Raw genomic sequence first — 144,179 nt, forward strand, 5'->3', positions numbered from 1 at the left:
TGTGGGAGAAAGTGCAAGAAAAAGGGAAACTGATCCAACAAGGCGCTATGACCTGTGTTTACCTGTTCCAGGAGGTTCTTGTTGTGCCCTGGGCAGCAGTATGAGTTGCTCAGAGAGGGGAGTGGCCCTGGTGCTCCAGGATCTGGCTCTCGGCTCTGACTTCAGGAGATTGGAGGAATCTGCATCACCCTAAGGGACCAGACTTTCTCCAAAAATTCTGCCCCAGAGGTGATTGCTAACACTTAGGAATGTATAATACAGTGAGGGGAAAGGTTAAAAAGTACACACCAAGACTTAAATCTACACCAAATGTGGTTTCTTTTTTCTTTAAAATTCTCTTCTTGCCTTGGCAACCCTATTCCTGCTGATGCCAGAAAAATAATGGCACTTGCCAATTAAAGGCACGTTATTCCCTTAAAATTCAAAAATGTTAATCAGGGTTAACTTTCGCTTTCAAGATTTTGTACTTCCTTTCTTTCTGCCCACACTGGCATCTGGATATAAGGGGAAGCAAAAGCAGCCTTTGAACACTGGAGGAGGGCAGTCTTTCTCACCAGCTTTTGCTCAGATACCCTCATCTTGCCTTGTTCCTGGGAAAGTGTGTGGTGTCTGCTGAGTTGGAGTGGGTCTTGTCTGTACTAGTGCTGTGGTGTTCTGCTGGCATGCATACGCCAGTGATCATGGATGTAGCCATTGTCTTTATTTTACAGTGACCCCCGTTCCACAGTCTCCTGGGTCTGTGTGTCTTGTTCATGAGCGTCCCACTGGGAAACTCCAGAGTGTTTGCCTGCCTTCTGCACACAATATGGCAGGGTGCAGGATTCTGTGAGCAGCTCAAAGCCCTTCCCTCAGCCTTCGCTGTTACTCTCTCACCAAAGTCGATGTGGGGCTTTGCTAAGGAATGTATTCTCCCTGACGGGTTTTGTGGACAGAGACTATCAGCTCTTGAATCATCCCATGACCTGTTTGATATCTTTCCACTTCAGCCCAGGAACACTGACCCTAAGAGGTAAGCTGGAATACTTGGCCATGACCCCTTACCCAATTCGACCTTTCTTGGCTCTGATGCATACAAACTGGAAGAGTCTCTCCTTTACTCTGTTGGTTTGAACCTTCCCTCACACCATTCTTCATGCTTCGCTTTACTATGGTTTACAATAAATATGCTCAGACCTTCACATTTTGTTCTTTATACATAAACGGAAGTTTAGGATTTACTTTTAAAAACTCTATTTCAACAAGGTCTGGATCTCAGTGCTGTTATTTCACAAAAGACTCAAAAGAATTTGCTTTTAGACTCAACTCTGAGCAACAGCATTTAAAAAAAATTTTTTTTAATGTTTATTTACTTCTGAGAGAGAGACAGTGGGGCAGGGGCAGAGATAGGTGGAGACATAGAATCGGAAGCAGGCTGCATTCCCTGAGCTGTCAGCACAGAGCCCAACACAGGGCTCGAACTCATGGACTACGAGGTCATGACCTGAGCCGAAGTCAGATGCTTAACTGATTAAGCCGCCCAGGAGCCCCATAAGTGGCACAAAATTTGTGATAAAAAATTGTTTTGAGAGCCAGAGAAAGAAAAGAAACATTACCTAACTAGGAACAAAGACCAGAATTACACCACATTTCTTAATGAAACAATACAAGTGAGATGACAATAGAACATCTTTGAGGTTTTGAAAGAAGAAAAAAATGTGTTAGTTTAGAATTTTATACCCAGTCACAATAGTTTTCAAAAACGAAGGTAAAATAAAAACTGTCTAAAAGGTACAAATGCTGAAAGAATTCATCACCAAGAGACCCGTATAATATAAAAATTTACAGCAAGACCCTAAGAAAGAAAATAATAGTGCTGGAAATATGGATATACATAAAAGAAGAATACCAGAAAAGGTACAATTATATAGAGGCAAGTATGTAATATTTTAAAAAATTATTTAAATATCTTTAAAAGATAATGACTGTTTGGGCACCTAAGTGCCTCAGTCAGTTAGGTATCTAACTCTTGATTTGGGGTCAGGTCATGATCTCACAGTTCATGAGATAGAGCCCTGCCTCAGGCTCTGTGCTGATAGCACAGAGTCTGCTTGGGATTCTTTGTCTCTGTGCCCTTCCCCTGCTCATGTGTTATTACTCTGTCTGTCTGTCTGAATGAATGAATGAATGAATAAATAATTATTTAAAGAGTAATAGATGTGTAAGAAAAATGTATGAAAACAATAGTATAACGACCACAGGGGGAGAAATGAAATGTATTATTCTAAGGTTTTTAAACTATACATAAAATTGTCTAAGAATACTTGATAGTGGAATGTGATAAGTAAAAGGTGTATACTATAAATCTGAAAGAAACCAGTAAAATAACAAAACAAAAGGTTATAAGTAATAAGCAGAAAAAAAGGAGTGAAAATTGGAAACATAAAAATACTTAACTCTAAAGCACGGAGAGAGATATTGAAAACAACCGAAAATTTGTGACTACAAAACAAATAATGTAGGAGCAACTGAATAGATGCAGAAAAGTCATTTGAAAAATCCAATATCCATTCCTGATTAAAAACTAAATAAAAAGTATTCAAAACTCTGAATGGACCAGGTGTACAAGGGAACTTCTTCAACCTGAGAAAGGGGATTTACAGAAGAACAAACAAACTACAGCTTACATCTCGCTTAATGGGGAAATATTGAATGTTTCCCCAAAGACAAGGGACAAAATGAGGAAGTCTACTGTCCCCACATCTATTCGCCATTATGCTAGAGGATCTAGCCAGTTCAACAGGGCAAGACAAATAAAGGCATACAATATGAAAAGGAAGAAATAAAATGATATTCACAGATGACATGATTATCTTTGCAAAAAACCTCTTGGAATCTACAAAAAAAAGTTTATAGAAATAATAAACAAGTTTAACACAGCTGCAGAATATTGAATTGATATACAGAAATCAATTGTATTTCTTTATGCTAGCAATAATCCATCAATGATCAAAATTACAAACAGTATCATTTCCTGTTTCTTTAGATACTGTAAGTCCTGAAAACTATAAAATGGTGTTGAAATTCAAGAAGAATGAGGGGCGCCTGGGTGGCGCAGTCGGTTAAGCGTCTGACTTCAGCCAGGTCACGATCTCACGGTCCGTGGGTTCGAGCCCTGCGTCGGGCTCTGGGCTGATGGCTCGGAGCCTGGAGCCTGTTTCTGATTCTGTGTCTCCCTCTCTCTCTGCCCCTCCTCCGTTCATGCTCTGTCTCTCTCTGTCCCAAAAATAAATAAAAAAAAAAAACGTTGAAAAAAAAAATTGAAATTCAAGAAGAATGAAATTAACAGAGAGATACTGCTTGTTCACAGCTCAGGAGATGTTAAGATACTATAAAGATGTTAATTTGCCCCAATTAATGTATAGTTGCACTGAATCTAAAAAACAAAACAACAACAAAAATATCCCAGCAGGTGGTTTTGTAGAAACTGAGAAGTTGTTCATATGGAAATTCATATGGAAATGGAAGAGTCAGCCACAACACTTTTGAAAAAGAGGAACCAAATCAGGAGACCAACACTACCCAATTCGAACATTTATAAAGCTCCAGAAAACAAGGCAATATGGTATTGATTTAAATATAGATAAACTAATCAGTGGAACAGAGTAGATGGTCCAGAAACAAGCCCACACACTTATGGTCAGTTGGTTTTCAAAATGATACAAACACAATTCAAATTATCTTCTCAACAGATGGCGCTTGAACAAATGGCTATCCATATGCAAACAAATAAATTTCAATGTATATTTCACACCACATACAAAAATGAACTCAAATGTACAGTCTAGAACTATAAATTTTCCAGAAGAAAACACAGGGGAAACATTTTTTGACCTCGGTTTAGGCAAAGTTATTTTAGATACAACACCAAAAGCAGGATTCATACACACAAAAAAATTGATAAATTTGACTCTATCAAAATTAAAAACCCTTATCTACAGTAGCCAAATTATGGAAACAGCCCAAATGTCCATCAACTGATGAATGCATAAAGTTGTAGTAAACACACACACACACACAAACACACACACACACACAATGGAATATTACTCAGCCAAAAAAAAAAAAAGAATGGAATCTTGCCATTTGCAACAATGTGGTTGGAGCTAGAGAGTATTATGCTAAGAAAAATAAGTCAGTCAAAGACAAATACCATATTATTTCACTCATATGTGCAATTTCAGAAACAAAACAAAGGATCATTGGGAAGAAGAGAGAGAGAGAGAGAAAGCAAGAAACAGATTCTCGACTGTAGAGAACAAACTGATGGTACCCAGAGGGGAGGGAGGTGGGGGGGGGGATGGGTTAAATAGGTCATGGGGATTAAGGAGACCACTTGTAGTGATGAGCATCCCGTGTTGTAGGTAAGTATTGAATCACTGAATTTGTACACCTGAAACTAATATTACAGTATGTTAACTAACTGGAATTTATATTAGAAAAAAATTTAAAGCTTTTTCAAAAGACACTTTTAAGAGAATTAAGACAAGTCAGAGACTGGGGAAAATACTTGTAAATCATTTATCTGATAAAGGGCTTATATCCAAAATATATAAGGAACACTCAAAATTTAATAATGGATAAACAATCAAAAATTGTAAATAGCAAAAATATTTTAACAGGCTATCACAAAATGATCAACCTCTAATACCCGATATTAGGAAGCAAGAGAAGAGGGTCTCATTTATAAGTTGGTGATTAACTGTTTTTTTTTAGGTTTATTTATTTATTTTCAAGTGAGAGAGAGTGAGCAGGAGAGGGGCAGAAAGAGAGAAAGAGAGAGAGAGAGAGAGAGAGAATCCTAAGCAGGCTCCAGCTTTGTCAGCTGACAGCACAGAACCCCAAGGTGAGACTCAATCTCAGGAATGGAACCTTGAGATCATGACCTGAGCCAAAATCAAGAGTCAGACACTTAACAAACTGAGCCACCCAAGTGCCCCTAGCATGGTGATTAGTGATAAAGCTAGGTAGAAGGTGTTCAAGTACTGATTGCTTCAGTAGGCTTCCTCCAGCTAGTACCTCAGATGATTAGTCTGAAACTTCTGATACATGCATTACTGTTCTGTCTTCCTTTACATGCCCAGCAACTTCTCAATTTTAATAAAAATTAAATTAATTTCTTGGGGCACCTGAATAACTCAATTTGTTAAGCATCCACCTCTTGATTTCAGCTCAGGTCATGATCTCATGGTTTGTGGGATCGAGCCCTATGTTGAGCACCATGCTGATGGTACAGAGCCTACTAGGGATTCTCTTTCTCCCTCTCTGCCCCTCCACTGCTCATGCTCTCTGTCTCTCTCAAAATAAATAAACAATCATTTTAAAAAATGAAATTAATTTCTTTTCCTCTGTCCTACTAGAGTGCTAGACGAATGTCATCTTGCTACCCAAAGTGTATAACGGGCTAAGAGTTTATGCTTTTTTCTAAATTGCCATTTTAAAACTCTGTTTTCAAATCAACACAAATATATTAAGGCCAATTAAGTATAATCTATCCTGCTGAGTATTATTAGACAAACTCACAAATAAGTGTAAAAAGTCATCTCTGTCATCAAAGAGCGGGAAATGTAGCTACAGCTAAGAAGCAAAAGTTTTCAATGAAAGAAATTAAGTAGAATACAAATTTAGAATAACTGTTCTTTACAGATGGAAGAGGTACTTCTCCTAAGGCACTACATGGTTAAATGTCCAGGGAACATTCCAGACCATGGTTGCCATGAGAAATCTGAGGTTCATCATCATCTGGGCTGTTTGGGGCAGCTTTTCTTGAAAGAAGTGGGCCCGAAATTTGGTCTTGGAGGATTGTATAACATGCACCAAATGTTTGGCTGGGCCTAGGAAACACACAATTGCTTTTAATAAATTGTTGGGCTGATGTTCTCTGTTCCGAGAGTCAATATGTTCAGGGAGTGCTCTCTGCCAGTAAAAAGTCAGTCACTTTAGATGCTGCTGCTGGCAACCCTGCCAGTGGACGGCCCTTCTCCCTGGCCAACCACACAGTATGACCCAAGTCTAAAGGGCTTCTGCAGAAATCGCCCACCTGTTGGAACTAGAATGGAGGTACATGTTGGAGCACCTGTGCCTACCCATGTCTGGACGTGGTTATTAGTCCTTCATTGTCCCAAGTGGTAAACTTGTTCACAGATGTTACTGGAGGGAAAGTGCTCAGTGTTTATGCAGCAAATCTGCTCTGAAGAAACCATTCTATGTTCAACTGAGGAAATGCCATAGTTATTTTGGTATTCCTTTAATTTTGGAAGCCTCTATTATTTGCAGGGCTGACCAAAAGGCTTTAAAAAAAATCCACAAATAAACATGAAATTCCTGTTTAATATGGTGGATGCTATTGGTTTTTGGAAAAAAAAAAAAAAAAAAGAATAGTCACTCTTGAACCCAACCAAAAAGCAAAAGCCCTTTCTGGTATTGACAGCCCAGAAACCTCATGACGGAAGCCTTATTTCTGAATTAGAACATCTCCCTCAAAAAGGAGGCTCTGCAGGAAGGCCCTTTCTATTCTGAACATTCCTGAAACCGGTAGCAAAGAGCAGACAGAGATAAAACAAGGCTAAGAAGCAGTTTCCAAAAATCAATCTCTCATTGGCAATCAAGGAATTTCCCCCTCAAAAACATTATCTTTAGCTCTTTTTAACTTAAGCCTTTTCTGGGCTGGATAAACAGAACAGAGTACATTTGGGTTCTTTACCCATCTTAATGGCTAATAAAATGTTTATTGTCTCCAGAAAAATAAAGACAAAGGAATAGTAATTTATAATTTTTTTCGTGCATGTATAACTATTGTCTTGATGAATCAAAATAACTCTGGAATCAGTTGGAGTCAGCTATCCTTTGATTAGTTTAAATGATAATTGATGTAGGGGCACCTGGGTCACTCAGTCGGTTGAGCAACGGACTCTTGATATCTGCTCAGGTCATGATCTCATGGTTTGTGGGATCAAGCGTCACATTGGGCTCTGTGTGGACAGCTCAGAGCCTGCTTGGGATTCCCTCTCTCCCTCTCTCTCTCTCTCCCTCCCCTGCTTATGCACATGCGCTCTCTCTCTCTCTCTCTCTCTCTCTCTCTTGAAAACATAAATAAACTTTAAATGATAATTGATGTAAACCTCTCTGGGAGATTCTTACTTGGGGGCAGGTTGGAATAAGGAGGGGGATGATCTCTGATCTTTATCTCTGTCTCTGATCAGAGATCTGATTACCTCTGATCTCAAATTCCTACTTTTACTGAAGTTTTAATCTCTTCTCATCTGACTTGCAGTGTATGGACCCTGGCTTTTGCTTTTCTAAATACCACTGACCCAAGGCTGTGTGTAGAGGAGAATTTCCCAAAGATTTGAAACACACATGTGGGTGCAGCAGCGTGGAGCCCTTCACAGTGAATGGTAGGTATCTGTGTTTATAAACCTACCCTAGACACTTCTATAACCAGCAGGCCCTCTTTTCTAAAATAAAGACCTGAACTCCCCTCCACAGTGCTGCTTTCACCCCCTCTCCTTTTAGATCTCATTACCCCTTCTTTAAAGTTTTACTGGCCCCAAAGCCAAGATCCTGTCGTGTAGTTCCTGTCTTAAACTCACCCCAGACCAGTGCTATCCGGTAGAACTTTCTGTGATGGAAAATTTCTATAACCTGAGCTATGCAATATGGTAGCCACATGTGTCTATTGAGTACTTAAAATGAATAAAATGTCACATTTAATTTTAATTAATTTATATTTACATTTGGTAGCTACATGTGGTATATTGGACAGCACAGGTCCAGACCATTCACTATTGACCAAGAGGCCACTTTTTCAGAACTGGACAGACTTATTAAAATATGTTTCTCAGCAAAGATATTTAAAAACAGCAATAGTTTAAAAACAGGAATATAAAAAACAGGAAAAAATTTTTTTTCTTTCCACTTGCTAAATATCTAGTATGGTTTGTGTCCCTGTGCATGAAACTTAGCCATAAAAATATTTCAAAAATGAGAAAAAAACAACCCTCAATTTGGCCTTTATTATTCTGTTTGCGCCAGCCTCGCCCTGTCAAATACATCTTTTAAAATATATGCCTCTACATTTATTCAATGCCATTGTCCAAATATAAATTAGTAAATCATGATTCTGTGTTGAAGTCCTTGATAAATAACTTCTTAGAGTAGCCAAATAATTTAATAGATCTAAGCCATGGTTTTAAAATATGCGATTTGTGTTTCTAATTTTTCGGATACACTCCAGGTATATATGTTTTTCTTTTGTCAGTTGCATCTAAGGAGGTTTGGCATTTTATACAATGGGAACATGTGCTTGATTTAGGGCTTAATCTTCTTCCTCTGAAATACTGAATATGGCCCTGCTAACGTACTGTCCTGCATCTAATTGTGACTTCTTTTTGTATAAAGAATCAGTTTTGGAGCACTGCAATTGTTTTAAAGGAAGTATTACTTGTTCCAGGAGTGTAGATTTTGTTTCACAATATGTATTTGCCTTCTACATTCCTTCCTTAATGTTTACTACGAATGTTAATCTTAAACAGATGGATTTTGTTTTTGTGATTGACTGTGCATTTAATAGATGCTGTGAACCCTTCCCTGCACAGAAAGACTTGTGCTTTTGAGCCAAGGCCTGGCATGGTATTTCCTTTCTGAAACACTCCCTTGTTTAGTTATTTGCTTGTTCTACCTTTACATCTCTTCAGCTTTTTTTGGCACCCAATTGTTCAGGTGTTTCACATGAAAACATACCATTTCTGTTTCTGAAGACACATGCCCAAGCATCTTCCTCTCGTGACTCCGAATTGCCACCTTCCTGGTATGTTTTCGTTCTCACTGGGGAAGTAATGCAATTGTCTTCATTCTGTCTTGGAAAAAGAGTTCTGCAAAAGGAACCTTTGTTATTAGACTAATAATTTATTTTCTATTAATGTATCACATTAAGGGGCGCCTGGGTGGCTCAGTGGGTTAAGTGTCTGACTTCGGATAAGGTCATGATCTCATGGTTTGTGAGTTCGAGCCCCGCCCCGTCAGGCTCTGCCCTATTAGCGCAGAGCCTGGAGCCTGCTTCGGATTCTGTGTCTCCCTCTCTCTCTGCCCCTCCCTCGCTCACACTCTATTTCCTTCTCTCTCAAAAAGAAATAAACATTTTAAAAAATTTAAAAAAATTGTCACATTAAGTAAATTGTCTACTTTTATCCAGTCAATAGTAGCTTGCAGTCTTAGCACCTTAACTTTTAAACTTTCAACTATAACTGTTACTCAGATTCCTATTTCGTCACCCACAATACATAATAATTGGCGTTTAAAATCACAAATACCTTTAGTACATGTTTTAATTAGAAAAGTAACATAAGCGCATGAATTTCAAATGTGGGCTAAAGAAGAAAATAACCCACAGCCAAACCATTCTAATGCAATCCTTATTTTATTTCTTTTTACATGCATGTTTTCACAGTTAAAATAATGATGTTGGTACAGTTTAGTATCTTACTTTGTAGTTAGTTAACATTTTATTAGATGGCTTTTCCATGTTGTGAGTCTTCTCAGCCCTCCTTTTTTCACAGCCATCATTTCAATTGGCTACATATTATTCTATTCAGTGGTTCACACGATAATTTATTTAAATAATCCCCTAATGGTGAGCATTTGGAATACATCTAATATTTTAGCCTGATAAAGAAGACTCCTAGGAGCATCTTTGTGCTTACAGCCTTTTTACATATTTTGTTTAACCTAACAGTGGAATTATGTATCTGTTTATAGACAGTATATCAATCTGCCCAGATCCGTGTCTAGTAGAGTAAATCTATCCATATCTATTAGTACTTTATTGAGATAGTTAAATTTTAGAACCCTAACATCAGGCAAGGGTACAGTACAGCCAGTTAGAATATTGGGAAGAGACAATTTTCTAAAATGTGAAATATATTAATTAATTTTACTCAATGTGTCCTTTTGAGCGCTATGTCAAGTAGTATTCCTGACATACCAAGAAGGCTGACAACGACCATGGGAGGCACCATTCCTATCTTGATGAAGCTTTCTTTAGTATAGGTGATTACGGACCAGTCTACAGACTGGTCAGTACTTTGAATGGGGAAATAGATGTCGTATGGAAATACATAGATAGGGCTCATCCCCTAATCCCAAAGTCTTGTAGGGCTTCTTAGAAGATATAACATTTATATAAATCATAAATAAGGAAATAACAAAAACATAAGGTGGTATAAGGAAAGAGGGTAAATGTACTTCAGGCAGAGATAATGGCACATGAAAGAACATTAGGCAAGGAGCACATGTGGTAGGTAAAAAAAGGAAAGGAAAATAGTGTGTCTGGAGAGGGGATTGCATGTAGGAATATTTGAACATTTCTTTTGCATTTGTTTTAACAATCATCAATAATTGGATTTAATCCTTGATTTATCTATTGAGTTGATAATCCAAGCTTTCTTTCCCACAAAAGTATCCCTGTTCTAATATAAAGCAATGAATTAGAAATCAGTTAAACTGCATCCTTGCCAGCATCAGATGGTATCAGTTAGGTTATTGTAACAGCAGAAGAATTTTAAAAGATATTATTTATGTTTTTAATGATCATTTCAAGGTCTATGGAGTGATTTGAGGGAAACTCCCAAGGGAAGTTCTGTTCAAAGAGAACTCCCATAATTCTTTTTCTGAAGACTGAAATTCCTCTTGTTTCTTTCTCCTTTGGCTTAAAATATTGAAAGCCCTTATTAATTTGTAAATTTATTAGAGGAAAGGATTTCATATTTCTATTCCTTTCAGCTGTGAACACTTTATAATATTTTTTCAAAGAGTTGTGTCCTTAAAGAATAGGTCACAGTAGAGTTAAATTCTGATTGTGACTTTTGAGATAGAAACAGTCCCTAATAAGGGTTTCCCTTTGGAATGTGAAAGCTCAGGTGTGGGTATTAGACTTCTGGAAGACTTGGGAAGCAGGGGTGGAGAGTGGACAGATTTTAACCCCAAAATGATGATGAAATAGTTCCAAATCATACCCTACTCACAAATTTTCCTAATCCCAGCCCTGTCCGGCATAGCCATTCTAGAGGAAAGTAAAAAATACCTTGGAAATGTAACTTCTTTTAAAACATCAATGTGAGACCTTTTTTTGCTGCATGGCTAATTTCTCATTATAATGTGGATCAACAGAATCATGGTTTTCTTTATACTCTTGGGTCATGCCTCAGAAGGCACACCCTGTATCTTAGGGAGTCATGAAGAGTTGCACTAGCTGGGCAGAGTAGTGATTAATGACTTACTGATGTGGAATGTTGGGGTTTGGAGCTAACGGTCAAGAAAGAATTCTTGAGGTGTCTTCAGTGCAAAAAGGTAGTATTATGAAAGCACAGGGACGGGACCCATTGTCATAAAGAGCTGCACTGACGTCATGACAGGTGACTGATTATACACTTTAGATTGGGAGATTAGAGATAACGTAAGTCTCTGAGGAATTTTGGGAGCAGGGTTTCCGGGACCTTGAGGGAGCTAGCTATTGTTTGGAAAATGTCATTTATTACTGTCTAATAAAACCTTAGCCATGAGACCTTTCAGATGTTTATCAGTGGGCCATATACTTGAAGGATGATTGCCAACATATATCTTGGTGGGTAGAGATAAAGGAGGTTCCCAAAGGAATTTCTGTATATTAAAAGAGAGTTACAGGATCCTGGAGGTTGGGGTAATGTTAAGCTAAGATTGCTTTTTGCCTTTAGCAAAGTATTAACATCAAAACAGCTGAGTTCCTAGAAGAAGGTCACTCTCCTGTTTCAAAGACTCATCAATGGGCTGTAAGTAGCAAGGAAATGTTTCTTTTGCCTTTGTTTCCCACCTCATTGCTGGCACCAAAATTAGGTGGAGTAATTTAGCTTCAATTTGGCTACAGCCATGATCACGATTAGTATTTCCAGTCGTATCATACGATACTTGCAATCCACTGTACTATGGCAGTCATTTGACTATTCTGGTTCTCTTCCTTCTGGATATGTTGTAGTTCTTTCATTCCCTATCTTCTTGTCACTTATGATGACTCACTCTGGCCAATGAAAATGAAGTGAGAGTAATGTATGTCTCTATCACGGAAGAATTAACCGGTGGAAGATGGGATCAAATGGGCTTGAACCATACAGATTTAGCCATCATTGGGAGATGTGGAATTGTGAGGACTTTTGAATGAAGAATACATTCTTGTAGTAGTCAAAGCAAGAATGAAAATGGACAATTACAAATCAGGATTTTTCTTTCTACACTCCCCTTGTTATGTGGAAAAGCCAGCATCCATCACATTCTTCCAAAGTAGTCCTGAAAGTTCTCAGGAAACTCTTACTGTGTTTTGCAGCCAAATCTTTTGACTTCAATGTGCCATCTGTGAACATCTCTTTTGCTCCAGATCACTATGGCAATGACAATGAACAAAGAGGCAGCTCTTTCAAAAGTGCACGTTAGAAGTGTTCCTGCCACCATACTGCAATTGCTGAGCCAAATGCATTGCCACATGTACAGGGCAATGGCACCTAAACCAAACCTCTTAGTGTTGCAGTTAATACAAATGCCCCTTCTCATTGTTATGGATGCTTTTAGCGTCGATATAGAAATGCCATGGAATCCCAAAAATCTCACTTGTATTAGTTTTTATTCATTTTTTTTTCATTATAGCCCTGTCTCTTAGTACAGATATGAGGTCATGGTAGCTAGACCAGAGTGACAGACAGAAAGGGGGCTATGCTGTGAGTCATCTTTGCCTCTATTCTGGCACTGGTAGTAGTCCAAATAAACCAATGCATCTAAAAGGACAATATCTGGGGCTGTTTTTTTTTTAAATCTCTGTTGTGGAAGGACAGGCACAACCCCTCTGAGCCAATTGACCAGTGCGTGTGGCAGAGTGCATTCTTCATTTCTCTATTTAGTAGTAAAATTTGAGTTTCACCTGGCAAATGGTCTTTAAAGGCTCACATGGCTTTTAATGGGAGGCACATGTCTTCTATTTGTTATTTTCCCCTTGCAGCTGGTTGGATCAGAGATGTAATGAGGGGAACTGGAGCAGCCACTTCAGACCATGAGGCAGAAACCCCATCATGACTGGGCAACAGGATACAAGAAGCTTGAGTCTTTGACACTAAAACTGCTTCTCTGTTTTGGATTATTTTCACGCATACTGTTAAATGAGACAAATAAGTTTCTATCTAAGTGTACCTACTGTTCTTTTGTTTTCACAGAAGATAAGTTTGTAGCCTGACTACTACAATGAGAAAATTCAGACAGTGAAAAACAAGCTACCACAGATTTGAGGGGAACAGGAAAGATCAGAGTTCTTTGGGGTGAAAGATCGTTAAGGTAAACCAAAGAAATTAAAAATGTATTGTTGACAAAGTTGCACACACACACTCACACACACACACACACACACACACACACACACACAGAGTGTTTATTCAGTATTAGAGAAGCAAGTGTGAGGCTTTTCCAAAAGAAGACACATTAGTTAGCTTACCATAATCCTTCAACCCATATCTTCAGATTGTAACATCAAAAGATGCCTTTGAGAGCCAATGAACTTCAACAGCTAACTTCACTTTCTGAGCCCAACCATGGGAAACAACCGATGCTCTCATTCCTCACAATAGTTTCATTAGAAGAGTAAGACAGCAGAAGAAACACTTCAGCACCTTTTGTATCTGTACATTCCCCTATTCCCTACTTCTGTGCCAGGGGATAGAAACCAAGTTGCTACAATCTGCAGGGTAAATTTTCTTTCTGGAAGCACCTGAGTGTTCTCTACTCCTAGAAGACTTGCACCCATAGAATTCCCATTCCCCAGGCCCAGTGACTCTCTGCAGGCCACGAGCTATAAAAGATGGGATCTGCCTCTGGGCTGATTGATCAAAACCCAGTCCTGAATGGATCACCTTCATTCATATAATAAATAAGAACTGTTTGGTTGCAATTAACAGCCTGACAAACGATGACTTAAACCATCATGATATTTATTATACCAGTAAAATAAGAAGTCTAGAGGTAGGAAGTTCCAAAATTACTTAACTTCAGCGACATAATGACATCATCAAATTCCTGGATGCCTTCTGTCCTTCTCCTTGGCTGCTCTCGGCATTGGCTTCCATTCCTCGTCAATACAAGATGGCTGACACAGCCCCACACTCACATCCTTCTAAAATCCTATTCAAAACCAGGAAGCTGGAGGAAGCACAGGAAGCAGCTTTATCCTTGAGCACTTCTGTCAAAATCAAGGAAGAAAATCTTTGCCAAAAGCCCTCTAATTCCTTACTACTCAAATTGTGGTCTTCAGGTCATAGCTTCATCCTTCAGCCAGCAACTAATTAAAATGCGATGTCTCGAGCCCTATCCTGATTACTGATTCAGATTCTGTATATTAGGATCCTCAGGTGATTTGTGTACACAGTCAAGCTTGAGAAGCACTGCTCTAATGAACTTTTTCTTACTTCTTTTTAGCCAGAGCTTGATGACATGACTTTCCCCACGTGGAAGGGAGGATGCGATAGTAATCATTTTTTTCTGTTTTTCTTTTTTCTTTTCTTTTCTTTTTTTTTTTTTTAAGAAATAGGAAAGAGCAGGGGTGCCTGGGTAGCTCAGTTGGTTAAGCATCCAACTCTTGATATCTGCTTGGGTCATGATCCCTCAGTGTTTGGCTCAATCTCCCGTTGGGCTCCATGCTGAGCAGGGAGGCTGCTTGGGATTCTCTCTCCTTCTTTCTCTTCCCTCCCCCCCCCCCACTCACACGTGTGTGCCCTTTGTCTCTCTTAAAATTGATAAACATTTAAAAAAGAAATAGGAAAGAGCAAATGAGGTAGGCAATCTTGGGACACCTTCCTAGAGCTGCCATGGTATTTCTCCAAGGACAGGGTAGTACAGAGCACCATGCTCCCCACAGTTCCTTGCTGCTCCCTGAGGCTCGCTGCGATCACACAGACTATGAAAACCTTTCCACAGAATGAAGCACTGGCCCATCGGCAGTATTTTTAACAGCAGGTTGAGACTTTACCCATGTGATTTTGGAAAGGTTTCTTGTTTTTACGATCTTGAGGTTTAAGAGCGCTGAGTAACCCAGGAGAATTCAAAGGAAAAACATTAGAGCTTGTATAATTGCAGGGAAGGTGAAAATTGTAAAAGTACCTGGTTTTTTTTTTTTTTCAGTTGGTATAAAATATTTTTTCACCAGAGCAGCTAAAAAAAATCTATTTTCACAGACATCTTTTTTTCCACTTTGCATTGGTTTTCTGGCCTTAGTGAAAATTTACTAAGAACATTATTTATAAAGATGAAGTAACTGCCTTTGAGGATTTGGGTCTAATTTTAAAAATGAAAATTTTGCTATTTTAAGGTCGAGCCATTAATAAGCTAAGGCTTCTTAACTATTTCATAAAGTAAAATTCGTTTTTTTTTAATTTTTTAAATATTTATTTACTTTTAAGAGAGAGAGGGAGCAAAAGTGGGGGGAGGACAGAGAGAGAGACAGAGAGAAACAGAGAATCCAAAGCAGGCTCCAGGCTCTAAGCTGTCAGCACAGAGCTCTATGTGGGGCTTGAACTCATGAACCACAAGATCGTGATCTGAGCCAAAGTCAGTCACTTAACCAACTGAGCCACCCAGGCGCCCCTCATAAAGTAAAATTCTAAAAAACTTTCCAATGACACAAAGTAAGAAAACACGAGGATAAAATGGAATATAGAAAAAAACAGAAAATAAAGGAAAAATGTGGGGAGACTTCTCAGTGTTGGGGCAAATACCTTGTAGATGGCAGTCTAAGCCAATTTCAGTTTGACTTCCTGGTGATTATGTGATGATTTACCTGTATCAGCATAAAAACAACAGTTGTCTTTTTTGTCTCAAAATACCTCTGTATGTTTATTTGAAGCCTCCTACATCATCACTCTTTCCCACTGGTGACTTAAAGGGCATTTTGAGAATAGTTTCAGGCTACCTTCCGATCTCCTTCCAACCAAATCTTTATTTGTTTAACTCAATGGAAAATGTATGCTCCCAATGAACTTCTTTTTTCTGTGGCCTTACCTTTTTGATACGACAGAGTACACGGAGTCTAACTCCAGACCAAAAGACCGTGAACCAGGTTTTTCTGAAGGGAAAAACCAGAGTAAACTTCAATGTAGAAATAGCTGTTTGATATCACAAATGCTGCAGACACACTCAACAGAGTGTCCTTAAAACAAAAGCACAAATGAACCAGTGGTCGTATGCAGGCAATCAAAGAGTTGGAGGATGTGTCACTTCTTACAACATTTGGCATGTTTTAAGTGCACATAGTTCTCATCGAATTGGCTGGGAGGCCCCTACAGAGATCTGCTGGCAGACTAAGGTGCCCACTAAAACAACTGTGAGTTTCAATAAAAATTCGTGCCATCAGTGCCAAAGCAAACTTGTGAAAATTGTCCACTTTCAGGCAACCCGTACAAAAAAACCTTAGGAGGGCTGAAGTCACTATTTAAAAGGGTCTCCGTAAGAGCCAAGAGAAATGTATCCCTGATTTATCTGAATACAGATCCTTGTAAATGGTAAAGGCATAGAGAGCCAAATTTGCATTTGGTACCTGGAACCTGGATTTGGCTCAGCCCGATCTGGCTAGCAAAAACAATGGGGTTCCTTGGTCCTCTTTGTTGGAGATGCTAAATGGAGAATTCAAGAATATGGTGAAACTGGGTCTTAAATATAATGGATTTAGTGAGGAACTGGGGACTTGGGGGGAGTCCTGTTTTTTTTTTCTTTCAGATAGACTGTGCCCATTGAACTGAAAGGAAAATAATATTTTCAACAAAGCAAAAGGAAAGCAAGTTCAGTTACGAAATTGGGAAGCCTTAAGAAAATATATTTTTTTTCTTTTTGGTATTTGAGTTTCAGATTCTCGTCAAATGTGAGTTGTGTCCAGTCTGCTTAGTGGTAAATCAGAATGTCACCACTTGACCTTGGCAAAGTTACCTGGTAATGAGGATGAAAGGTGTATGGAACAATTTGTGTCTATCTGAGTCACGGAGTTTTCCTTCCACAGCACAAATGTGTCATCTGTTTTGTCATGGCTCATCTTGAGCAATAGAAGCTGAGATGACCATAAGGAGGAATGGGAAGGGCACCAGCCTGTAGGGCATGAGGCAGTATTCACACATAGGTATATGTCTGTCCTTGCACAGGCTTTCTGGGAGAATGCACAAGAAACTAGTAATAGAGGTAGCTTCTGGGGTAGGTCTTGGAATGGGAACCTGGTGAGTCAGAGGTGGGAAAAAAATTTATTATTTCATGCATATTCTTTCATTTTTCATATATATGCATCTCCTACTCAAGAGAACCTATACATACTGCCTATGTGTGTGTGTACATGTTTACACACATACATATGTATTGCTCATTGAAAAAATGAATGTAGTAGCAAACGGCAGAGTGAGCAAAGAAAGACCATATTCTTCTTGGCTTTACATTAAACTCGATGGGCCGTTTTCTCCCTCTAATCTTAGACGACTCTTCGAAAATGAAGAGGGTTAAAATTTAGACAATAGACATGGCTAATGCCTGTTAAAGCAGGGACTCCACAACTATAGAACATAAATGTATTCATTTTGAGTCTGATATTGGAGAGATACTACATTGTTAACAGTACGAACCCCAGGCAGTACCTCACTAGCCGAAAAGTTCAAACTTCAATGGTTGTGAGGGAGCACCTGGGTGGCTCTGTTGGTTAAGCGTCTGACTTTGGCTCAGGTCATGATCTCACAGTTTGTGAGTTCAAGGCGCGTGTCGGGCTCTGTGCTGACAGCTGAGAGCCTGGAGCCTGCTTTGGATTCTGTGTCTCCCTCTCTCTCTGCCCCTCCCCCACCCATGTTCTGTCTCCCTCCCTCTCTCTCTTAAAATAAATAAACATTAAAAAAGATTTTTTGGGGGGGCGCCTGGGGGGCGCAGTCGGTTAAGCGTCCAACTTCAGCCAGGTCATGATCTCGCGGTCCATGAGTTCGAGCCCTGTGTCAGGCTGTGGGCTGATGGCTCAGAGCCTGGAGCCTGTTTCCGATTCTGTGTCTCCCTCTCTCTCTGCCCCTCCCCCATTCATGCTCTGTCTCTCTCTGTCCCAAAAATAAATAAACGTTGAAAAAAAAATTAAAAAAAAAAAATAAATAATTTTTTTTTTTTTAATTCAATGGTTGTGTTTGAGTAGCTGCCCTGAGAAGGAGCATTAGGGAGGAGAGGGAGAAGTTGGAGTGCAGGCTGTGGGGACAGGAAAAGCATAGTGGCTGAAGCCTTACAGGATGTAACAAACAGGTCACATTCAAAGGTAAAACTGGTTACCACCATGTTCACCTCCCTGGGATCATCACCCCTCAAGAGCCTCAGCTGACAGTCTGTACTTCATCTAGGAGTGAATTTTGGTATGGCTGCCCTTGACCAGCCCAGTTGAACTTGTCTTAAAATTTTCCTGTCCCCAGACTCTGGCCCTGTATCTCAAAGTACATGCTTGCCCACACTTGACAGTTCCTAGCTGTATTCCTGCCCACTCTAATTCCATTACACCTTTCATGGCAGAAGACCCATCTCAGCTCCCTATCCTTGCACTTCCTGTAACGGACTAAATTTTACAGTGCAGAAGTGATTTTATACTCAGTCACATACAACACAATGTCTGCCGCCTCGCTGCTTGGGTAGGTGATGTGGGAAAGAAGTCAGACGGGCAGGGGCTGTGTTCACATTTCCAAGGTGGCTTCATTTATTGGTTGCAGAAATATGACTAAGCTCCTCAGGCTTTCTGTGCCTGCTGCTTCTTTTGTAATGTAATCCCTTAGTTATGCACCACGAGTCTGAAAAGAGCCCATGGACCTGGCCTTCTGCAAAGAAAGCATTCTTATTTGAGCATGCAGATTGTTTAGTGCACAAGGCTCAACCTTGGCCCTACTGACCATTCACACCAGATGATTCCTTACTGTGGAGGGCTGCATTGTGCTTTGTAGGATATGTTCAGCTGCATCCCTGGTCTCTACCCACTAGATGCCAGTAGCACTCCCACAACCCCATATGTGACAACCCAGAATCGCTCTGGACATTGCCAAATGTCCCTAAGGTACCAGGAGGAATCATCCCCCATTGAGAAGTACCGATTCAGAAAGTGAGTTTTCTCTCAAGTTTTATTTTGGTTCATATAGCCAGACTAGGGTTGGTGTCTGGACAATGTTGTCTTTTCCTGGTGCCCCTGACATTGTATCCTCAATCTATCTTCATTATGTACCTTGCTAGGGTACAGGGGACATGGTCTGCTGTACTCTGAAAGCTTACGGGTTGGTCTGAAGGGATGGTCTGCCTGTACCGTGATGAGCCTCTGCAGGGCAAACAAAGCTGGTCTTCCTGACATTGACCTATTCCTTGATAAAGCTTTCATGAATTATCATTCTACCCAAGTTTCTGTCTTAGCACAGATCTGCAGGAAATCGAGGAGTGAAGAGGGACAGAAAACTGCATCCTATCATAGCAGAGGGACAACTATTACCAGGCACAAGATGTGGCACACAATAAGAGGAACCTCTCTTCTTTCTTTCTAGGTCTCAGAATATAGTGTTCCTTATGCCAGCTGCCTGGCTACCATGTCTCTGTCGACTCGTCCAGGGTGGCGACCCACAACCTCACACCAGGAACTGTGGGCTGTGAGTGAGGCTTTGGGCTCTTCACCTCTTTACTGGATTATATTTATATTCATCACATCTTAAAGTTAGTCTGAGGAATGTGTACTTTTTTTTGTAATCAGTAGGGTGGTTAAGAGGAGAGAATTTCTAACGGGTGGGAAGGTGACCATGTTAAATATGTCAATGTGATTGAGGGTGACGGAAAGTGGAAAAACCCTTAGATGAGTTCATTGGGATGCCACTGATGATGTGCTAAGAAGATGCTTCAGGGAGAGGAAGGGATAGAAACCAAATGATTGGCCATGAAGGCATAAAAACGGAAGGATGCTATGAGAAGGGAGGCATTGACTTGGACCACTCTTTATCAAGAAGAGTGCGTGCATGGCTTATTACCTCTCTGAAGTCTGAGGGGAAGAAGCCAGTAGAATGGAAGAAATCAAAGGTGCTAGAGAGATAGGACTAACCAGGGAAGCCAGCTACCAGGGAAGAAATACTTCTCTCTCTCTCTCTCTGACATCTATGGAAAGAATAAGAGGGAATCCCCTTTATAACTTACTGTTTTCAATTAAGAGACTAAAATGCCCTTCATAAAATGCCCATGGAAAGGTAAAATATTAGACTGTTATCAGCCATGAACACTCTAATTTAAACCAGCTTTGGAAATCTGTGGGCAATAAACTGGTGATTAAGTATTTATTAAACATTTATTGCTTGCATGCCATAAGGCATTGGACCTCTGCCCATTCTCTGAAAAGAGAGGCAAAATTATTTCAAAATGTTTATAGTACAGTAAGTAGAAAACTTTAAGGATTACTCCGGTCTTAACATCTTGTAACTTTGCATTATCTTTAATCAAGCCACATCATCATTTTCAGCAACACAAAAGGTGGGTGCCCAGCTTAGTGGGTAAAAATTTGCTGGGAACCTGCTATGTACACGTTCTGCGTTTGGCTGAGTTTAATGGGTGTTGAAAAAGAGGAAAAGAAGCAAGATGAACAGATGTGCCAGAATAGCTTGGAGAGCCAGAATTTGTGAAGAGTTGTCCCGATTCACAGCAAATATTTAAAACCTAGCATCTCAGGCATCTGCAAGAGGAGGATTTACAACACAGTATATCCAAAATATTTTACTATATCAGTGGACACTTAGATAGAGTACTGAAAAAAAATCCCCCATCCATAGGAAGGGAGATCAAAAGAAAGAAAGCCTTCTCTCCACCCCTGGAAATGTTTTTTATTATGCCAAGGATAAGCAAGAGAGTCCTTGGACCTTTTTTTTTTTTTATTCTCAGAGTCTGAGTTTGAAATCTGTGACACATAAATAAATAAGTTAATGTCCTCTGCCTCATCCATTTAAAAAAGTCAGACCAATTATGTATTTTTGCCTGAAGACAGTTGGCAGAACTGAAGGCTATTTTAAAGCCCACTTCAGCTCCAAGAGTTCTGGTTCTATGATAAACCGCTCAAGTGCACAGAAAATACCATACCCTCATTGGCCTTCGCAAACAAATCCACTTTTCTCTTGAACACAGTTGAAGGATGATTTGCTGTGCTTTTTGTTTTGGAAGTTTGGGAAGGTTTCCATGGTTTCTGTGTCCTCTTGGTCTCTTTTTCTGTGTATCAGCTTGACCATAGATTTACCAGAGGCCAACACTGTCATTTCCTTAGATGTATGTCCCTCAGGCATGCATTCCACAGAGGCGGTATAAATTGGCTTTGGGGGTGACATAATTTTAGATAATATATTGGTTTATGGTCTACCAAGGGGCCATAATACATAATCAGACATAAAGTTTATCTGTGGTATTAAAATTTCCTACTTGGGGGGTAATTAGCAAAAAATATATATATAATGACTTGGAGAGAGAACAATAATGAAAACAAGGGTAAGCAACACTGTTGGGGGCAAAGAGTCCTCAGGAATTTAAGATGTGTTGGGCAAGACTCCGGTGCGTCAAATACGCTTTTTTTTTTTTTTTTTTTTTTTTTTAGTTTTAAAAGTCTATATTTAAAGCACATCCCCCACCCTTTCTTTCTAATCTACCACAGGACACTTTCTGCAAATGTTTAAATGTAGACCTTTTCAAAGTCAATGCAGTATGTAAAACTCAACTTATGCAGAGTCTTTTCTGGTGACAGTAGGCCTATCTTGGAAAGCGACTCTGCCTTTTGAGGTCAGCCTATACTCTATGGCTTTCTGGCCGCCAGGTCTTGAAGGAGGCAGTGGAAAAGGAATCATCGAGCACCAGAAAGACATACAATTTCATTCTCAGGTTTGTTTTGGATTAGCCTGCAGCTAAGGGCAAGTCACTTAAAGCTTCTAAACCCTTTTCCTCACCTGTAAAACAAGGAAACCAGTGATTTACCTTGTGGGGTTGTTGAAGGGTTTGAGATGAGGGGTATGTGCTATTTTTGAGTTAGGCAGAAAGTCAACAATGACTGGATAGAAAAGAACAAGATACCCAGTGGCCCTATTTTGCCAAAGTTCACAAATGTCCCGTTTGAGCTCCTGCTGCTGTCATTAAAAAAAAAAAAAAAAAAATCTTGCATGCATAATGTAGCCCCCCTGTCCAGTTCCAAGAATGAAGTATTCAAAAGCATTATAGGTAGCTTTCAGTGTAAGACTGGGACTTTGTGTCAACAAAGGGACATCAGGACCTTCAGAGATGCCGGCAAGGAGCGATATTTCTCCTCCATAAAAATCACCCATGATTTATTCCTTTAATGAAAACATCAGGGGCTTGTGCAGGCACAACAGCTGTGATTTTATGAAGGGAACATAAGCCAGAATTCCTTGTGGTGGGGCTGTTGCCACAAGGGGTCAGATCTAGATTATGGGTGGAGCCTGGCGTCATCCTACGGTGACACCAACATGACTCGACAGCAAATAGTTTGAAATAACTCTCAACTGTTTAAGGTGAGAAGAACTCACACAATACCAAGCCACACTAAGCCTGTGTAAGTAAGGGCTTCAATGTCTTTGATCTGATGTTGAGTTGAGTATCTGGAGAGGGAAAAGAAAATGAACCCAGTTACCTTGAAGCTTACGCTCGGTGCTCTTTGTCCACTCTGCACATGTGAGCACTTTAGCTGTTGCCACGAATCAAGGGCTTTCCTCCCTGATGTTATAAATAGGGATGAGTAAATATTTTGGATTCATCAGCCTCCAAGTATTCTTCAGATGTTTTAGGTTTGAGCAAACAGACTACGTCGTGCTGAGTACATTCTCCCTTGATTTTTTTTTTTTAAGGACCATGGGTGATTTATGGGAAATGGAATCCATATGTTTCTGCTTCATTTACACTCTAGTCATCAAAAGGTTTCTTGTAAGAGCTATTTGATGTCCAAGATGCCCTTTGAGCTTGGTTTTGTTGTTGTTGTTGTTGTTGAAGTGTAAGCTGCTTAAAAGTGTTGGTCCCTTTAAAAGGCAGAGAAAGAGAGAGACAGAGAGACTGGGAAGGCCTGTTTTGCCAAGATGAAATAGATTTGAACACCAGGAAGTTCGGTTTAAGCTGAAACTATAAACCCATGAATTTCAAATGGGTCCAGAATTTGCAAGAAAACAAAGTCTCCTCCGAGGCCAGTTTCAGGAGCAGCTCTGATAAATACAGAAAAGCAGCTAGCAGTTCACAACCCCACCGGGGAAGAGAGGGCTATGAACGCTGTTAGCTGCCCAGCTAACACATGTGCCCACTGCTGGGGAAGCTGTTGTCTCCGGTCCTCGGGAGAGCAGTGTCTCCAGTCCAGATCAAGAACTCTTTGCCCTATTTAAGCATGGCAGTATCTGCTCTCCATGTTTTCCCGGGGCTGTCCTGACCTAGGCCAGCGTTTCCCATCTGTTCTCCTGCCATCTGGCCCAAATACCTGGCCACTGAATGGGATCCTGTGTGTGCATTTGGGACGGTGTTTATTTATTGGGCAATTTCTTTAGAAATATCTCATTGAGCTCACAATAGGGCCGGGAAAACATGGAGTTTGAGTAAAGTACAAAATAGGTTAACTAGGGACCTACAAATTAGGAAAAAGCCAATGTAAAACCAAGTTTTCTTGGGGTGCCTGGGTGGCTCAGTCAGGTAAGCAACTGACTCTTGGTTTCAGCTCAGGTCTTGATCTTACAGTTCATGAGATCGAGCCCTGGGTTGGGCTCTGCACTGACAGCCTGGAGTCTGCTTGGGATCCTCTGTCTCCCTCTCTCTCTGTCCCTCTTCCATGCTCTGTCTGTCTCAAAATAAGTAAATAAACTTTCAATAAATTAGTAAAACTAAGTTTTCTTTCTCTCACTCTTAGAGCAGCTCTTAAGTCCTTTTAGGCATGCTTTATCACTTATCTGTGGTATTTTATGAAAGGTTTCAGAAGAAAAACATCCCAGTTGGAATTATTTTATGTGATAGTATAATTGAAATAGCATTAAATCTCTGTAGAGTATGTGTGCGTGTATATGTATTTGTAGATACATATATATGAACATATATGAATATATATATGTATATATATGAATGTATATATATGTGTGTATATATATTCATCTTTAGAGCATTATAGTTGTTAGAATGTGGAAGTTCATTATCCACAGGGTCTTTAGATGTGGTATGAAGTTTTATGTGATAGTATAATTGAAATATCATTAAATCTCTGTAGAGTATGTGTGTGTGTATATATGTGTGTGTGTGTGTGTGTGTGTGTGTAGATACATATATATGAATATATATATTCATCTTTAGAGCATTATAGATGTTAGAATGTGGGACTGCATTATCCAGCAGGGTCTTTAGATGTGGTATGAAGTCACTTCAACAGAATTCACAGTCCTGTGAATTACCTATATATTTTATTTCAGTTATCTGGGGGTAAGGGAGAGTGTTTTAGAATCTTAGAGGTTAGGGTTTTCCCCCCAACTCCTACACTTAAGGTGTTATGCCCAGAATTCATGATCCCCAAATACCGCCAGGGAGCCGAGTCCGATGCAAAAGCAAAAGAGACTTTATTCGAGCTAGCTCGAGCTCAATCCCCTACCTGCACCGACGCAGCGGTGAGATACCAGGGAGAGAGAGCGAGTTTCAAAAGGACAAAGGTTTTATTGGGGCCTAGGGGTAGTTGGTGAGGTAATGGCTGTGGCTTCAGCTGATTGGCTGGGGAAGGGTCCGAGTCCTGTTAGGCAGGTGAGGGGGGCAGTTACTCAAGGGGAGGAGGTGTGGTCAAGGTGAAGGACACAGAACAAGATGGAGTCTGCCGGCGTAGGCCCGCCCTTTCAAAGGAACGTTTAGCAGAATATTTCCAACATCATTACCCAGTAACTACTACAGTTAACATTTGGGTGTCTGTTCTTTGAGTCAAGCATGTGACTGTGCACACACATGCACACACAGAGTTTGATGAGATTGTAGTATTTCTTCTGTTTTGCAGCTTCTCTTTTCAAAAATATACAGCAGCCTTTCCCGTGTTTATAAACTGTTTTACCTCCTGAGCTTTAGTGCGTACAGACTATTTCATCGTAGGAATGTACCACAATTAGCTTAATGTCTCAGAGTATTTTTATTTTTATTTTTATTTTTCAACGTTTATTTATTTTTGGGACAGAGAGAGACAGAGCATGAACAGGGGAGGGGCAGAGAGAGAGAGAGAGACACAGAATCGGAAACAGGCTCCAGGCTCTGAGCCATCAGCCCAGAGCCTGACGCGGGGCTCGAACTCACGGACCGCGAGATCGTGACCTGGCTGAAGTCGGACGCTTAACCGACTGCGCCACCCAGGCGCCCCTCAGAGTATTTTTAAATACGGGGCTTAAACAAATAATTCTTTCAGATACATTCTAAAATGTTTTTAAAGTTGTTTGCTATAGTGACATCTGGGTAACTCAGCTGCTTAAGTGTCTAACTCTTGATTTCAGTTCAGGTCACGATCTCACAGTTTGTGAGTTCGAGCCCAGTGTTGGGCTCTGCACTCACAGCATGAAGTCTGCTTGGGATTCTCTCTCTCCCTCTCTCTCTCTGCACTCCCTCACTCGTTGTCTCTCTCTCTCTCTCTCTCTCTCTCTCTCTCTCTCTCTCAAAAACAAGTAAACATTAAAAAAATAAAGTTGTTCGCTATAACTTAGGACACATTAGAAAATAAACTACCCATAACTTCTACATCTTATATGTCCTTATACACGTACTCTTTGAGAGCCATATTTGGAGAATATCCATCTCTGTCTTTAAGAGTCCAAGCTTCCTCAGTATACATGATGCTTTTTAAAGACCTTAGAAAAGGTCAGTAAGATAATCAGTAAATTTTGTTTCTTCCTCCTTGGAAAAAAAAGTTTCCACTCCATTCCCACTCTAAGAAGAGCCTTGTGGCTTCAATTCATGCACCTCTCTCCTTGTTGGATGCTTAGTCCATTGGTAAAGTTCCTGGAGTCACCTTAAAAGAAAGCTGAAATCCATACCTATTTTACTGTTGGTTTCCAAGTTCCTTCACCCCTTGTTGTGGATCTTTCCAATCGTTACTAGAGAACTCAGTCCTATCCCTTTTGTTGACAGGTTGCCAGGATACCTCTAGGCGACAAAGGCTGGGGCTCCCCTTTCAAGCAGCCGCACACACTGTAAGAATTCTTGCAAGAGGGAATGTGAATCCTGGAGCTAATTCTGCCCATTTCCACCAACCCCCTCCCTGAGGGGCTCAGCTGGCCGTGCTAAAAGCCACAGTAGAAAGGTGAAAACGAATATTACAAGGTGAGGCTCTCTCTGGGAAGGCATGCTTTTTCTCTGTTGTCTAACAAATCAATCAGTCTCCAACCATACCTTTCAACTAATAATAGATTCTTATTTTAGGTAATCCTGATCTCCACTTCTGTCTCACTGTTATACTCACTGTTATTCATTCTCTAGTGAAAAAGCAAATACTTTCTCACTAGGGAAAAGGAATCTAAAATAAAATAATTAATCATTGAATAAAAAAAACCAAGTACTGCTACACAAAATAACAAATATCATTTTACTTTATTGGATGATACTGGCTATGGATTACAGATTTTAGTGGCTAAAAGAGAACCAAATTCCATTGGAAGCAATAATAGTATTTAAACCTGTAATTATTTAAAAATAATTTTCTTCAAAGAAAGGTAGAAAAAATACGTTTTATGTTAATCTAGGATTATATGTGTATTAACCAAATTATCCTTGAAAGAAAAAGGGGTGATAAAGGCTATAGTTACTCAACTGATTTGGCAGATTTTTTTATTGAGATGAAATGTACATGGAGAAATGTAACTAATCTTAAGTTCTTAAATTCAAGTTCCAAAGTCAGTGGGTTCAACAAATATATATATATATATATATATATATATATATATATATATATATATATAACCATGTAAACCATCACCTTAATCAAGAAATAGGACATTTCTATCCCCCAGAAAGTTTCTTCATATCCTTTCCAGTCAGTCATCTTTCTGTGAGCACCCATGTTCTGATATCTATCACTAGAGAATGATTTGGCTGTCCATGAACTTCATATGAATACACTCACACAGTGTGTATTCTTGAATCTAACTTCTTAGACTCAGTGGAATGTTTTTGAGATCATTTCATATTTCTATGTATATTACTGGTTCAATTCTTTTTATAGGGGAATGTTAATACATTATAGGATTATTCCGCATTTGTTTACCTATTCTCCTATTCGTTAATATTTGGCTTATTTCTAGCTTGGGTTTCCTATAACTAAAGTTGCTATATCCATTCTCGCACAAGTGTTTTGGTAGACATATATTCTCCTGTTTCTTAGGTTCAGACCTAGGATAGAAATTGAAGTAGATGTATGTTTAATTTTATAATGGGGAAATGATATGTCGCTGTGGTTATCATTTGCGTTTCCCCGACTAATGAAGCTGAACATTTTTACGTGAGCTTGGTTGGAGACTGGTATTTTGCTTTTATTAAGTTCGCGTTCTTTGTTCCTTTTAGAGACTTCCTTTCTTGTTTATACCATCTTTACCAATGTGTAACTCACATCCAGTAATATGTGCACATTTTAAGTACACAGTTTGAGGAGTTGTGACAAATGATTACATCCATCCACCCACCAATTATATCAGTATGAGAACACGTCCATTAATGTTTGTAGTGCAGTCTCCACCCACCCATCTGTCTACCTGTGAGCAATCACCAATCTATTTTCTGCCACTTGCAGATCAGCTTTGCCCGTTCTAGGGTTTCATGTAATATTTTAGGGTAATATTATAGGGTAATATTGCAGGGTAATACTCTGCTGTGTGAATATTCCATAATTTGTTTACTTGCTTACTTGTCGACGTACACTTGTGTGGTTTCTTAAATTTTTCACCATTAAGAGCAGAAGCTGCTTTAAACATTTGTACATGTCTTTTGTGGACATATGTTTTCACTTCTCTTGGGTAATTATTTAGGGACAAATGTCCATGTCAGTAAGTAGGTATAGGCTCAACTTTGTGAGATTCTGCCAAACTGTCCTCCAGAGTCTTTATGTATTTCACAAGCCATCCCAAGCATGTAAGGGAGTTCTGGTATTTCCGTTTACCATTAACACTAACACTTAGTGTTAGCAACCTTTCTAATTTTAGCCATCCTATTGTGTAGTATTTCTGGTTTTAGTTTGCAATTTGCTAATGACTGACAGTTAATGATGTTGAATTTACTTCATGAACGTATGGACTATTTATACTTTTTCTGTTGTGCAGAGTTTGTTCAAAGCTTTCGCCCATTTTTAAAAATTGGGTTGTTTGGGGGCGCCTGGGTGGCGCAGTCGGTTAAGCGTCCGACTTCAGCCAGGTCACGATCTCGCGGTCCGTGAGTTCGAGCCCCACGTCAGGCTCTGGGCTGACGGCTCAGAGCCTGGAGCCTGTTTCCGATTCTGTGTCTCCCTCTCTCTCTGCCCCTCCCCCGTTCATGCTCTGTCTCTCTCTGTCCCAAAAAAAATAAATAAACGTTGAAAAAAAAAAAATTTAAAAAAAAAAAAAATTGGGTTGTTTGAAATTTGTTCATAGATACATGTACATATATTATGTATGTGTGTGTATATATATCATACATATGTGATATAAATTTGTTCATAGATACATGTACATATGTTATGTATGTGTGTGTATATATATCATATATATGTGATATAAATCCTTTTCACATACATGTCTCATAAACATTTCTTTCCAATCTGTAGCTTGGCTTTTAACTTTCTTAATGGTGGTTTTTAAAGAGCAGAAGTTTCTAATTTATATGAAAGAAAACTTTGAATGCTGTTTCTTTTAAGTTTAGTGCTCTTCTATGTTTTGTCTAAGAAATCTTTGTATCTATCAAGGTCATGAAGATATTCTCCTAATTGCTTTCTTCTAGAAGCTTTATAGCTTTTATACTTGTACGTTTCATATATTATAATTTTTATATTTAGTTCTCTGAGCCATTTTAAGTTTCATGTGTGGTAAAAGTAAAGAGCTGATATTAGCTTTTCTCTGACATGTATCCAAATGTTCCACCACCTTTTGTTTAAAAGATTTTCCTCCCTCCATAAATTGCCTTAGCATCTTTGTCAAAAATCAATTGACTGCATATGTGAACCAACCATATATTTATTGACTCTCTTCTGTTACATGAGCCCATTTATCTGTCTTTATTGGCATTGTTAATTTTTAATAAGCCAGCTCCTCTTGGCTTATAAGCAGTGCAGCACATACTAAAAACAAATATACAAGTGGAGTCCTTCCATGACTTCTTGCCAGTGGAACTATGCACAGGAGTTTGAATTAGGTTAGACATTTTTTTCTTGCATGCTGTACAAATGTTTCCTTTGGAAATAATCTGATTTTAAGTGATTCTTTAACAAAAAAAAAAACACCAAAAAATATCCAGTCAGAAATGTTTTCAAGAATGATAATCCCAGACAAATATAGATTTTTTTTCCAATGCATTTATACCAAATGATTCATGACCTTAATTTTCATTCATTCATTCAATAATTTGTTGAGTGTCTACTATATTCCAGGCACTGTTTTGGACAAGAAAAGATGGAAGGAGAATATTTCATAAGTTCATAAATTTTGCAAGGAAGCATTATTTATAATCTCCACTCTATTGCCTATTTAACAGCATATTTATAATTATAATTACAGAGAAAAAAATCTTTGGTAAAATAAACATCAGATTAAATGTCTTCATACATTCCTATGAATTGACAGAAAAGTATCAACACTCAAGTGTTTACAAAGGTACATCATTTCCTCAGGTTTTCCAGATGTGCTGTCACTGTCAAAATATATCCATTCCTCTGAGCCTCAGATTGTAAGCTCTCATTTCTGTCATTTGCATTTTTCAGCTTATTTTAGAATTAGAATTTCATATATGATTTCTAAGAGAAATTTCTTTGCAGACTGGACCTTAATACAGCTCTATGTAATATCGTCTAAATAATTTCCCCAGCTTCTCTGGTGAGTGAAAGATTTTCAAGAATATATGCAATTCTAAAAAACAAAGCAAAACAAAACAAAACTGTAAGTAGTGAAGAATGCAAACAGTTCCAGAACACCCTTCCTGAGGAAGCAGGTGATGATTCCTGTGGGGTCTTTTTTTTTTTTTTTTTTTGATGTTTATTTTCGTGAGAGTCAGAGAGAGACAGTCTGTGAGCAGGGGACAGACAGAGAGAGGGAGACACAGAATCCGAAGCAGGCTCCAGGTTCCAAGCTGTCAGCACAGAGCCCAACGTGGGGCTCAAACTCATGAGCTGTGAGATCATGACCTGAGCCGAAGTCGGTTACCCAACCAACTGATCCACCCAGGCGACCCTCCTGTGGAGTCTTAAAAACACAGCAGCATTTCCTAAATATCATAGCATACAAGTATGGCACTACACATAACACACACCATGTTGGGGCAGCAGGGAGGGAGAATGTACGGGAAGCAAGCTCTTGAGAGGTGGAAAGCAATGGCAAGCTGCAAATAGAACGTCCAGAGTGCAGTGTGGGTGAGAGGTTTTTTTGAGAGAAGATGCTACAAGGAGTCTGATGCAGTCCTACACAAGCAGAACTTGGTAGAGTTCTGGCTGCACTGAGTGCTCTTCTGTGAATTCACACTGATTCATGGTTGGATGTTTCACTGTTAAAATAAAATGGAGTCTCATTTGTATGCTCTAATTCAGGAGTGCTCAAAGTTTTCCTATTAAATGCCCAGATAGTAAATAATTCAGGCCTTTTAGGCCATATGCTCTGCAGTTGTGGGGCAAACAGAGCCAAAGTTAAACACGTAAATGAATAAGCATGACTCTGGTCCAGTAACCCTTATTTACAAAAAGAAGTAGACAGCTGTCCAAATTTGGCTAGTGAGCTGTAGTTTTCTGACCCTTGTCTAATCTTCATTTCTGATGAAATACCTTCCAATTTCATACATTGGCCTTTAAAGGCCTCTGGCTTTTAAACAGTTGGCTTTGGAACTTTTCTTCCTCTGAGTGCCCCATAGTCCGTAATTCTCTTCTAAAGAAATATGACTTCCAAGGAGAATAATTAAAGTTTGAAAGTCATCTGCACTCAGAATGCATGTGATCAAGAGAGACCACATATAAATGAGCTCAACTCAGGAAAGCCAAATTGTCAGATCTTTCTTCAGCTTTCTGCCTAATCATACAGCACCCAGTACCTGATCTCGCTAGTCATATATCAGCTCTGTCTATCTATCTATCTATCTATCTATATATATATATATCTATTTATGTATATGTCTATCTCCATTCTTGGGGGAAGATCCGAGCCATCGATGTTGTTGCTCATTAGTTAAGAAATAGTCTTTGCCATGAGGGCTTGGTCCAGTACATAGTCCTTGGCTGGATTCTCATTTCCCTTGGATTCGGTAGAGTTATACTTCTAAAGCTAGAATACCAATTCCTAATTCCTTGAGGATTACAAGGAACAAGGTTTAGAGGCCCAGGTATCTCCAAGACTTGAGAAAATACCACAAAGCTGGCTGTTAGCCCTTCCTTTCCAAAGTTCCTGTTAATTGTATTTTCACCCCTCTATTTAAATAGGTTTGCTTTTGTTTAAAATTTTATTTTAAAGTTTTAATATAAAATCAAGCTAATTTCATTCAGCCCGTTCAGCATTCAGTTTATTTGGTTGGCACCTACTATGTGCCTAGCGCTAGGAATATAACTGTGTAGGGAGAAAACAAGTCCCTAATGTCTTGGAGTTTACATTCAAGTGAAGGAGACAAAGACTATACAAGTAAATAAGACAAAAATATACTAAGTGCTGTGAAGAAAATAAAGAACAATGTCACTATGGTGGTATCTGTGTCGAAGATGGGGGCAGAGGTACACGTGTGCATGCATGTGTATTCTGTGTGTATGTATATGCATGTATGTGCTCATGTGTATCTCTGCATGTAGGGGGGTGTGCATGTGTGTGTCAGTATGTGTGTTTGCAAAAGAGAGAAAAATTATTGGAAAAGGTGTGGTCAGGAAGGATCTCTTTGTTTTTTGTTTTGTTTTTACTTAAATTTTTTAAAATATTTATATTTGAGAGAGAAAGAGAGAGAGACAGAGGGTGAGTGGGGGAGGGGCAGAGAGAGAGGAGACACAGAATCTGAAGCAGGCTCCAGGCTCTGAGCTGTCAGCACAGAGCCCAATGCAGGGCTTGAACTCCCGAATCACAAGATCATACCCTAAGCCAAAGTTAGACGTTTAACCAACTGAGCCACCCAGGCGCCCCTGTTTTTCTTTTAAGCTTATTTCTTTTTAAAAGAGAGAGAGAGACAGCATGCGAGCAAGGCAGGGGCAGAGAGAGGGGAACAGAGGATCTGAAGCAGGCTCTGCACTGACAGCAGAGAGCCCGATGCGGGGCTTGAACAAATGACCTGAGCCGAAGTCGATGCTTACCTGACTGAGCCACCCAAGTGCCTCAGGAAGGATCTCTTTGAATTGACAATATGTAAATAGAGAAAATGTGAGAAAACTTTACAAAGAACTGGGGGAAGATTCCAGACATTTGCAAGAGGATGTGCAATGCCCCTTTCCAATCCCTCCCCTAACCTACCCTGGAGTGAGAAGGAGTTTGGATCCTTTGAGCACCTGAAAGGTGAGCATGGATAAAGCCAGCACTGGCAGGAGAGAGTAAAGAGAGACCAATCAGAGACTTCAAGAACAACCAGGTCACAGAGCGTCTTCGCGGCCAAGAGTTTGGAATTTGTCTTGAGAGTAGTGGGACAACCATGGAACATTCAATCTAGAGAGGTTTAGGATCTGTTTTGTGATTTAAGGAGTCGAATATGACTGTTCTGAAAAATAGAAGCACAGGGTGGTTGTTCACCAACTACCGCTGTTCACCAACTACTGACCCATTGCCACTGAGGCACATCCGTTCACCTGACTGGCAGTGAACTTAATACCTAGCCATATCGACGAGAGATGTGGAAATATTTCCATGTGAATTAATATAATCTCACAAAGGGTTATCCAGTATCCAAGGGGTAGAACTTTGATGTGACACTGGTGTAAAAGAATGTAGGAAAGGAGGTGCATGAAGATGTAAAAGGCAGAGAGAGACAATAGGAGGCGAGAAAGTGAGCAGAAAGTGTAAGAAAATGAGCAGAGTGGGAAACGATGTTTATTTTTCTGCCAAATCATTATTAGACGATCATACGGGGAATAAAGAAATGCTAAATGTTGTTCTAGTGCCTACTAAGGTCGTGCCTTTTACCCTTCCTCTTGCTCTCTTCTCCCCGACCCCTTATAGCCCATGCAAGTCCACACTAAGATCGAGAACCTAGTTGGAGAGCTGGGGCAAAGGAAAACACCCTCGTGATCATTTCAGCCTGAACTCCCCACCACTGGGACTTCCTCCAATGCAAAAGATACAATCAAAGGTTATTTTAGTAGAATTACTGTGAAATGAACAAAGAACAAACTGAGAAGTAATGAGGATGGGAGAAGAAATAAACAATTGGAGATGGAGTCAGAATTCAATTTCCAGCCAATAATTGTCCTTATTAGTACCATCTGACCTGGTTACAGTCCAGCATATCATTACCAAATAAGTGTTAGATGGATCCTGGCATGGATTCACTGCTAAGTGAAGATTCTGACAATGATTCTCAATATATTCTCTGACCTAGAAAGAATATGTGTAGAGATGTGTGTGCGTGTGTGTACGTGTGTGTCTATGTTCTTGTGTGTGAGCATTTGGAAGCACAGTGCTCAGTGATGTGATAATAAATATAGCTAATAAAATTCCAACCTCTTGTTAAGCAAGTATATATGTTCATTGGAAAGACAGAAATATGTATATTTAATGTGTGAAAAACTATTTACATTATGGATCATTTTAAAATCATAAATGTGTAATAAGAAATTAAAGTTTACATTACTTGAATCATTTCATGGCATTTTCCCTCAAAAATACCAAATGCTTATGCAACATTAGAGTAAGATAAATCTTGGATTGCTTTACCTACTCAGTTCCAAGTGAACCATCCTATATATGAAACACATGACATTTTGATCAACAAAAATTAAAACCATATTTTCCTCTTCATAGCCTGTTTCCTATGTCAAATACTATGTCAAGTGGAGTTTAATTATTTTAGCTATTACCATATTTCTGGGGGACAAGAAATTTCCAAATAAATTTTCAACAGAGACTCCCAGGAGAAGCTTATTGATAAGTAGCGTTGGAATACTGTTCCAGCTAAAATTACTTAACTGGACACTGTCCATTGCTTTCCTAAATAAAATAAGGTCTTTTGTGATTCATCAACAATTTAATTATCTTTAATGTGATGGCATCTATTTCAATGTTAGTTTTATAACTGGAATTTTATAACTAACCAAAAAGGACCAAGATTTGTAGCCTAAAATCGTCATTATTCTGCATGATGTACACAGGACAGGTTCTAAATCTCTGCATCTTCAAATATTGACTCCATAGCATCTTGAGATAAGTCAGCCTGTTCTATCTTTTTGTATAAATGTGGTCTATAAGATCTTAGTATTTGAAAAGTCAGAAAACTAGGAACACTATGGAATGAACAAATAATTGAAAACCAGCTTAAACCATTTAAATGGAAGCTTCTAGGAAGAACAGTGGTGATGGGGGGCGGGGGAGGGGGGCGGTAAGTAAAGCACTGAGAAATTGCCAAAGCTCACTGAAAGCAAATGGGGATTTGGCTAAGTACATCCCAGCTGCACTTGCCCATCCTGAGATCCAGGGTAACGACATAGTTCTCAAGACAGAGAAAAAGGGAAAAGCTTTTTAGATAAAAAGCTTAGAAGGCACATGACAAATTTGCCTAATTTGTCTTTTAGTGGAATAGACTTTCTGGAGAGCACTTCTGGGCATGCAAAGTCAGGAAAGGGAAAAGAGGAGAGACTAAGAGGGTCTTCATGATGTCTCTTAATGGTCTCCCATGGACGGAAGCTGATGGAGTTCTCTGATGGAGTTCTCCTGGGAGCTGGGGTAACCACAGCCATCACAGAAAACCCATATAGGGAAAGAGCTCTCCTAGACCCTAGGACTGGGGACCCTACGCTTGGTCTATCCATTCTGTAGGAAGAGAGGAGAATGACATGATTTAAATAATACTGTAGGACTAGTGCAATAGTTTTGTCCTTGAGGGAAAAGCCAAGACCATCAGCGGTCTTGTTGAGCCTCCGATGACCTCCAGACTTCTTACTTTGATAAAAAGATATGCGTCTATTTCTTTAAGTGACTGATGGGAGTAGGATTTTCTTTATGTTCAGCGATGTTAAATCTTTTTTTTTTTAATTTACTTATTTTGAGAGAGACAGAGCTCAAGCAAGGGAGGGGCAGAGAGAGAGTGAGCGAGAAAGAGAATTCCAAGCAGACTCTGCACTGTTCGCACAGAGCCTACTGTGGGGCTCGAACTCACAAAACGGAGATTGTGACCTGAGCTGAAATCTAGAGTCAGACACTTAACCGACTGAGCCACCCAGGTACCACTGACATAAAATCTTAACCATACATAATCAAAGTAAACATACGGTAAAAATTAGCCTAATTCATGGCTGGAAGGGTAGGGCTATTTTGAAATATCTCTAATGAATAATGTGTTATTGGTGGTGGTGGTGATGGGAACACAAAAATTATGTCACAAAATATCTGTTCCGGAGTCTCCTGCCAGAGGCAGCATTCTGCGCTGAATGAATTATTAAATAAATCCAGGTCCAGGCAGGCCTTCTTACCACATCCAAGTGCCTGAGACAGTGGTGCATTTATTAGAAGGACACATGTGCTTGGAAATACAGGAGAATCTAACAACTAGGCCGCAGGAAGCACAAGACCTACCTGTTCCAGGGGACTTACTAGCCAGAGAGTTGAGTAGAATCTGTTCTCTGGCCCAGACACCAAAATAATTAGTAGGCAATTTTTCATAAAGTTTCAGAATTCTAGAGGAAAATCGAAATAACTTCTCAACCAAGCTCTTTTGATTTCTGCTGAGTAGAGTGATATTTCCCCATTGGGTGTTCAGCTCCACGTTCATCTGGTCTCTTTCTTGAATTGTTGAAAAGTCTGAGGAGAACTAGAGACCACAGCCTGCTTCTCTTTTTAAGAAAGGTGGAGAGAGAGGCCTGTCCACAGTCGGGCTCGGCAAACCAGACCTCGTCACCGCTTTTCCACCTGTGAGGTGACTGCTTCCTTTCATACCTGACATGGTTGACAGGGATAACGTCTGAATGTAGTTTTCACTTCTAATTTGGGACATGGCGGCCCAAGCTTCTTCTTGTATCCGATAGGAATACCACGACATTCCAGGAGCACAGATATTCTCTAAACGTAGAGTAAGATGTAAAGACTAAAGAACGTCACGTGTCTTCTGTGCCCACGTAGCACTGTCAGCTCCGAGTGCCCTGTCATCAGCCTGTTCCCAACTCTACTCTCTTCCACCCACAGTCACCCCTGTCCCCTTTATTCTGCCTTCCTCTTAGGTATCATTAATTTGTTGTGATATGTCACTCTCTCTCAGTGACCTCTCTGCTTTAGCAACCATTACGGTTATTTTCCCCAAGAGGGGAATGTGATTGGATCCGTTCTTCTTTTCATACCCACACCATTTCATAGACTTGTCAGTGGGCTTACAGATTGGCAGCTTTTTGGCCAGCACCCAGCTCTGTTCCAATCTGCCCTGATTGGGGATGGGGAGTCGAGTCACATATTTCATACTGATTTGATTTGATAATGGGAGAGAATGTGCTCCTATATTGACTTTTCAGTATTGCTTTCCTTTGCAGGATTGCAGGTTGGAAGGTCTTTGAATAAAATGTGAACACAATATGATTTGAGTTGGCCGAAGAATAGAAACTTTGGAATCCCTCAGAATATCTTAGCGAAAGGAGAATGATTTCAAAAATCTATAGTTAGTCTCCTAATTACATTTTCTCACATGCTGAGCTTATGAAAATATGGAGAAGAAGACAGGCATTAAAGCCATATGGTGACAATTATGATAACATACTTACCACCTACCACACTTCATGCTAAGCATTTTATCTTACTTTTAATCCTCACGATAACTATGGAAGGTGTTATTATCCCACTAAACATAAGATGTGGCTGAGACACTGAGAAGTTACATATCCCAAGATTCCACAACTGATAAGCATTTTGGAGCTAGATTTCAACCGGGTCTGAATTTATGGGAGGGGTACATAGAAAGTACTTTGGAGTGGAGACTAACAGAGTATTACTTGAGTCTTTGCTATAAGCTACTTTTTCTTCTTTTGTTCAGCAAATAAGACCTTACCAGTGGATTTCACAGTTAGCTTGAAGTTTTTTCCACAGATGTGATAGTGGCAAAATTAAGATCTAAGTGACCAGATCCCAGGCCACACAGAATTTTAACAGAAATATTTAGACATATGTCAGCTACATAGTAACATAAGGTGGGACATGGAGGAAACTATTTGAAACAACATTAAACAGATTTTTTGAGAATTGGAGGAAACCTACAAAACTGGCTTTGTGTATTACACATAGTCTCAAATGTTAGGTGCACATCACATTCTGCAAATCAAAGCGATCTGTTTTCCTACTAAATGTTTGCCTTTAGAGAAAATTCTGCGGTGAATCCTTTTAGGAAACTAAAGAACTTCCTTTGGGTAGTCCTTAGGTATGAAGTGTTGATATTCTCCAGATTTCGTTATTCAAGATCTTTTTTCAATCATGTGTTGCATGTGTTATAAGAAAATCTATAAAGGGTTCTCGTTTCCTATAAGGCAATCAGATTTCCTGAAATTAACAATAGTGCTTTTCATAATTTGTTTTCAAATTACCTTTCCTGTTACTTAAATCTGTTATTATTTTTCCCCTCTGCCTTTTCACCCACGTCTTACTACCCATCTACATACACACACACACACACACACACACACACACACACACACACACATTAATTTACCAACTCATATATACACAACCATTTACACACACGCATCCATTCACACCTATCCACACTTCCCAACCACTCATACTCATCTAAACGCACATGTGCTCTCATATACATACCACACTTAACAATTCATATCCGTTCACACACTCACATATGTCTCTACACTCACATCATACCTCTCCATTCCTTTATCCATACACCACATCCGTTCACTCGTACCCATGTACAAACCCACACTCATTCACTCATATCTATCTACACACTCATATACATACACTCACTATCAGCTCTCCACGTTTCTGCACTCACATGCCACGTTCCCACCCACGTACAATCCCACCCATCTGCTGACACCCATCCTCACACCCCCACCAGCTAATATTCATCTACATACTCACACTCATGTACCCACTCACCCATACACACACATCTCCTCACACCTAATTACATACCCGTCTGCTTATAGGCATACACACACTCAAACGCTTCCTCCAGAAATCTTCACACGTGCCATACATAGCCTGTCCGTCCCGCTGCAAACCAAAGTCCCACAATTCTTCAAGCACATCGTACTGTTTTAGATTCCTACACCTTTGCATATGCCTCTGTCTTTGTCAGCTGGAAATGTCTTTCTGTCTTCCCTTCCTATCTAAATCCTCTCCTTCTTTCAAGAACCAGCTCAAATGACATTGTTATTTTATGCACAAATGTTCATAGTAACTTTATTTGTAATAGCCGAACTATAATGACCCCAAATGTTCTTGAACAGGTAAAACAAATTATGGTACCTACATACCATAGAATCATACTCAGTCATTAAAAGCAGCTAATTATTGATACCTACAGCAACTTAGATAGATCTGCAGGGAATTGCCCTGAGAGAAAAAAGCCAACCCCGAAAGGTTCCATTCAGCATGATCCATTCTAAAAAAAAAAAAAAAAAAAAAAAAATTCTAATGTTTATTTATTTTTGAGAGAGAGAGAGAAAGGCAGAGTGCAAGCAGGGGAGGGTCAGAGAGAGAGGGAAACACAGAATATAAAGCAAGTTCCAGGCTCTGAGCTGTCAGCACAGAGCCCAACATGGGGCTTGAACTCACAAACCTGAGATCATGACCTTGGCTGAAGTTGGATGTTTAACTGGCTGAGCCACCCAGGCACTTGGACTTGATCCTGTTTATAGAACGTTTTTAAATGAAAAATTATAGAAATGGAGGACAGATTAGTCATGTCTAGGAGTAAGAGATGGGGACTTGGAGGGCATGGTGGGAGAGAGAGAGGTGAGTATAAATTGGTAACAGGAGAGATCATATGTAATGTTGAAACTGTTCAGTATCTTGGCTGTAGGTGCATATGTTCGTAGGTGGTAAAATTGTATAGAGCTTAATACACACACATGTAGTTGATGAACACAGATAAAAGTGGATTGTATCGATATCAATATTCTGGTTGAGATATTATAGTATAATTTTGTACAGTGTTACCATTGGGAGAAACCGGACAAGGGCAGGAGGGATCTCTGTATTATTTCTTAAAACTGCCTGTGAATCTGTAATTATCTTAATAGAAATAGCAGTTAATAATAAAATCATCAGGGCTTCCTGGTGAGTTTGAGCCCTGTGTCGGGCTCTGGCTGACAGCTCAGAGCCTGGAGCCTGCTTCAGATTCTTTGTCTCCCTCTCTCTGACCCTCCCCCGTTCATGCTCTGTCTCTCTCTGTCTCAAGAATAAACATTAAAAAAAATTTTTTTTAACAAAAATAAAAAATTAAAAAAAAGTATAATCATCATGTCATCTTCAGACCTAACATTAACATTAATTCTTAACATCGAGATAACAAAATACATTTTAAAGAATCACAATGTGATCAAACCAAATGGGGTGAAATACACCTAGGAAAATGTAAACTTCTACAATTAGATTCAAATAGTCAATCACATCAATGTAGACTGAGGGAGACCTGGTTCAGCAGCAGATTATATGGCCACAACTAAGGTCTGGGGACACAAGGATAAAGCAGACCAATGGTTGTTCACCACTGCATTAAGCAACACCTCTGAGGCTAATTTACTGAGTAGGTCTTCTTTGTAAGGAGCACACAGCCCGGAAAACATGAGGGGATGTCCCATATTTTGGGTGACTACATCATGTTACTGCAGTGCTTTTCCTGGTGTGACCCTCTTCTACCAGTAGAGAAGTTCCAAATATGAGTCAATTATTGACAAAATAGTCTCACCTCTGTATTAAAATCAAATCTACCTCTTTTTTTCTGAGCACTACAGGCAGTATCTCCAATGTTCTTGGGCTGTTTGTATATTCCAAATTTCGTTTTTGCTTTTCTCATGTTTATGTAGTACATATACACTGGGTTTTAAATGGCTAACCCATAATGGCCATGAACTATTGATGCCATTTAATGGGGTTACACAGAAAGTGTCATTGGTGCAGCATGTTGGGGAATCCTTTTTTGAGCTAGGGCTCTGTAGGGGAGGAAAAAGTTTCTCTACCTTTTTTGGCTCAGTGACGGGGACTGCAAAATACACTGACAAAAGATAGGTTAACAAGATAAAAACAAAGTATATTAACATGCACATTCCACATCCACACGAGAAGACTCAGTGATGAGTAACTCTCCGGCTGGTCAGAGTTTGAAATCTATAAAGAAACTTAAAAAAGAATGATAAATTTGTGGTGAAGTGACAAGACAAAGAAAAAGGGATTTAGGCTTTTAGAGGCAACAAACTATAGGAAGGTAAAATATGGGGGAAACTAATGGAAGATACAGGCTATTTAGTGATGTTGTTACATATCTTCCTCTTGACGCTAGCCTCTGAGCTGACAAGAGTCTAGAGTTGTCTTTGATGAGTTCTGCCCTTCCTGGTTTGGAAAAGAGAGACATCCTTACAAATTTATGTCCTGCTTTTAGGCAAAGAGAGGGAGGGCAGATTGCTTCCCTTATATCTGCTTCTTCCCAGTTGCCTTCACCTCAAAATAATCCATATGCCAATGTGGCATAATCTGATACCCTACAATTCGCAATAGGAAATCACTCTGCAAAACAGAAATGGCTTTTCAGCTCAGAATCCAAACTGGTAGTGACCTTTCCAGCTAGGAAAGGTCCAATTATTTGAGAAGACTGGTTGTGGTCCTGACAACACCATTAAAAAGAGAGAAGGGAACCCTAATCATGTACACAGCACTCCCTTAACAAGAAATGGAGCCAGTCAGCCATGAGCACTTTCTGAAGAAAACAGTCAGTAAAGACTCTACCTGATATAAAAACATGCAGAGGCCAAGACAAAGAATACAGTCAAAGAGAAAAGGGGAGAACAAGCTTGGCATGTGGACAGGAAAGCTGTAGAGAATGCCAAATCTGATAAGATTATTTCACAACCAGTCACACTGGTTGAGGGTCCTCACCAGAGGTACAAAGAGACACTGGACTCTGCTGTCTAATGTTATGTGAATATTTATGCCTTTGTTACCATAGAGTGAACTGGATTATAATTCTCATTCTAGAGGACCACGTGGGGCATCTTATGGCCCCCGGGATAGAATCCCCCCCAGGGCTGTTTCCAGTGGAGACTAGAGCTGGGTGACTCTGAACTGACTATTAAGGTTCTGGGTCATGGTGCAGGCAAAATTAGGGGAAGCAACATTTTTGCAGAAGTCTGCATTCACAATGCTGATCTCTTTCTGTTGTGGTGCTTTAGTTTTCTGTTACTGCTGCAGCAAAATAAAATAAAATTAGCAGGCTAAAACAACCCACATTCACTATCTCATAGTTCCATATGTCAGAAGTCCAACAAGTGTTGCCAAGCTGTGTTCATTTTGGGGAGCCCTTTTTGGAGACCTTGTGTCTCCTTGGTCTCCCAGCTTCTAGAGGCCACACACATTCTTTGGCCACATAGCTTCTTTTTTCCGGGTTGAAGTCAACCTTGGCCAGAAGGGGTGCTTTCTTCTTTGGTTGTCCAAACTCTTTAAGGGAAAGGATTTCCACTTTTGAGGACTTGTCTGATTATATCGGGCTTATCATTTCTAATCCTGCTTTCTCCAGAATATAATAGAATGAAAATATAAGCCACAATCTTGTAGTGGTAAGCATTGAGTCATGTCTCCAGAGCAAATTAGCAGTGGCGTCAACCACGGGACACCCTACCCAACAGCACCTTCTCTTTATTGTGTTGGATTGTTCTTCCAGACTTAAAGTGGAGACAGACAGACAGTGGAAGCAATCAAAGAAAAGGTAAGAAAGCACAGAAGGTGGGGAAAGAGCTTGTTGAAAACACAAGAAAGAGGAAAAATCAACATCCACAGAGTTGACTTTAAATTGAACTCTTCTTTTTACTTTTTTCTTTAAATGTTTGTTTCTTTGTTTTGAGAGAGAGAGAGAGAGAGAGAGAGAGAGAGAGAGAGAGAGAGAGAGAATCCCAAGCAGGCTGCATGCTGTCAGTGCAGAGCCCCAAGCAGGGCTTGATCTCATGAACCTGTGAGATCACTACCTGAGCCGAAGTCAAGAGTCAGATGCTTAACTGACTGAGCCACCCAGGTAATGAGGTTTTGGAATGGTGGGGATCCAGAACCGATCGCCGATAAAGAATTCTTGAGACATCTTTGGTGCAAAAAGGTGATTTTATTAAAGCACGGGGACAGGACCTGTGAGTGGAAGGAGCTGCCCTGCGGTGGTGAAGATAGACTGGTGATATGCTATGGAGCTGGGGGAGATAAAGGCAAAACGGAGGCAAAAGTGGGACTTTGATATGCTAAAGATGACTTCTAAGATACCTGAGCCCTTGATATTGTCAAGCTAAGGTTGTTTTCCCTCTAGTAAGGCATTTACATTATGACAGTAGGGGGTTCCTGGAGAAATATTCTACTTTGTATTTGCCTCAAGTATTTGTCAGTGGGCTGCGTGTTATAAAGAAATTTCATTTTACCTGCCATTTCCTTCTTGCCTTTGTTCCCCACATCACTATAGAGGGGAGGATGACATTAGGGCTCCAGGAAACTGAATCTACAGGTTTCTGGAGATTAGGCTATTGATAACGTTGCCTTTTTCTTGTAATTCATTAAGACATTTGTAAACTCATGGAGACTTGTGTCCTGCATGACTGTGATCTCTATCAGTTTAACCATTTGTTTTCTTTCCTTTCCTTTGTTCTTGGGCAGCCAGGAGTGCTTGAGAAATATCATAGATATCGAACAGGGAGTGGGGGCGGGGGAAGGTGATAGCTTGTGCTTTGCCCTCAGCTTGCCTTATGCTCCCTCATCACAGGTGCCCCTAAATTGAACTCTTCTAATCAAATATGCTGATATTTCTGATCTTCAATGGTCTTCGTTTTGTTCACTAAAGGACAACAAAATAAAGCAGTTGATACACTGACCTTCTTACTGTCTGATAGTTACTACTGGGTGTGGGTGGAAGAAGGCTTTCAGTAAATTTTAAACCACCAACAAAAGTAAACTACAAGCTAAGAAGGTTTGCAAATAAAGAGCTGTCACCACATTTCATGATTGGCCTGGGCTCTGGGAACAGAGAGGATGGACAAGTTCCTCTTAGACACCAGGAGACGCCTTCTAGTGGTTTCCTTCAACAGGGGATATCCCATGTAAGATTCCTGAGCAATGAAAGGTTGTTGTATGAAGGGCTGAACCATCAGGGATCTCAAACCATCTGGCCTGTGAAAGAGTGCTTTGTTCGTGAGTCAGAGATGTCAAATTGACCAACAATAGCTTTTTGATGACTTATTTACATAGGAGGATGGGAAATGCGGGGAGAACAGCAACAAAGAACCCACGTTCAGAAACAGCCTTGAGCCTGTACATAAATCCCTGGGTCTCCAGAGGCATCACCAGGGAAGTCATGCTGAGCATATCAGAAAATAGAGGCGCATTCATGACACACACAGCAGAAACCCAGCCTGCCTCCTGGGCTCGGCCCTGTTTTTGACATTCTTCCCAGGGACTTTCCTCAGAAATAGCTTTGGGTGGAGAGAGCATTGACAAAGGGTGTTGATGTCTGCAATGAATGGTAATGACGATCAATTTAAGTGTCAGCCAGGCTCTGGGAGGCACCGACCTCCCGGAGGTGGGTGGTGCTAAGGCTGTTGCCTGTTGTCTGGTCAATGGGTGATGTGGTTAAGAAAAGGTTCCTCCAGGATACAGTGAAGCCCATCTCTCATCGGCCAAACTCCCCTGGCCAAGTACCTCCTTTCAAAGCCAGCTGTGTTCTTCTTTGTGCTTATTTCCACCTGGACCCACTGAATCCAGTGACTACCCTTCTGATACTACCACTCTGTGGCTTGTAAGTGTGGGCCAAAGATACCACACTGAGGTAGCACACCGAGACAATAAATCATGTACATGAAGACAGTGGGAACTCTGTGCAAACATATCACATGACAGGAGCAACATGACACGTGCATCTAGTTGCAATTTTTAAATAATAAAATGGTATCTGTCGTTTCCCCCCACTGTTTTATCATGATACATCAACTTGAGACCCTTGATGGATATCTGATATCTCATTCTAGGTTGAGAAGGAATTGCCATGCCGTTCTTAAACATTTTCAGTTCAAACTAATTTATAGGTGGTACTTGACAAAAAGGCCAGTTTGTCAGAAAGAAAAAGTGTGCCAGATTCTGTAATCTGCACAAGGAAGCATAATTCTCTTAGGACATATTTCCAGCCCAAATCTTGGAAATCCAGCAATATATTGTTAATGGCTTGTTGATGTTCTTTTGACTGATTCTTTCTTTAGATTAATAACTGAAGCCATCCAACATTCTTCATCTGAGGAATCATTTAACGGTAAATCAAGAATCGTTGGCTTAAGCAGAAGAGTAGCTCTTATTATATCAATGGTAACTAAGTAATTATGGGAGTGCCTCCAAAAAGTTCAGATGGTCTCCAAACACATTTATTGCCTGTTTGTGTCTTTCTTTCTTTCTTTCTTTCTTTCTTTCTTTCTTTCTTTCTTTCTTTCTTTCTCTCTTTTTCTTCTTCTATCATCTCTCCTGTGGCTGATCTAAACACTGGCTGCTTGATTTTTTTTTTTTCTCTCTGAAAGTAGATGCATCATTTCCTATGACCCTCCAATAATGTTTGAAAATTCCTCCTCAGGTCACTGGTTCTTTCTTTTCCCTTTGGATATTCCCTTCTCTCTTAGAAATAAATCTTTCCGCCTCTCTCTGCTGTCATTATGAAGCTTTGTTTCTGAATTTTTACCAATAAATATGTCATGTTTTTAGCAAATATCTCCTATAGAGGAGACTTCAACTGGATTCCCAGTTGACTGAGAACAAGTGCTCCTTGAAGGGATTTTCAAACATTTAGTTGAGGAGGAAGACAGGGGAAAGGGACATTTTATAGCAAGGATCACAAATGGTCAGGAAGTCAAATGCCTTTGAGAATCAAGAATGAACTGCAAATAAATAAATCAAGGGGCTGACGAGAAACTTTGGAAGAGTGAAAACTAGCTGTCTGACCTATAGGCATGGCCTTTATTCCATATGTTTATATTGGTTGTTGCCACATTGGAATGTGGACTCTGTATGGCCAGATCTTCCACTTTCTCAAAGGAAACCAAAATCCTGATTTGTGTGACATCTCCCAATTTTAAAACAATTGCACCCAGTTCAAACATTTTTAACTCTAAGCAGGTCAAAAGGAACTTATCTGTGGGCTGGATTTGGCCTATCAACCCTTTTTAAAAGTCTTGATAAAGAGCTATTTGGAATAGAATAGAAATACTCCAAATTTCAGAAAAGATGGTTTGTATATTTGTCTAATATTCCACAGCCTGACTCCCCCTCCCCCCCTTTTTTTTTTTTTTGCCTACCCTTTGAATTTCTATACATGATAGGATTCTAATGTGATGAGACTGATGGTTTCCATAACCAGTTCTCTACCACTCCAAATGACAATACTACAATTACATGGTCATACCTGTGTGGCATTTGTGACTCGAGTACTCTGTGATTTGGAAACTCAATATAGAGTGAAAATTACAGGCTCAATCTAACAATAGCCTTCATAGGGTGATATTATGAGCCTTAACAACATAAAATGTCCTTACCAAAGGCTCTACTTAGAAGTGTAAAGAGTGTATTTCTCCCATTTTCTGTTTGCATAGCTTTCCCAACACCATAGACTATTATGTCTACACCTGATAATTAGACTGAATGAAGGTGAAGAAACTTACTTCTTGGTTGAAAATGCTTCACAGTGAAGGAAAGACAAGGAAGGGTAAATTTTCATTAACTATTCAAAATCAGCCTGGAAATGCCCACGTGGACAGCCAGATTCCCTTAAAGCCCTATAAACCTCAGGCTAAATAGCTTTTCTGAAAGTGGTTTCATTTTTCACCTTTCCGGTGCTGCTTCTGTCTTTCCCAAAACAGTCCACCCCCAGTTCCCAGTGGCTCTCACCTTAGAATCTTTTGTCATTCACGTGAGAATTATTGAGGACTGCATGTGCTACTGGCCCAGATGCTACACAGAAGGAAGTGCAGAGAATCCGAGTCAGCTGGTCGTCTTTCATCTATGAGTGGGGTCACTGTAATGCGACTCCCTATGTGGCAGTGCTGGCCTTATGGCTGGGCAGTCAGCTGCTGAAGATTATCATATAAAATGAAGAAAAATGCCTAAATGGCGAATTTCTTCTTTTGGTTTAATTCTGTTAGTCACAAATGGAAAAGCAAACATGTTCTAGCTCTTGAAGCACAATGATGGTGGAACCATTACAAAAATAGGTTTTCAGTGGTCTGAATAAGTTGAGGATTGGATGTTAAGATGCATACCGTATGATTTTCTGAGATGCTATGAAAGAACTCATTTGAGTTTATATTAGCTGCAATCCTGAGGTAATGTGCAGCTTGAATATCACAGATTTTTATTACTTATATTCTAAGGGTGGTTATATCAGTCAGGAGACAGAAACCATACCACTTATTTAACTAGAATTTCATAAAAAGATTGTTAACCAGGAATGAAGTTGTTATAGGTAGTAACCAGCAGGGTAAAAAGAGAATGCTACTAAATGAAGGAGGCAACAGCTACCATTCCTAGGGCTGAAGTATCAAAGGAAGAGATTTATTGCCTGTTTGTGTTTTTCTTTCTTTCTTTCTTTCTTTCTTTCTTTCTTTCTTTCTTTCTTTCTTTCTTTCTTTTTCTTCTTCTGTCATCTCTCCTGTGGCTGTGTTTTTCTAGGTTATCAGAACCTAGAAACTTTGAAGAAGTGCCTTATGGAGCTGAAAATTGGATCTTCAAGGAGGAGATACAGAGGGACGCCTGGGTGTCTCAGTCAGTTGGGCATCCAACTTCGGTTCAGGTCATCTCACGGTTCGTGAGTTCAAGCCCCGGCTTGGGCTCTGTGCTGACAGCTCAGAGTCTAGAGCCTGCTTTGGATTCTGTGTCTCCAGTTCTCTCTGCCCCTCCCCTGCTTGAGCTCTGTCTCTCTCAAAAATAAACCTTTAAAAAAAAACAATAACAACAACAACAAAAAACAATGGCCTTCTTGTTCCTTTGAAAGCTCATGGAAAAAATAAGTTTTTATTTTCCTGAAGCAAAATATGTGATTCAACTTTGTTCCCAAAAAAATAATTCTAGGAAAGGGGGATTGTGAACCAATTTCTTCAGAACCACTGGTTCATGTTTACACTTTCAATTTTTTTATTTCTGATTTTCAGGAAAAAGTATATATTTAATAAGTCAGTTTTGGCCCCAAACATGTACTCTCTCAAAAAAAAAAAAATTCTCTCATCAAAAAAGAAGGTCCTGAAGTTAAAATATTGCTATTAGAATTCATTTTGTGCTAGGCCAAAGACATCTATTAAAATACAACTGTATCAATAAATTTCATAATTAAAAAAAAAGGGAAATGCAAATCAAAACCACTCTCAGATATCACCTCATGCCAGTCAGAGTGGCTACAATGAACAAAACAGGAGACTATAGATGCCGGAGAGGATGTGGAGAAATGAAAACCCTGTTGCACTGTTGGTGGGAATGCAAACTGGTGCAGCCACTCTGGAAACCAGTGTGGAGGTTCCTCAAAAAATTAAAAATAGACCTACCCTATGACCCAGTAGTAGCACTGCTAGGAATTTACCCAAGGGATACAGGAGTACTGATGCATAGGGTCACTTGTACCCCAATGCTTATAGCAACACTCTCAACAATAGCCAAATTATGGAAAGAGCCTAAATGTCCATCCAGTGATGAATGGATAAAGAAATTGTGGTTTATATACACAATGGAATACTATGGGGCAATGAGAAAGAATGAAATATGGCCTTTTGTAGCAACATGGATGGAACTGGAGAGTGTTATGCTCAGTGAAATAAGTCATACAGAGAAGGACAGATTCCATATGTTTTCACTCCTATGTGGATCCTGAGAAATTTAACAGAATACCATGGGGGAGGGGAAGGAAAAAAAAATGGTTAGAGAGGGAGGGAGCCAAAACATAAGAGACTCCTAAAAACTGAGAACAAACTGAGGGTTTATGGGGGGTGGGAGGGAGGGGTGGGTGGGTGATGGGTATTGAGGGCACCTGTTGGGATGAGCACTGGGTGTTGTATGGAAGCCAATTTGACAATAAATTTCATAATAAAAAATAAAATAAAATAAAATAAAACTGTATCTCATTAGAATTAGGCTTTAATTATAGATTTCATGCAAGTAGAAAACTATTTAAAAGTGGCTACAATACAAGTAGACATTTATTTCTCTTATGTAAATAAAGACCAAGGGTGACACTCGAGAGTTTTATGGTGGCTCCACCTTTACCAGGAACTCAAGTCCATACATGTCTGTGCTCTGTCATGTCAAGGGTCACGTGAATGTAGTCTGGTCCAAGATGGCTGCTAGTGCTCCAGCCATCACCTCTGTGTTTTAAGCATCAGTATGAAGGAAGGGAAGAGGAGAAGGTTGTGTCTCTTCCTTTCAGAAAGTGTATTTACAAGTCTTACACAATACTGCAAAGGGACCTGCAGACTTACCTGGGAAATCATGTGCTCAGCTAAGAATGGGGGCTCTCTTAATTTGAGGAAGTTGGGCAGAATAACTACTGGTGGGGAAATAGTCATCTTTGCCAGACTGTGGGAGGGATATTATCGCATCAGTCATAAGCCTTGGTGTGAATAAGTCTATCGGCTCCCTTTTGAAAGCTAGATTTCCAAAGGAAGGAAGACTGGCAAGCATTTTAGGGCACCAGGCAGGGGAGAATGGAGCCTGCTGAATGAGGTGGATGGAAGATATTAAAGACAAACCTCCTCTATTTTACAATTTTGCTCAGAGCCAGCATCAGCTCAACTCCATCTTTCTTATTTATTCGTTTGTACATTTAAAGAATTTGGATTCTATACTAACAGGGAAGGGGTTATGCATCACTTATATTTATTTTGTTTCAAAAGACTACACTTTAAAAAAAAAGATTTAATTCTTGGGTTGTGCTCTTTCCCCTCTTTTATAGGGAAACACCTTCTTATGCCAAGATAGGTTTGGATTTCCATGGTTATTATATTCATCTTTGTCAGTGTGTCCCTCCCTTCCTGTGAACCCCAAAGGGCATGGAAAAATGGCATCATATCGATAAAATGTGATGCCTTCCAAGGCATTCCTTGAATATCCTATGTGCAAATATGGTCAAAATGAATAATTCAGACCAACTGGAGTGAACATTTCTCCACGGCTGCTTGGGGTAAAGCTGGCTGGCTTTGCAAAGTAGTTCTCTTTATAAACTAGCAACATTGCTTAATGATGTGACTGCATGGCAAGCCAATTTCTTAAGTGATTCAAGAATATACATTTAGTATTTTCCACTCATTTGGCCCTTAGAACTAACATATAGGGGAAAGCATCTGGCCATGCTACACCTTGTCAGAATCGCTGACGGAAACTTCCTAAGTTTCTCCATTTGACCCCGCCAGTCCCCAAAATTTCACTGGCTTCCAGCTACCTCCTCTTTCCTTTTTTGATACCTTTAATCACAATAAGACAGAAATTTCAGGAGGACATTGAGGGAGGAAAGAGATGGTAAAAAGAAAGAAAGAAAGAAAGAAAGAAAAGAAAAGAAAGATACAGTTAGGAATTTGATGATGCTCTCAAGTTTGCTCCAAAGTATCTCCAGTGCAAACATGTCCACTTGCAGAAAGATCCATCTCTAATCAAAATGGTGAAGTGGCTGCAAAGAGAACACCTCTGGCCTCTTGGGGCAGCCTTTGCTTTCCCCCTGCACTCACTGTCCCCCAACTACCCCTCCCCCATCCCCACGCCTGTGTGGTAATGTGGATTTCTTTCAGGGATGTTGGTGAGATTAGGAAAAAGATCCGTATTGCATATCATGCAGGGGGAAAATGTCATCGAGAAAGCCAGTTCCAGCAAAATAAAATGACCCCTGTTGGTTCAGGAAAAATACTGTCCCCAGTATCCCCAGTCTCTCTCTCCTGCTTTTTCCATCTCCAAGGCTTCACCTCCTCCCTTTTCTCTCTTCCTTCTCCTAAAGGGCAACATAAAGCCTGGTGAAAGCTTAGTTACCTTCCCATGAGACATATGAATTGTACATTAAAACAGGGAAGAAGCTCAGTGGGTGGAATGTTCAGCAGAGTGAATCATGGAAAGAGCCGACTCCTGGAGCCAAAGGGAGCTGGCGTTGGTCCCCAGTTCTGTCACTTCAACACTGACTGTCTTGGGCAAGTTACTTGCCTTTTCTGAGTCACAGGGTCTTCAGTTTATAAAACTGAAACAATACCTGCCTCCTCATTTGAGAATTGATTGAAATTATGTGTGTAAAAATTAGTGCACTATCTGATGCCTAGTTGGTGTTCAGTATTAGTTCTTTTACCTGATCATAAAGAGACGGGAATTGTTGAGGCAAGTTATGGGGCCTTCCCAGTATTCTGATTGGCTGGGAGCTGTGTGGGGGGTGGGGGGAAGGGAGAGAGAGAGAAAGAAAAGATAGAGATTGTGAGCAAGCTTAGGGGGAGTAAGGTTATTTAATTGCATTGATTTTTCCTGCCTCCTTAAGTCCTTTTGTTGTCTGCAACTTCCGGGTATGAAGGAAAATGGAAAATGAAAACAAGGGGTCCTTGTTGTCAAGGACCTGGATACTGGTCCAACAAGATACTGGAACCAACCGAAGCAATGGTTTGGGGTGATTTCCCCCATAAGCCGATAAAATTGTACTAGATTCCTTGTGGGTTTTTCTTAATTTTTTAAAAATTTTTATTTATTTTTGAAAGAGAGAGAGAGAGACAGAGAACATGAGTGGGGAAGGGACAGAGAGAGAAGGAGACACAGAATCTGAAGCAGACTCCAGGCTCTGAGCTGTCAGCACAGAGCCCAACTCGGGGCTCGAGTTCTTGAAATGAGAGATCATGACCTGAGAGATCATGACCTGAGCCAAAGTTGGACGCTCGACCAACGAAGCCACCCAGACGCCCCTATTCCTTGTGTTTTTTTAGATCCACTTTCTTTTTTGGACGGTGCCAATCAGGTGACACATTTTGTTTCTCTGAGGTTCATTTTCTGTGCTGGCTACTCTGGGGCCAACACATTCTTTTGTCACGTGTTAATATCACTGTCTGAGGATCTGTCCAAATGACAGATAGCTTTGTTTTCTGTGCCAGAACCAATCCGATAGTCTTAAGTGCAAAGATTCAGACCTTCCTTGGCACCAAAATACAGGAACTAGGCATAGGTCTCCCAGCTTTTTTTGTCCCGTAGCAAATGCAATGCCCAACCAGTGTTTTGACATGACCAGAAGGCTGTCCTTGTGCTGTGTGGACCCAGGCTTCTGCTATGTCTACAGGGTCCAGCCTCAGATCAACTGCTGCTTTCTTCATGGTTGGGAGTGGGTAATACCCACAGAGCCAGACCTGAGTCACCCTTCCAGAAATGCAGAAGGCCCTAAGACTTCCGACAGCAATCTTTCCTGGGGTTTAGACAATAATCTTCCCCCTGGGTGAAACTGACTCATACTTTTCCCCAAGGTAAAAATTCTTTAGCCTTTTGCCCGTGATGTTTGGGAAAATCATGAGCCATGTTTTTATAAAAATTATTTGGAAGACAGATAGATAACATCTATTATAATATATCATATAATCATATACAGTTATTTGTAACAATAAATTAATGATTAATATTGATAATTAAAATAATTTAAATTAAATTTAAAATCATTTAAAATAATAAATTATACATATAATGTAATATATAGTATAATGTATAAATATAAAGTATATTTGTATATAATAATAGATATCTGTATTATCTATCTTCCATATTATGGTTATTATATATTACATATAATAATATATGTAACTATAATATATAAATAGATATTTATCTAATTGTATATTATCTGTATTATCTAATCTTTATTATCCATATTATCCATCTGTATAGATATAGATACGATAGAGATAGGGATAATACAAGGAAATGAGTTCAATAGCTATAAAAAGAACATCAAGCAAAATTTCAACCTGTCCATCGCAGGGGAGATCTACAGAGATTTTACCAAGAAGGGTAAAGGCCTGGGTGGCATTCTTGGCTTGACATACATGGCCACAATTTATCCATATTCCATTCCCACAATAAAGAAAAGTGGAAACCTGGTAGGTTATAAGAAGTTTGCCCACTCTGGGGGCTTTCCTGATAATTCTCATAATATTCACTGTTGAACTACTCTGGCAGGAGCTCTTGACCTTAGGCTCATGAGCACTCATTAAGTCTGGCATATTACTATGTCTCGAATATAACATATATCATGACCAAAAATATTTGATAAATTATTTCAACAAAATTAGTTTCACTGGTAATAGTAAGAATTTTATTTTTGGCTTTTAAAATGATTATTCTGAGAAGAGGTTCATAGGCTTCAGAGAATTATCAAAAGGATTCATGGCACTAAAAAGCTGTGAATCCCTAAAGGAGTGGAAGAAAGTCTTTTTATATTACCCACAGCTTCATTAATCTCATTGTCACGGTTGCTGGTTCTATCTTCCGTGGTCTCACCACCATGCCCCTGTGGGTGTGTGCCCTGTGTGTCTGTGATACACTGTAACTGTTGATCTTTCTTTGGACAGAACACTTCTTTATACAGTAAAATTCATAATGGAAATTTTCTTCAAATTTATTTCAAAATGTATTGAACAAATCTTATCTGCCAGTTACTCTGCTAGCCAAAGAGGATACTAGGTCCAAAAAAAAAAAAAAATTACTGTTCTTTGTCACCTTACAATCTAAGGGGGATGTGTGTTTGTGTGTGTGTGTGTGTGTGTGTGTAATAACTTCTTGATTTATGTTTTCCCCCCAGATCTTGGAAGCATCTGAGGTTTAATGAGGACTTTCCAGCATTCCAGACTGCTGCCCTGCAATGAAGCTCTGAGTCATGGTCTTTGGGGCTAAGGTATTGGCAACAATGTGGAACCCCAGGACAGCCAACCTGACTAACCTTCGCTGTAACCAGGATCCCAAAAGGGGTCTGGCATGAAATCAGAGCATAGAGAAAGACTTGCTTGTTAATGGAAACAGGAAAGAAAAAAAGGGTTTCCAACAAATTGCAACAGACTTTCCACCATTCTAAAGAACCCACCTTCCTTATCGACCAAGCCGTTCTATCTAGTGACTCCCATTCCAGCCTTTTGCCAGAAACAGAGCATGTCAATCCTGCTGGAAAAATAAAGATAGGACCTCTGACAAGACCTGGAACAGTGATACTCTCAAAACGGTCCAGTAGGAGAATTATGTCAGAAAGTCCGCACAGCCCCCCTGTGATACCATCCCGCAGGCCTGGATTCCGGGTGTGCTATATCTGTGGCCGAGAATTTGGCTCCCAATCAATTGCCATTCACGAACCCCAGTGCTTGGAGAAGTGGCGTATTGAAAACAGCAAGTTGCCCAAACACCTGCGGAGGCCAGAACCCTCCAAACCACAGCCTCTCAGGGGCAGTGGGTCCTACAATCTTCAGGCCGTGAACGAAGCAGCGTTTCAAAGTTCCCAGGCTCAGCTGCTGCCCTGTGAATCCTGTGGCCGCACATTCTTGCCAGATCGTCGTCTTGTTCACCAGAGGAGCTGCAAGCCGAAGGATGAGGGGCCCAGAGCACCAAACCCCAACCGTTTTGATGATCCGACTGGTGCCAGGAAAGCTGCTGGTGGCATCCCAGCCCGACCAAAGACTCTCATCTGCTACATTTGTGGTAGGGAATTTGGCACTCTGTCCCTTCCTATTCATGAGCCCAAATGCCTAGAAAAGTGGCAAATAGAAAACGACCGGCTCCCCAGGGAGCTCCGCCGACCACTCCCACGGAAGCCTCAGCCCCTTCCAACTGGACAGTCCAACCAAGAGGAGCCAAGTCAAGCTCAGCTGGTGCCCTGTGCAAATTGCGGCCGGACCTTTGCCCCAGACCGCCTTCTGGTACACCAGAGAAGCTGTAGGGTTCAACCAAGTGCACCAAAAATTCAGAATTTGACCTTAGGGAGGAAAGGTGGCCTGAAAGAGTCCACGAATTCCAAGCAGCAAAGGAACATGGCAGTGCCCACTGTGACTGATAAGGTAACTCATGCCACGTGAGATGCATTGAGTGGACCTGGGGGTATATTCTGCCTCCAGGGGAGGGAGAGAAAACGATCCCCAGGATGCCCCACTCCTAGGATGTTTTCTTTTTTTTTTTTTTTTAATTTTTTTTAACATTTATTTATTTTTGAGACAGAGAGAGACAGAGCATGAACAGGGGAGGGGCAGAGAGAGAGGGAGACACAGAATCCGAAACAGGCTCCAGGCTCTGAGTGGTCAGCACAGAGCCCGACGCGAGGCTGGAACTCACGCACCGTGAGATCATGACCTGAGCCGAAGTCGGACGCTCAACCGACCGAGCCACCCAGGCGTCCCGGATGTTTTCTTTCCGTGACTTATTTCTGCCTCCCTGCAGCCTGTCCGACCCCAGGGGCTGTATCTCTGATGGCCAAGTAGATGCGAGAACATCCCCACCTGGTGGAGTTATAGTCCTTTTCCGCTCTGCCTAAAGAAAGAGAGATGGATGTCTTTCTTCCCTGATTCCTCATCCCAAGAATCCTTGGGAGAGACTGTTATTTGAAAATGAGTCATTAATGCTGTGTCTACATTGCAGAGATATAATCCCCATTCCAACGGCCCATATTTATGACCGGTTTATTTTAGTCATCTACCTTAGGAATTCATTTTTGGCAATGCGGGGTTATGCTGAGTTTATCTTGCTAAAATAGAATCTGTGTCAAAAGCCCCAAATGACTTTAGCAACAATTAAACACTGGAGCACTTGCAGAAATAGACGTGCTCTTCAAATACAGCATGTTTTTCTTTGAACACTCACACGATTGTAATATGTAGGAGATTAACTCCAGGGGAGTCTCCAAAGCAACGAGGTGTGGGTTCATGGTTCTGGGAAGGGTTTAGCTCCCATTGATGCTCTGTACGCTGTATTTGGGTTGGATACGAGACTCTGCTCCCCACTTGGGCAACTGGGAATAAGCATGAGCCCATGGGCCCCCAACCTCTATGGTGAAGTATTGTTTACCTGAAGTGTCAGTGTCAGCCGGAATTGGGGAAGAATGTGTGTGGCCCCCCACGCAGCATGGTCCATGTGCTGCCCTTAAGCCCAGGAGTGGGTATACTGTTCTGTGTCATACCTTGCAGAATCTCAAATCATGAGAAATAGGAAGTGGTCAAAATTTTTTCTCCATGGCTTGGTACTAAAACACCCCACCTCTGCAAGGATTCTTTTTTTTTTTTTTTTTTTCAAGTAGGCTCCACACCCAGATTCGGACTAGAACTCATGACCCTGAGATCAAAAGTCACATTCTTTACTGACCGAACCAGCCAGGTGCCCCTGCAGGGACTCTTTAAATGGACTGTTTGGGGAAACTGAGGTTACCCAAGCTATCATAAAGGATTCAACCAGAAGGATTGGGGGGTGGGGGAGTGGAGAAGGCAGCCTTTATTTTTAATGCAACTTTTCTTGCTTACTTTTTTTTTTATTGCATTATATTGGCAAACTTCTAGTACTTTTCCATAACTTTCGTGTTTAAAATGAAATTATTAGAAACTTACTGGTTTACAAGTTTCCAAGACAATGATTCTAAAGCCAAAGGGTCAGACTAAGAGATGCCGAGCAAGTTTTCCAGTGAACATTGAAGAAAGAAAGGCTAGTTTCTGTGCTGAAATCAAAACCCAAGCTCTTTAAGTGTGGCATGGGCTGCAGGCTGGTCTCATAAACATGATCTGTTTTTCCCATCTTCTAGCTGTTGCTTTTATTCCAGAACGTGTGGGGTCTGGATTCAGAGAACACAAGAATCTGTGTTTCAGGGCCACAACTCAGAAAGTCCATGAGCTCTCTGATTTGCAGCCCTGTTTCCTGATTGTGTGCATTTGCTTCCCGTGGTCTCAGTACAGATCTCAAGATAGGGAAGAGTGTGGTCAGGAATCCTGTGCTTGTTGTAACACATACTCTGTGCCAACAGGCTAAGCACAGCGTGTTCTCAGTCAGTCACGACTGCTAAACGAGGCTGGCCTGGGCCCACGGCTTCACAGGAAGACACCTCCTGACTCACCCAGTCATCCGGAGGGGAGATGTCAGAAGGAGAGGTCAGCAATGGCCCTCGGTGACTTGTGCATTTAGATCAAAGTAGGGGGAGTCCGTCACAACAAGGGCATCTGGAGGATGTGGCTCTGTCACAGTGTAACCAACCCGGCTCCCGGACCTGAGAGGGCGCGTGTCAGTGAAAAACTGGCACCCATTGCTGTCAGATGTGTGCTGGCCCATTCGGGGACCACACAGGCATTAGTGGAGGGCATGGGGAGGTCATCCAACATAGGGTCCCTTTAGCTGCCAGACTTAAAGCAAGCTTGCGTTAATTAAAATGGAGAAAATGGGTAGGCTTCAGAGAGGCGTAAGATCTCTTGGAGCATTGGACTTTACTTCTTCCCTAGAAGAGATATTTGCCATTCCACAGTGCTTTCAACAGGAAACCTCTCCCGGGTAGTGTGGTTTTCTCTTTGGGTTACGATTTGATCCTGTTCTATTGCTGTTTTTCTTTCTCTGTGTCATTTAAAATTTAGATAGTACAGCTTCCTTGTATCATTTAAAGTTGAGATGTTATGGGACATAATCCATTTCCCATAAAGATCACTGCTTTGTGCACTGTTCGATTTCAGGATTTCATCTGCCTGTGACAGCCGACTTTTGGCTACGACACGACACAGGCCCGTTCTTTTCACAATTCAGATGTGTGTTTCTCTTCTTCTCTTGTCAATCAAAGCCGTTTTCCTCTAGAATCCTTGAGCCGACTTCAGATCAGAATCCGCGATCTTGCCTGAGGCTCTCAGGGGGCTCAATCTCGTAGTGAATTCAGGTGAGGAAAAATCTTTTCAGAACCTTGATCGTAGTGCTGGGAAAACCATTCGTTCCAGTTGGGCAACAGTGACCGTTTCTCTGGCAGAGTGAATTACCCTGTGCTCGGAATGTTCCTTCAACATAGACTGGCTCAGTTCTCTTATGACACAGGGGTTCCTGTTACCCTTCAATCAAATCTAAACGCAAATAAAGGCCGCTGAGACGAGTTCCTCTCCAAGACTTCCATGGGCAGTTTGCTTTAGCCCCGCCTCGCCCACGAAACCACAGTGTGGGCTGGAATTGTCCATTGTCTCTTCCAGAAGACAGGCCTGAATTTACCCTTTCTGATCTCACAGGCAAGCTGGGAAGGAGACTAAGCAGGATGTAAGAGAAATAAAACCCTGATGGGGATTTTTATTTCAAAGGTGGAACTGACCTGGGGTTGCTGCATCCACAGTTTACGTGGTACCGTGAGCAGGATAACACTTTCTTTCTTTCCTCCAAAAACAGGGGAAAGCCTGCATGAGCAGTATCTACTTTAGCAGGACTTTCAAAGTGGTGAGAAGCCTGGATGAAATTTGGATGCATAAGATGGAAACAGATCAATTATCGGTTTGAATGTTAGTATTGGCATTTAATCTACTGAATTTTAGTCTATTTAGTAAGTCTATTGTCTCTCTTAGCAAGCACTTTCCTAAGCGATGCTGAGGGGTACAGTAATAGAGCTCATTGTTGATCCTTACTTTCATATGAATGAATAAATTTTAATGCTTGCATTTAATATTTGGAAAAAATGTTGCCCTTTTCTAGAAGCTGATAGTATTTCGTTCTTCAACTGCAGGCCTTTTCTGGCTAATGGGAACACAGATCGGCAGTTTATTAAATGTAACTGCAAACCAAAATGAAGCCTTTGTCTCATTACCTTTTATTAGGTAGATAATGCTTGGAGTTATTTTCTTAGAATTCTGCTCATAGGATGTGAAAATCCTATACCATATTACAAAGTAGGCATGTTTTTCTTTAGGAAATCATCTATTTCTATAAATCATTCTCTCTGTAGTGTTAAGCTACCTTTGGCATCAGAGATGCTTAGATTTGAGCTAAAAATCCCATCAGACCCATCTCTAGCATCTGGTGCTGCCATCTGGTGTTTTCTTTTAAAGTACAGTGTCTATGCTGTGAAAAATGCTATTCTTTTTGTGTTACCTCCACATACATTTGAGAAAGTGCTCTTAGAATACAAACCCCAGTTATTGAGCACTACAATTATATATGTGATTTAAATATCATAAGTACTGTTCCATGACTAACTATCCCATTCTCTAAAGGCAAGACTCTCAGTGGGAATGTCATAATCAGAAAGACTCAGAAGGACAGGACACATGTTCTCAAAGGATTGTGCACATTTGTATCTTTTGGGTTTGGAGTTTATAAGAAGGCATGGAAGAAAGGAAACCAACTTTTTATTGAGTACCTTGATGATCAGTACTATATATTCATGATCGGAGCTTAATATTCCACAATATAACCATAAGACAGATACTATTTTCTGACTTCTATCTGGGGAGACTGAAGTTAAACAACCTGACCAAAGTTACACAGTGGGTTTGGTAGTGGGTGTCAGAGCCAGATCTAATTACGAAGACCCTATCTTTTCAAGTCTAAGAGGCGTGGAATGTGTGGGATACAACTTGGGTGTGGCTACCCTGCCAGGCTAGGACTGCTGAGTAAGACAAAGTGGACAGAAGTGTGTTCATTCAGCAAATATATATAGTTAGGCATTGGAATAAGTATTAAATATCTAGTCATAAAAAAGACACAGTTCTTGATCTCATGGAGTTTTTATTCTTACAGAGGAAGTAATAGGAAATAAATATAAATAAATATACAGCTGCAAATTGTGATATACCAGTGAATAATGACAGGAGGTGGACATTCAGAATCTCGGTTAGAGGAAACCTCAGGGAGGAAGCGACATTTCAGCTGAGACATGACCTGTAAGAAAGAATTGGCCAGGAAGAAAGATGTGAGGAGAAGGGAGTAATAAGAGGAGGAGACATTCTGGCTGAAGGTAGTGTGGTCAGAGCTCAATGAGGGGGGTGACAGGGACACAAGATGAGGCTGTAGAAACACCATAGTCCCTGCAGCTATCCAGGAGACATGGGTCATCAGTTGTGTGGCTCTTGCAGGGATCCAGCTGAGAGCAGATGAAAACTTGGCCAAGGCATTTGGTAGCAAAGACAGAGATAAGGTATATGCACAGAATTTGGTGGTAGTTGGGATGTGGAGGTCTGAGGAGGGGTCAAGCACGGCTCCCAAACTTCTAGCTTGGGCAAGTGCTCTGGTGCCATTTTCTAATATGGGAAGACTTGAGACAGGGTAGGCTCTTGGAAGTTAACACCAATGGTTCTTTTCTGGACACGGCAAATTCAAAGTGCTTGTGACATATCTAAGTGGGTAAGTCAGACTGAATATAGAAGTCAGGATCTCAAAAGAGAAGGTTGGACTGGGATATATATTTGTGCATTTTTAATGTATATTTAAGGTCATAGGAATGAACAGAGGGTTGGGAAAGGAGATGCCAGGCCGAGCCCTGAGGCATTAAATCATTGAGGCACTAAAGGAAAAGGAACTGGAGAATGAGAGGCTGGAGACACTACAGAAAATGTCACGAACAAGCGTGTGGAAAGCAGGGCGGGATGCTGAAAGGTGGAGCAGGATGAGGGCCAAAAAATAACTATTCGATTTGGCAGTGTGGACTGAGTCTTATAGCCTTGGAAAGAACATATCCGGAGTAGTGGTGAGGATTCCAGAGTGTGTGAATGATGAAGATCATGTCTGGTGTTTCTCCTGTGACCATCTCCACCATAGACATCACTGTCCCAAAGCATTTCGCCGCAAACGTTTTCACCACATAACTAATTGGCTGTACGGCAATTTGGCTGTAAAAGATAAAATAACTGGTTGACAGTTTGGTTTCATTTCTCCATTGACAAAGTTCCAAATTTTATATTACATAAATCTTAGCTAGTCCCCATAAAGCTCTATACACTGACGAATAGATGTTGTCTTAGAATAGGGAAAAACAACACCATATGTAGACTTGAAAGAAAATAGGCTGATAAAACTTACTTGAAGGGGGAAAAAAGAGAGTGTGAAGGCGGATTGCATACTATACTATACTATACCACACGAGAAAATGATAACAGTGACATTGGTAACAAAGCCCACTAACAAATGAATTACAGCATTAGCATTTCTTACACATTTCCCATAGAACTTTGGAACATCTATCAACAGACATGTGACAATATGCCAAGAATGAACAGAGTAGAAGGCTTTCACAATGCAGTGCAAAGCTCACTTTCAAATATGCATTCTAGTATTTGGAAAACTGATACGTCTCTTTTTTCTAAGTTTATTTAGTTTATTTATTTTGAGAGAGAGAGAGCACGAGTGAGGGAGGAGCAGAGGGAGAGGAAGAGAGAGACAGAATCCCAAGATGTAGGGCTCGAACTCACCAACTGTGAGATCATGATCTAAGCTGACATCAAGAGTCAGATGTTTAACAGACTGAGGCAACCAGGGGCCCCAAACTGTTACCTCTCTTAATGAAGGAAGAAATTAATAATTTAATTATGTTTTTATGTTTCCTCATGCCCTTTTTACTGTCCATCTTGTATTTTTTGTTATTTTATCTTTTAAGGTGAGATTGCCTAGTGGCCAGTTAGCCATGTAGCAAACATGCTTGCCAAAGGTGTTGAAGGCAAAACCACCTAGAACCAGTAACAGCAGGATGTGTGTTGAGAAGTTTGGCTCTGAAGACCAGGAGAGAAATAATGCATGGAGTAGAAATAGAGATGTTGGGCTAAGAGAGTTTTCCTTAAAGATGAAAGTGTCCAGACCATATTTGAATGTTTAGGATTATGATCCCATGGAGGGAGGGAGGCTGAAGAAACAGGAGAGGGGACAGGGACGAGTGGGAAGCCTGGAGGAGAAACCCACAGCAGTGGGTGGGATCCCAGTGCCCACTGGGAGGGCAGGGTTTCAGGAGGAGGCACGTGTGAATATCCGAAGGAGGTTGAATGTGGATAAAGCAAGTGTGTAGACTGCTGGTGGAAAACTGAGGTAACTACAGTCTGTTCACTTATATCTCATACTTTTTTTTTTTTTTTACGAAGTACCAGCCAAGCTAATCAAGTCTATCAGATAGGAAAGTGAGGCATAGGAAGAAAAAGGTTAATTTGAAGAGTCTGCTTAGTCCTTTGTCTCTTCATGCCTTGAGCTAGACTGAGTTTCTAAAATCAAGACTAAGGCTCCTGGAGGGGCACCTGGGTGGCTCATTCAGTAGAGCATCTATCTTTGGCTCAGGTCATGATCTCAAAGTCTGTGAGTTCGAGCCCCACGTGGAGCTCTGTGCTGACAGCTCAGAGCCCACTGCTTTGTATTCTGTGTCTCCCCCTCTCCCTGCCCCTCCCCTGTTCATGCTCTGTCTGTCTCTCTCTCTCAAAAGTAAATCAACTTAAATTTTTTTTAAAAAAAAAGACTAAGGCTCCTGGCACCATTTGCCTCTATGATTCCCAAACACAAGAATGACTTGGAAGTCTTGACAGGCAGTAGATAAAACATTCAGTGGGATCCTTCTGGGGATTAGTACCCTTATGAGCCTTTCCAGCGGCCCTAGTTCACCTCCTCAGCTGTACTGATGTCACCAAATCCAGTGTTGACCTCACAAACTGCCCCCTGATGATGTTCACAGCTGGACTACTGATGTCCAACCCCCCATGTGCCATTTCTTCATCTTTTCTTGGTGCCAACCATGCCTGCATATCGGAGAACCACTCTAGGATCCCATGGCTCTCAGGTGTACAAAGCGCAACTGTAAGGTAACCAGACCAGTCTTCTTCTGCCCTCTTGGTTCTAGAAACCAGGCCTCTTGAATCTTTGTGTGTGTATACTGCATGGGTGGACTATGTGTGTATTGAGTGGGGGGGTGAGGTGAAAGTGACAAATTTTTAAGCCACAGCATCACGGGTAAAATTGATGTATCACTTCCTAATACAAAAATGTGAAGAGCCATGCTCATCTGTACAAATTACAGGCTAACATAACAATTTTTTAAGATAAGCTTCAAATTACAATTATATATGTGATGGGAGAGACCACGACAGAGCTACCTCTCCTGCAGCCCAAAGACCAAAACAAAATTAGATAGTCACTGCATTTGGTGTCCCGGTATGTGGCTTTCTGCTCCTCTAGAAACAAAAATATTAACTGTAAAGTCTGTGAGAGGAGACTATCACACATGAGAAATTCTAATGTTACGTAGGCCTAAAAATGAACAAAGCTACAACATGCCACAGTCCAAAAGAATTAATCCAACTTAAATAATTTTGTACATCTTCATATGCTTACTTCTACCTCTTGCTCCCATCTCTCTGCTTCCAGCTCCAAACAGACACCCATAGTTTCTAGTCGTAAATACTTTGTAAGTCTCTGCGTAATGACAGGATGGATGTACGTAGTGCTTAGAAATCCAAATTCTAAGCTCAACAACTAGGATCTTTCCCAAGATTCTTAGAACTTCACTCAGGCAGTCCAATACAACCTGGAAGAAGTCATTATTGAAACAGAGGCGATTGTCCTGTGAACAGAATCTTACTGCTAAGCGTCATATGGTTGAGACTTCTGAATAGGTGGAGTTTCAAGAGGGTCTGACTTAGGACTCTCTCTCTCTTTTTTTTTTAATGTTTATTTATTTTTTGAGGGGGAGAAAGAGAGACAGCATGTGAGTGGGGGAGGGACAGAGAGAGAGGGAGATGCAGAATCTGAAGCAGGCTTCAGGCTCTGAGATGTCAGCACAGAACCTGAGGTGGGGCTAGAATTCATGCACTATGAGATCATGACCTGAGCCAAAGTCAGACGCTTAACTGACTGAGCCACCCAGGTGCACCATAGGACTCTATCTCTTGCTTTCCCTTTATATTTTGTAATTCACCTCCTGCTTATGTTCATTTCTCTTTCAAATTTTTACCTCTATGAGGTTGTCTTACATGAAGAAATGTCCTACGAATTGAGGAAGGGCCTAATACACCCAGGAATTCAATAAGTTTCCCATATTTCAATACATCAATATTCTAATGTTCTTCTTTGGCCCTCCCTCAGAGCTGGGGGCCCTTTAGCATATAAGCTGAAGACCAATCAGGCATTGGAAAAAACCCCACTTCTGAATACCAGGTCAAATAGTATCTATGCTTGGCTTCTTTTTCTCTCTAACTGTAAATGCTGGAAAAACTGAGTGGCTTTCTTAGTTTGTGGGATTTTCCTGTCTTGCCCCCATTGCTCCCTTCAAGCTTCATTTTCCCTATGACCTGAAAGCCATCTGACCACAAGGGTCAGGCCTCGTGCCAAAATGAGAAGCACAAGCACCAAACACCAGGGACATCCTCCATCCATTTTCTTCAAGGAAAGTCATTCTTTTTTTAATGTTTATTTATTATTTATTTTGAGAGAGAGAGAGTGGGGGATGGGCAGAGAGAGAGGGGGAGAGAGAGAATCCCAAGCAGGCTCTGTGCTATCAGGGCAGAGCCTGACGTAGGACTCAATCTCCCGAACCATGAGATCATGACCTGAGCTGAAATCAAGAGTTGGACACTTAACCTACTGAGATACCCAGGCGCCCCTTCCAGGAAAATCATTCTTAACAAGAATTTGGCAAGATACTTGATCATACACCTCACCTTCTAACCTTCTAAAGAATCAGGGAGAAAAGCAGTTTTATCTCAAATGTGGGAATTAAAAAAAAAAAAACCAAAACCTTCTACCAAGAAACTGTATTCCTTTCAGGAGCAGAGATTCCTGAAATGTGGAATTTGTTCTTTGACTTACATTTGTAACTAAAATTCCAAGCATATATTCAAAATACCAGTAGTTTTTTTGTATTTTTTAATGTTTTTTGAGAGAGAGAGAGAGAGAGAGAGAGAGAGCAAGTGGGGGAGGGGCAGAGAGAGAGGGAAACACAGAATAAGAAGCAGGCTCCAGACTCTGAGCTGTCAGCACAAAGCCCAATGTGGGGCTCGAACTCATGAACGTTGAGATCATAACCTGAGCTGAAATGGGACACTTAATTGACTGAGCCACCAGGCACCCCAACAGTGGGTTGTTATTTAAAAATCAGGTACACGAAGATATTTGAATATTAACAGCATTTCCAAATGATTGGCCAAGGCTTTCTTATCGTTCCGAGGAGCAAAACAAAACTCCAAATCATGAGTAACAGACTCTAATAGTTGGCCAATACACAGGCTGGATTGGAAAATTCCTTAACGTGGCATCCAGTAATTTCCAAAAACAATTCAATTTCAAACAACGATCCTTCCAGATGTGACATTTGGGTAGACTTGTTTGAAAACACCAGAAGTAAATGTGAAATACCAGTGGTTTCTAGACAATCAAACTATGATTGTTGAGGTTTGAGATTGAGCTACGCAGTTACTCCTATGTATGAAAATGCTATTTATACTTCGTCTGCATGTGTATGACGTGCCTGGGGGGAATGGAAACTTAATTATACACATCCAGACTAGTCAAGCTTGTTGAAATTATACTTTAAATGACCACAGGCAAAATTCTGACTTTGGGAAACGAGTCTCTGGTGACCTGGTCTCATATTCTGATCTTGTTTTCCTTTTTAGCACCTTGTGCACCCTCCTGCCTAGTCGCTAGTTAACCACCACCCCCCCCCCCCACCGCCTCTTGATATTGTTGGAAGAGGGTTGGGAGATTCTGATAAGATCCTTCCCAGGAAAATCTCCTCCAGGGGACTGTTTGCATTTTGAAATAGGATTTGCTGGGAAGGCACTGTTCATCCCAAGGGAATGAACATTTGAGGTAGTCAAGAGAACAGACCGAGGAATTTTGCTGGTTTCTCTCAAATCTTACCCAATGACTGACTCTGTGGACATTCTCCATGTCCATTGACCATTGGTGTCCTCTGACCATTGGTGTCCTCACCTCCACCGTGTTTCTAGAAGCAGCTGGAATCACATCTGGAATCAGATGATAGGTGAGCAAGAAAATCACAAATCTTTGAGCACATTACTAAACTTCCTCAGCCTTAGTCCCTCCTCTGTGAGGGGTTAAAATGAAAGATCTTTTGCCAAGGACCTGCGATGGTGTCTAACAAATCATTCCCAGTCAGTTCCTTCCTGCCCCTACATAGTGGCCGTGGCGGAAGACCTACTGTCTCAGTGAAAACAAGCTTTACTACTTGCCTAAATGCTCTGCGCCTCAGTTTCCTGGTTTGCAAAATAAGGGCACTGAGTCTTGCCCAGAGGATTATAATGAGAATTCTTGCCCGTTAAAGCATGTTAAGTGGTTAGTACAAATCTTGGCGCTTAAAAGTGCTGGGTAATTATTAGCTGCTACTTGGTCAGATATTTCCGATACTGGAATATTCACAGAGATTTCTCTTTTGTTTAATGTTTGTTCGTTTGTTTTTTGGCTGTTTGTGTATTTTTGAGAGAGAGACAAACAGACAGAGCATGAGTAGGGGAGGGTCAGAGAGAGAGCGAGGGAGACACAGAATCTGAAGTAGACTCCAGGCTCTGAGCTGTCAGCAGAGAGCCCAGTGTGGGGCTTGGACTCCTTAACTGTGAGATCATGACCTGACATGACCTGAGTCAAATTCAGGCCCTCAACCAACTGAGCCACCCAGGTGCCCCTGGGATCCTCACAAGGATTTCTAAAAGAGATTTTCTTCTTTTCTCCTCAAGTACAGAGGAGAAAAGCTCTCCCTCTTATTTTCCCATCCAAACTTTCTGCCTTCTGTGATATGCCTTGTGCACTTACCACAGACATTTCAATTATTTGGCCCTAGTGGAAGGAATCAGGAGTGTGGAAAATTTAAAACAGCAGCAAAGCCCCGACTTCTTTATGTTGACTTTTGTCATGCAGAGAGAGGGACACCGTCAGTGGAATGATAGCCATCCAAAGAGCTGCACAGTCCCTCAGACCCTTGTTTTGACAGCCAGCCATCAGGAGTGGGCCCCCAGCACAGTTACTGTGCCCACGGTTACCGTGCAGCCTTGGACACCAGCCTCACCTCTTAAAATAGGAGCTTCTTAAGACCTGACAGCGTACTTCAAGACTCCCGTCACCAAGTTCCATTGTATTTGACTCAGCGCTTATATTCAAAGAAAGCAGGGAATTTTGAGTATGACCATCTGTTCATTGTCACTGTACCCCCTTTTTCTAAAACACCTCTACGATACCTGGCGAGTTTTTATTTTTCTTTTAATGTTTACTTATTTTTGAGCGAGAGCAAGTGGGGAAAGGGCTGATGCGCGGCTCGTACTCACAAACTGTGAGATCATGACCTGAGGTGAAACCAGGAGTCAGATTCTCGACCGACTGGGCCACCCGGGCGCCCCCTGACAAGTTTTTAATTCCACAGTCTGAGATTCACTCCTCTGACTCAAAGCACTGACTCTGCAGGACATCCCAGCTAAAAGGCAAACGTTTTCTAGATTGTTCACAAACCCTCTTCAGCCCCTGGCACATTAATGTCACTTAGCCACCAGTGCAGCTGATTTCTTAGAAATGAGATATAAGGCAAATACCTCTTACTGGGGAGAGTGTGCAGGAAATAGCTCCTCAGAGCCATAAGCTCTGGTGCTTTCAGGGATGGCCAGGCTGCCTTTAGGGCAATGGGGAGCGGTAGAGTCTGTGGCATTACGTACACAAAGTCCCACCTAAAGATGTCACATTTAAAACTTTTGAGAACATTGTGCTGGTCAGGTAGAACATGCCTGTCTATTGGGTGGCGTGGTCATTGGTCCAACAGTTTACAGTCGGAGATCCCAAGTATGAGGCAGCAGGGAGGTAGTTCTGGGGGCAGTCTGGGTGAGATGCTATAATGGGGACAGACTGAGTCGTGAAAGACCCATGAAGGGCCTCACATAGTTGTGTGACAGTTGTGTGCGTGGACCCCTGGCACCCACACTCCATGCCTGAGCACAGGGTAACTCACCCCAGCCACCAACATCTATTTGGGTCACCTGTGGGAATCCCCAGAACAATGAGGCCATTCGTGTGGGTCAAACATCCAGGAACCAATCCATCCAAGAATTTTACAGGGCCACAAAAAGCTCAGGATCCTAGAGAGATTCCCCAACCTGGAGTGTAGTTTTCAGAACTTACAGTTTGAGTTTAAATATATCAGTGGGTGGAGAGGTTAAGAAGTGCTTCCTCCACTCAGTGGGTACCTTCGTCACCCTGTCCCTGCGTCTTGACTAACCCCACACGGTGTGGGCTCTGTGCGTGCCACATAGGGATCTGTCCACCTGACCTACTTTACCAGAGAAAGAGCTTTGGAAAAAGTGAAAAAAACATTTCCCAAATAAAGGTGGGGAGTTAAGTATGATCATCCCAACTCATCCCAAGTTCTGTACCTAGCATGGTGCCTGGCACATGGCCTGTAACCGGAAGATTCTTCCTGAGCAACAACATCTGGGCTACACTGAATCACCTCCTGACAGGCAGCCCATTCCTCCAGATGCATTTCCACTTAGGGTAGGTCTCAACCTTCCAGAAGCCCAAGCTGTGCTTTTAGTAGGTGTGGCTACGTTCTTCCCGCTCACAATGCAACTTCAGTATCAATATATTTTTTTTTAATTTTTTAATGTTTATATTTGAGAGAGAGAGAGAGAGAGCAAGCAGGGGAGGGGCAGAGAGAGAGGGAGACACAGAATCCGAAGCAGGCTCCAGGCTCTGAGCTGTCAGTACGTGGAGCCCAGTGTGGGGCTCAAACTCAAAAGCCGTGAGATCATGACTTGAGCCGAAGTCGGACACTTAACCGACTGCGCCACCCTGGTGCCAGTATCAACATTTAGAACCTTATTGCTTTACTGGGTTTGTGAAGTTGGAAACAATCTGATTCAATGCAGATACTCACAGACTGGCCATACTGTGCTCGTTACCAGTCACACTCTGAGACATACAGTATGCATCAACACATTGTTGATCTATATGTGGGACCTGAGAAAGGCCCAAGGCCAAGTCCTGAGATGGGAAGGATTATCATGTGTATCCCTCTCATGGCCATCACTTTTTAATTTTGCATCTTTACAAAAATCATTAGAGATTAATGATCACAACTAGATGGGTTGAAAGCATCTTAAGCTCGGGCACCTTTTTCTTTTCTTTTCTTTTTTTTAATATGAAATTTATTGTCAAATTGGTTTCCATACAACACCCAGTGCTCATCCCGGGGCGGGGGGCACCTTTTTCTACTGTACTCATCAAAGTCATGGTTTAGACCAACAGGGATGGTTTCTTTTTTCAAGATGTTCTCACCCCTGGCTTCCTTGATTCCTTTCTGACTCGACTCGGGTTAATGGAAGTCCCCAAATGAGCCCAAGATACATGGCTGTTTTGATGTGGGGATGTTATGATGCACCCTTAAAAAAAAAGGACAATTACACTTTCTGTATTTTTGGTTTCATTTCCAAGTAGTGTGTGAAGCATGTCACTTGGAGGAAAAAGGCAGGCATTTCATTTACATACATATTTGGTAATAAAAAGACATCTTTTACATTTTGATATTGTTGCTTTGACACAGCCCCAATGAAATGACCTTCTCAAAAGGAATAGGCCAACTGCTTCCATGACAGCAGATAAACCCAGCAAACTGCTGCTTCCCAGTGCGCAAATGTGGGAGGCTGCTTCTGCTCGCTGGTAGCAGATCACTAATTGTACTTGTGACCCTTCTAGAACCAAAGGTCTCAGCACACTCTCTCTCTCTTTCCTCTTGAGGGGAATGAGCTTAAAGAAGATAACGGTTGGTTGGAGGGGAGGCAAAGACAAAGCCAAGGAAAATGTAAAGGAATGAGATAGTGTGAGGCAAAGGGAACCTTTCGATATCCCTGACATCAACTGAGGCAAGTGACTGACCTCATCTGTGTCTTTTGTGCACAGGTTCTCACACACACACACACACACACACACACACACACACACTCACATACTAAAGGACTTTGAAGTTCCTCTCGCCGAAAGATGAGAAACTGGTGTCAGTAATGTTTCAAACAGACCAGATGCCATGCACATGGGCACAGAGGGATAGCCTTGGCTTTCAAACTATTCATCTCTGCCCCAGGGCTAGGGCCTGGCAATCTAGACTTGGACTTCTCTGGATGAAATTGTATGTGAATGGGGTTGCCACCTGGTGCATTGTCTCTGGCAAAAAAAAAATTTTGATGTCCTGGAAAAAAAAAAAAACAAAAAACCTCAGTGAAACAGTTTGTAATTCTCTCCAGTCCCTTTTTCTTTTTCCCGTTTTCTTCAATGGTGTTTATTTTTTTCTTTTTTCAGGAATTTCTCAGGAGACAAATTAAAGGGTTTAGAATCTAGATGACTTAACAATAGTCCCTAGTGCCTGGCATAAGTCACTGTAAAATCTATTATTTGATTCTGCAATTTCCTCTGACAATGTGTACTGCTGACTTGGAACCGACTGCATGCCATGAGCTCGGCAATGCAAAATACTCGCCTAAACTAGGTCTGTGTGAGAGGTTTTTAACCGGCTATGCTGAGGAATGACAGACAAACAAGAAACTGCATTCATTAAATATGTGAGATTCAGTGAGTTTTCACAGTTTTATATACCTGTTACATCACCACCATAATCGAGATAAAGGAAGAAGATCTTTGGGGTGCCTGGGTGGCTCAGTCAGTTGAACATCTGACTCCTGATTTCAGCCCAGGTCATGATCTTGCTGTTTGTGGGTTTGAGCCCCGCATCGGGCTCTGTGCTGACGGTGTGGAGCCTGCTTGGGATCTTCTCTCTTCTTCTCCCTCTGGCCGCTGCCCCTCTGCTAGCTCATGCTTTCTCTCTCTCTCAAAAATAAATAAATAAACTTAAAAACAGATACAGAACCCCCACAGATTCCATATACCCCTTATTCTTCCTTCCCCCTCCAGGCAACCCCTGATTTGATTTTTAAGCCCTACAGCCTAGTGAGGATTTTCTACCACTGGAAGCAGGCAGTAATGGACTCTTTTGTGTTTGGCTTCGTTCAGCATAATGATTCTGTGTGTTATCCATGTTGGCACAAGCAGTGGTAGTACTTTTTTTTTTTTTTAGAGTTTTTTTTATTTTTGAGAGAGAAAGAAAGAGAGTATGACTGGGGGTGGGGCAGAGAGAGAGGGAGACACAGAATCCAAAGCACGCTCCAGGCTCTGAGCTGTGAGCACAGAGCCTAACAGGGGGCTCGAACTCACAAACCATGAGATCATGACCTGAGCCGAAGTCAGATGTCTAAGTGCAGTCAAATGCTCTACCACTGAACTACACCCCCTCAGATGCCTAACTGACTGACTCACCCATATGCCCACTTTTTTTTTTTTTTTTTTTTTTTTTTTTTTTTTTTTTTGCTGAGTAATAGTCCGTTGAATGGCAGTATTATGCTTTATCTATTCATGGGTGTTTCCAGGTGCGTTACTGTTTTTATTATCACTGAAGAGTCCTGTCTCCTTTAGTGCAAGCAGAACCAGTTTGTATTTCTTCCACAAGAAAGAGATCAAGATGTTTTAATATAGGAAAATTATGAAGTGTCCCATCTGGCCCATTCCTGGATCTGATTCTGTCTCCAAGGTATAAGGTCCTTACCCCACACTCAGGTCTCAATCTGATCAAGACATGTCTCATTACTTTTTTCATCGCCCTCTCTCTGCCTGATGCCCCTCACAACCCAGTGCCTTAACTGTGGCTGATACAGTTCTGCGGGCAGAGAAGGTACTGGCTGCCAGTATCACTACCCTGCTGGCATATCACTACCCAGCATCTGAGGCACGGCCAGCTTCTAATGACAGGAAGTCTGGGGTCAGGGCCAAGGTGGGAAGGTGTCAACACACTTTGAAGAGCCAACCGTTGCGTTCTCAAGGACTGCCCACCTGTATTGAACAGACTGCTCCTCGCATAGTTTCTCTAACCAGTCTTTGTGATCGACTTCAACGCATTCCTCTCAACTTACTACAGTAATATTGAACACTTGAATAGGTCATATTCCTTTCTACCTGTTCCACAGCCCATTTGACTGACTTTTGGTCAAAATTCTTCCTTGCCTCCCTACAGCAGGCCGCTGTGGGTCTCTGTTTATCACGGTACTTACAAATTTTGCCTTTGAATTGAACGAGTACTTGCTATGTTGTTCTCCATTACTAAGGAAAGCTAAGGCTTGGCATGCCCAATGACCTCCAGCATGGGGAAGATGCTGTCCTCAGTTTAAAGAGTTATTGCTGGAAGAAGCAGATAAACAAAGTCATGGAGGTAGCAAAGTTGAGGATTGTGGGCTCTGGCTTGGGGACTGGGGCCGAGTTTGGTGGGGCTAGGGACCTGTTTCACGGGGCTAAGGTTGGCATGAATGAGGTCAGCATTCAGTGTCTGGCCTTTATTCTGTACCATGGAGAACCACAGAAATTCCTGATACCACATCAGACAGGCTAAGTCTGCATAAAACATACATAGTCAAGTGCAGAGAACAGAGGGAGCAGGTGGGAGGCCAAAAATTTTAAGTTGATTTCCTAGTCCAGTCACAAATGGGCAACACAGGACCCAGGGGATGGTTCGCTCCATTTGTCCCCCAAATTATCTCTTTCGCTGACGCTTCTCAGCATAAGATGGCTAATACCGTATGGTCCTATTTAGTTCTTTCTGAATTCGTATTTTGGCTACGAATTCAGCCTGAATTACATTAAAATATCTGGAAAATATAGTTAGATTACCTTAAAATGGAAATAAATTCATGCTAAATCTTGGCTTCAGAATTTTTTTCCAGGCCTTTTTTATTTTTATTTTTTTACCATTTTTTAAAATAATGGAGCAGAAGTCAAGGGCTTCAGTTAAGTTGCATCATATAAGCATGTAACTGATATACGTTCAGCTACAAACAGTTGACAAAATAAAATGGTATTCTTGGAATAATGCAACTAAAGATACTGTAAATATTTTCATTTTGTGTTATACTTTCATTTTATACTTTGCAAAACTGTATTCATTTGTAACATTAGTTCTAGTTCCAATTACTAATTGGTTACAATCCGAGACTGTATTCTATACACAGCCTTGATTCTCATTTTTTATCGGTTACTTAAGGAATTTTCAGAAAGTAATTTGAGCTCCACTTGATTTTTCCTTTTAGGACTGATTTTATTACCTAATCCCAATTTAAGCTTTGACCCTGGAGTTGACATTCTTTTTATTATTTTATTATTCTTATAAAAATGACACAAGTGCATTATAAAAACTCAAGCCATTAGGAAAGTATAAAGATTGGCATAAAAATTAACCCAAGCCCCTTTGTGCTTGACCTAAGTGACTATCATTCCAGACACCCTTCTCTGTGCACAGCATATATAAATAAATACGGATGCAGATGTTTTCATAGGACTAAGATCGTCACATCCAAGTTATTCATACAGATATTATAAAGGCAAAAACAAATACTGTAGTTGATTTTACTTGAATTTGACAAAAGAAAACAAAGGGAAAGTGATGGCATTGTTGAACTTTAGAAAAGGATTTCTTCACTAAAGAATATTCATTTTTAAAGAATCCGTTACAGTCACAAAACCAAGATAAGTTATCAGAAGATTTGAAAACAAGTCAGCTCCACGTCCTAATTTTATACTATTTTACGTGACTGTTTGCCACGACAGTAAAGAATTGAGCATCACTGACATCTTTGCCCCTCTCCTTCTGTTGACAAGTTTTGGTAAAGTATTTTCATATGTCAAGATATGCTCTTTTTATACTGTCTCAAACCCACAATTAGAGTCATGGTGTCAGTATTTTGGAGCTTTTCTGGTTGTGTCATCTCTTGTTTGCTTATATGTTCTTTTATTTTACTCTTCTTTAAAGTCTACTTATTTTTGAGAGACAGAGTACACGAGCGTGAGTGGGGAAGGAGTAGAGAGAGAGACAGGGGGAGGCAGAGAGAATCCCAAGCAGGCTCCAAGCTGCCAGCACAGAGCCTGACAGGGGACTCAAAGTCATGAACCATGAGATCATGACCTGAGCCAAAATCGAGTCAGACACTCAACCCACTGAGCCACCCAGGCACCCCTTGATTGCTTATATTTTATTAAATAATGTTTTCCAGAAGGTATCAGAAGTAGCGTGATTTTATAATTTGTTAATTAAACGGGGACACCTTAGAGAATACAAGAAGGCCCTATCATTAACACTTAGTCAAAACAGGAGGTATCATACTGACTATTTCAGGTAGAGCAGAGCTTAAGATCACCCTAAAGCCAGAGGGGGCGTATTTCCTAAGTTCTTGCTTCAACTCAGCACTTTTTTGAGGCATTTAAATGGTGCCAAATGGATCCTTACACAAAAGAGCATCTATTTGGGAAAAAAAAAAAAGGTTTGGCTCTGACTGAAGATCCAACAGCTCACTGCCCGGGGTTAATGGGCAGCTTTTAGGGAGTCCAGCATTCATTTAAAATCATATCCATAGGGGCGCCTGGGTGGCGCAGTCGGTTAAGCGTCCGACTTCAGCCAGGTCACGATCTCGCGGTCCGTGAGTTCGAGCCCCGCGTCAGGCTCTGGGCTGATGGCTTGGAGCCTGGAGCCTGTTTCCGATTCTGTGTCTCCCTCTCTCTCTGCCCCTCCCCCGTTCATGCTCTGTCTCTCTCTGTCCCAAAAATAAATAAAAGACGTTGAAAAAAAATTTTAAATCATATCCATAATTCTGTATACCTGTGCATTGTCTGGAAAGAGGACCATAAAAATCAGATATTACTAATTTCTCTTGCCCATCAAATGCTACTAATTTCAATTTCATCACAAATCTCCAAAAAGCTACATTGTTGGCTTGTGTTCCCCTAAATCTCCTAGAAATAATGTCACACAACTGTAATCTCACATTATTACTACTTAGTTTTCATTATGGGATTAATATAAGAAAAGCCCAAATGTAGAGTGTTTCTGATCTTTAGTAAAACTGCTAGTAATAACTTTGGTTTTACTTTTCAGTATCTTTTTCGTTAAGATTCTTGCAATAACACCGTGTTAGGGATAGTTTTCCCCTTACACCAGGTGTTATACCTCCTTCTATAAGCTCCATGGCTTATACACCTACCAGTGAGGGTCACTGGGGTTTCCTCTCAGCCTGAGGTGTCAGGGAGGTCGCTGAGAGCTGTCTGAAGCTACTGAAATCGATATCGTAATCTAGGATCACTGGAACTGTTTCTATTCTTCTTGTATCAATACCTTGCTTAATTCTAAAACACTCTCTTTGTGGTCCTTATTCTGTTTCCATTATTTAAAAGGTGGTATTACTGCTATTTTCATTTCATTTCATTTCATTTCATTTCATTTCATTTCATTTCATTCCAGTATATTTAACATAGAGTGTTACATTAGTTTCAAGTATACAATATAATGATTCAACACTTCCTTACATCACCGGGTGCTTATCACAAGTGCCCTCCTTAGTCCCTATCACCTATTTCCCCCATCCCCCCCCCCACCTCCCCTCTGGTAACTATCAATTTGTTCTCTATAGTTAAGAGTTTATTTCAGGGGTGCCTGGGTGGCTCCGAGGGGTGCCTGGGTGGCTCAGTGGGTTCGGCTCAGGTCATGATCTCGCGGTTTGTGAGTTCGAGCCCCAGGTCGGGCTCTGTGCTGACAGCTCAGAGCCTGGAGCCTGCTTCAGATTCTGTGTCTCCCTCTCTCTCTGCCCCTCCCTGACTCATACTCTGTCTCTCAAAAACAAATAAAAACATTTTTTTTTAAAGGAGTCTGTTTCTTGGCTTGCCTCTCTCTCTCTTTTTCCCTTACTCTTCTGTTTTCTTTCTTAAATTCCACATATGAGTGAAATCATATGGTGTTTGTCTTTCTCTGACTCACTTACTGAGCATTATACTCTCTACCTCTATCCACGTTGTTGCAAATGACAAGATCTTGTTCTGTTTTATGGCTGAATAATATAATATAATATAATATAATATAATATAATATAACATATTATATAATATGCCACATCTTTATCCATTTATCTATTGATGAATGCTTGGACTGCTTCCATAATTTGGCTATTGTAAATTTGGCTATTTCATGCTGCTATAAACGAAGAGGTGAATATATCTCTTTGAATGAGTGTTTTTATTTTTTGGAGGTAAGCACCCGGTAGCGCGATTCCTGGATCATATGGTGGCTCTATTTTTAACTTTTTTGAGGCACCTCCGTACTGTTTTCCACAGTGGCTGCACCAGTTTGCATTCCCACCAACCGTGCAAGAAGGCTCTCCTTTCTCCACATCCTTGCCAACACATGTTGTGACAGCTACTTATTTTAAATTGTAAAAGTGAGTAGATGGATGACCGGTCACTTACACTGACTAGGAGAAAAGTTGTTAAATGTCCACTTTCCTTTGCCTTGCACCCTCCCGGCCTGAAAGATTGAACATGAAGTGTTCCCGACAGAGAAAAGACATTAACAAAAAAGGAGGGGGAAAAAATGCGTGGAAAATCAAATGATAATGCCAATAGTGGCCAGCAAAATGATTGGAAACATATGAAAGTTAGTGGATTCAAGTTAAAAGAAATACACACATCGAAAAGCTTCCCTGAAGTGTTCAAGCACCTCTGTCCACATCCAGCCTTGGGAGACTTTCCCAGGAAAGTAGGAAGCAAAAGCAAAATCGTGATGAGCCCTAATAACCTTCAGGGAGGGGGCATTTAGGTGCCCCCCCCCCCAAAAAAGAGTTCACACCTGAAAGTGCTTATACAGACTCAGAGATGAACTTCTTCAAAAAAATCTTTTACCTCGATGTTAAAAAAGCAACGCCTCACCCCAGAAATATCTGAAATGTTGACAGGAAAAACTGTTGATCTAACCCTTCGCTCTGCGGGAACTTTAGACTTATCGGCTTCCTCTTTGCCTTCCTTTGATTACAGTTTCCTGGAACCCGTGGCCTTGGCAAGATCCCAGGTGTAGACAGCCCTGCGCACAGGGCAAACCTGCCTGCCTGCCTCTGCCTCCTCTCTCTGCTGTGCCCTATCACCTTAGCTCATTAGCCAAGAAGGGCCTTCTGCCCTTTCTGCGGGGGTGGGGGTGGGGGTGGGGGCCCCCGTCTCTGTTTTCCCTCTCCACCTTCCCCACACCCACCTCCATCTCAAAACACCAGAGAAAGAGGTTGAAGAGCGAACCCTGTGGCTGTGAAGGCAAGATAGAGATGGTCCAGCCTTCTTTGCAAGTTTCAGACTGACAATCGTGAAATTAATGAAAAATAAAAGAGGTTCTCTTATCTCCGGTCCGCGCCCCGGGGGATGCATTTTTCTCTTCAGCTGAGAGCAGGCTTAGGAGTAAAATGTTGAAAACCTAAGAACATGGAGTGAACTGCAGGTTCAAATGCAGTTCAACCACAAATATAGCACGTGGAGCAAGCTTTGGAAAATATAATATAGAACATCTTAGCCCTTTTATGGTATTAATTTTCTCCCACATCCCTTTAAGTTATTTTGTGCTTGTCTTCTGGCCTCCACATCTGCCTGTTTTCTTCTCATTTTTCCTTCCAAAAGAAACCTTCTGACAATGTGACGTGAATGTCTTCATTAATGACCCGTGCCATTTTTTTGCTTATATGCTTGGTTAAATACTCGATTTTGGCTCATACTTTCCATGTGGAATATTAATATTCATTATTCTCAAAGTGAAGAGACGAACTTCTCTTTTTTTTTTTCACTAAAAAAAACCCCTGTATTTAATTAATCTTCAAGTAAATGAACCTATAACATATACTAAGGAACTTTTGGGTATTTTGAAAATCCTTGCTTCTGCTTTATCCTTTCTCTTACATCTTGAATTCCTCAAATACTTTCAAAGTCACTTTGCAGGCATTAGACCCTATTACGTGGCTAATAAAAAACATGGCTAAAAACCAGTTAGCCATTTTCTGATGAATGTAACTTATTGGCGTAATTCAGTATAGAGTAACAGAGGAAAAATGTACTCCCTCAAATGTGCTTTAAAAAAAAATTACTCTTCCTTAATTATCAAAGTATCACTGATATACAATGTCATATTAGCTTCAGGTATACAACACAGTGAGCTCACAAGCCTGTCGTCTCAGGGCTCACCCCGATAAGCATAGTTACCATCTGCCACAATACAACACAATTGCAGTATTTCTAGCTATATTCCCGATCTGCGCTTTTCATTTCCATGACTTACTTATTTTATGACTCAAAGTTCGTACCGCTTAATCCCCTTTACCTTATTTCGCCCATCCCCTCCCCACCTCCCCTCTAGCAAATAATGTGCTTTTTTAAAAACGCGGATCCTCTCAGGAGTAACTCCATTTTCCATTTTGCTTGGTGTATGTTAGTGGCTTCACTCCTCTAGAATCTGTCACGTCGGCTCAGGTGTGCAGAAACCAGAAATGTGTTTCCTTCTTACTTTGATTTTGCTCTGTTTCCACCACAGGTATAACCCCCAACAGCTTTCGTGAAAAGCTGGCTGATTCACTTATTTTACCCTGAATATTCCTTGGGGGGAGAGAGAACCACACCACCAACTCAAATTTGTTTCTGCTTTCATACCACCTAGTGCTGCTTACGAACACACTGGAAAAGGTCATTTCATTCCGCTGAAATTTCTTGCAGCTCAACTTAACCGGGTCTTTCCATTATTCGGTGAGGACTATTCCCTAATTGAATCAGTATCACATTCTTTGCAGTGCCAGGAGAATTCCAGATTTTTTTTTTTTTTTTGCAAAAAATTTCAGTAATTTTTGCTGTTCTGTTTCCCAGAATCTGAATCTCTTCGTTCTCTGAAAATGATTTGCCTCATACTTAGAAGACTAAGTTCATCCTACAGGAGCTCTGCTTAGGCCTCACTTTTTTCTTAAGTTATTTATTTTGAGAGAAAGAAAGAGAAACAAAGGGAGGGGCAGAGAAAGGGAGAGAGAAAGAGAGAGAATCCCAGGCAGGCTCCGAGCTGTCAGCACAGAGCCCGACACAGGGTTCAAACCCGGGAACCGTGAGATCATGACCTGAGCTGAAATCAAGAGTCTGATGCTTAACCCACGGAGCCACCCAGGTGCCCCTTGTGCCTTACTTCTTAACACCCCATCTCTATTTCATCTTTTTTCCCTGTCCTCAGAGGCTAACATCTCCATCACATCCCAGGTCCTATCTTCTCCTGCTTTGTCTGAGAGCCTTGTTCTCATACTGTCCCTCTTCCCTTCATCCGAACCAGCTCTCTCTGCCTGAGACATTCCTACCCCTAAAACAACAACAAAGCACTTCTTCAACTCTACTCATCTCTCAAATTTCCTTTCTGCAGACTTTTCGAACATACATTTGTTTCCTTGACCTAATCTTTAGCTTGTAATAGTTTAGTTTTTATTCTTGTCCCTCCATTGAAGCTAAACTCTTAGAAATCACTGGTATAAAATCTGCCGGCCAGCAAATCTAGTGACCTTTCTCAAGCCCCCGTTACTCACAGTGGCATTGGACAGAGCTGATGAAGCCACCTTTCTGGAAACCGGAAGTGTTTGCAGAATTCTCAATGGAGTCTTTTGTCTCCACGGCCTGTTTCTTTAACTGCAAAATTGAACCTTTATCTTTTTAGGCTGTGATTTCCCATGCCCAATCTCTTTGCCGTAGATATTCCCTCAGGACTTTGCCTCCATACATTCTCTATATACTCCTTTTCTAGAGTTTTCGTGGTTTTAAACATCTCTGTGTGCATAGCTCTGAAACCCATTAATTCTGAATAACACGTCTGTCTTTCCTGTCTTGGCTGTACTTACATTTAAATTCTACTAGTATATCAAATGCAACAGGTCCAGAACAGAATCCATTTTTTTCTCCTCCCCCAACCTGCCTTTCCAGGTTTCCAGCTTTCTGCAAGTGACATCACCACTAATGTTCTCTTGGATCCATGATTTCCTGCTCCCAGAGCTGTGAATGCTCAAAGGTGTATGCTGGCAAGATTGCCCTTTGAGATACATTATTGCCAGATTAATTTTCTTGAAGTAAAATTATAGGGTATTCCCCTGCTTAACAGCTTCCTCTCATTTACAAAACGAAATCCAGCTCTTAGCATGGTATTTGTTATTCATAGCATGGCTGCAGCGGAACTATCTGGTTCTAGTTCTCAAGGTTACACCAAATTCCAGGCAACTATTTGTTATTATTAATATAAATATTTTATATTAGTTGCTCTTCTCTGTACTCGTCTTCGGGTTCCTATCCCTGAGGCTTTGCTCATGCTGTTTTCCATCTCCAAAACCTTCTTGTGATCCAAATCCGACCCATCCTTCAAGGGCCACTTCCTTTAGGCTTTCCCTGATCTTCACAACTAGAAGAACTATTTCCAACTTCTGCACTTCATTTGTGTTACTAATATAGCCATGCTAGTTTTCTTTTGCTTAGTGTTTACATGAAACTTCTTCCCCATCCTTTTACTTGTCATATGTTTGTGTCTTTATTCATAAAATGTGTTTCTTGTAAACAACATAGAGTTGTTTTTTGTCTATACTATTTTTTTATCTAGTCTGTCAATCCTTGCCTTTTAATTATGTTCTTTAGTCCATTTATATTTGCTGCAATTATTGATATGTTTGCATTTAAGTCTACCATCTTGGCATTTTAATTCTATTTGTTCCTCTTGCCCTTTTTCTTTATTTGTTGGTTGCTTGGTTGGTCTTATATTCATCCTTTCCTCCTTTTCTTTGGCAAGTGATTAACTTACCATTTTTAAAAAATATCCTATCTCCCCTGTTGAATTCTTCACTCAGCCTCTTTGTGTGTCTTTGCCCTTTGTGATTACTGTAGAGAATAAAATTTGCATCTTTAGTATATCACATTCTATGTTTAAAAAATTACTTCAAGGAAAATGTAAGAATTCTATGATAATCTCTTTCCGATGTTTCATCCCTGCTTTAGTTCAGTTCAATGTACTATAGGTGTTAAATTCTCCCAGTGATAAGCTTCCTCTGTTTTGTACTTAGTATAAAGCCTGGAGCCAAAAGCCTGTTCCCTGTTCACCTGCTGCACCCTTAGAAGGCTGTGGCCCTTCATGCATGCAACACAGAGGGAGTCCTTCCTACTGCCCCCTTCCTCCTTAGGTCCCACACCTCCATCAGCAGTAGACTCTTCTTATCTGGTACCCAGTGCAAGGCCTAATTCTCCAGCTCGACCTTCCGATCCAGGCAGGCCCTGCATTCTTGAATTGGTGAAGATTTCTCTCAACAGTCCTGCCTCTCTCCAATGTTAGACTGCCACCCGCTGTTACTGGATGTGAGACCTGGTGGATGGGAGGGTTTATGTAGACAGTTCCTGCATGGCTCCTCCTTAGTAGGGTTCATGCTCACCTGTCCTGCCTTTTCTCTGTGGCAGACAACTACTGTCTCATATTCTTGTAAGGTTGGAGCATGGGAGGTGTTGGTTGTGCTGATGCACTCTCAGACTGAGGCAGTTCTTCTAGTTCATTAACTTACCTTGCAATCATGAGTCTCCAATGGACTCAAAAATAACGGTTCTGTAAGTTCTCTGATTGGTTCTAATTGCTTAAGCAGGAGCAATGTTTCTTGTAACTTTCTATCCCCTGGACAGAAGCAGAAACACCTTTTCTGTTTTATCCTTAACTCTTCCTTAGATTTAGTCCTCCCAGAAACAAATGCTAAGTAAAGGATTTGAGGATTTGATTTCAAGTGGTTTATTTGGGAGGTGATCCCAGGAAGCCCCAGTAGAGTAGTGGGAGGAAAGACAGGGAAGAGAAGGAAGTCTGTACAGGGTGTGAATGAGCACCTGTGCTGCAATCCCACGGAACACTGCATGGAATCAGCCTCAGTAAGGAAGTGGCTATTTATCCACCACCCGCTGCTTGTGATTGATTAGCTGCCCTGTCTATGGGTGGAGCATAGACCAGGTCAAAAAAGGCTGAGAGGGGCGCCTGGGTGGCGCAGTCGGTTGAGCGTCCGACTTCAGCCAGGTCACGATCTCGCGCTCCGTGAGTTCGAGCCCCGCGTCGGGCTCTGGGCTGATGGCTCAGAGCCTGGAGCCTGTTTCCGATTCTGTGTCTCCCTCTCTCTCTGCCCCTCCCCCGTTCATGCTCTGTCTCGCTCTGTCCCAAAAATAAATAAACGTTGAAAAAAAAAAAATTAAAAAAAAAAAAAAAAAGGCTGAGAGTCACAGGTACTTGCCAGAGGAAGTTGTCCATGTGTAAGGGAATGTGGGAGGGTACCCAATGTCTGTTGTAAACTCTCCAATGACACTTACAGCTTTAATTCTCAGGGATATTGGCATACTAGAGCCTGAGTTTAGCAAAAAGATGATTCAGACATGATTTATTTTTGTAGTCTCCTAGCATGGAGAATAACCAGGAGATAATTAATAATTATTAGATGAGAAAACACATTTTATAAGAAAAGCCAGTTTGTAGAACTCTAGTTAGTTCTTCTTTATTTCCTATCATCCTCCCAAACCCACATCTTCACACACACCCCACTCACTCAGATGGTATGGTTTATTCCCTTAAGTGCCACAAAAGTTCAATTTACCTGACTGGTTGAAATTAGAAAACGAAAAACCAAAAAAAAAAAAAAAATGTGATTGTCTAGCTAATTTGAATGTACTATAATTTTAACATATAATTTCTACACCTAAACTTTATCTAACAGATATTTTATATTACTTGTAGCCAGCAATGATAAGGCGTCCACCAACAATCATCTGCTACATTTGTGGCCGTGAATATGGAACAAAATCCATTGCCATCCACGAGCCACAATGTCTGAAAAAATGGCATAACGAAAACAACTTGCTGCCCAAAGAGTTAAGGAGATCAGAACCCAAGAAACCAGAAGTCAGGACCATTACTGGTAAGTTTTTGAAAAGAAAAAAAGAAAGAAAGAAAGACTTGAGCGCATATGGGGAGAATTTTCTCTGTGAAATTTTAAGAGGAGAGGTATTCTTTTCATACTTATTCAAACATCAGAAATCAGCAACATTTACTGTCTTCATTATAACCGAATAGGAAAAATGGTTCTAGAATGCCTGACCAAGGTGCCTTCAGATGCTGAGACATAAAGACGCTACTTCTGGCAAAACCATGCAAGGAGAGGGACCCCCTGGAATTTCTTGTATTTCCCGGAAGTTACTTTCCTATATTATCAAACATGATACTTAAAAAACATGAAGCCTCAAAAATCTTTCAGGGCATCTGGAGACATGTTTTCAAATAGGAATGTGTCTTCGCGTTCACAGAGCAGGGTACCAAACTCAAAGTGTGCAGGGTCCACTAGCCGGGGTGTAAAACTGAGTAAATTGATCCATGTGTGACACGAGGGAAGCTGAGGGCCATGGGGAGCTGGAGAATTATGGACTCTCTCCAAAGGAGGCAGCTGGAAATTTAGCCTAGTGTGGGCATAGTTTTCAACAATACAAAAGAAACTGGAAATCTAGAAATCTGTATGCTTTGTTTTTTTTTTTAATGTTTATTTATCTTTGAGGGAGAGACAGACACACAGAGTGTGAGTAGGGGAGGGGCAGAGAAAGAGAGGGAGACACAGAATCTGAAGCAGGTTCCAGGCTCTGAGCTGTCAACACAGAGCCCAACGTGGGACTTGAGCTCACAAACTGCGAGATCATGACCTGAGCTGAAGTCGGATGCTTAACCGACTGAGCCACCCAGGCACCCCCAGGCCCAGAGCTTTCAAATTTTGCAACTAATACATTGTAAAGCATTGCACAAGCCAGATGAAGCTCCATAAACTGCCATGTGTGGCCTCCCCACAGAGCCTTATGCTTACTCATTTGGGGTGAGAACAAAGTCATCCAGAGACTGTTTGCCATGCAAACTCCGACTTCTTCCTCTTATTTCTCCCATTGTCATTTTCTCAGCGGATCCCCTCATTCCCCTCAAGGGAAAACCATTCTTGGTTTTAAGAAAAGTTATCATTCAACCCACCAATCCCTCATGTGTAACTGTAGACTGGCGTAGCCGTAGGGTACCCCAGAAGTCATTACCATTGATTAGTCCAAAGCCCTCTTGTTAGAAATGTAACCCAAGAGGAGCGCCTGGGTGGCACAGTTGGTTGAGCATCTGACTTGGCTCAGGTCATGATTTCACAGTTCGTGAGTTTGTGCCCCATGTTGGGCTCTGTGCTGACAGCTCAGAGCTCAGAGCCTGGAGCCTGCTTCGGATTCTGTGTCTCCTCTCTCTCTGCCCCTCCCTCACTCATGCTCTCTCTCTCTCTCTCTCTCTCTCTCTGAAAAATAAATAAACATTTAAAAAAAAAATGTAACCCAAGAACCCACAGAGTGGAATCTAGGTTGTCATGATAAAATTCTAGAGGCTACAAGAACCCTTCTATTCACAGCCCTTACCAAGGGGAGGACTCTTCACACAGGTGGGAAAAGAGCTCAAGATGAACACATCCATCCATTGAAATTAGAACATTTGCCCACAAGGATGTTGTTTATCTCATTGGAACTCTCTTCCCAGCAGTTCTCTGTGTTTTCAAAAAATCTGTTTTCTTCACTTCTGACCATATCCGTTTTTCTGCTTGAGCATAATTATCACAAGTCTAGAAGATCAGAGAGTAATGACTGGCTTGAAGGCCCTCGGGGATTCATTAATCAGTTACTGCCCACAGATGGAAAAGGTAGGCCCCGTAACTGCCCTTCTCTGCAACTTTCCTCTTGGTCCCGTGCTGTTTCTATTTCTGAAGGCATCCTGCCTCAGGAGGCAGAGAGAGAATCCCCATTCTTGTTTCCATCCCACAGACTTACTGTGGTCATGAAGTCCAAATAACCCTTCCTCCAGATCCAAAGCCAAAGTCATACTCAAAAACTTTTAGCAACATGATGAGTCATCTCCAGTGAGACTCCGTGAAGACTCTGGAATTTTTGAATCCATAGGAAAAGTCATGAGTAAGGAGAAAGTCAGTGCCATTTTATTTTTCAACAGTCTTCAAAGCTCTCAAAGTTCATATCCTGCGTAGAAAGTGGTACTTGGTTTGTCTAAAGGAGAAATACTAGGCTGTGCTGGGGTTCAATTTTTCGTGGAGTAAAATAAGGAACATTCAAAGTAGCAGGAGAGAATCTGAAGTTTACTATGGTTGTGTGAACCATTAGGAAGAAGTCATAGGAAAATTGCCTGGGCTTTAGTGAAGAAATATATTCTGTTAAAATGATTTTTTGTTAAGTATGTAATTTATGTTTGAGTGCCTGGCTACATTTGGGGGGGGGTGCTATTTGGGGCAATTCTAAGACACAGTCAATTTAATGTACTAAAGTCATTCTATTTAAATAAGGTTTATCAAAGCTAACTCCCACACTGTTTCTCTAAAATAAAGCCATATGCCTTTTTTCCTGTGCTCTGCCAATGAAGATTATACATCTCTCAGACGTCTTGATTGTTCTCTTAAGGACGCTTCTTTTCATCAGGTTAACTATTCTGTTTGCATTCTTTGGTTTAATTATTTAAAGAATCTCCACATTTATGACCATGAAGAGATGATACATTTTTAGGATATCATTCATCCTAAATTCACCCTAACTGTCAGTGTTGGCCTTTAAAAACATTCCACTGAAGGATTACAGAAGAGGAAAGTACAAATACATGTTCTTTCCCCTTTGTAAGCTTCTATTTAGAGTCAGTTGAAAGAAGGCCAAAAGTTATATTTGCAAGATAATCATGTGTAAGCAAAGATGTTAATAATTAGTGAAGAATGCATATCATAATACATAAAACAACTCCTTCCCCTTTTTAAAATCCAAGGAGCGAAAAGTCTCTGGTTCATAGCTCACTTTTTATTCAACCCCTGAAAGAGGGTTTGGAACAAAAAGTATGATTTGTTTAAAAGCCTCAGTCAACAGGTATTTCCTGAAAATATTTTCCATAAAAAGTAGAGTATGGTGCTCCAGAATAAAAAAGGATCCATTTTTACCATTTTCTTCTTTTCTTTCCTTTTTGGTCCTTTTTTCTTTTTTCTTCTTCTTTTTCTTTAACTTTCCAGCCAAAGGTTTCTATGATCTCGATGCCTTAAATGAAGCTGCTTGGACAAGCGCCCTGAGCCAGTTGGTTCCCTGTAATATTTGTGGGCGTACCTTCCTGCCAGACAGACTGATTGTTCACCAACGATCCTGTAAGCCAAAAGTCGCCAAGTAAAGCCCTTTCTCCCAGCAACAGTGTTACAGGACTTAGATCCTTTCGAGAGAGATGGGGGTACGGAGGGAAGGAGAAAAAGGAGGCGAGGAGAAGAAACAAGAAAAACTGAAATTGTCACGAGGCTGTCTACGGGAAGCCAGCTGGGTGCTTGGGTGGCACGAACGTGACCGTGATGTGGTGGGCAGGCGCTCTGCTTTCAGCAAGCAGCTGCGTGCATGTGCACAGACACACGGGGGGCTGTGTCACGGGGGGCTGTCAAGCAGAATTACAGTGGGCCGCCCCTCATTGGGGCTGGCTTTTTTGTCTCGAGAAAATTTCAGAGCCAACTGTTGGTGTTTTTCCACCATTCTCTCCCCGCACCCACCCAGCAAGATTTTGAGCTTCACAGTTAGGTCTCTTGTTATTCTGGGAACAGAGGTTTCAGGTGGTCATTTCAGGCAACTCCTTAAGTCTCAAGAAAAACTGGATTCCTTCCCATCCCTGTGCTTTCTGAAATAATGTACCATTCCTTGTTTCCTCCGATCCGGGGAAAAGTTTTTAATTGAGCTAGTGATTGGGAATCTTTTCTCTGTAAAATCATTGCATGACAAAGACGTTCAAAAAAGAGCTAAGGAGTTCAAGTACTAGAACGATGTCTAACTCATACTCCCTTGCTAAGAGCAGGAAATGCTACAGAGAAATTTCAGAACCGGTTCCAGCTTCATATGTCACAAGATTGCTACAGCGCCATTCATCAAATGGGTGGAGGTTAGCTCCTTCCTTCTATAGGCGAAGTCTAGAGAGTTCTCTCTGCCCTCACAGGGGCTTATAGGTGTTTTATTGTTGAGGTCTACAATCTTGCCAGGAAGTTCTGCACCACCCCACCCACTACCCCTGCAATGGGTTGTGAAACTGCCCTGTATTTTAGGCTTTGAATGTGTATTCATAGGGACAAGGCTCTCCTGGGAGGAGGCCAGGGTCAGGGAGGTGCTCTGCCCAGGAAATTCTGCTCCCACTCTGGGCAGTTTTGCTTGAGATCTTTGTTCCTTTTATGGCTGAAGTTCAGAGCCATTCTGGATCCCCTGGGTTCCTGCAAACCTTGCATTCACGACCTAACCCAGCACGTTAGCTCCACATTCTACAAGCAAATTTATTTGACCTAATGTTTTAGTCACACATCTCCATATTATAAGTGGTTAGGTTAAGATAATTGCCCTAATTGTTCTTTTTTTTTTTTTTTCCTGCCTGTTCTAAAGGAAGAAGAGGTTAACTTTTCAAATAGTCTTTAGATAACCTCAGAGAAGATTACCATCTTGAGAAAGACAGCATTTAATGACCCGTTGATGGTTTAGTTCTTTTATTTTGCGGGCAAAAATGACATCTAGTAATGGAGTTAGTATAGCGTGAGTCAGACTCTGTGCCTCGTGCTTCCCATACTCAGTGTGTATAAATCTCACATCAACCCTACAAGGAGACGTTATCTATATTTTACATCCGAGGAAACTGGTATTTAAATAGGTCAATAGCTAACTAGAGGTCACACTGGGCTGGAGTCGAGTGAAGCAAACTCGCGACCGTTGGAATTCCAAACTCATACTCTTTGCCAGTGCTATTTGTGTGATGGATGTCATCACAAACACAATGAACTGTACTAACCAACGATCTGCCAGGTGTGATTTTTTTTTTGAATCCAGTGTTTAGCACCTAAGGCAACTGGGAATCTCAGCATGCTTGTAGTTTGCCTGCTGGAATTTTTGGTCAACTGTAGAGGTGAAAACAGAAGTCGGAACTGCCCTCGCTGTCTTGCAGAGGCCACTGTGCCTTCTGCTAATGGTGGAAGCAGTCAAATGGGGGAAATAAAGCAGAAGTGCTGGTCTCAACTTTGAAAGCAGTTGCCTAAAAAAGACATCCTTATACACATTTCTTTCAAAGCATGACCAAAAAAAAAAAAAAAATCAAAATAAACGACTCTCTGAAGGAATTATTGGGTCTGTGAGTTCTTTTTTTTTTTTTTTTAATGTTTATTTATGTTCGAGTGAGAGAGAGAGAGAAAGAGTAAGTCGGAGAGGGGCAGAGAGAGAAAGGGACAGAAGATCCAAAGCAGGCTCTGCACTGACAGCAGCAAGTCCGATGTGGGGCTCGAACCCAAGAGCCATGAGAGCTTGGCCTGAGCCAAAGTCGGATGCTTAACCAACTGAGCCACCCAGGTGCCCCAGGTCTGTGAGTTCTTGAAGTGGGAAACATTTCTGCCTCCAGCTCTGCCGCAGCTGGCCTGCAAGTGGTCCGTGGAATTAAATCCACAGCAAGGTCAGGAGATGACATCAGTCCAAGAGTTCCTGTCTGTTAGCAAGGCAGGCAGTCAAGATCTCCCCATTGCTAGGAAAGAGCTCACCTGTTCTGCCACCTGCCCTCCTCCCAATGAATTCATCTCTGTGCAGATATTCCTACTGTCCAAAGAAATCGGTAGGTGGCCCTTCCGTGAGTTGTGAACTTGAACCTTGCCGTGGTCCCCATAGATACTCTCCTAGAGGATGACGAGCAGATACGAGATGAAGTTACTCGGAGCTCTTACGCTTACACTTATGCTTACGCCCACAGGCAGGTCCTGGTGTGGGGTCCGATAGTGTTACAGGCATCGGCAACAATACACTTCCCCCCCTGCTCTGTTAACTGCTGCAGACTTTCATGTGATTTCCCTTTAGTTGACGTTGCTGGAAGACTGCCAGGATGTCTTGATGCTCATTTGCACATTCAATTCACATCACAGTTGCAGGGTATGTCCTATCAGCAGGGGATCCTGGGGACCGAACAAGCATGTCCTAGTAGGGGTGTGGAGAAGAAGAGTCTCCTCCTGTGAGTAAGCATGGAAATCTGTGAAGAGCTCCTTTGCAGAGACTCTTCAGGCAGCCCCATCATAATGGTTTCTGACAGACAAGTATTTCCAACTGGGGTCTCAGGGATGGCTCCCAGATGACGCTGCTTCAGCCTGAGGAATACTGGCCCAGGTCCCTTCACGGAAAAAAGAAGCTGCTATTGACAAGCAGAATCATTTGTGGAGCAGGGAGGCGATAGAGAGCAGATAGCCAATATCTTCTACTTCCTGAACACCAGAAAACAGCCCTCGGTTTTTCTGTCCTTGTCCACTTTTGACATTAGTAGCATTTCGTCTCAATACCCCCCACCTAAACCAGTCCTCGTGGCTTTAAGCCCACATCCGGTCAAGGCTGGAGGTTCAAGTTCAGCTCCTTCCGTTCCCCCACTCCTGAAGGATCTTTTCTCCCCTGTGGGGACGGTCCCCCTTCCTTTATCATTTGTGACTTGCCCAGTGACCCAGCATGCGGCCCACGTGAAATCCCGTGTCTGTTCTGCTGATGCTCCCCACTCTCTGTGAGCACTGTGGTCGGAGACGAGAAATGACATGTTCCGGCACTTGGAAGAAACAGACTCCTCAGAGAAGCAGTGACACTTCCAGAGAGGGCCAGACTGGGGGGTGTAGAGAGAACATACACCAGGATAAACCCTTCACATAGGACGCGGCACCGCTGTGATTTCTTCTGCTTGAATTTTGTCATCAAAAGACTTAAATACAACTCATAAAAAAGTATGATGAAGTCCCATGTTCTCAACACCCATGTAAACCTTTCTTGTTGAGATCCTGGGGTTGAACTTGAGCGGTTTAAATGTCAGCTACTAGTCCGTGAGGTAAACGAGGAAGATGAACAGGCAGAGAGAGTTGTTGAGAGCCTGGGATACGAGGGTCCACCTGAAAATGCCTTTCAATTCTGCTTATGGAAACATGAGATGAAGCCAGCAGTGGGTATAATCTAACTTCAAATGTGATTTGGAAAAAAGTGAAACCTGACCTAGACATCCTGGGGCCAGGTCCTGTCACTGATGCACATTGGTCACCTATAGGTCAAGGGTTTTCAGATAATTCTAAGTTGAGAGTATGTTATACAAAATAACAGCCCCCCCCCAAAATGTTGATGCCCAGCCCCAAAACATCTGAATTTGTCACCTTACGTGGTAAGAGAGACCTTGCAGATGTGATTAAGACCTCGGAGTGGGGAGATGACTTCACATTATCTGGATGGGCCCAATCTAATTGCACGACTCTTTAAAAGTGGAACGAGAAAGGGGCACCCGGGTGGCTCAGTCGGTGAAGTGTCTGACTTCGGCTCAGGTCATGATCTCACGGTTCATGGGTTCGAGCCCCGCGTCAGGCTCTGTGCTCACAGCTCAGACCCCGGAGTCTGCTTGGGATTCTGTCTCTCCCTCTTTCTCTGCCCCTGCCCCCCACTTGCACTCTGTCTCTCTCAAAAATAAATAAAACATTTTTAAAAATTAAAAAAAAAAAGAAGAAGGGAAAGAGGTGGGTCAGAGACATGGCAGCATGAGAAAGATTTGTCACCCCACTGCTGGCTCTAAGATGCTGGCAGCTGTGTGCAAGGACTGGAGAGAAGCCTACAGGAGCTAAGTGTGGCCCCAGCTGACAGCCAGCCAGGAAACGGGAACCTCAGTCCCATAACGACCACTTGCTGGGGTCTGTCAACAACACAAATGAGCAAGGAAGCACCTTCTTCCCCGGAGCCTCCAGAAAGAAATGCTACCCTGCCAACAATTTGTTTTTATCTGCTGAATCCAAGCTCGAACTCCTGACCTGCGGAGCTGTAAGAAAATAAATGTGTACCGTGTAAGCCAGCAAGTGTACAGTCATTTTGGGGGCAGCAACAGAGAACTAATAGAAGAAGCATCTATGTGGCACAGGGAGGACCAGTAAAACTCCCCATCGATCGGAGCTAAAGTTCTCACATCCACGTGGGATGCCAGCTGCCACCTCCGTGGCTCGCGTTAGGACAGCACAACCGACATTTCAGTCGGGGTAGATTGCCCCAGGGGACTGGCTCCAAGATTTGCCACCCCTGAATCCGCAGTGATTTTGTAACACCTCACATTCCGGACTCAAATTTTCAATGTTCTGTTTAATCATTGTGAATTTTAATGTTCTGTTGTATTTTTAACTACAAAACTGATTGTCAAACGGACATACTTGTTTTAAAAATAATAGTAGGGGCGCTTGGGAAGCTCAGTCAGTTAAGCATTTAACTCTTGATTTCGGCTCAGGTCAGGATCTCAGGTTTCATGAATTTGAGCCCCACATCAGGCTCTGTGCTGTCAGCATGGAGCTTGCTTTGGATCCTCTGCCCCCCGCCCTCTCTGCTCCTCCCCTGCTTGCATTCTCTCTCCCTCTCTCAAAAATAAATAATGTTTTAAAATTATGTAAAAAATAATAGTAAATGGACAGATGGGGTTGAATTATTTGGTCATCAACCTTTCGTGCCAATAACCCCAATGGTCCTGCCCTGCCCATCTATCTGTCCTTTCTGTGGGCCATAGAGAGAAAATCACCACATATTCTGAAATGGCAGTTACTGCTACAGGAATCTCTAAGGAAGGTACTGACTGAAAAATAGTCAAAACATCCAAACCCAGAAAGTGCAGGTAAGGTTTGAACAAATCCCAAAGCTCCGTTATGACTTTCCACCAGCTCTCATGAGGGGCCATCCGCAGATCTAAAAAGTAGGCTAGGCCATCCATCAAAATAACTCACTTCAAATGTAGGGAAAGGGTGGGAAAATGATCTGAGGACTGGTATTCAGCCAATTTGTCAAGCAAGAAATTTGCCTTTAATGACTTCACCTCCCTTCTTTGAACCTTCTGATTCTCTGTCAAGGATTCTCAAGGATCTTATGGTCACACACCTCACCCACTGCTGCCCAGGATTCTGTTTCAGTTGGATCAAAAACTCAAGTTCTCCATGCTCTAGATATCCCTCTACCTCTCCTTCAAAAATATGCTCTTCGAGGGGCACCTGAATGGCTCAGCGGGTTAAGTGTTTGACTTTGGCTCAGGCCATGATCTCACTCATGGTTTGTAGGTTTGAGCCCCCATTGGGCTCTGTGCTGTTCGGATTCTCTGTTCCCCATTCTCTCTTCCTGTCTCTGTCTCTCTCTCTCTCTCTCTCTCTCTCTCAAAAATAAACATTAAAAGAAATCTTCTCTTTGACTTTTTTACTGCCTGTATCCCTTTCTCAACTTTTCACTAGATTTTTCAGCAGAAATAAATTTGAGAAAGTCATCTACACTAAGGGGATCCTCAAAGAGAATGGTTTTGTGTGCTATTTCTTCCAGGTGATATAGTTGGGGTTTTTTGTGTTTTTTTTTTAATTCTAGTGTAATTAATTAACATCAGGTGCTGTAATTATTCTACAAGAAGCTTCCTGGAAATATTAGGCCTTTATCCAAAGTAATAAAATATGTGTGGTGGGATTTCAAACAGAATGTCGAGATAGATGGAAGTGAAGAAGGCATGTGGCAGGGGTGGGAGGGTCTCTCCTTGACCATAAGTGTCTCTCATCACACCTCACAGACCTCTGCCAACTCCACGTCTGAATAAGGACATCTCTGACAGGCATCCATTTCTAGCTCCTGTTAAGTGTAGACTAACTGATGTAATAGACCGAAAACATGGTGGCTGAAATAACACAGAAATTTCTTTCCTGCTTTGAATGGAGCACTGGTCAAGCGTATGATTTAGTGAAGTGTCTCTTCTTCATGAAATCACTCAGGGCCCCAGGATGATGAAGTCTCTCTAGTTTTCACCATGTTGCCCTGGGATAGCCACTCCCTTCAGCCCAGCCCCAAGGAGAAAATGGTGTGGAGTTGGCTCTTTGCCAGTTTTGCATGATCAGACCCAGAAGAACCACTCATCCCTCCACTTATATCCTTTGGCCAAACCTGTACCCAAGTGTGAGGGAGGTTGGGCATTGTTCTCCCTGTGGCCTGCCGGAAGAAATGGTAGCAGAGATTTAGGGGAACGAGCCACGGCCATGCTGCTCTAACATGAATTTACTTCTGCCTTGTTATTAGGGACCACTTTTCTTTTTGTGGAAATTGATATATGGGCACAAACCCAGGAAACCAAGGCATTGTTCTTGCCATTGAGGCAGATAAGTCTGGCAAATGAGGACCAAACAAGGCGAAACTTAAAAAAAATAATTTGAGCCACATTCACATATCAGGAATAGTAGCAGCATCATTTAATATTGGAAGGAAAGAGCCTTCTTGTTTATTGTTTGAGGAAACACTTTAAAGAGCTTTTATTTTATTTTTTATTTTTAAGAGAGACAGACAGCACTCAAGCAGGGGAGATGGACAGAGTGATAGAGAGGGGAAGAGAGAGAATCTTAAGCAGGCTCCATGCTCAGCATGGATGTGACGCTCAATCCCATGACCCTGGGATCATGACCTGAGCTGAAATCAAGAGTTGAAATCAACAGTTAGATGCTCTATCAACTGAGCCACCGAGGCACCCAAAGGGGCATTTTTAATACCCAAAGCTTAGTCCCAGCCTTAGTCTTATAAGGGTCGTTGCCACAAAGAAGAGAGAAACCATTCTGAAAAGGAATATGAATGGCTACCTTTGTAGTGGCCAGAGCTCCAACTTTGGGCAATTATTTTTGTATTGTACTTCATGCTCTTGGGTTAGAGCTTGGCAAAAATGAAATTGAAGTTTTGGTCTCAGAACTGGGTCCAAGGACACCCCCATCTATATGAGGAGGGACTGAAACCATAGCAATGTGTCCCCAAAAAAGATGGAGGTGGGAGACAATGGGTAGGGGACTCCCCACATTGGGATAAGGCTGGTGGATGCGGGAGCCGTGATCAGTGCTACCAAGTTCTAAAGGTTCACTGCACGCATTCCAACTCTTATTCTGTATCTCTGCCTTCTTGTTGGCTGTGCTGCAGTGTGTGGATGGAGCTGTAAAATAAGAGGGGAACCAATGTCTACACAGGGACAAACAGAGCAAGGAAGGGCTTGACCCTGCACAAAGCATGCAAACCACTAGCTAAGAGCCACCAACAGGCAAGCAACAGCCAAAGCAGGTGTGTACTCCCCAGTAATCCCCAGAACCATCTGTCGTGGGGACTGGGATTCCTGACATCATCTAATGAGGACTGAGATCTTGGTCATTTTGGCTAGCAAAGGGGTGTGAAGCCCTGAAAGGCCACAGAACATGGGTAGGTGATTAAACATGTTCCCAAGAAACATCAGTGAACAACGTCTGGCGCGTAATTGTGCCAAATGGTGGTGTGCAGGCTCTTACTCCTGCAGCCAGACCAGACAGGAGAGCTGACATGATTAGGAAGACCTCACGGCAAAGAGAGGTTGGAGCGGGCTCTGAAAGGATGAACAGGTAGAAGCAACAGGGACTCCTGAAGGACACTCCAGGAAAGAAACCCACAGCAATTGTGGTCTGCTCCAAGAATTGCAGAATCGGTTGTGTTTTGTTTGCCTTCAAATTGGCTTCTTTTTCCTTGTTACTCCCTGGGGTTTGTCCCCAGGATTTCCTCATAACTTGATAAGGCATGCTACTTCGCCTGCATCTGGGGCATTTTCTAGACCACCCAGCTTCCTAACCAGTGTGCCCATTATTGGCATACTAGCACACTAATCCCTTTGTCCCTCCAGGCTGTCTGCCCGGTGGTGGTCACCTCTGGCTGGAAGCAGCCTCGCTGATTATCACTGGTGTCCGGTACCAGAACCAGCATTTCCTAGATATGCTGTAAAGTGAGGCATGTTGGGGAGCTCTACAGCCTATATGTTGGTAAGTGACATTGACCATGACCAACGCAGAGCCTTTAAACTGTGGAATAACTAGAAAAGACGTTCTCAAAGTTCACATTTTATTTACTTGCTCTGGCTAAAGTTGCTCTCTCTCTTCTTCTTGTAAACACGCTTCCTTTCCTGGGGTGGCTGGGTGGTTCAGTCGGTTAAGCGTCCGACTTCAGCTCAGATCATAATCTCATGGTTCATGAGTTTGAGCCCCGCGTCAGGCTCTGTGCTGACAGCTCACAGCCTGGAGCCTGCTTCAGATTCTGTGTCTTCCTCTCTCTCTGCCCTCCCCTGCTCAGTCTCTCTGTCTTTCTCAAAAATGAATAAACGTTAAAAATTAAAAAAAAATTTTTTTTCAGATGGTTCCTTCCCAACTTCTATCACCAATGTGGAATTTTCTAGAGAGATGATGAACCCAGAGTCAGAAGGTGGTGGAGGGAACTCCATATACCTTTTAGCAATGAGGGATAGAAGGAAAATGCCTACTGCCATCATGGAAGGCTCCTAGGGTTTCAAGAACAGGTCTGTTGTGTGTGAAGGTTTCGGAGACAATGATTTGCACAGCAAGTCAAAAGAATGGGTGAAGCAGGATTCAGTGTGAGGGTAGAGAGGGACCACAACAATGGTGGCTTCGTTCTTCCAAGCCCTCAGCTTGCGGTAGGTGCTAAAGCAAGTCGGATGGGTTGTATGCCTATTTTTCTTGCCTGTTTTTCTCCAGGAGGACAATGGACAAGATGCAGGAGGAGACATGGGGGTGAATGAACATCAAAGTTATGGGGGTTATAGATGTACTTTTCCCATTTTGTTCCCACATTTGTCTTGTGTTGCTTGTCATTCCCTTGCTTTATCACTGCCTCTAGTCCCATTTCTTATTTTTTTAATGTTTATTTATTTATTTATTTTGAGAGACAGAGAGAGAGAGGGAGAGAATGAGTGGGGGAGGGGCAGAGAAAGAGAGAGAGAGAATCCCAAGCAGGCTCCACACAGTCAGCACAGAGCCCAATGCAAGCCTCGAACCGATGAATTGTGAGATCATGGCCTGGGCTGAAATCCAGAGTCCATGCTTAACCAACTGAGCCACCCAGGCGCCCCATCTATTCCCATTCCCATCTGTGTCCCTAAGCAGGCTCCTGTCCCACAGCTCCATCAATAAGCACTCTGGCCACAAGAGGGCAGCATTTAGAAGCAATGAAGGTAGAAATCCTGACTGCTGCCCTCGCTGGCCCGGCCAGGGCCCCCTGGCTTCTCCGTTTTTGCTTACTCTAGCAGCAAAACTATAAAAGGGACATGAATTTACTGCTGAACTCCTATCGAGTGACTCCTTCATCTCTTCCCCTTGCCAACTTTTAAAAGAAATCGTAAATATTTAGGGTATAAATATCAACTTGGCTTCATAACAGGCCACGCTTTGGCCAGTTTTCTGACAAAACTTACAGAGAATATAGAACGCAAATAATCTAGATCCTATGAGTGATTCAGGCAAGAGGGGCACTTTGCTTCGACTGTGCCTGCTTTTATTATGCAGCTGGAAAGTCGAATATATAGTCTACCTAGGTTTTTTTCCCCCTCAAAATGATTGCACAAGTCATTTGTTGACTTTTCAGTATCTACTTCTTGGGCACCTATTAATGTCATGTGCTGGATGGACAAGGGGAAGGTACACAGAGGACCGCCACAAGAAGAGATAGCAGGCTATGTGGATGGATGGTGTGAGTTTGGTGGAAAAAAAACAAACAGATTTTTGAAAAAAGGAAGAGAAAATTCTAGACAGGGAAAGTACTGGCAAATAAAGAAGACACACACCCCATCCCCAGGCACCATGGTATGTGGGGTATGGGAATCTGGCAGCATCCTCGGGGGACAGCTAAGGATAAGTTAGAGTACGAAGAATTTTTTCTCAACATTTACAAAAGAAATTGAGGTTACATTTAGCTGATAACAGACCATATGGGGCAATAAAGAAAGGGTTTGGGGCTAGAGCGCATGGGCAGCCTATGAGCATGTAATCCACACACGGAAGGGACTCATGGCTGCCTTCATGTTCCAGTGTTACCAGCATGGAATTCTTACTCATTTTTTAACAAGAGCCCCCACATTTTCATTTTGCACTTGATTCTGCAAACCATGTAGTGGGAGGTCCTAGATATGCGGAAGCTTGGGTAAAGTAGGACCAGGGAATATCCAGATCTGGGTGTGGGTAAGAGTCTCCACGACGCCCTGGAAAGCTTGAATTTCTGGAGAAAGTGTATAAAGTATATGGTCATAACTCCCATTGAGACTCGTACTGATGGTCTTTTAGGGAACGGCTGGCCCCTCACACTTCCGATTAAGGAGGGATAGTGGAGGGAGGCATTGTTCCCGGAGCTCTTACTGTTTTGTGGGTCAGGAAAGGTGCGTCTGCCCCAGAGCACATGGAGCCTCACTTAGGTTTAGGGGTACTTGGTGCTCAGTCCTTTCCTTTCTGGACCGCAGTGTAAAGTGTGGTGGGAGATTAAAGGGATCTTTGTGGGCCTCCCTTAAACCCCACTGTAGGCAATGCTATATCTGGAAGAAGGGCATGTCCTCAGAAACCAGTTCAGCATTTGAACGTGGTGAAGTATGTTAGACTTTTCCTTTATGCGTCATGATGTCAAGGTTAAAAGCCTTCTCCACTCCTGCTGCCCCAAGACTCCACAGACTCTTAAATTTCTTTCTTTCTTTCTTTCTTTCTTTCTTTCTTTCTTTCTTTCTTTCTTTCTTTCTTTCTTTCTTTCTTTCTTTCTTTCTTCTTTCTTTCCTCCTTCTTTCTTTCATAGGCTCCACACCCAACATGAATCTCATCACCGTGAGATTTAGAGTCTCATGCTCTACTGACTGAGCCAGCCAGGAGCCCTGACTCTTAAATTTCTTCTAACAATATTTAGTCTATGTAGCCCTTAAATCATCTGTGATTTCATTATGTATATAGTAGGGATCTGGCTTTTTTTTCCTTAATGAAGTGTTCCAGTATCATTTATTAGTTTATCCCATTTCTAAATGTGTTCATTTTTTGACATTCCATTCTGTTCTACTGATCTGCTTTCCAATCTCTGCAAAATTATCACACTGTTTACAAACTAGATCTTTATAGTATATTCTGATTTAGTATGGCAAAGACCTGTTTCTTTTCCACAATTTTTCCAGGTCTTCTTACTGATTTCTTCTTCTGGATGAATTCTAGAATCAAGTGTGTCAAATGACATACATAATTTTGCTAGGATATTAATTTTTACCAAATCAAATTGGAACATCCTTTCAGGAAGAATCCCCATGTTTACAATGCAGACTCTTTCCCAGAAATACAGTATGCAATTTATGTTTAAAATCACAAATCCTCAACCCTAAGTTCCTTTCACCCACCCGTGCTAATTTGTTTGTTTTGCCAGTAACAGTCTTTTTGCACATTTTCTACTTTTTGTGGAACCCTTGACATCTCTTTTCATGGCTATGTGTTTTCACATAACCAAGGAGCAGAGAATACAAAACAAATTAAGAGTTTGAAGCCAATAAAAACTTCATACTCAGAAATTTTTTAACTACTAGGAGACTTTGTTTCTTAAATTTATGTTGTTAAATTGAATTGTTTATTCTCCTAAGTGCTATGGAAAAGATGTGGAACATTTTGCCTTAGAGCCTGAGGAAGTTTGTATCAACAATTCCTCTATAATCAGATAGTTAAAATATAAAACCAGATGAAATTAAATGCCAAAGATTGCAAATCAATATACATTTGGAAAAGCACTCGTTATATGTAGCTCACTCTATTTTCCAGAAAACCAAAGCCTTCCGCAATACTCATCTTGTAAAGTGAGGATATTAAGAAAGAAGAAACCTGTTTTTTTATTCAGCCAGTTCGCTTATTCTGCCGTCCAAAGCTAATCAAGGCATGTGATTAATATTCCCTTAAAATTTCATCGTGGGAAGTGTTTTCACTTAGATTTAATGAAAACCACTTGGAAGCAATTGAACGCTGTAGAGAAGTGGTTGGTGATTATTCCTCCTTATCAATTAGCATGGATTTAAAGAGTAACTGACAAAGTTTTTATCTCTTTTTCATACTAATGTTGCATCAAAAGGGAAACAGAAAGATTGACAAATGTCAGAGGGCATCTAGCTTGGGAAAGAAGCCAGAAGCCAGAGAGGTTTGTTGGAGTCAGAGGGAGGACCGGATAGTCGGATGGAAACGTGGAGCCCAGCAGGGGGCAGTAGAGGCTCTTGTCTCTCCACCATGTGCAGACATTTCCAATTATCCAGCTTCTTAGCCCATCATTAAGATAAACCTAATTTCAATCATCTATGGTCTCCTTGTTGTCATGGAAACTAGGACAGAAGGCGTCAGGGTAGAGCAGGAGGAGTAAAAGTTTGTACGTAAAATCTGAGCCCTTGAGAAGGACTTTGCTTTTCCCAATCACTGGAGACTCCTATTCATAAAGAACATGAATGTTTCAATAGCCTCTGGACGTGTTATTGTGAGGCTCTTTTCTTTTTGTTTTTGTTTTTGTTGTTGTTGTTTTTGTTTTCAGTTGGGAAGGGACAATAAAACTTTAATCATCAATAGTTTTCAGCTTAATAGTAAGGCTCTTGGCACAGTGGAATGGTTTATTCGTTCAAAGGGAGCTCCTTGAAATGCTTGAACTACCAATGACAGTTTGAAAGAGCACAAATTTAAAAATCCCAGGTGTTTTCAGGCAGAGTCCTGAGACAGCTGAAATGTTACACACAAGAAGGATTTGGAAGAGGGAGACTTCCACAGTAGTTTGGATTAGTATTTCCAGGTCACACCAAAGTCAAAGAAGAGATTATTCTATACGATGTTTCTCACAGATCTGTCCTGGAAAGAAAAAGCCCTTTCTTTCACAACCTTTATTCTATTTTTCAAGTGTAGTTGGCAGAAAGAACATAGACTTTGGAGCTTAAGGGTTGAACTCAAAGCCCACCTCTACCAATGACTACTTAAGGGATTTGGGGTAAATTATTCCTCCTTGTGCCTCATTTTTTTGTTGTTGTTTTTAATCTGTAGGAGAGAATTAATATTTGTATTTACCTCATAGGGTTGTGAGGAATCTATGTGAAGCACTGTGATATTGTGATTTATCATTTTATATATATATATATATATATATATATATTTGGCCTTTGTCTCTGTTTTTGGCACATGGGTCATAAAACTCTTGAAATGTCCCAAGGGATGAGAACTCCAGAAGGTCTTTTATCATGTTAATGAGGTGACTTTCCGGAAGCACTTAAAGAAGAGGGCTGATTGGAACTTTCAATTCTCACCCTCAGACCTTCAGGGAGGGGGGATGGGCTGGAGCCTGAGTTTGTAGCAGAAGGCCAATGATTTAATTAGTCCTTTGTATGTAACAGAGGTTCCATGAAAACCCAAAAGGATGAGTTCTGAGAGTTTCCTGGTTGGTGAACACATGGCAATCTGGGTAGAGTGGCACACCAATACAGGACATGGAAATTGTGAGTCCTTTTCCCATGCCTTGTCCTATGCATTCTTTCCATTTGGCTGTTCCTGGGTTATATCCTTTTATTATAAACCGGTAAATCTGGTAAGTGAACCATATCTGTGAGTTTGGTGAGCCGCTCTAGCAAATCTGACCCAAGGAGAGGTCTTTGGAACTTCCATTATATACTGGTACATTCAGAAGCACAGGTGACCAGGTAGACTTGTAACTACCATCTCAATTAGTAGGGAGGGGGAGGTCTTGCAGGACTGAATCCTTAACCTGAGCCCTTACCTGCAAGTAGTTAGTGTCAGAATTGACTTGAATTGTGGAACACCCACATGGTGTCTAAGAATTGTTGTTGGCATTAAAGCCACCCTTTCACCTCTCCATCCCCACCCCACCCCCAAGGAATTGGGTGCAGACAGTTAAGCACTTAGAATTGTATAGAAGTACTCAACAGACATTGGCTAGTGTGGCAGAGAACATTAGTACTTAAGACCTATTGGTTCCTTTACATTTCCCAGTCTCCTCTGCATTTATATTAAGGCCCTGTGCCTAAATATAGCCCATGAACTGGGTGGGCAGGAAAGCAGTTAAGAGCCAGTGTGCTCTTAAGGTCTGTTTCCTGACGGAGAAAACTTGGAGGCTACATGTGTCCAAGATGGAGGAGTGCCACCCAACCGCCATCAAGGTATGATGAGAATGACAAATTATTGTGTTACATCTCTGAGATTCCAAGGTTAACATTACCACAATGTAAGGATGTCATAGATTTGATAATTAGAGTTTCTTTATAATAACTGTTAATTCTAGATAATGACTAATGTTAAGTAGCTGACTTTCAGGATTATTTGTTCATTTTGAGAGAGAGCACGAGTGGGGTAGGGACAGAGGGTGAGGGAGAGAAAGCGAATCCCAAGCAGGCTCCGTGCTGTTAGTGCAGAGCCCGATGCGGGGCTCAAACTCACAAACCGCGGGATCGTGACCTGAACTGAAAGCAAGTCAGTCGCTTAACTGACTCAGCTACTCAGGCTTTAGTTCTTAACAGAATGTAATCTTGTTGAGAGCAAGGCCTTTTTCTTAATTATTATTGAAACCCCAGTACCTAGAATCCTGCTTGATCCTTAATAAATGCAAAATACGTATGTGTGTGTGTGTGTGTGTGTGTGTGTGTGTGTGTATGTGAAGGCACTGCATTTTTCCATATGCACAGCACTCTTAATGCATTGTGTGGTACACAAGAAGTTAAAGTCAGGACTTTGCCCTCAAGGAATATGTAATCCAAATGAGGAGACAAATACACACTCTCTTCCTTTACTGTTCCCACCCCCCCCCCCATGTGCACAAACCAATGACATTGCTACTTCAACTGAGACACCACCTTTAAATGCTAATTTATGCCACAGCCTGAAGATGTGCAGATAACAGAGCACTCAGCAAGGGTAGCAAAAAGCAGGGACATGGAGAGATAATATCTGAAGAGGTTAGAGAAAGAGAGGGACCTGGATGAGAGAAATACGTTAGTGAAAGAAATACCTGGAGGCAAGACCCAGGGTTCTGGATATGAGACTACACATCCTAATGAGGCAGGACCAGACAGGAAGAATCATATGTGTTGGAGAAGAGAAAGAAAGAAAATGCATGGCGGATGCCTCGGTATATTACCCAGATCTTTGCTTTAAGAATAAAGCAACTCTTCCCCAGCCACTAGGACTGTTGCCTTCAGGCTCTCTCAGCTGAGAGCCTTCCAGAAATTGCTGTCAGCTGAAGAGAGCCATCTGGGCCGAGGTTTCAACCTTTCTGCAGAGGCAGGCCGTATCCAATGGTTGATTGATGTTAAGATACAAGGGCTGGGCCTCTTGCCTCAATGAAGGGGCAGTTCCTTTGGGCCGTCCCAGCTCCACGCACCCCATGAGATTGATAGAGGTCTCTGCCTGTGTCCATCTCATGGCTGACATCTCTGGTGGTTTCCCTAGTCCAGCTTCCCTCACTTCCCCAAAGATAGCAATCCAAATGCAGGCTCACTGCTTCCTCCATGTAAATATCCACCTTGAAATTCGCTCTGCAACAGGTAGTAAGGATGAGGCAAAGACAAGGAAGGTCACACAAGCTAGGAGGAGCTTAAGACTTGTTGTAGTAGAAAAAGAGAGTCTCTAATGAACTCTAAGGAAGAGAGTCTGGGAAGGATTTGGCCTGGAAATAGAATGGAGAGTAGGTGGAGGTGAAGATCTTATATCTGGAAAAACAAAAATCACTTTGAAGAATTCTGCTGAACAATCTATGGAGCCCTTCGAGGCACTTCCACTGTCTAGACCCCAGAGTATTTGCTGGAATGTGGCTAGTATTTTGAAGTCCACTTAGGACTCTGAGCTACAAGTCTAATGAAAATAAAGGGAGTGAATTCCATCCTTGGCTGCATTTCAAACAGGATTGCGTGGAGTAGCCAAAGTTAAATGTGAATTCTAGGTTTCCTGAAGAAAATCTCAGCATTTTGTGATCTTTTAGCGTGTAGAATTGGGATTGTGAGAGAAGGAGCAACTGAAAGAAAAACTACAGCCCTCTATGGAGAGCTGGCCAGTGCTGTGCCATTCCTACCAGTCAGGTCTTCGTGTTCAGTGATGGCATTGGCCATAGAATTAAAAACCAGGTGATAGTAGTATTCTGTCAGGGCACACACACACAAGCCAAGGCAGATAGCCAAGAGTAGCCAAGTAGACATAAGCTATGAAACACATTTCTCAATTAATATTGTAGATTGTTTGATGTGGTAACATTTTCAGACACAACTTATGTAACATTTAGGATATTGTCTCTCCACAGATGGACCTTTTCTCTCTTGTCAACTGTTGTGATTCTTAACTCTTCCTTTTAAGATGGTTGTAGGATATTGGGAGTAGAAGAACATCATGTCTTAAACCTGATCACTATTAGAATGTTGGTTATTCAACAGAAACCACATACACATCTCATAAATGTTATCAATGGAGCCTTGGAAAACTACAATTTTGACTGGAGTAGTTTCTACAAGTGTTGATTGAATATTTAAAGAAAACTTTGGGGAAAAGCTTAGCCTTCTAAAATGTTTTTATAATGGGGCCATTAGCTCCAGTGAGTTTGGCATGCTGTGCTGGTCACCCCAGACTGGTGGAACAGATGGTATAAAGTGTCATTGTGGGAATTTCAGTCTTCAGAGGGAAGAACAAAGATAGAATGTCCTTAAGACAGGATGTGTGCGATGAATAGTTTTGACTCTAATAAGCCCAGTAGGGTGGGGATTACCGGCTTTCTCAACTCCTTCAGTAAGTGTTTCTTGAGCCCCCCACTTTGTGCCAAACACCGCATGGGAGGGTATTGGGCAAATTTAGAAAGAATTAGAACTGGTAAGGCTTTCTGAATTCAGAAGGATGAGGGAAAAGGCCAAAGGGGTGATGGGTTTGGGGAGAGGACTAAAACTTGCAATAGACAAATTAAGAGAGCTGAATGGGGACTGAGTGGCTGCTGTGAGGACAGGTTGCCCAGTCCAATTTCCCTTGTGTATCCCAGGCGCCAGCAGCTGTGTGAGCAATCCTGTGACTTCTGGAAGCAGAGGCATATGTGGTCTCATGAAATCGCCCAGTCTGCCCTCGAGTCAGGCCACATCAGCTGACAACACAGGTGTATCCCCACAACTACAGGACTTTGCTAGACTCCTCCATAAATATGGTCAATAAAAGCATGCTGGGATTGTTGCTAGAAATTAATGAAATACTGGGGCGACTGGGTGGCTCCGTTGGTTAAGCGTCATACTCTTGATCTCAGCTCAGGCCATGATCTCACAGTTGGTGAGTTCAAGCCCCACATCAGGGGCTCCGCGCTGTCAGTGTGGAGCCTGCTTGGGATTCTCTCTTTGCCTCTCTCTCTCTCTGTCCTTCTCCATGGTGTACCAGACCATGCCTCACATTCCCTAAGAGGGAATAGAGGTTCATAAGGTATGTGACAGCACACATGCTGCATATGGGGAGAGAAATCCCTAGGGAACATGAGAGGGCACCTGTCCTTGGTGTGGAGTCCTTCCAAATGTCTTCCCTAAGCTCCCTAGGGGATGAGAATGGAGAAATCACCCGGTCCCGCAGCATAAGGAACAAGGCAGGGATGCATTCTCTTTGGACTCCTTCATCTCCCTGCGGACATCCATACCAACATGGACTTTCTTTTCTCCTACGTGTGTAGCTTAGGAGAATGTCTTAGCTTCTGATAGACTGCAGGTACCTTCTGGAGAGACTGAAGCACTTTTCTCCATTTTTGCTTAATAGAAATAATTCAGTCTAAGTGCCAAGCCTGTGTAAATACTTCCTGACAGACGAAACAGCTTATAAATCCTCAAGAGCTTTTTATTCTGTTTGGAAAATGCTTTCCTCTCTCCGTGTGCCCTGAGGCCTTGTTGTGCAGGAAGGCCTCACACTCTAAAGAACAAAGACGGGACTTGGTTGTTTTTTGGTTTGGTTTTTTTTTTATTTAATTTATTATTTTGAGGAGGCAGAGTGAGAGAGGGAGAGAGAGAATCCCAAGTAGGCTCCATGCTTCCAGTACAGAGCCTGACATAGCACTCGATCCCATCAACCTCAAGACATTACTCCAGCCTGAATCAAGTTGGACGCCTAACTGCCTGAGCCACCCGGGTGCCCCAAGGACTTGGTTTTAAAACAAACAAACAAACAAACAAACAAACAAACAAAAATAGGTATCATTGTCCTGGAAGACTGAGGTTCCCTCTGACTCCCCAGTCTTGTCCACTTTGAGCATAAATGCATTAGCAAGAGCAGGAGTGAGCCAGATTCTCAGGATTTCCTTGTCAGCACTGCTGGGTCCTTGCTTGACAGGTGACAAATGGCTTTTCTTCTTTTCTACTTTCACCCTCAACCCCTGACACATCTGAACTCTTCCTTTTGGGTCTCCTCTGGCCTTTGAGAATAACAAAGCAGCTGCATGTTAAGCAGAGGTAAAGTAGCCTTTGCAAAGGTTATTTTGACTTTCATAAGCTCCGAGTAAGAGTGAAGAGAAGTGATTTAACTTGCCTCAAATGACAGTATATTCTGCAGTTCGGAACAACAGCATGTTTGGGGTTTTGCTCATCGTTGTTTTTGGCGTCATTCCGTAACTCCCATCTGACACACCGAAGCCAGTGGAGAGAAGGGGTGTTCACCTCCTACCCTCTCTTCTGAGCAGGACACTTTGCTTTCTAACTCTTTACTCCTCTTATTTCATCCTCCTGATGTTAGCATATGTGTGAGCTATGGAGAATACTTAGAGATAGCCTGGTGTATTTCTTTGTAGATATTTTTGTGTATTATTTACCTTAATAAAGGCCCTGGAGAACAACTTCCAGAGACATGGAGTTGGGAGACCATTCTCCATGAGTCTCTCAAGTTTCTGCACATATTGCCAAAGAAATACTGATTGTCCTTTTTTCTGGGCCATATTCCTAAGGATGTTTATAGAGTGAACAGTCTTGGATAATATAGTATCTCCCACTAGAGCAACGTGAAGACAGGCTCACTGCCCATTATCAAAGATCCAGGTTACCCGAGCTGAGGTATAACCCACTGTGGCATAACCCACTGCATGTGCTGGTGGATTATGACTTTCTTAACAGTGCCCTGTGGGATCTACGGCTAATAGCATAGAAATGGTAATGCTATTTCTGCGTATAATAATAATTAGCTGTTCTTTGTCTCTGATCCAAGGGACTTGTGTCTTCTGCTAACCTCCATGAAACTATGGCAAGCTAACTTGTTTGTATGTAAGTTATAATCTCCATCCCTTCCTAGTTGTTGACACATAGTTCCAATTTCAAAATGATGAAGATTTACTAATGCCCAAAATGATGACAAGGATTCTTAATGTACTGATGCTATATCAAACTTCTCAGGATGTCCTAGCGCTTTCTAAAATTCTCAGAAACTTATTGTATATGTGTAGAACAGTAAGTGCATTCGTTCACTGTTCTCCTTGAATCATTATTTCTGGAAACTTCATAAAAGTTAGCAAAAAACAAAAAACAAAAAACCACTCAACTTTCAAACCACTCTCTTGATGGTATTAGGTCTTTGATCCATGCACTAAGGATTAAGCCCTGTAAATGGCTACAACAATTTGTGTTCACTAAGAACACAAAAGGTGTCTCTGTTCCCATTGTATAGTTTGGTCTAATTATTCTGAGTCAGTCACCTTTTCAAATCAATTTATGCCTTTACTTCAAAAGTGAATGAGACAGGCACCCTCTTGCCTTCATGGATCATATGTAGGTTAATGGGAAATACAACATTAAAAACTATAACATAAAAATTATTTAATAAGTTAAAATACTACAAGTGAAAAAAAGACTATGAAGTACTAAGAAACATGATAGAGGATGTGGTGAGTGATTTTTTTTTTAATTATTCTCTGAGATGTCAAAAGTAGCATAGGTTAGCAAATAACAACAGAGCAAAACTATAACTCTTTGAACTGAGATCTTTTTCCTTCTCTTTTTCCCCCTTGGATCTTACAGATAAATAAGAAATAAGAACTGAAATGTCTCTGTTCTTCACAAATTTACCTAAATAAAGTAACATTTCCACTAGGTAAAGTGGATGTTTGGAAGGTTTCAGGAAAATCAAGAAAATCTCTCTAGAGAGAGATGACATTGCTTCATCGACCATTTTTGAGGAGACGCTGAAGTTTGTGGGGGCAGTTGTGTGGATTAGAAGCCACAGGGAGTGTGCACAGTAGGCTAGATTTAAGACCTGAATTTTCACACTTTTTCAGTCATGTTATCTACCTCTACTTAGGTGCCTATAGCCTGTGATAAATACCTGAACTGTTAAGTATTAAGATAAGTCATTTGAAATAATGAGGAGGGAGCCACATATAAAACAATGGATAGTTGACAAACAATTTAAATTAAAATTCCAGAAAAACAGAAACTTGTAAAATATTCTAGTCAACTCTCAGCTTCTTTCGATTCACAGTTTAATGTGAGCAGAAAAATGGCAAAACAGCAGAATCAGCTGATAGTCTAGAGCCATAGGGAATAGTCTGTATATCCTATGCGTCTGTCACTTTGTCTGTCTGTCTGTGTGTGTCTCTCTCTCTCTGCATGCATATAAAGTATATTTAGCTCCTTAGTTTTCTGAATAATCCAAACATTTGTGTTTGAATTCGTGAACTATTCCAAATGATGCAGGTAATTTGCTAAAATCTGTACTCTGGCCTCGTGTTGGCAGCATTTAGTCATAAAATCCAAGATATAAAAGCTATCTTTAAGTGGGAATGAAGAAGGCATGGGATGGGGAGGGATTTGATTGAAGGATGGTTAAAAAAAAAAAGAAGAAGAAGAAGAAGGTATTATTATGTTCATCTAGATTAAAGGAACCTAATCCACTTGAAATTATTCTTTTAAGAGGGTGCCAGGAAGGAATTTATTTTTCTTTGTAGTGATGCTAGGACTTGAAATAACTTAACTAGCAATTAGTGACTTCATGGGAAAGCAAAATATCCTGTGTGTTTGTGTGACTACAGATGAAGGCCAAGGAGCCAAGATGTGGTAGACCAGTTGCCTTCTTGTGTGAGCAATGGTAGATGTTTATCTGATTCTCCTTGAAGGCCACGGGTATATCCACGAGGCTGAGGCTCCCTGCCGAAGCACGCAGACCGACCCTTGCTATCCAGCAAACGGTATCACCCCAGCTCTTGCTTCGGGTTTGATGAGCCTGACTGACCTACGTGGCTCACTTTGGACAGGGATTCGTCTCTGTGATTGTCTCTTGCTCCTAAAAGTGAACGCCACCTTACACACTGGTATACGATTTCTGGTTTGATGTCACGGCGTTGTTAGAGAAGTGTGTTTTGTCTAACTGGTGGTAGCACAAATGCCCTCGCCTCCATTGTGTGCATTCTGTGAGACTTTCATCCCTGACTTCAAAGTCAAATTTCTTTCATTTCTTCATGGCTTGTGAAGGAGGGAATCCTGGGCCGAGGCATAGATGGGGATAAAACGCCTTCTGATGTCAGAGGCAAGACTTGATTATGTTGCCTCTGTTTGGAAATATCCACATGGCGTTCACGTTCTTTCTTCACATCCGACGCTTGCATGTAACAAAATTCTGGTGTTTCCTATGGGACTCTTGGTAACTGCTACGACTTTATATGAATTACAGCTCAGGACGATAGAAACCACTAACTCCTGTTGTGATTTTATAAAGGAAATCCTCTTGCTCGATCCAAGTCTGTCTCACAGTGTCAGCACAGAAAGCAATTGTGTTGGGTTTATAAAGGCCCTGTTAGTCCTATCTATCCCTACCAGAATGGATCCAAGTGACACTTTCTTGAGAATTTGTACAGAGGAAACCATTTCCATTTAACCACAATTGAAACTAAAACAAATATTTCCTTCTGTGGAAAGTTACCCTACAAAAATTTCCACTGACAAGTGGAAGTGTTGTCAATCAGTGAAGCCTTATAGATGGTATACTTGTGGATGCATTTTTAAGTGGGGTAGAGTAGGGGCTCTTGCTGAGCTCTTACTATATATCTCCTAGGCTTATAGCGATACAGACATTTACCTCAAGGGCTGGTTTGGGGACTGGATGTGTCATAATCAGTGGGGGAATTTAAAAAATACTGCAGATTTGAAGACACTAGCCCCAGGGACTCTTATTCAGCCAATATGAGGCAAAGCTTTGGAATCAGTACTATTTATGTCTCTTACTTGATTTTAAGATCTGCCATGCTTGGGAAATAGCTTCTAAATCCCTAAGAGACTTCAGTTACTTTTTCCTATAATGCTTTTTCATGAAAACACGAAGAAATAAGATGATAATTTCTAATCATGTCAAAATGAATGTTCTATTGCTCTTTTCTTCGGTTGGTTTTTATTTTTTCAAAAAACAAGAAAGAAAAGACAAAAACGTGGTGGTGGCAAAGCACTCAGGGGGAGGAACCAGGTTAGGCAAACTTAAGTAATTGTCAGATATCTTTTAGGTAATCTTGGGCCCTCTCTTTGTCCACGGTTGCCTAGGTGTCTGTACCAGTCAGGATAAATTAGGTTATATCCTGGAAACAAACAGTCCCCAAATCTCAGTGGCTTAATACAGCAAAGCATATTGACTGTGCATGCTACAGATCCATAAAACCGACTGTGGCTTTGTTCTGCAGCATTTCCTCTGGGGTTCAGGCTAACAGAACAGTCTCTGTCTAGAATATTGTTGGTTATTATGGCAGTGACAAAGAGGACATGGTGAGCCACATGTAGGCTCTTAGAGCCTCTGTCCAGGCAGTGCCACACAGCCACACCTAAATTCCATGGGGAAGGGTGTATAATCCTCCAACAGGGAGGGATAGCAAATATTTGAGAGAGTGCACCACATAATTCTTGTCAGAAAATAAATAGTGCTGGTCTTAAACCAACAGAAAACAAGTATTTATTGAGTACCTACCAGGTTCAGACACTGAGAATACATCAGTCAATGGAAAATACAAAATCCCTGAAGTCCTGGGGCTTTCACTGAAGGAGTGGAGGGAAAATAAAAGTAAATATTGTTCTCTGAAGTAAAATAAAGAATAGCTACGAACGATAAGATTGTAGGGCGTTCTATTTAAAGTCATCAGGTAAGTGTCTTGTGAGATATTTGAGCGTAGAATTTAAAGAAGAACATGGAGTCCATTCCAAAACCTGGAGCAAGAGACGTTGAGATGGGTAGCAGCAGTTGCAAAGATCCTGAGGCAGGAACATATATGGACTGAGAGGAAGTAGAGAAAGTCCAGAGCAGATAGATCTCTCCATTCCAAAAAGGAGAAATAGGAAAGAGGGGGTAACAGGTCTCAAATAATTCCAAACTTCAAGGCAAAGTCCATGAGATCTTTAAGGCTCAAGTGTCATCCTCTTTGGCTTGATGTCCACCCTCCAGGTCCAGAGGTGGCAGATGTCCCACCTTCCAGACACATTGGAGTGGAAGTCCCACCTCATGGACCCACTAGGGTTGTAGTCTTGTCACTGAGGCTTTGCCCAATTGAGGTTAGACCTCCTGAAGGCTCTGACCAACCCCACACCCACAGCTTGAGCAGAGACCATCTGGCCTGTTGGGAATTGCAGTGATGGCCTCCCTTTTTGAACACAAGGAGGTGGTGGTGATCATCTCTGACTATAGGGTTTTGTCTTATAAACCTCTGAAGCCCACAGTCTTCCTTCATCCTTTGAATCTCCTTCTGCTTCTTCCTTCTTTGCTTAACAATTCCATCTTTAAGTCATTCCTGTTGTCTCACATTTTACCATGAGTAGTCAGAAGGAGCTAAGCCATACCTTCAACACTTTGCTTGGAAAATACTTCAGCTAAATAGTCCATTTCATTGCTCACAAATTCTACCTTCCACAAAACATCAGAACAGAAATAATTCAGTCAAGACATTTAATACTTCTTAAGAAGCGTTGCTTTGTCTTTGATTTTCAGTAACATGGTCCTCATTTCCTTCTCAGATGTCATCAGAATGGACACCATTGTCCATATTTCTACCAACATTCTGTTCAGGATTATTGAGAAAATCTCTAAGAAGGTGAAACTTTCTCTATAGCTCTCCTCTTCTCCTGAGTTTTTACTAAAGTCAACTTCAATGGTCTGCTCAGGGCAAGATAGGCTTTTTCTAGAAAGTACCTCAAAAATCTGCCAGCATCTACTCAATGTCCAGTTCCAGAGCTGTTTAGGTATTTGTTAAAGCTTCACCTCATTTTCAATACCAATATGTCTTAGTCCATTCAAGATAATAGGAACGTAAATTTATTTCTCACAGTTCTGGAGGCTGGGAAGTCCAAGATCGAGGGAAATTCTCTGGGGAGGGCCACAGTCTGGTTCCTAAACAGCAGTTATCATGCTGTGTCCTCAGATAGTGGAAGGGGTGAGGGAACTCTGTGAGCACTGATTTCTAAGGGCACTAATACCAAGAATATCTAATCACCTCCTAAAGGCCTCACCTCCTAAGACCGTCCTCCTGGGAGTCAGGATTTCAACATATAAGTTGTACAGGGTTAGAAACATTTGGTCTAGAGGAAGTTCATTGGTCATTTTCGCAAGAGAGGCTTAAGTGAAGTTGGCAAGAATTTAAAAGCTTGACTTGAGGGGCTCCTGGGTGGTTCAGTTGGTTGGGCGTCCGACTTTGGCTAGGGGCATGATTTCACAATTTGTGGCTTCAAGCCCCATGTCTGGCTCTATGCCGACAGCTGGAGCCTGGTTCCGATTCTGTGTCTCCCTCTCTCTCTGCCCCTCTCCTGTTCACACTATGTGTCTGCCTTTCTCAAAAATAAATAAACATTTAAAAAAAATTTTTTTAAAAAGCTTGACTTGAGTGATAATGGAACCTGAGAATTTGGAGAGCAAATGTAGACTCTCTTAAAAGGTTTCATGATAAATGGGAACAGGTAGCTAAGGCCCACAGCTTATCAGTTCTTTTCTATTGTAATTGTATAATTTTACATACTTACCAGCAGTACTTGGAAAGTCCCATTTTTTCCACATCCTTGCCAACACTTGGTATGGTCAGCTTTTGTTAATTTTACCCATTCTAATGAGTATACAGTTGTATCTCAATGTGGTTTTAATGCATTTCCCTGATGACTAATGATATTGATCATCATTTCATGGGATTATTACCCACTAATATAGCTTCTGTTGTAAAGAATCTCTTCAAATTTTCCACTTTTTTTTTTTTAGAGGTTTTTAGTCTTTACAATTGAGTTATAGGAGTGCTTTATGTATTCTGGATACAAGTCATTTGATATCTGGTTTGCCAGTAGTTTCCCATCCTTCATGGCCCGCCATTTTATGTTTTCTTAGTGGTGGTTTTCAGTAAGAAAATGTTGCTAATTTTTAGGAGATCCAACTTACCAATTTTTATTTTATGCTCCATGCTTTCATATTCTATTTAAAAAGTAACTACCTACCCCAAGATTGCAAAGATTTTTTTCTTATACTTTCTTCTAGAATTTTTCTCATTTTGTGTATTATATTTGTGTCTATGATTCTCCTTGAGTTAAATACTGGGTATCATGTGATGTGAGGATTGACGCTTGTATTTGCCCTCGGAATATCCATTCGATATGACAGTATTTGTTAAAATCACTTTCCAATTTAATAGTATTGGCAACTTTGTCAAGACTCTATTGACCATACATACTGGCTTTACTAAATAGTTGGGCAGTGATCCCTTTTCCTCTTTTTTAAAAAATATATTTGAGTAAGATTGGTGTTACGTCTTCCCCCAGTGCTTGATAGAATTCACCAGTGAAATCATTGGGACCTGGACTTTGTCTTGCTGGAAAGGCTTTGATAACAAAGTACTTTGCTTTAATAGATGTAGAGTAACTCATAATATTTTTTCTTTTTTTTATATTTAATAAAATTTATTGTCAGATTGGTTTTCATGCAACACCCAGCTCTCATCCCAACAGGTGCCTCAATGCCCATCACGCACTTTCCCATCTCCCCCACCTCCCATCAACGCTCAGTTTGTAATATGTTTTTTCTTATGTTAATTTCAGTATGTTATATTTTTTGGAAATGTATTCATCTCCATATTCCAATTTTTTAGCATAAAGTTATTCATAGAATTGTCTTATTGTTCTACAATGCTTGCAATATTGCTAACCCTCTTAATTAGTGATATTGGTGATTTTTCTTCCCCTTTTTTTCTTGATTAATCTTGGTAGAATTTTGTCAAATTTGTTGCTGTCTTCAAAAAGTCCATTTTTGGCTTTGTTTAGTTTTTTGTCCATTTTCCATTTTATTGATTTCTGTTCTTATCTTTATTATTACTTCGCTCTTCTTTTTTCTGGTTTCTTGAAGTGAAACTCAAGTCAGTGCTTTTAGATCCTTCTTCTAATTTCTAACATAACTCTGGTTGGAAATAAAGTATCCATAAAGGTGAGGGTTTGTGTATGCATGTGTGTGTATGCGTGTATGTGTGGGCGTACTCTAATTCTATTATATTAATCTATGTTTAGTTTTAAACCAGTACCATATGGTATTGATAACTTGAGATTTGCAGTAAGGTTTGAAATAGAGAAACATGAGTCTTCCAATTTTGTTCTTCAAGAATGTTTTATTTATTCTGGGTCCATTTCATGAGCATCATCTCACAAATTTGAAATTCTGTATTTTCATTGTCATTCAAATAAAAATGATTTCATTTTTTTAAGTTTATTTGGAGAGAGAGAGAGAGCGAGCAGGGGAGGGAGAGAGAGAGAGAATCCCAAGCAGGCTCTACACTATTACTGCAGAGCCTGATGGAGGGCTTGAATTCATGAACTGTGAGATCATGACCTCAGCCAGTCAAGAGTCAGATGCTTAATTGACTGAGCCACCCAGGCACCCCCGCCCCCTGCCCATGATTTCATTTTTAACCCGTGACTATTATTTAAGTTCCAGATATTTAGGATTTTCCTAAGATGTGTTACTGTTATTGATTTCTCACTTAATTCTTTCTAGTAAGAGAACTCACTTTATGTAGTTTTGATCCTTTTACTTCTATAAAAACATGTTCCATGACCCCACATATGATCTGTGTTTGTCAGTGTTCTTTGAGTACTTGGGGGAAAAAACCTGTATCCTGTAGTTTTGGAATGCCGTGTTCTGTAAATTAGATCAAGATGGTTGATGGTGTTATTCAGGTGTTCTGTATCTCTGCAGGTTTTCTTTCTCACTGCTCTGTGAGTGCCGAGAGATGGGTGTAGACATCCCCCACAACTTCAGGCTGTGCTTAAGATTGCACAGGCTCAAACTGAGACTTGGGGCATGCCCTTCTCTAGCTCTACCCTCTGGGGTTCTTCTGTCATACTCCGGGCCCTGGAAACTTGTATTCCTCACTCACCGGCCACATATATGGGATATTTCTTGGAAGTTTAGCCGCTCACAGTTATCACTGATGTAGCACTTGAGAACCAGCCTGCTGTTGGGGCAAAACCACAAGAGAGAAGAGAAAAAAAGGAGAAACTCATTCCAATGTCATTACTTCTCCAGGTTACAACTCCTTTCCACAATCAACCTGTTTTGTTTTGTTTTTTTTTTTTCACTTTCCATGGTCCTCAAGTAGTTTTTTTGTGTGTATTTTGTCTAGAGTTTTCAGTTACAATCCATGAGAGGAACAGAGCACATGTGGATGGAGATTTTTGTACCATGCCAGTATTGAAATGCCCAAAAAGTTTTAGAAGTTTTACATAGAAAAACTTGATCTTTTCACCAGAGATTCCGAACCTTGTGTTCTTTTCCCTATAACGTATTCCTTATCCCCAAAATATATAAAAATATATATTCTATATTGTTTCTTGTAGCACTTTCAAAGTTCTGTTGTTTGTTTTGTTTTAAGCATGCTCACTAATCCAACTAAAATTATTTCTTTAATTTTTGGCGTGGAATAAAGTGGAGATCTAACTTTAATTTCTTTTTCACTTTAAATGGATAATTGTAGGGGTGCCTGGGTGGTTCAGTCGGATAAGCATCCGACTTCAGCTCAGGTCACCATCTCACAGTTTGTGGGTTCGAGCCCTGCATCGGGCTCTGTGCTGACAGCCTGGTGGAGCCTGGAGCCTGCTTCGGATTCTATGTTTCCTTCTCTCTCTGCCCCTCCCCCACTCCTGTTCTGTCTGCCTCTCTCTCAAAAATAAATAAACATAAAAATAAATGGATAATTGTCTAAATACCATTTGTTGTGTAGTACATCATTTTTCTACACGAATTTATTTCCAGATTGTCCAGTCTGTTCTCTTGATTTCTCTAGATTATTGATTTCCCAATATCTATCATTATTATTTTCATCCTTTTTGGTCAGAATGTTTATTATTCTTGTTTTATACTTACCATGTTTTCTAATGTTCAAAAATTGAGTGAAGTACGAACCTAACTATTTTTTAAAAGAAAGCCAGTGTTTCCAACATCACTTTTTATGTAGAGTCCCTCAGACACATACACATATAAATGCATTTCTGGGTTCTGGATTCTCTACACTGTTCTCTTGTCACCTATTTTTTTTTTCAACATTTTTTATTTTTATTTTTGGGACAGAGAGAGACAGAGCATGAACGGGGGAGGGGCAGAGAGAGAGGGAGACACAGAATCGGAAACAGGCTCCAGGCTCTGAGCCATCAGCCCAGAGCCTGACGCGGGGCTCGAACTCACGGACCGCGAGATCGTGACCTGGCTGAAGTCGGACGCTTTACCGACTGCGCCACCCAGGCGGCCCTCTTGTCACCTCTTTATGTATTACTTTTCCAACATTTAGCAATACTGTGTTAAACCCTTTTTGATCATGATGTGTATGGTCCTTTTAATGAAGTTCTAATATTTTCTATACTATGGTGACAAATGTTAACGAGCCTTATTCTGGTGATCATTTCTTCAATAAGAAAACGTGCTAATATTTTATTTTGTGTTTTTGCAACTCTATAAGAGCAGGACTGTTGTGTTTTCTTCTTTTAATCTTATAGTCTGATTTTGTATCATCCATCCATAAAATGTTTGGGTCCTGGTTTTTTATTGTATTTGCTTTTTATCTATGCTGCTGGACTATTCTGTTTTTTTAACTTCTTAAGGTAATCTTATTAATTTCTATTTTTCTAAGAAAGTCAGTCATTTTGGCTTTAAAAACTACTTTGTGTTGGGGCACCTCGGTGGCTCAGTTGGTTAAGCATTTGAATTCAGCTCAGGTCATGATCTTGTGGTTTGTGAGTTCGAGCCCTGCGTCAGTCTCTCTGTTGACAGCTCAGAGCCTGGAACCTGCTTTGGATTCTGGGTCTCCCTCTCTCTCTGCCCCTCCCCAACTCACACTCTGTCTCTCTCTGTCTCTCAAAAAAAATGAATAAATGTTAAAAAAAAGTTTTTAAATAAAAAATTACTTTGTGTAAAAATATTCTCTATTTTCAAAAAAATTTTTGTATTTAAAATTTTGATCTCTTTATCATTCCACTGTTTTTTAGTCTTGATCAGATTACTAAAGGTTTTGTTTATTTTATTGGAACTTTCAAAGAGGCAACAATTTCAGTTTACGTATATATGCTGTTGTGCTATTCTTTTTTAAAGAATTAATTTCTTTTTTTTTTTTAATTTTTTTTAACGTTTATTTATTTTTGAGACAGGGAGAGTCAGAGCGTGAACAGGGGAGGGTCAGAGAGAGGGAGACACAGAATCTGAAACAGGCTCCAGGCTCTGAGCTGTCAGCACAGAGCCCAACGCAGGGCTTGAACTTCCTGACTGTGAGATCATGACCTGAGCCGAAGTCGGCCGCTTAACCGACTGAGCCACCCAGGCTCCCCTTAAAGAATTAATTTCTATTTCTACCTTTTAATTCCTCTTCGAGTTTCCTTGCCTGTGTTTTTTCATTCTTCCTCTAGCTTATGTTAACTATTTGGTTCCTTTATATTTAATATTGTATCAAATACTTCCAAGCCCATTTTTTATGATTATCATTTTGTGTGTTTCTCAGTTTCACAGTGAACAGATTTTCCTGTTTTGGTTTCTCTCTTTTTTCCCCATCCTTTATGAGTTTTTGTTTGTTTTGTTTTGTGGCACCTTTGTCTACCTCAGATAAAATTTTTTGGTCTACTTGTTGTATTTCTTAAAAAGGTTTATTAAAGTCTCCCAAATTAGAATCTCTCTTGTTGTTTGACTACTCCCTGAGCATACGTTCCAAATTACCTATTGATTGCAGTTTTGATGGCTTTCCATAACCTCTGGAACCAGCTCCAGAGGGGGAGAGCCGAGAAGACAATACTCCAGGGTCCTTAATGCAATGCCTATCGCGTCATCTCTTTATCTCCCTAGCTGGAGCCAGATCAGCAGTATTCTTGGCAAGGCAGACCCTGTCTCTGGAGGTAACTGTATGTCATTAATGAGCAAAGCAGTCTCTCTCTCTCCAACATTATTTATAAGATTTCCTTGATGTGATGAGGGAAATTGAAAACTCCCTGGGGAAATTCTTTGTATACACTCTGCACACTCAAAATGTCTAAACTGTTAAATGACCAAACGACTTGGACAACAGGACCTCCTTTTTCCAAGGAAGAAAGTGTGATGCGTAAAAAGGTTGAAAATGCCATGGCTTCAGAAAAGTTGTTCCAAAGCAAATTACAATTCGAGTTTATTACACCTAGAACATGTTTGTATATGCTACGTAATTTTATACTAGCAGCCATCCCACGACAAAAGCAAAAAAGGTGTGATTATTGTCACCATTCTGAAGGATACCATTGAGTATCAGGGATCAGAAGGGATTCATTCAAGTCATCTAGCCCAAGATGCAATCAGTATTGGAGTGCACGCCTTATGCCTGCCAAGTTCAAGTTGCTTTCATTTTCCAATAGCAATGTCCTGAAACCTACAGACTCAATTTCCGTAGGAAAGTTCTCCTTGGATTCCAGTCCCTGTAGCTGGTGGGATTTTGGAAGTTAATTCCTCAAGTGTAGTTGTTGAATAGATATTCGTTGGGTTTTTTTTTTTTTTAATTTTTTTTTTATCAATGTTTTTTATTTATTTTTGGGACAGAGAGAGACCGAGCATGAACGGGGGAGGGGCAGAGAGAGAGGGAGACACAGAATCGGAAACAGGCTCCAGGCTCTGAGCCATCAGCCCAGAGCCTGACGCGGGGCTTGAACTCACAGACCGCGAGATCGTGACCTGGCTGAAGTCGGACACTTAACCGACTGCGCCACCCAGGCGCCCCAACATTGGTTTTTTTTTTAATTAATTATTTTTTTTAACCGAAGTCAGGTTGGCACACGTGTTACGTTACTTTCAGGTGTACAACGTAGGGATTCGATAACCCTGTGTGTTACGTTTTGTTCACAAGTGGCGCCTACCATCTGTCAACATACAACACTGCTTCGATACCATTGATTAGACACCGGTTGCTTTTAATAGAAATGTGCCGGATCTCTTCATGCTTTCTGCCACACTGCACGTCAAGAGGCCAACTTACATCCAGAGTTATCTGCTCCCTTGTCTTTGAGATTTGCTAGGGTGGATCAGTGGAAGTGCCAGTGGACCTGAGGGAGGAGCAGGGTGAGGTTCAGGCTTTTGTACCCGTTTCCTCCTTGCGGGTTGATTTGAACTGGCCAGGGAGTTGAAGACCCCAACCTTCTTCGCCCAGTTCCCTTTTTCCCTCTTCCAGTAGCAATTTCCTCCCCTTGATTTCTCAGGCATGGAGCAAAAGTGCTTTTTTAGAGTTACTTTCCCCAAGTCCTGCACCATCCCTTGGGGTTTCTCTAGGCCCTGCTCATAGCTTTGCAAGGGTCTCTTTTTAAACAATCCTCAAATTATCCAATTTGAATGTGCCAGCTGTTTTTTGCAAGAACCCTGACTGATAAACAAAACAGATTACTATTATGTTTATAGCTTAAGTCAAAAAAAAACATGGGGTGAAGGAGCGAGTTTCCTCGCCAAGCCAAAAGCTATTCATAGACTTACATCTGATTACTACAGTTTTGGAAAGGAGTTGGCTCTTTTAATATATTCTTCATTGGGGATTACACATTTTTCTGGACCAAAATCATAATCGGATCCAAAAGATTTCTAATACTTTGTATATTGTTAATAAAATTTAACAGTAAAAGGGAAACAAAAGAGAGAAAAGGAGACAACTTTTTAGTTTCCAAAGCAGAGAGAAAAAATTATGTATTATTCCTAAATCACTGTGTTGTCATGCAAACTTCCCTGGGACACCACCCTAAGAAGTCCCTTAGAAGACTTAGATCCTCCTGATTCTGATTCTTGGGGAGCTGAAGCAGGCATGGGGCACTGCAAGGGCTCACTTTGCAGAATTCAATGTTAAGAAGGGACTAGGAATGTGCTTACATGAGAAAAGAGAATTTGAAGCAAGACATTTTTAGCAGGCATCCATGTGTACATGAGGATTCACACGTGCACACACACGTATATCTCTCTCTCTCTCACACACACACACACACACACACACACATCTAGAAAGGCAACTCTGTGGAGAAAATGGTGTAATTCTCAGAATTCATTCTGGTGCTTGGGAACTAGATGGGAATGATGACTATTACTTTCCTTTTGAGCCTAGGGCAGGGTGAGGTACTACGATGTTTGGTATTTTCCGCCAGTTGGCCACAATTTGGGTGGGTGGGAAAATAAACTTCCTTCCCGTTCTCCTCCCTATTCCCCTGCCACGGGTTAAGTTTTAACATAATGCCGTAAGGAATATTATCATTCAAAAAAATAAGAAAGGAATCAAGCTACGTAATTGCTTAATCAATATAGGACAGATTTCCTCTGTCAAAGTGGAGTGGAGCGTTATCTTCCAGTGGATTTGTTTTCCTGTTGTTTGTACTAGAGAAAGACTGACTGCATTTCCCTCTTTTGCATTTTCATGATAAGTAGGCGCGAAATCTAAAATACAATGGTTGTGCAGTCCCTGAAGTGTGTGAAGTCAAGGCAAGCAAGAGTGGGTCATTTATACTAACAATTTTCAGTTTTGAAACAGTCTCTCTGTTGTCATTGCAGGTAAAGAGATAAAGTTGTTCGTAAGAAGTTTAAGTTTTAAAATGTGTGTCCTCACACAATTATTGCAGTTACTAATCCCTTGGTTTCATTTTTAGCAATGCAATGGGTATTTCTCTGGACCACCAACTTAAAGGTACAAGCATGGCCCAAGTCAATGTTACAGTGATTTGTGTACCAACCCTTGTAGGTTTAGAACAAGAAAGGTGACAGTAAGCACTTACAAACTAAAATTCCGATTGTACATTTATTTCCTCATTTCCCAAAATGAGACGAAGTAACTATGCTTCAAGTGAAAATTGATACTTTGAAAGCCATAGGTTTAAACATACTGCTTAAAATTACAACTAGGGGCGCCTGGGTGGCTCAGTTTGTTCATGATCTCAAGCCTAGTGAGTTTGAGCCCCATACAGGACTCTGTGCTGACAGCTTGGAGCCTGGAGCCTGTTTCGGACTCCCTCACTTTCTCTGCCCCTTCCTAGCTTGCTCTCGCTTTCTCTCTCTCTCTCTCTCTCTCTCTCTCTCTAATATAAATAAAAAAAACAGTAAAAATAAATAAATGAATAAAATTATAACTACAATTGCTATTTGAACTTCAAATAGTCTATTTTTTTTCAAATGGTATAGTAACAGATAGCAAGGAAAAACACATGATGTTAAATGTAGAAAAGAACATTCATATGACAAGAACTTTAATATATTGGCTTGCCAATAAAATAAACACCATAATGATCTACTAAATACACAAAATGGCAGCTGGAAACTTCATACTAATATCAAGCAGAGGGCTGTTTGGGCTGCAAGCCTTTTATCACTTAATGATGCAGGTTAAAACCTACAGAACAGTTATAATTATTTCATATTCCTTATGAGGAAAAATATGATGGGGCACCTGGGTGGTTCAGTCGGTTGAGCGACCGACTTCAGCTCAGGTCATGATCTCGCGGTCCGTGAGTTTGAACCCCGTGTCAGGCTCTGGGCTGATGGCTCAGAGGCTCTGGGCTGATGGCTCAGAGCCTGGAGCCTGCTTCGGATTCTGTGTCTCCCTCTCTCTCTGCCCCTCCCCTGCTCACTCTCTGTCTCTCTCTCTCAAAAATAAATAAACATTAAAATTTTTTAAAAATGAATAAAATACACAATTACAGAAGATAAAAGATACATTTACAGAAACATAACACTAGTGGAAAGTGACCCCTCTCTTTCTTTATTGACCAAAAAGAGAAAACAGTAATTAGCAGAGACACATTTGTTAAATACTCAATTTTAAAAATAATAAAATGTATATTTTTAAGGACCTATAGATACTCATATATTTATCATTTTTTGAAACAGAAAACCTGGTAAGTTCCCCCAAGTAGAAATACTATAGGTAACATTCTCTGACCAAAATGCATTCAATGCTAGAACCAATTAAGAAAATTAGAAACAAAACAAAAACTGGGGCATGTGGGTGGCTCACTTGGTTGAGCTTCTGACTCTTGATTTCAGCTCAGGTCATGATCACAGAGTCACAGGATCCAGCTCCAAGTCAGGCTCTTTGCTGAGCATGGAGTCTGCTTGGGATTCTCTCTCTCTCTCCCTCTCCCTCTCTCCCTCCCCCTTCTCCCTCCCTCCCTCCTTCTGCCCCTCTCCCCCACTCTCTCTCCAAAATATCAAAATTAAAAACAAAACAAAAACTATTAAATAATTCTCAGGTTGATGAATCAATAAAATCACAATTGTCAGTATGTAAAAAACACTAGTGAGACAAAAATATTTAACGTGTATACATTTATATTACTCAGAAAAAAATGGAAGTAAGTGAATAAGGTGCCATTTGTTAAGTGAGGACAGTGAAAACCAAAATAAACGTTAGGAAAACAGAAGGAAGGAATTTTTTAAAATGAGGAAAAATGCAGAAAGAGAAAAGGGATAGACTTGGTTCTGTGGGGAGGAAAAACATCAAAGACAACTAAATAAATAAATCATTTACCAACACTGCACATGGGCTAGAACAGAAAGGAGAGGAAAGAAACACAGGTTCGTAAAATAAGCAATGAAAAGGGAAAATGACCGCAGATGATGAGAAAATCATCATATGAAAATACTTTGCACAACACTATACCCATAACTTTTAAAGCTTGGATTTTTTTTTTTTTCAAGAAGAAATAAATAGACCTCAAATTGTGGGAGAAATTGGGAATGTTGTCAAAATTTCCCAAAAAGCTTCTGACACAGAAGGAGTCTTTGGTCATTTTTTTGTTTCATTCTTCCAAGAAACAGATTACTCCAATATGATTTAAATTTGTTCCAGAGCAACACAAAACAAGGAATTCTCTGCAAATTCCTTTATGACACCAGCACATGGATGTGATAGTAACATCTAACAGATTCTCTCTCCCTCTCCCCCTCCCCTTCTTTCTTCCTCATAAGAATCCTTAATCTTATATTAGCAGAAAGAATTTAGAAGTACCTTAAAAGAATAATACAATGTAACCAAGTGGGCTTAACTCCAAGAAGGTATACAGTTGATTTCTTGCAATAAGGCAGGTCATTGCAGATGCTAAAAGGTATCTGATTAAATTGAGGACCCATTCCTGACTTAATGAAAATTTTATTAAATTATTTAATTTTCATTATTTTAATTAATTTACTAGTTAAAAATAAAATAAATCTTTGAGCTCCCCCAAATTATAAATAAAATATTCTTATCATGGTAATAATCCAAGTTTGGCAAAAGAAAAGATACTATGAAGAAAGTGGTTTTCAAAAAGTCATAAAGGGGCTCCTGGGTGGCTCAGTCGGTTGAGCATCCGACTTCAGCTCAGGTCACGATCTTGCAGTCCGTGAGTTCGAGCCCTGCGTCAGGCTCTGGGCTAATGGCCCAGAGCCTGGAGCCTGCTTCCGATTCTGTGTCTCCCTCTCTCTCTGCCCCTCCCCCGTTCATGCTCTGTCTCTCTCTGTCCCAAAAATAAATAAATGTTAAAAAGAAAAAAATTTTAAAAAAGTCATAAAAACATCAAAAGAAAATAAAATGGGCATGAATAAACTGATTACGAAATATTCTACAAGCATGTAAAAGAAAAGTGAACCGTTCTACTAAAGGGTATTAAATATACTTTAATAAATAAAAATACAGGCCATGTTTTTGTTTAAGAAAAAATATTTTAAGGGTATTCATTGATTCACTTTCTTCCAAATAATCTATGATATCCGTGTATTTTTTGTTCAATATTGAAGAAATGTTTTTTTAGGAACTTGTCACTTTTTTAAACTTAATTTTAAAAAATAGATAAGGCTCAGAAAATTTTGAAGGATTAAGAAAAGAACTATAAGAATGTATATCCTACTTATTAATGTATTAACATCGATAAATTAAAATACCTAAAACAGAGGGGCACCTGGGTGGCTTAGCCAGTTAAGCATCCAACTCTTGGCTTTGGCTCTGGTCATGATCTCATGATTAGTGAGATCTAGCCCAGAGTCAGCCTCTGTGCTGACAGGGAAGAAACTCCTTCGGATTCTCTCTCTGCCTCTCTTTCTCTCAAAAAAATAAACTTTAAAAAACACAATATCTAAAACAGAAGTGCTACAAGAGGCACAGAAGGAGTCTGAATTGAAACATAATAAAGTAGCCAGAAATAGACCGAAGGATATGTGATAGTAAAGTATTTGATAAGAATGGCATTTCACATTGGTGAGAAGATGAACAAAATTTCCAACAAGTAACACTGGAATGACTGGCTAATTTGGGCGGAAAAACAGCTGTATTCCTAATGAGAAAATAAGTTCTAGATGAATCAAAGTTTTGAATGTATACATAAAGTAAAAAAAGATAAGGAAAGAAAGGAATAATACGTAAAATACTAGAAGAAAATGTGGTAAGGATGAATAATTTTATAATCTTAGAATAAGAAAATCTTTCTAAGGAAGATAAGTAACTTAGGATCCGTAATTATATTTTGGTAAGTTTGAATGCATTATACTTTAAAGTTTCTGTACCATGAAGTAAGCTTTGAAAGTAAATCGAAAAATACAAGCCAGGAAATATATGAGAAAGAGTTAATACACATGATATATAAAGAGTTCTAGCGTATCAATAAAACAACCACTCCAACAGAAACAGTAGTAAAAATAAATAAATAACAAAACTGGTGTTTTACAAAAGGAGAAATATAAAAACTGGTAAATGTGGAAAATAGTCACTCTCACTAATAGACAAATGGAAAAGAAATTATACATATTATTTTTTACTCATGAAATTAGCAGATGTTTATATGACTATAGGGAACACTGAAATGTTCACGTCTAATTGGTGGGAATGTAATTCTATAGATTTCTGGAATGTAGAGTGGGTGTATAATGTCTTAAATTAGATACCTTTGGCCTAAAAATTCTACTTCTAAACTTTTTTCCCCAAGGAGATCATTGTATAGGTTAAATTTATATATATATATTTTTTTCTTTAATGTGTTAAACAATCTATAGCTGTCCCACAGTATGAAACTGATTCAACAAATTAATGTAAAAATTATAGAACATTATATATCCAATAAAACAATTATACATATCTGAATATAATTACCCAGAAAGATGTTCATAATATATATTTTGGTTGAGAAAATCAGGTTGAAAATACAAGGTGGAGAATCAACTTAGTATGAAATTATATATAATAAAATCCACCTTTGTAGATGTACCCATAGAAACACACAAACTTTTACAATCATGTATCACTTATAGTTCCATTAAATATAAGTGATAGAAACTCAGGCCAAACCAACTTGAACAGAAGGAGAATTTTTGGGCTCAGCCAAAAAGTACAGCGTTCTGGTTTGATTTGAGGCAAATCTTTTTCAAGGCTTGAAACAAGGTTGTCAGGAAGAGCCAGCTTTTCTCTGTTTCCAAGTTTCTGCCCTACTTCCTTTCTGGTGGATCTGTTTTCAGAACAGTGTCTCCCCTCATGGTGACAAAATGGCTGCCACCGCTTTTGCAACTCCTTCCCACTTCAGTACTAACATGAAAGAGAAAGTCTTTTCCTGATTACCTAATTGAAAGCTCTAGGTACATTGAGCCTGGTTACCTAAGTTGGGACATGTGCACACACCCAAATCAACACTGTTACCTGGAAGGTAACACAGTGTGCTGTGTCTCATGTTCTACCATATATGCACGTGTATATTCATATAGCCATATATTCATATATCATAAACCTATAGCATGTTACTTGAGCATTGGGTGAGGCGGGGGGGGGGGGGGGGGGGGGGGAGGAGAGGAGAGGGGAGTGTCCCTGAATAAAATTGGTGGTAAGATTACCTGGAAAAGGATAGGTGGATGTTGAATCACTAAAAGAGCAAAGAAAGTTTGTCTCTTCATGATGATGTTTTTGGACATTTTTTTTTCTGCCTACTTTTGTATATTATTTGAGAATTTACCAATTTTTAATTAGCACTACAATGAAAAACTATTATCATGCAGCATTGTTATATTTAGACACAGAAGTCTTTTTTCAACGTAAAATAAAATATGTAGATATTTCTATAAGTCATGCTGTTTTTGCTCTTTTGCATCTCTGCCTTGTCTTTCCCTCACTTAGTTTTGTTTCCTATAAACCTCTTGCTATTATTTCTTTCTGTTACCATTTTTTCTTTTTAAAGGAGAGCACACTTGAGTGCATGCAGGTGGGGGAGAGGCACAGAGAGGGAGAGAGAGAATCTTAAACAGGCTTCCAGCCCAGCCTAGAGCCCAATGGGGGATTTGATCCTACAACCATGACATCATGACCTGAGCTGAAATCAAGAGTCAGACCCGTAACCAACTGAGTACCCAGGCATCCACTGTTAACCTTTCCATTGCTGTGTTCCAAGCTTCCAAGGTCACAGCCAAAAAGAAAAAAAAAAAAATCTGCACAAAACATAAAGCTCTTTACCCTAGGAAGTACTTCAGAGAAAGAAGCAGAAAAGTGAAGAAGTAGGTGGTGGTCCCAGAATGTTTAAAGGCAGCATTCGGGGGCTCATTTTGAATTTATGTTTGCATAGCAGACATAATTTTCTGCTTTGCTTGGAGATTCATGGGTGGCTGGTTGCTGGAGGGAAGGATGGCTTTCCAAAGCCTAGTTGATGCTGCCTTTTGTGAATCGTTAATTTACATCGGTGCCTCAGATACCTTCGTGTGCACCTGAGTCACAGAAGGATCTGCTAAACTGCAGATTCTGACCCAGTATGTCTAAGTGGAGACCCAAGATTCTTCACTTCTCACAAGCTCCCAAGGGATGTTAATGCAACAAGACTATGGGCCAGACTTTGAAAAGGAAAGTTTGGATGACATTTTCCTATCTGTGAAGTAAAAACCCAAGCCAGCTATATTCTGCATGTTTTTATTAAAATTAATAATATATTACAATATATATTTTTAACTATTCCAGGTTTATTTGTATATGCTGGTATTTTTCTATTTAGGGTTAATTTTTTTTAAAATCACCAAAATTTGATTCTCTGTTACCTCATTTTAAAAGAAGGCAAATACTAGGGGCACCTGGGTGGCGCAGTCGGTTAAGCGTCCGACTTCAGCCAGGTCACGATCTCGCGGTCCGTGAGTTCGAGCCCCCCGTCGGGCTCTGGGCTGATGGCTCAGAGCCTGGAGCCTGTTTCCGATTCTGTGTCTCTCTCTCTCTGCCCCTCCCCTGTTCATCCTCTGTCTCTCTCTGTCCCAAAAATAAATAAACGTTGAAAAAAAAAATTAAAAGAAGGCAAATACTTCGATTCTCTCCCCCAGTCTCTAATATAAAATCCCAGGTCTGTTTTTACATGTATTCCATAAGGAAAAAGAAATGCCTTCTCACCATCTTAAATACTATTTTTCTTGTTCTGGAACCAAAGATTACTCACTTCAACTTCGAGTTACACTGGGGTTATGGAAAATCCCTTATTATTTTTTTAATGTTTATTTGTTTTTGAGAGAGACAGAGACAGAATGAGAGTGGGTTAGGGGTAGAGAGAGAGGGAGACACAGAATCCAAAGCAGGCTCCAGGCTCTGAGATGTCAGTACAGAGCCCGACATGGGGCTTGAACTCCCGAACCATGAGATCATGACCTGAGCCAAAGTCAGACACTCAACCGACTGAGCCACCCAGGCGCCCCAGGAACATACTTTATTGTTTGAGATTTCAACAATGTGCTCCAACAAGAACAAACTGAAGAACTTGCTTTATTGCTTCGAACCAGAGGAAGGAGCAAGGTGCAAAGAACTTCTCTTGAAGAAAAAGTATTTTACTTTATTTATTTATTTTGAGAGAGAGGGAGGGAGGGAGGGAGAGAAATCTATCGGGGGAGAGGAGCAGAGGGAGAAAGAGAGAGAGAATCTCAAGCAGAGTCCATACTCAGTGCAGAGCCTGGCACGGGCTTCAATCCCACAACCCTGGGATCATGACCTGAACTGAAATCAGGAGTCATGCTGAACTGACTGAGCCACCCAGGCGCCCACGTTTAAAACTTAGATTTCCCCCTTGTGCAAAATGGTGACTCCTCTTCCTCACTGTGAAACCGTGTGACCTTGGGCAGCAGACATAGCCTAGACCTACTTTTCAACGCCAATAGCAACTGAAAGCCCAAGCCATTTAATCTGTCAGAGGCAAATGAATTCACTTTGGATTACAAACATTTTTAATGATTTTTAATGATGTTTATGTTTTTAAATTTCACATACCCTCTCCAACTCCAGGCCCTTTGCCAGTCCCTCTTGGCTCTGCTAAGATTGATGGAATCTGGGAATCAAGGTCAAGGACAGGGGTCTTCTTTGTTCAAAAGGAGTGTGTGTGTGTGTGTGTGTGTGTGTGTGTGTGTGTGTGTGTGTAAAACAGAAACACCACTTTCCATACCTCCATTGGTTTGTATGCCTTTCTTTCAGCTTGCTCCAGGAGCCAAATTTGCTTTTGGCAACTCCAGTAGAAAATTCCAAAATGGTAGCTGTGTGAGAATTTTAACTTACGTTTAAGCGTCTCACTTGCCTTGAGTTCCTGTGCCTCTTTTTGAATATGGCCTCCCTGGTGGGTGGGCCATGTTGTTATCTCCTTTGGGCCCCCTTGCTGCTATCTTGACTGCATATACAGCTAACTTATCTTTTGGAAGCTTAACTGGACTTTATCGTCTGTACTCAGCACCTACAACTACCTATGTTCTTCTCTGGCTCCTTGAAGACCACTGGTTCCGTATTTTTCACATTCTTACTTCTTTAGCTATGCCTCTGTGACAGTTACTGGCACTTGCTAAGAAGATAGAGTGATACAGTAACATAGAAATTTATAGCAACACAAATCATGTTGATGGGGTACCGTATGACCACAACCTACATTTATTTTGGCCAGAGACATACAGTTTTGGTAACCCCAAACATCTCCTCTTTAAAGCCTTCTTACATAGTAAACAACTTCTTTTTTTTTTAATGTAAAATCATGACACTTGTTTGATAACGGATAGTAGGTTGAGGTTGGCCATTGGTACACACAGCAAAAATCCTAACATGCTGGTTTAGCATTCAGCCTTGCTGACCTGATGACAGGAACAGGGCTGGCCACAATATTCTCCTGAGGCTTGCAGATCCCTTCACACTCCTTTGTCCAGGCCTCAGGCACCTTGGTGACCCTACCGGAGTTACAGAGTTAATGTCTCTAGCATTGTATACAGACAGAAAAACAAGTCTGGCGTATGGATATGACTAAGTTTTAAATGCATAGGAAGAAAATTATGTTTTAAGTTTTCACTGATCTTGGGGTACAAAACTTAAGCTTTGGGAGAAAACCAAAAAATTCAAGTATGTTTTGAATAATCATTTATTCTAGAGCATCTGGCAAACATGAACTTGGAAGTCTGGGAGAACCTCCATGTGAACAATGGCCACTTTCCAAAGAACAATAAGGGACATATATTTTAAAAGCATCAACAGAAAAGCACGAACCACAATCGTCTGCAACACGAGTAATGAGTGCAGGAATTGTAAAGGACGGTGATAATAAGTGGAAGGTTATGCCTTTAAGTCTTGCCAGTGAAACCCAATTTAATGAAATGAGGCTTTAATTATAAAGCCAAAGATGACTTTCTCTTCTATTTTTAATTTTATGGATGAGAAGCCGCAGAAATATGAAAGAACCAAATAAAGGCATCAAGTAAGAATAACGTCAACTCCTTTTCTTACCCTGGTTGGTGGGGGGTTGGGGAGTTTGGCAAGCAATAGATAAATAGAAACAAACTGCAAGTTGTCGGCTTTGCCTTACGTGGCAAAATGCACCACGAAGACACAACTGAACGAGTCTGAGTTGATAAACATGGAGGCAATTACTGCTCTTACTTCTTGGCTTATAAAGCACATCTTGCTTAATAGAAGGTGTTGTGCTGGAAAGCAGAAAGCCCATTACAACCCCCAAGCAGAGATTCCGAGAGTTGAAGTCTTGCACAGAGTATTTGCAGTTACTCCAGGGAAGAAAACATCCTACAGAGAGCTATGTGCACGACAGACTTGCACTAAATAGGAGTCTCATTCCACGTGCCAGGGTGGCAATCCTATGTCGAACCTAAATAACGATTTCTGGCTAAAGCACTAAAGCAAATCAAAATATTTAAAAATCAAATGTAGTGTTATTCTTATTTATTTTAAAAGTGTTTGGGGGGTGAAGGATAGGAAGGGATGGGGGGAGGAAGCGGGAAAAGAATTGCACATACAAATGCCACGACAGTTAAGGGAAAACGGGTCAACTTAATGCAGAGCAACTCAGTGGGAGGTCTATATCGTATTTTTTACTTTTTGCAATAAACCCCAAATTGTATTGGTCTTCTTGGGTTTTTTTTCTAGACTGGCAACTTTATGCGGCTGTGTTCATCTATACCCAGTCTGAGTGGGCATACACACAAACCCCAGAAGTTTTTTTAAAAAAATGTGTCTGTCTCCAGAACATTTTAAGGCTAATTTATTTTACTTTACATCATCATTAAGGAAGATTAGTTAAACAGAGGCCCAGTCAACTTTTTGACTGTCCTACCCTGGGACTAAAATTAGCAACTAAGCCCTTGAATTTAAACCATTCCGAGTTTTGGATCCATTCGTATTAACCTTTCTACCAGTTTTCCTGTTCGGTTTAATCTGATAGCCCCAAGAGATGGGTTCTGAAGGAGTGCCTGAGCTATTGGGGAAGGAAGTGGTTAAGAAGGAAGAAGTACATTTCTTGGCAGAGTGTCTGAGAATGCAATGACTTTGCTCGGGGCTGGAACAGATAATGCCTAAATATCACTATCTCTAAAAATACAGTGTAGGGTTGTCAAAAGGCTGACCAGCTCTCAAATACCTGATAGTCCCACCCGTAATTTTATTCCACAATAATACATTTGTTCACTAAACTTTTGGGGGAGAGAGGAGACCTATCATGCGCAGAGTTTTGTGTTTCATATTCATATCTGTTTGGAGTAGGGCTAAGATCATGGGCTCTGATTTCAAGAGACTCACCTCAGTTTCCAGGCGATGTCAAGAGTGTAAATGGAAGCTCCCTACCATCTGTGTAAATATTTTAAATCCCTAAGTTAAAATTTTAAACTTTTTGGAGGAATCGTTGACATAGAAAAATTGTGTGTATTTAAAACATACAACTTCATGTTTTGATATATATACACGTTCTGAAAAGATCATCACAATCAAGCTGAATAACTTAGCCATGGTCTTTCCATACTTACCACTGTGTGTGTATGTGTGTGTGTGTTAAGAATATTCAGATGAGGATCCAGCCTTCCAGGATTACCAGTAATAATAGGTATTGTTAACTATCGTCCTCACCATGCTGTACATTATATCTCCAGAACCCATTCGTCTTGCAAAACTGAAACTGTGGACCCTTTAAACATCTCTTCATTTCACCCTCTCTCTCTCCACCCCTGGAAACTGCCATTCTACTCCCTACATCTATGAGTTTGACTACTTTGGATTTCACATTTAAGTGAGACAGGTAGTATTTGTCTTTTTGTGTCTCCTATATTTCACTTAGCATAACGTCCTCCAGGTGTCTTCTTTCTTAAGGCTGAAGAATATTATTAATTTCCTTTATGCATAGCTCATTGTTAGTATATAGAAATGCCACCAGGGTGCATGGGTGGTTCAGTCGGTTGAGCGCCCAGCTCTTGATTTCAGCTCAGGTCATGATCTCTCAGTTAGTGAGATCAAGCTCTGTGCTGACAGTGTGGAGCCTACTTGGGATTCTCTGTCTCTGTCTCTCTCTCTCTCTCTCTCTCTCTGTGTCTTTTTCTTTCTCTCTCCCCACCCCTCCCTTGCTTGGGCTCTCTCTCTCTCAACATAAATAAACCTGAAAACCATTTTTTTAAAGAAAGAAAACTTAAAAAAGATCTTTTGTATGTCGGTTTTGTATCCTGCAACTCTACCGAATTTGTGTATTAGTTCTGTCTTTTGTTGAATCTTCAGGGTTTTCCACAAATACAATCATGTCATCTGCAAACAGATTATTTTACTTCTTCCTTTCCAATTTAGATGCATTATATTTCTTTTTCTTGCCTAATTGCTTTGACTAGGACTTCCAGTACTGTCTTGAATAGAAGTGGGAAAAGCAGGCATTCTTACCTTGAACCAAATCTTAGAGGAAAAGTTTTAAGTTTTTCCCTATCGTTTATGGTGTTAGCTGTGGGCTTTTTATATATGGCTTTCATTGTGATGAGTAAATTCCTTCTCTACCTGTTTGGTAGGATTTTTATCATGAATAGATGTTGAATTTTTCTCAAATGATTTTTCTGCATCTATTAAATAGTCATGTGGTTTTTATCTTTCATTTTGTTAGTGTAGCATATCACATTGATTGAGTTGCATATGTTGAACCAACCTCGCATCCCAATGATAGATCCCACTTGGTCATGGTGTAGGGTCCTTCTAATGTGCTGTTGAATTCAATTTGTTACTATTTTATTGAAGACTTTTGCATCTGTGTTCATTAGGGGTACTGGCCTACTGTTTTATTTTCTTGAGGTATCTTGTCTGACTTGGGAATCAGGGTGATCAATATTCAAAAAATGAGTGTTGCCTCTTTTTCCATTTTTTGGAAAATTGAAGAGCAATTCATACAAATTAACTTATAAATTCAAAATTACTTAAGTAAAGCTGAAAATAAATTTTGAAAACAAGGAAATGTCACTAAATATTTTAATAAAACTAAAACTATTTGCAGGTGCTTAGGTGTCTCAGTTGGTTGAGCATCTGACTCTTAACTTTGGTTCAGGTTATCATCCCAGGGGCGTGGGATTGAGCCCCACATTGGACTCCACGTTCAACTTAAGATTCTCTCTCTCTTCCTCTGCCCCTCTCCTTTTTGCACACTCGCTCTTTCTCTCTCTCTAAAAAAAAATAAAATAAAATAAATAATAACTATTAGCATTCGGAGCACTGAGTATCTCTTTCATTACCAATGTAAAGAATTGGTAACGTGCTCCAAGTATGTTATGTCTAGACCTGCATCCATGAATTGTTTAATATTTCAGCTGCCATGGGTAACTCTTGTGACTATCATACCCGCAGAAGCACAAATCAGAACACAAAGAGGAGCAAGAAGAGAGACTCTTGGCCCAACAAAGAAATGACTGTTAGGCAAGAACCTACTGTATTCATCTTACATGAAAGAGAGAGTTTGACAGTTGTCTCCTTCCTCAGCACAGCTGTGCTCATCAAGATGCTCCCGGACCTGAACCCTTTGGGCATAAGAGCTGTGTTTCGAGTGGCAGGCTACATCGTGTCAGTCTCTGGGGCTGAATCTCATATGACTAAGCACACACGGGTTCTTAAAACAAACTTAGCTTTCTGATGTTTGTGATATATGGGGCTCAGGAAAGCATAGAACCCGAGGCACGGGCTCTTGCCCAGGGCAAGGATGGTCCCACCTCCGAGCCTGTAATGTAGCAAGAGAAATAGACACCTGCTCCTTGAGTAGGAGACCAAATGGAGGAGTGTTGTGTAGAGGAGTGGTAGTAGTGCCCAACTGCTCGTGGCTCCCTGGTGCCACTCTTTTATTTTAATTTTGTTTGATGTGTGTTGGGATAGAGCCCGAGTGGGGGAAGGGCAGAGAGAGAGGGAGACCCAGAATCCGAAGCAGGCTCCAGGCCCCCAGCTGTTAGCACAGAGCCCAGCACAGGGCTTGAACTCACCAACCACAAGATCATGACCCGAGCCAAAATTGGACTCTTAACCGACAGGTGCCCCTGTGGGTGCCACTCTGAGGACCTCTCTACATACATTATTTTGTATGGACCTCACAGTGAGTGACAACTACAGAATAGAGGCACAGAAGCATTAGATGGCTTAACCAAGTGTATGAGTAACAATCAGAGGCCATATATTTAAGTAGCCATTTGGTAAATACACCCGTGTGCTAAATCTTATTTTAGATTTTTTAAAATGCGTTCATGAAAGGTGTTTTTTATTTATCATGTTGTCAGGTATTGCATTCTCAAAAATGTGTGTGTGTGTGTGTGTGTGTGTGTGTAAATAAAAAAGGGCTGAGTCGAAAGTCTATATGGGAATGCCAAAGGCCACAATACCCATGATTTATACTAGTGGACATTACGACATATCAGAAATCTACCATTATTAAAACAGTATTCAGAAAAGGGAGAACAAATCAAAGGAACACTGTAGAGATTTCAGAAATAGGCCTACACCCCAAAGGACATTAGATTTATGACAAAAATGGTCCTTCCCAGAATGGGAAAAGGGTAGTCTTTTCAATAAACAATGATGGACCCGTTGGAGATCCATATATGAAAATCAATGAAATTTAATTCTTGACTCACGTTGTACCCAATCAATTCCAGATGGGCTGTAGTTCTAAAAGTGAAAGGTAAGACATCAGTGCTTCGAGAAGATAGCATGGGAACATATTTTCTGACCTTGAGGGCTGAAAGATATTTGTAAAACAGAACATAAAAGCACTAACATAAAGAAAAAGATGTACAAATTGGACAACATCAAATTTAAAAACTTCTGTTGATCAAAAGGCAACATTAAGAGAGTGAAAAGTTAAGTCAGAATGTGCCAGAGGACATTTTCAACATATCCTTCAAGGATTCACATCCAGATTATATAAAGAACTCCCAGAAATCCCGATTACACAATAGAAATATGGGCAAGAAATGTGAACGGGCATCTCTTAAAAGATAACACCCGCATAACCAACAAACGTGAACAGAACGTTATTAGTCATCAGGGAAATGCAAGTCAAAACCCCAATGAGATGTAACAACACATTTATCAAAGTGGCTAAACTCTTTAAATACTTTAGGGCACTTGGGTGGCTCAGTCGGTTGAGCGTCCGACTTTGGCTCAGGTCATGATCCACAGCTGGTGAGTTGGAGCCCTGCGTCTAGCTCTGTGCTGACAGCTCAGAGCCTGGAGCCTGCTTCAGATTCGGTGTCTCCCTGTCTCTCTGCCCCTACTTATACAATGAAACGATGCTCGGCTGTGAAAAGGAAAGAACCACAGCTATGCAATGGCATGGATGGATCTCATAAAGATTGTATTGCATAAAGAAGGCAGACCAGAAAGCACTTCTTAACTTCAAAAGTTTTAAAAACATACAAACTGTGGCTCAGTAGGTTAAGCGTCCGACTTTGGATCAGGTCATGATCTCACGGTTTGTGGGTTCGAGCCCCAGGTCAGGTTCTGTGCTGGCAGCTCGGCGGAGCCTGGAGCCTGCTTCGGATTCTGTGTCTCCAGCTCTCTCTCTGCCCCTCCCCCAATCATACTCTTTCTCCGTCTCTCAAAAATAAGTAACTTTTAAAAAACATACAAACTAATGAAATTAGCTTCATCAGGACCGTGGCTCCCTTTGGGGCAGAAGGGGAAGAACGACTGGCAGAGGCCCATGAAGTGGGTCTCTGGGAGGCTGGCAGTGTTCTACTTCTGGACCTAAGGAGGTCACTGTGTAGAAATCTATCAAAATGTGTAGTTACGATTTAGGTACTTTTTGATGAACATTAAATACTGGGAATCCAAACGGTAAGTGCTGTGAAGGAAATAAATAGTAATAGAACTGAGGAGGCGACACAGCAGGGAGTCCCGGAGGATAAGAAAGAGGCTCATGGCTGGGAAAACCAAGTGCCCTCTGCGAAGGTGAGCACACTGGCTCTCTCACACGGACAGAGAGTAGTTTTCTGCTTAATTCACTACTGCTCTTGTTGTCTCTCAAATAGCTAAGTCCCCCTGACACAAAATGGATGTGTTTTGATGGACTGCAGGACAGGAGAAGATTCAGAGATAGGAGAATCTGCCTAGGGGGTGTCCGTGCCGGGGGAGGACGTAGCTGAGCAGAGAAAATCCTGGGGTACGGCATCAGGGCGCTGAGCGAGAGGAGGGAGGGATGGCAGAAATGACCAAGACGGAAAGAATACTGAACCCAGTCTTGGCCTCCTTCACAACTTTCCGGATCCTCATCTCAGACATCAAGGGGTAGAGTCAGAGCCAAAAATACCAAGAAAAAAACGACCACAAAGGAAGGAAGCATCTAACATTAAGTCACAAAATAGTAAGTTATGTGTGTGTGGACAACACACATGCATAGACCTATTCATGAGTTCACATGAGCAAAGCCATGTCAGGGAACAGAAAGTACATAAGTAGGGAGCTTATTTTTATTATTATTTTGTAATTTGAGAGAGAGAGAGAGAGAGAGAGAGAGAGAGAGAGAGAGAGAGAGAACAGGGGAGAGGGGAAGAAGGAGAGAGAGAATCCATTCTCAGCTCAGAGCCCAACGTAGAGCTCAGTCCTACAACCCCAGGATCATGACCTGAGCTGAAATCAAGAGTCAGACGCTCAACCGACTGAGCCACCCAGGCGCCCACAAGTAAGGAGTTTAGAGAGGAGAGTTGAAGATGAGTCTCTCCGTTAACAAAAGTAATATGCCAAGTAGATGCATATGTTTGTTTGACATCATCTGGGGAAAAAAATGAGCCATTTCATTGACACGTCACCTTTTAACAAAATTACTACATGCATGAAATTTAAAAACCGATGAGCCAAAAGGGGGGGATGCAAAGTAAAAGCAAAAAGCCTGCTGAATGCCTTCCTGTGTATGTCGTTGATAATATGACAGAATGAACTAGAATCCTATTTAGAAACCATGGCAATGTGAAAAAGCTTCATAGTATGCCCACCTTCATTGACACTTTTACATGTTTTTGGAAGTGCCTGTTATGTCACTCCTCTATATTAAGAGATTTTAGATACAAATCTTGAATAAAAACTTTGTAGACTGAAGAGAGGAAAGATGCCAATCTTCTGAGCCTGACGATGACACAAAGACTCACACATTCACACACAGCCAACTCTGGCTGAGCATCTGAGAGAAAGGCACAATGCAATTAATCTACGTTCCTCCAGAACTTTGACTGCAGGTATCTATTGTGCACAAAAAGGCTCACCGCAGTCAAGTTAGGTTTGGGTCATAGAAATAGCCTGAAATAAGAAAATGTAAAATCCAAAGACAGTTCACATCAGAGTTCTGAAACTATCAGGGTGCCAAACTATAAAATTTACTTTTCCAGGTGTGAACCAGATGCTATAAGATTATTTTAAGGTACTTTCTCTTCTGCAAAGACTTGCCTTTCAACCTACTCCCAAGGATTACATATCGATGATTCACACTTGTGCTGAACACATTCCAAATTGCTTAGGTAGGAGTGACTTCTAACAAAAATCAGACAAAGGCTTTTGAAGATTTATTTAACTGGTGTTTCATTCACTGTCATTTATTTTCTAGTATCTTAGGAGAAAAATCTGACAACGAATTTAAAATATAGTGGAATATTACAATTACTAAAAAGTAATCGTTAATATTAACGTAGTAAAGAAGTCAGGAAAGAGCAGAAGTCTTAGGACATCTTTTTATTTACAGAATCCTTATGACATGTGGTAATATTCAGCTCATTCCAAGGAAAGACTTTATCTTGGGACAAACAGGTGTGAAATACTTGGCAAAGGAAATCTGGTATCGTAACCTATGCAAATGACAAAGCCCATCGTCTTTGGTAAACGTGTATATAGCCCAAACATAGCAAATGGATTAATAAACGTGAGACACATTTTCAGGTCAGGTTGAACAGAAATAAATGTGATTTTACTGCACCGTAAGTAAAACCGAGAAAATATCTGGACCTTTTCCCTAAAGTTTCCCCCTAGGCCTATGTCGTAAAAATAAACATTAGACAAGTATACGTGTACCATAGACAGAGTATAAAGCTGTGAGTGAGTCTCTGACAGAGACCTTCATGTCGCAAAAGGGGAAGTGTGTAAATCCCAAGCGAGGGTGCATCGGGCAATCCTGCAGCGATGGACCCTGGATCCCTGGAAGAATCGTGGAGAAAACCATTATACCGTGGCTGAGGCATTTTCCTAGACTGATTGGGATGTGACAGTTCTGCAGCAGAATCCTTCTGACTGTGCTCGCTGGTTTCCAGTGAGGGCAGCAGAGCAATTTCACCTTGTGACTTGCTTCCCCCCGAGAAAACGACGAATCTCAGGAGAGCTGGCTCGCAGCTCATGTCGTCCATGCCGCTGATGGATTTGCCAGACACAAGCTGGGGAGAAGCTTCTGCAGGCTGTCTGCCAGGCAATTATTATGGCCTCATTAGACAAAATGGCTAGGGCCACACCCATGAAGACCCTCCCTAGGTAAACTCACACCCACCTTACTCCTCTCTTGGAGGGATTGCCCGGCTCTGCCTCCTTTCCATCTGGGGCTCCTCCTCAGATCCCCATTTCCAGCCTGTCTCTCTGCGCTTTTGTTCTCCGCTCCTGTTCTCCTCCCCATCTCCTTTTCTTCCTCTTTTTCTCTATTTCTTCCTCCATCTTCTCTACTTGCTCTCTTTCCACCTTTGTCTTCCCCTCCCTTCCCTTCTATCTATTTCCCTCATCTCTCTCGTCGACCTACCTGATTCCTTCTGGACGGATGCCTCTCTGAGCAAATTCTCTGCGGTTTATTTTGGCAGCTGTCCCCAGTGTCCTGTCCTTTGTCCCACTACGTACCTCACCCTTGGCCCACACTGATGCTTTGTAACCCAAATGTATCATTCCCTTTGGGAGGTGAGAGTGTTTTAGAGCAGTAAACACCTTATAGGAAATCGAAATCCTACTGATTTATTGCCCTCAGCAACACATTTAGGCCACATTTTCAAGGGCCCTCCCTTTTCAGAGTCTCCTACCCTTAAGCCTTCTGTTTGATTGATGCTTAAGGCCAGTCAGTTGTTTTCTGCAAAATAAGAGACAAAACAAAGCCAATTTTATGTCAGGGAAATGGAGACTGTTCCTTTGAAAATCTGGCCAGGAATGTTGCTGGGATTGCTCTACTCATCGAGGCTCAAAAGACCAAGAGACTAGACATCATTAGGAGAATAAACATGACCGTGCTGTGGCTACTGTAATCTAATGGTTGGGATACAAGATGTCAGAGCCAGCCGCCGATCTGCTGTGATGGGCTATCAGGGCTTGCCTATCAGAAAGGAAACAGTTAAAGTGAATTAAATATAAAGTGTGCAAATGTATCATCTGCCCTCTACTGCTACACTGTATGTAGGAAATAGTCCAGGGTCAGACTCAAGGAACGAAGAGCCCTTGGAGCTCTCTGCAGGTGGGCAAACATGGGGCCATGCATCCGCACCTGCACGAGGCAGATTCCCCCCTTTCCAGTCATATTAACAACTGTCTGATAACACTCAACTACTAGCTTAGGCACCCACCTTCTTCCCCTTTCAAAATGAGAATGGTTTGATTCTTACGTGGTGACTTTTCCCATGATAAAAGCAGGAGTTAAAAATAGTGCTTGTCTGTGTTGTTCTTGACAACATTTCAAATGAAGCCTAAATCTCTCATCCTGCTTGAACCAGACAAGAAGTTACTGCCTTAGTGGGTTTTTTTTTTCTTTCCTGAATCCTAGTAGCTGTCATGATTCACAGCTTTGTATGTGATCTTGGCATTCTTTTCTGTGATTAACCCAAATTAAAGTTTACATTGTCTGCTATTTTCCCCAGATTTTCTAATTGGATGAAAGGAACATACTTAGCATTCAGGGGGAATTATGATAATGAAAATGACCCTAGCCAGCCAGGATGGCATTAAAAATATGTGGTTTGCTAATTACAGAAGGGAAAAAAAGCTATTATGTCAGATTAAAAGCTTCATCTCTTAATGGGTAGCAAGCTCAGAATTTCTTTGTCTGAAGGGTATCTTCAAATCAATAGTTTCTTTTGTATCAGAGTCCAAAGAATCTGTTTTGGTTACTTGAAAAATTCAGTAGAGACTTTTAGCAATATAAGAAATATTTTGGGGCACCTGGGTGGCTCAGTTGGTTAAGCATCTGACTTTGACTCAGGTCATGATCTCACAGTTAGTGAGTTTGAGCCCCGCATTGGGCTCTATGCTGACAGCTCAGAGCTTGGAGCCTGCTTGGGATTCTGTGTGTCCCTCTCTCTCTGCCCCTCCCCTACTCACTCTGTCTCTCTCTCTCTCTCTCAAAAAATAAATAAACATTAAAAAAATCAATTAAAAAAGAAATATTTTTACATAGGTAGGGTACTCTCTGAAGTGAAAAGGATGCTATATATACAAAATCTCATGACATTTAAATTTTTCCAGATCCTCCTAGGATGTTCACATTGAAGGGGACGTTGGAGACAATCCAGCGGTTCTCACTTGTAGCTCAGAACGCCTGGAGGGCTCTTAAAACACAAAGGGTGGGCTCAGGCCCAGAAGTTCCAAGTCAGCAGTATTTGCGTTTGCAACAAGTTCAAGTGATAGTGATGCTTTTGCTCCAGGAACCACACTCTGATTGCCTCCAACCCAGGCCAACCCTCTTGATTTACAGACTGGGAACCTGCAGTTTGAATACAGGGCTCACTGCTAAACAGTTTGCAGGTGGATGAGGTAAGAAAAGAACCTTCTTGCTCCCGGTTCCACCCTTGGTCTCCTCCACCAGTGCTTCACCTCTTCCGTGCATCCAACATGATCTGGGGAACTAGATAAAACACACTGATTCAGTAGGTCTGGGGGGGGAGGGGGAGCACAGATCTGGGCTTCTGTGTTTCTAACCAGCTCCCAGGTGCTGACCTTGCAGCTGGTCCACAGTCAGACTTTGAGTAGCTCGGTCTTACACTGTGTTATACAACAGTTTGGCTTCTTTGTGTTAATTACTTACATTCTGAAAAGGCAAAAAAATATTTTTGTTCTAATAAAATTTATTGTAGAGACATTTTAGGTTCATGGTAAAACTGAGCAGAAGGCACAAACAGTTCCCATATACTCCCCACCACCGCTATCAACAGCCCCCCCCCCCGCCCAGAGTGGTACCTTTATTACAATTGATGAACCTACCCTCATCCATCATTATCACCCAAAGTCCATAGTTTACATTTGTGTGCACAGTTGTTGTTATTGTTGTAAGTTCTATGTGTTTTAACAAATGATTAATGGCATGTGTTATACAGAATACTTTCACTGCCCTAAAAGTCCCCCAGGCTCTGTCCATTCATCCCTCTCTCCCACTTAGCCCTGGCAACCACTGACCTTTTTTTACTGTCTCTCTTGTTTTTGCCTTTTCCGGAACACCATACTGTTGGACTCATCCGGTATGTAGACTTTTCAGAATGGACTTTTTTCACCCCGGTTCCTCCATGTTTTTTCATGTCTTGGTAGCTCGTTTCTTTAGAGCACTCAATGATACTTACTCCGTGACCCGGCCATTGTCCATTGTCATAGCACAGGTTATCCGTTCAAGTACTGAAGGACACCTTGGTTACTTACTTCCAAGTTGTAGCGATTGTGAATAAGCATCCGTGTGCAGGGTGTCGTGTGGACCTAAGTTTTCAACTCCTTTGGGTAAATACCAAAGAGTGCAATTGCTGGATCACGTGGTAAGGGTATGTTTCGTTTTGTAAGAAACTGCCAAATGGCCTTCCAAAATGGCTACAGCATTCTGCGTCCCTACCAGCTCCTTATGAGAGTCGCCACAGCTCCACATCCCCATTAATATTCGGTGTTGTCACTGTTCCAGATTTTGATCATTCCAATAGGTGTCTAGGGGTATCTCATTGTTATTTTAATTTGCAGTTCCCTAATGATAAATGATGTTGAACAGCTTTTCACATGCCTATCTGCCATCTGTATATTTTCTTCGGTGAGGTGTCCGTTAAGTTCTTTTGCTCATTTTTTATTGGTTATACGTTTTAATTTTCGAGTTTCAAGAGTTCTTTCTAGGGACATGTAGGTGGCTCAGTCAGTTAAGCATCCTACTTTTGGTTTCCACTCAGGTCTGATCTTGCAGTTCTGTGATTTTGAGATCCATGTTGGGCTCTGCACTGGTGGTGCAAAGCCTGCTTGGGATTCTCCCTCTTCCCCTCTCTCTCTGCCCTTCCCCTACTTGTGCTGTCTCTGACTCTCTCAAAATAAATAAACTTTTTTTAATGATAAGTTTTGGGGCTCCTGGGTGGCTCAGTCTGTTAAGGGTCCAACTTTGGCTCAGGTCATGATCTCATGGTCCACGAGTTTGAGCCCCAGAACCTGAAGCCTGCTTCAGATTCTGTGTCTCCCTCTCTCTCTGCCCCTCCCCCACTTGCACTCTGTCTGTCTCTCTCTCAAAAATAAATACACATTAGGGGCGCCTGGGTGGCGCAGTCGTTAAGCGTCCGACTTCAGCCAGGTCACGATCTTGCGGTCCGTGGGTTCGAGCCCCGCATCGGGCTCTGGGCTGATGGCTCAGAGCCTGAAGCCTGTTTCCGATTCTGTGTCTCCCTCTCTCTCTGCCCCTCCCCCGTTCATGCTCTGTCTCTCTCTGTCCCAAAAATAAATAAAAAAGTTGAAAAAAAATTTTTTTAAAAATAAAAAAAATAAATACACATTAAAAAAAAAGATGCCTTATCTTAAAAAAAAAAAAAAAAAGGATAAGTCTTTCATAATGCATGTCTTCTGCAAATGTTTTCTCCCAGTCTGTGACTTGTCTCCTTGAATTATTAAAAATATCTTTTAAACTACTTTTTTAAAAAAACTTTATTTATTTATTTTGAAAAAATACAGAGACAGCACGAGTGGGGGAGGGCCAGAGAGAGAAGGAGGGAGAGCACATCCCAAGCAGGTTCCACACTGTCAGCAGCACAGAGCCCAGTGTGGGGCTCGAACCCATGAAACTGTGAGATCATGACCTGAGCTGAAACCAAGAGACAGATGCTCAACTGACTGAGCCACCCAGGCATTCCTAAACTACTTTTATTAAAAATATGTTTTAGGGGTGCCTGGGTGGCGCAGTTGGTTAAGCGTCCGACTTCAGCCAGGTCACGATCTCGCAGTCCGTGAGTTCGAGCCCCGCATCAGGCTCTGGGCTGATGGCTCAGAGCCTGGAGCCTGTTTCTGATTCTGTGTCTCCCTCTCTCTCTGCCCCTCCCCGGTTCATGCTCTGTCTCTCTCTGTCCCTAAAATAAATAAACGTTGAAAAAAAATTTAAAAAAAATATGTTTTAGTGGCGCCTGGGTGGCTCAGTTGGTTAAGCATCTGACTTTGACTCAGGTCGTGATCTTGCGGTTTGTGGGTTCAAGCCCCATGTCAGGCTCTGTGCTGACAGCTCAGAGCCTGGAGCCTGTTTCAAATTCTGTGTCTCCCTCTCTCTCTGTCCTGCCCCCACTCATCATCTGTCTCTCTCTGCCTCTCAAAAATGAACTAAAACATTAAAAAAATTAAGAAAAAGTCATCTTTTAAACTACTTTGTTATTACATCAAAAATGGAAGAATATTCTGAATATACTGAGTATTTTTCTAGATGTGTTAAAACTGTTTTTTAACAACTAGTTATTAAATAGCTACTGATCACTAGCTTTTGTATGTGTCCATTCATCCAAGGGCCTCTATTTTCATGCACTTTCCCTGTGCTAGGAATTTGGAACACCAGAGTTTTTGGCCCGTCTCAGGCATCAAGTCTAGTTAGAAAGGCACGTGTAAGATGTCAAACAGACTACATTGTCGCAGGTGTGACCGCAAGCAATGCATGTAACAAGGGAACCATACTGGAGGGATTGAGAGGAGGTGACTTCTGAGCTGAGTTTTAAGGTACACAGGGGAGTTCAACAGATTTTGAGAGGGGTGTGGGGGAGGGAAAGACATTCCAGACTGAGATGTCAGAGAACTTAAAAGTAGAAGAGGAAAAGCCTGGAGACAAAACACTGACGAAGGTTTATTTACGTTTAGGGAGACATGGGAGGAAGATAAAGCAAAACAGAGATAGGGCATCTTCAGAGACTTAGGAGAAACTAATGTCCGGAGCTAAATTTAAAAATAATGTAGAGTTACCTACTGATTGTTTTTGTACTCCAGCAGATATAAACAATAAGAATCTAGCTTCTTAGATTTCTAGTCTATGGCGAAGTCAACACACTTTAGCTCACTGGGACTGATTGTTAAGGCAGACACACTGGCTAAACCTCAGAGACTCATATAAATTTAAAAGTCGCAATTTTAAAAACACTATCTGTCTTAAGCAATTTAAACTCAAACTAACATATGAATAGCTACCTTAAGTGAAAGGTACTTTAAAGCAATCCGAAAAACACAGACTCACTTGGTTAGATTGCAAGCTTTAGGAGGGCAGGAACTGTGAGTTACAGTCATAAGCTCCTGAAGATTAATTAACTAGTATTTTTACTTCTACTCTTGAGCTGTACTTCTTTTAAAATGTTATAAGCAGCGCCTTCAACAATAGCCAAATTATGGAAAGAGCCCAAATGTCCATTAACTAACAAATGGATAAAGAAGATGTGGTTTACATATACAATGGAATACTACTTGGCAATGAGAAAGAATGAAATCCTGCCTTTTGCAACAATGTGGAGGGGACTGGAGGGTATTATGCTGAGTGAAATAAGTCAGTCAGAGAAAGACAGATGTCATATGTTTTCACCCATATGTGGAACTTGGGAGACTTAACGGAGGACCGTCAGGGAAGGGGAGAGGAAAAAAATAGTTTCAAACAGAGAAGGAGGCGAACCCATAGGAGACTCTTAAATACAGAGAACAAACTGAGGGTTGACGGGGGGTGGGGGAGAGGGGAACATGGGTGATGGGCATTGAGGAGGGCACTTGTTGGGATGAGCACTGGGTGTTGTATGTAAGTGATGAATCACGGGACTCTACCCCCAGAACCAAGAGCACACTATAGGCACTGTCTGTTAGCTAACTTGACAGTAAATTATATTTTAAAAATAATGAAATAAATAAATAAATGTTATATATATACATATACACATACACATATATATTTATTACATATATTTATATCTATTGTATATTTATTTTCTATGTAATAATATATATTTTAAAATATATATTTTTTTATATGTATATAAACATACATATATATTTAAGAAAGGTCTTGTTTTCTCTCCACATTTATTCTCAACTTAGCTCAGTTGCAAACCTCTGCTCTTTTTGGCAGCCCTCTTCTCTTCAGGGAGCGATCTTTCTCTGACTCAGACATTTCTGCCTTTTCCCCTCTCTCCTGTAAGACCTCTACCTAATTTTTCCAGCTATATTTCAGTTAAAATATCCCTTCTTTCCTGTGTGGGTAATTCATTTCTCTCCCGTTTATTTTCCGCTCTGCAGTTTCCCTGTCCTTCCCTGGATGAAAGACCTTTTATAGAACCTTCCTAGCTCTCAACATATCTACGCACAGTGATTTAGAGTTAGGTTGCAAATTGTCCTCAAATAGGACTTTTTATTTGAGAGAGAATACTTGTAAATACCAAGAATCTCTTCAGATGGAAACTGAAATAAGACTTGAACTTATTCCATGCCAAGGAACTGATTTTCCTGTGTTCTATCTTAAATACCAAACACTGTTACCAATTT

The 144,179-nt window shown here is 41.1% G+C and overlaps 1 protein-coding gene and 2 long non-coding RNA genes across 5 annotated transcripts; 1 reads left to right on the forward strand and 2 right to left on the reverse strand.

The window, feature by feature from the left end:
- Positions 1 to 710: 710 nt before the first annotated feature.
- Positions 711 to 94,297, forward strand: LOC105260510 (zinc finger protein 474). 3 transcript variants are annotated; one of them, XM_045058121.1, is made up of 7 exons: positions 711 to 1,009; positions 7,310 to 7,433; positions 26,209 to 26,400; positions 53,407 to 54,646; positions 82,177 to 82,357; positions 85,499 to 85,627; positions 94,162 to 94,297. In XM_045058121.1, the coding sequence occupies exons 4-7, from the start codon at positions 53,615 to 53,617 to the stop codon at positions 94,257 to 94,259; spliced, it is 1,440 nt and encodes a 479-aa protein (XP_044914056.1). In that variant the 5' UTR covers positions 711 to 1,009; positions 7,310 to 7,433; positions 26,209 to 26,400; positions 53,407 to 53,614; the 3' UTR covers positions 94,260 to 94,297. The 3 variants fall into 3 exon arrangements, with proteins under 3 accessions (XP_044914056.1, XP_044914059.1, XP_044914062.1); XM_045058124.1 differs by lacking the exons at positions 711 to 1,009; positions 7,310 to 7,433 and adding an exon at positions 42,286 to 42,330 and having other exon boundaries at positions 26,216 to 26,400; XM_045058127.1 differs by lacking the exons at positions 711 to 1,009; positions 7,310 to 7,433; positions 94,162 to 94,297 and adding an exon at positions 86,886 to 87,610 and having other exon boundaries at positions 26,219 to 26,400.
- LOC109499980 lies at positions 14,017 to 26,199 on the reverse strand. Its single transcript, XR_002157605.3, has 4 exons — positions 26,115 to 26,199; positions 22,727 to 22,809; positions 16,096 to 16,159; positions 14,017 to 14,281 (listed from the first exon to the last, which is right to left on the reverse strand). It is a non-coding gene; the product is annotated as an uncharacterized LOC109499980 (long non-coding RNA).
- On the reverse strand, positions 59,287 to 63,137 carry LOC109499978. Its single transcript, XR_002157601.3, has 2 exons — positions 62,877 to 63,137; positions 59,287 to 60,403 (listed from the first exon to the last, which is right to left on the reverse strand). It is a non-coding gene; the product is annotated as an uncharacterized LOC109499978 (long non-coding RNA).
- Positions 94,298 to 144,179: the final 49,882 nt, after the last annotated feature.

The sequence above is a fragment of the Felis catus genome, chromosome A1 (assembly GCF_018350175.1).
Source record: "Felis catus isolate Fca126 chromosome A1, F.catus_Fca126_mat1.0, whole genome shotgun sequence".
NCBI lineage: Eukaryota > Metazoa > Chordata > Mammalia > Carnivora > Felidae > Felis > Felis catus.

What these genes read in the sequence shown, in the direction of transcription:
- LOC105260510 (XM_045058121.1), top strand. Translation starts at nt 53,615, where the DNA reads ATGGAAACAGGAAAGAAAAAAAGGGTTTCCAACAAATTGCAACAGACT. An exon ending in AGAAGTCAGGACCATTACTG is followed by an intron (nt 82,358 to 85,498) that starts GTAAGTTTTTGA and finishes TTAACTTTCCAG; the next exon opens with CCAAAGGTTTCTATGATCTC. An exon ending in GATTGTTCACCAACGATCCT is followed by an intron (nt 85,628 to 94,161) that starts GTAAGCCAAAAG and finishes TTGTCCCTCCAG; the next exon opens with GCTGTCTGCCCGGTGGTGGT.